Consider the following 144179-nt stretch of genomic DNA (forward strand, 5'->3'; position numbering starts at 1 on the left):
ACCTAGCATTTCCCAAAACTTCATCCTTCTGCACCATGTCTGAAACAAGTTTTAGTGAGACACATACATGTTTCCTTTAAAATTGTCTTAAATTTTTATTTCTACAGAAGCCAAATTACAGGCTGCATAACAACAAAAAAGTTTTACATTATCAGTATCCAAAATCATCAAAAGCCATGGTCTTCACTGTCTTCCACATTTGCATTTTACACCCTGCTGACGCAGGTCAGGTAAATGCCTGCTTATGAAAGAAAAAGGTGATTTTTTTAAACTCCATTGTCTTTACAAAAAGTTTGGAAATGCATGAAAAGGTGAATTAAGTTTGGTTCAGAGTTTATAGCAGCTTCTAATCTTTGCACTCATTATAAACATGTATTGATATGCATGTGAAAAACTGTAAGAGGTGAAGGACAGGAAAGGTGTCCCAAGGTAGGAAGAAGGTGAGTGGTAGGGATTCATAACAAAGGCGAGTCCAAAAAACCTATATTCATCTTGGTTATTTGACACTGGCCTTTCTTTGTCCTAGACAATAAACATGATGTCATTATGTTGTCATATGATGTCATCAAATTAAAATTCATCTACAGATATGCTTTTAAGAGTGTGTGTCAGTAGTTTTGGTGGAGAAAAGAAAAAATAGGAGTGAAAGCGGAAAGACATTTTGTTCAGCTTTGCTTGTAAAGAACCACAATGCCAAAACAGAGATGAGCTTTCTTTCTAGATGAAATAACAGTCTGTGATACTAAAATTTCCCTTTACCAGAATCTCTGTAGGTGCATCTACTCCTAGTTAAATTCCAAAGATTGAATGCTATTTTTTGAATAAAAAGCTATTTGTGGAAAGCATCAGCACTCCCGTGGAATTATGAAAACTGCACCTTGGTATTTCAACCCAACTCAATTTTCCTTGGACTGGGAGAGTGGAACACGAGTCAATGATTCTAATGAACTGCATATTGAAGTTGCAGGCTAAGAGAAAGGGAAACCAAAATAACATAGAAGTATAGACTGATCTAGGAAAATCTTACTGCTGAGATGGTGAGATCAAGAAATAAAACACTTCAATGAGCTTAGAGATTGCTCCATTGTATTAAGTTTACTACAATATTATTTTTTTGAAAGTAGAATAAGGGAAAAAAATTATGATACGTGGTTTCTAAATGTTTTAAAGTATATTAACAACTGCAAGTGATAGGGCATATCAATGTAGACCTCTCAAATAATGGCTGTTTCTCTACTCTGTTAAAGAAACCAATACTCAGACTTCAGGACATTTAAAGGTCTAGGCTTTCATGTGGCTGTTCTCACCAGGAAACCATTACATACTCTAAGACAAGTTTTCCTTGGTGAAAGAGGCTGTGAAATGATCACAGACTAGTTTCCAGCTAAAAGCATGGGTTACAATTTAAAAAAAAAAAAAAAAAAAAGTGAGAAATCCCTTCTCTAATTTCTGTGGGAACTGCACTGAGGAGATGGATGTAGCATTTCTTGCCACTGCTCAGATGCCATTATTGAAGTCCCTTTCTTGTCTTTCTTTGAAGGTCTAAATCTTTCTAGTTGAATGCTGAAAAATATCTACCATCAGTAGTGGTAATATAATAATTCAAAATGCATTTGTTACATAGGTGTCAAGCATCTCCCAAATAAGATTGTTATAACTTAATATGGGATTCTTTTGCAAACTAAAGAAATATCTATGCATTGATAGGGACAAGTCATCTGGAGTTGTTAATATACTTTAGAACAGCTAGAAACCATTTACTTAGACCACCCCTAAAGCCGAGAAGAGTAAAAATAGCTTTTGGTCTGTTACTTAGCCTGAGGTCTAAAAATACTTTGTGGCAAAGTTTTGACATATGTCCTACAAGTAGAAGCTCACTTCTCTACAGGGGAAGTACCTGGCTGCTATTAAAGTTGGATGGGTTGTTAACAACACAGGTGCCCCTGTAATTTCACAGCTGCAAGGAGGGTTCATCAGATATCTCTTCACTTGAACATCAGCAAGTGCCTGGAGGCTAAACCATATGGGATGAAAAGGACTCTCCCAGTAAAGTAATTTCTTACTTGTAAATCCTACTAATTTATGACCCTGTGTTAATGCCTCAAGCTCTTTGAAGATCTATTACATAAATCTTTTTTAACTGCATTATCATCTCTTGCATACAAACCATAATTTATTCTAAGGACTTCAAAGGTCATCACTTATCCTGGCTGCAGTTCCAGCCTGACATGGCAATCCATTAAAAACAGAGAGACTTTTCCCAAGAAAGTTTTTCACTTTAAATTGCCAGATGACTGAAACTGTTATGTGGTCACTCTCAGACAAATACTCATCATATTTTTATCATCTTTAAAAGCTTCTGTTCAACTCTGCAGTCTATTAAGACATCATCCACCTTCCCCATGGCTTGTATTTTTCAAGAATTATACAATATCCTCATTATGATAAGTTAATGTATATTTGACCTTGAGGAGTTCCATCCCCAGTATTATCTCAAACAAACCCTTAGAATTGAGCATACATTAGGGAAGAAGCTTCTGCTTTGTAAATATATTCAGAAGAAAGGCACTCTTTTCCAAGTATTTCAAGCAAGATTTCTTTGGTGTTCAAAAAAGATCTGCCTGCTTCATGTCTGTTTATACCCCTGGTTTGAATATCCTCTCTGTATCAAAAGGATAAAACTTCTGTAAAAATATTTTGAGTGTTTATCATTGCAAGTCCAAAAAACACCTCCAAAGGAACTGGAAAAATAAACAACTAAAAGAAAAAACAAATGAAAAAGGCCTGAAAGCAATTCAAACAAAGAGGGATTTACCAAATGAAAAAGGCAGCTGTAATGGCTGAACTCTCTTTATCAGTATTCTAACAAATAACACCTCCTGTGCTTTAAATATTTAATGTGAAATCCATGGATTTATATAACTTACAAAATGCCAGGGGCTTATTATCTTTACAGATTTCATGACAGGAATATTCATATCATTTGATTCCACTGTTTAAGACAACAGGAATTCCTCCAGGTGCTAATGGCAGATAACTTGTGTGCTGCTTCAATAATCTACTAATTATAGAATCCCTCAGGTAGAACAATGTCATTAATCTGATTAAATTATTTATATTTCTGCAAAGCAAAATCTTATTAGGTCCTTGGCATTTGACTGTTATATTATGCAGCTGTGTTTTTAGTTTATGGTGGGGAGGAAGAGGTCTATATTTTACATAGACATCACCATAGCTGGAAGAGGACCAAAGTATCTTATATCCTAGCTTACAGTGCCATTCATAAATTCCAGAACATGCTCTGCATTGCATAGGTTGCCCATTTAGAGCACTATAACACTGTTGAAAGTAGAGGTTTGTTATGAGGCATTTATCATGCATCTCATCTACTCAAGAGCAATATAGCAACAGAAGTGGACGGGTTCTTGTCCACCCACTACAGGGTAACTATGTTAACACTAGTGAAATTATCAGACACACTAAATGTAAGAGCAGAATCAAACCAACTGCCAGAATTAAAGTGAGGGTTGTTTTCTGTTAAATACAGCAGGAAACCCATAAATGTAACATATGTTTGCATTAAGCACAGTCAGATTCCACTTCAGTAGCTATGATTTTAAAACAGGAGTGAGCATAGGGGATCAAGAACTGGTATCTACCTTAACTTGTAATGTACCACATAATAGTGGTACTAAAACTAGATGCATTATAAGTTAGCAAAAACAGAAATTTTGCTAAGTACTTGTAGCACAGATGATATTTCCTGCAGCAAATATCTTTACATCACACATTGATTGTTTATAGATAAGCAACAAATTTCACTGTCACCTCTGTACGCCATTGTGCAGTATATCTAATTACTATTCTGCCACACACCTCCATTTGTAACCTATCTTCCGACATTTGCACAACAATTAGAACAACTGTAATCAACATAAAGATGTTCCTATATTAAAGAAATAACACGAGCAATAAATTTTTAGTCATTTAAATATTAAGGTATTTAGAGAACTCTTAAGGATGTGATTTGATGTTGCATCTGTTTCAACTGCCATATCAGACAATTTACACTTACAATAATTTACAGAATAATATTAAGCTGTCTCTGTAGGTCATGATTCTGCTAAAATTTATTTGCAGTCAACTTAAATTCATATCTATTTAGAGCTCAGAACAGGTTTAAATGTTAGTAGTATCCCTTGAAGCAAAAGATTGCTGTTCTTCTTTTATAAAACACATCAACTAATATAATCATTTAGCTTTTTGCCCTTCTAAACATCTAGAACATACAAGTACAAAACAAACAGTATTGAAAACATTAAGAACACCAGTGTCCCATTCAGTGTGTATTAAAATACATGATCTAACAGTCCCTTCTTTCTATAAAAAAGCATGAACTTTTACATTTTACGTTTTGGGATGAAATTCAGTTTTGAGACTAGAAGTAACTTATAAAATATATACAGTATGTTATCAGCCAGTCTAAATATTATAAAGCATTACAAGTCCTAACATTACTAGATAAGATACAGGTTTTTATTCCTTTATACAAATTAGCAAAGACTCCTTCCAGTGCATTACTGGCCATCTATCAAAAGCCAAGAATATCTGGAAAGGAATTGGAAGGAGCAGTTTCACATATTCAGCTGATTCTTCTAACAAAAAATAATTTCATTTTGTGAGTCATCTTACTTTCTGGCAACAACAACAAAAAAAGCAATAACACATTTCACCTCTGTCCTACGCAAATCTGGTCATATAAAATGTAAGATGTTCATCACAGCAAAAGTGAGAAAGAAGAGTCCTCTCCACCCTCCAGTAACAGCTCCTGCAATGAGTCATAGCAAAAAGTCACCTTGCGTAAAACACAGTATCTCTCAGGCCGAACTTTCTGCTAGTTGATCTGGCACAGTATAACTGAAATTAATTAACCAGCAACAATTTGTACCACAAGAAGTTCAGTGCTCTTTTTATTAACAGGTTTCTGACGTGCTTCTTGAGAACAGATTTTCCCAGCAAAGCCTGGCTTGCATGGTGCAGATCTGAATGACAGCACATACCCACTGATACCACCACGTCAGTAGACTTCCTTAAAGCCTCCTAAGTGAGAAAAATGTCCATTCTTTCAGACACATCCACTTGAGTCACTGCCAGAGGAAATTTACAGGCCATCCTGGAGATATGAAAGTGATGATTCTTCCATCTGCCTTAAATCAGAGGGGTACGAAGCATGCTCCCACAATCAGTTCACTGCTCAGTTGGACAACATGCTCAAGGTTTGAGACTTTCTTATGTTTAAGAAAGTCCTCTGTGCAAAATGAGATACACAGATACAAGCAGACTTTTCTTGTGAACATCCTTGCTGTTCCTCAGGCCAAGGAGGTCTAATGCATGTTTGCTATATATGGTAAGCATCTGCTAAATAGCCAAGTTTACAGAGAAGAGAAAAAACATGCAATAACTTACCTTCAAGCTTAAAGACCTCATTTTCTCCTACTCTACAGCTACTGTCATATCACAAGGCGTAATCCAGCATAAGTAATGTTCCAGCAAAGTCTACTATACTGGGTGATAAAAATCCAAGTGTGTGAAAATATAACAAGATTATTCAATGTTGAATGAGCAGTAACAACTTGTTACAAGCTCTATGCTAAAGGATTTTAGCATTTTCTCTAAAGGACACTCTGATCTGTTTTCCTATGTCCACTAACCATCAAATCCCAGAACGATGACTTTTTTTTTTCAACTGTAAAATGTTATATCACACATCAGAAGATATCTAGATTCAGAAGGCAGTAAAACCAGCACTGGTTCCTATACCTGTTAGTGAGAAGGAGAAAGTTAAAAGAAATGACAGGATCAGCTGTAGGCAATGCTGCCGTCTTATTAATAGTCCTCAAGGCACAAAGACTTTGTGCCCACATACATGCAGAGTACATTATGCTCTTCTCAAGGTTGCAAGGGATAAGAAGTGGCTTAAACTATCATGACTTCACATCTAATGCGCTACAGTTCTCTTCTTGTCTTTTGCAGGAGAGATAATTAACTTCACTAAGAAGGTTAGTACGAGGACCCTGTTCTCTCCAAAAAACTTCCACAGCTCTGCTTTCAAAATTAAATTTGCTTTTTCCCTACACAAAGGACAATTTCTACTTATCCTCAAAAAATAGAAAACTAGTTATGGAAATTGTGAAAGATTTATTTCCTATATAATATTCTATTTTTCACTGCAATTTAAATAGGTCCTAAATTCTTATGCATGTGTACTCCTTTCCTTCACAAAGTTAAACTGCAAAGGCAAACAAACAGTTCTTTGTAGAAATACTGGGAGAGTAGAGTGAACATAGGGCACAGAAAAAGTGATGGAATGCAAGACAGAACAGCAAAGGACAGGAGGAACAGATTATCTGTTGTTGTCAACTGCAGAAACTTCTCTGGCTCCAGAGGACTATGATAGTTTGCACAGATGAGGGATGCCCTAGGATGGGAGACAAGAAACAGAGACTGGACAGAACAACAGCATGTCACAAGGATTGGTCGAAACTGGATTTTAGGTTTTAACCTTTGTATTAAGAGAACTTTTGTCTTCAGGCTATCAGATGGGAGTGCAGCAGCGGTGACTAGAGAAGTGAGCAGGTAAAATATCTGCCAAGACAGAAATATCCTTTTGCAAATTTAACTGTCTAGTCATAGTGGGTATTACAGATACAATGTTTGGTGGGGGCTGGAGGTTGCTTTTTTTTTTTTTCTACATGACTTCACACTCGACTCTGGTTTTGTGTTTACTACTATTTTTTGTAAATAACTGTGTGTGTAAATAGAGGATACATAGAACTGTGCATTTAAAAAAAGAACTATTCTTACAACATCAGCAACAGGCATGTAATTCTTGTACCTCTTGCTCTATCAAAATTATAACCTCAGGTATAAAATAATGCACATTTTAGTGAAAAAAATAAATTAAAAATCTGATTCTAAAAACTGGAATACGCTTAGGCAGCTCTGCTTCCTTCAGTGAAATGACACCTAATGTTCTTTTAACAACAAATATCTGCAAGTATGAATGAACTCATTAGATGTCTGTGTTCTTTTCTCTTCTGTCATTCTTCAGACATCTTTTCCACCCAGAAAAACACTGATATCAGTATCACTCAGACTCACTCTTGATTTCTGTGTGGTTTTTTTAATCCATACAGTATATTGTACCACAGTGTACTTGATTGTTTCTTCAGATTAGGCTGGTATGAAATGCAGTAAACACACAAATACTGGTAGCGCTAACTAAAGAAAGCTGTTATCTCATATAACTATAGCCCATTACCTAAAAATCCAACAGATTATAAATCCAATGACCATTTACAATAAAACCATTCTATCACAGAATTACAGAATCATAGAGTGCAGAGACAATTCATTGCAATCTAAAATGTTATATGCACTTGTGTATGCTGGGTAAGGTAAGGAAAATTAGTTCCAGTACCCATATGTGCAAACTCAGCTCAAAAACATTACACTAAACAAGCTTATAAATTAGAACGGCTTTGTTGACAGTTAAGCTTGTATAGAAAATTTTGAAAACCAAATACATATCATGCTGAAAAAGATCTCATTTCATTATATCCTCCTCCAATACACAACCTTGTCCTATTTACCTTTGGACTCAAAGTACACCATTTAACCAAGAGTAGAAGAGTGAGCTTCATTTCACTGTTCTCTCTGAGCACCACCACAGTAACCTACATCTACACAATCAGGTAAACATACCATTCTAGAAACATGCAATACTATAATTACAGTGTGCATGAAAATACAGCATTTACCATTTTATTGCTTGGTTTAGTAGCCACATACTGGCTGAATGCAACAATTAGTAGGTTTTGGAAAAATAGAGGAGCTAGTCATCCACATCTGCCAAAGGAAGGAGGCAATTCTGAAGCAGCAAAGATGTGGACTATGTATATTCTTATTACCTTTTCTATCCCGACTCACATGGTGGCATGATCAACTATTTATAAATATTTTCTTCTCTCAGAATGCCCTCAGCAACACGTAAATAGAATTTCAATTGTATGACTTGTTCTTGGTGTTTCAGATGATTCAGCAATACCCCAAATCCCAGCGCTCCTTGTGTCACTCACAGACTTCCAACAGGGGATTGCAGTGCATACAAAGAATCATAGGATCACAGAATCATTTAGGATGAAAAAGATCTTTAAGATCATGAAGTCCAACTGTTAACCTAGCACTCCCAATTCCACCACTAAATCATGTCCTTCAGTACCACATCTAACATATCTTTTAAATACCTCCAATGATGGTGACTTAACCACTTCCCTGGGCATCCTGTTCCAGTGCTTGACAACTCTACTAAAGAAATTTTTCCTCATATCGAATCTAGACCTCCCCTGGAGCAACTTGAGGCCATCTCCTCTTATCCTATCCCTTGTTACATGGGAGAAGAGACCAACACCAACCCACTACAACAGTGATAAGGTCTCCCCTCAGCCTCCTTTTCTCCAGGCTAAACAACCCCAGTTCCCTGAGCCACTCCTCATAAAACCAGTTTACCAAACCCTTCACCAGCTTCATTGCCCTTCTCTGGACATGCTCCAGCACCCCAGTGTCTTTCTTGTAGTGAGGGCCCCAAAACTGAACACAATATTCGAGGTGTAGACTAACTAGTGCCATGTACAGGGGCACAATCACTTCCCTAGTCCTGCTGGCCACACTGTTTCTGATACAAGCCAAGGTGCTCTTGGACTTCTTGGCCACCTGGGCACACTGCTGGCTCATATTCAGCTGGCTGTCGACCAACACCCTCAAGTCCTTTTCCACTAGACAGCTTTCCAGACACTCTTCCCCAAGCCTGTGGCATTGTGTGGTGTTGTGTTACAAGTGCAGGACCCAGCACTGAGCTGAACCTCATAAAATTGGCCTCGTCTCATCAATCCAGCCTGTCCAGATCCCTCTGTAGACCCTTCCTACTCTCAAGAAGATCAACTCTCCCACCCAACTTGGTGTTGTCTGCAAATTTACTGAGGGTGCACTCGATCTCCTCATGCAGATCATTGATAAAGATATTAAACAGAACTGGCCCCAGTACTGAGCCCTGGGGAACACCACTTGTGACCAGTTGCCAACTGGATTTTACTCCAGTCACCACAACTCTCTGGGCTTGGCCATCCAGACAGTTTTTTACCCAGCGAAAAGTACACCCACACAAGCCAGTTTCTACAGGAGAATGCTGCGGGAAATGGTGTCAAAGGCTTTAGTAAACTCTAAGCAGATGACATCCTCAGCCTTTCCCTCATCCACTAAGTGAGTCACCTTGTCATAGAAGGAGATCAGGTTAGTCAAGCAGGACCTGCCTTTCATAAACCCATGCTGACTGGGCCTGAACACCTGATGTTCCTGTACATGCCATGTGATGGCACTCAGGATGATCTGCTCCATAACCTTCCCCAGCACTGAGATCAGACTGACAGGCCTGTAGTTCCCTGGATCCTCCTTCTGGTCCTTCCTGTAGATGGGCGTCACATTTGCTAACCTCCAGACAACTGGGACCTCCTCACTTAGCCAGGACTGCTGATAAATGACTGAAAGTGTCTTGGTGAGCACTTCTGCCAGCTCCCTCAGTACCCTTGGGTGGATCCCAGCCAGCTCCATAGACCTGTGTGTCTAAATTGTGTAGCAGATTGATAACCATTTCCCTCTGGATTATGGGGTCTTCATTGCCCATGTCTTCCAGCTCAAGGAGCTGGGTGACTGGAGAACAACTGGTCTTACTATTAAAGAATGAGAGAAAAATGGCATTAAGTACCTCAGCCTTTTTCTAATGCTTTGTCACTATGTTGGCATGGCATTTCTACGTGTCATACTGTAGAAAAGATGAGATCCCTGCACTACTACCAAACACAAGGACTATACCTCATGACCTGAATTGTTTTCTAGTACTTCAACTGAATTAAAGAAGCACAAATAAGGATGGCAAGCAAAGGAGAAATAAGCAATGAGGTCTAATTCTCTGACATCAATGCTCCCCTAGGGTACATTATCACCATTTAAAATAACTGTAATTAATTCTAATTCTAGTCCTGTCTCAATTTGCATATCAGGAACAGGACTAATATACTCTGGAAGAATGTAATGTGACATATATCTGTTGGTCACTTTACATCTAGCACTTGTCACATTCATGCACATTATTCTTCTTCAGGAGTATCTGCACTGTTTGGGATCATTTCTGAACAAGTCAAACTCCATAAGATACAGCTAGTTCAGAAATTTCCTAGTTATTTTTCTGTTCCATAAACCAATTCCATAAACCAGCAAAAGAACTAAAAGCTTTCCTGAGACTTTGTTAAAACTGATGGCCACCTCTGAATCCTTCTCAATATCCATCCAAAGCCTGCTCGTAAGCTTAGGCCTCAGGAATTCACTTGTCTAGCATAGTTCTGCCTTGAAGGAGGGTTGGAGCATGGAGCTCCTAGTCTTCAAGCCCCCCTGAATACTCACAGATACTGACCAAAACCACCAGTGAGATTGCATGGCAGATCTGCACAGACTGTACTGGCTGACAGCATCCCTTAGTGCTGGCCACAGAGAGGTCCATGTAACCTGTCCAGCCAGGACCATGAGCACTTTATGACTCTGCAGGAACTGAAGGCATGCAGAAGGTACAGATGCAACTGTGGCCAAGAGGAAAACTTAGAGGTTGGGTGCTCTCACTCCATCTCATCTTGAATTTTTCCAAGCAAAGTTATCAGTTGTTTTTTAAGATCTTTACTTTTCCTTTCCACATGAAATTTTGGCATTTTTACTTCTGGTTCCAGAAAGCCAGAACTTTTGACTTTTGGATCATTGTCATAAGAAAAGGATCACCATAGAAAAGGGAGAGCACCTTCTGTGCAAACCATCTACCTGTATTCTCACATGGGTCCATCTGATGTTCACAACTTCAGAATTTTAACATAGGGGTCAGACTACACCTTTCCGATCCTTAATTCCTTCTAAAGGCTACCTGGTTGGTAAAGGCAGCTAAGACCTGATTAGGCATCTGATACAAGGAGGAATTGGGACGTGTTCATCTGCCACTCTGTCTGAGTGTGAGGGAAGAGGCAGACTTTGCCAAGGAGACCTGGCCCAAGGCAGGCCAGCAGCAGCACCAGCTGCTGCTCAGGTGGCCAGCACTGGATGTGTCGCCAGCACCATCAAAACCAGGGGGAGCCCACAGATCACTCATGCAGATCAGCTCTCAGCAGAAGGCAACGTCTAGCTCATACGGTTGTGCTACCAGTTGCCCCCTGGCTCTCTTGGGGGAAAGGTGGCACCCCTCCTCGAGGCTTCCTGTAGTGGCTCACACCAACCTGATGCCACTGGTACTCTCACGTTGAGAAGCGGTGTTTTAGGCAGCAGTCACCTCATGGATGGGCTCACCTTACACAGAAGACACCCAGTTATGTACTCTGCTCCCGGTCTATTTTCTGCAAAAGGTCTTTACACTGTTCCACTGCTGCTGTCCATTGCGCATCCCAGAGGAGGTGAGAGAGCTGCTGGCTGGCACTAAGCTGACTCAAAGCCAGTTGTGGCCATCTGAGGAGATGAGAAGATCCAGGGCTAGCTAGATTTAGTCATAAGATAATTTTGGTGTTTATCACCATATGTCTGGGCATTACTCAGAGGTACAAGCAGTGCCAGAAGGAGAGAGATCAAGATTATTGCGAAGCCCAAAACAATAAAATAGATCCAAGTTTGGGGAGGGAGATGCATGCATTTCACCCTTGCCTAGACATGACTCATCAGTACTCTCCTCTACACGCAGCCAAGGATCTGCCCCAGCATTTCCCTTACTCCTGCTTCAGCCTCTTCCCTGTTCACTTACAAACCATGTCGAGCCACCACTTTACAGCTATATTACTTTCCCTGAACACAGCTGGGCATATAATGCAAAATAATTCAAAGACTACCATTACACTACTGTTAAATAACTTTTTGTCTGCTAATCAGGATGCAATTGGAATAGCTTTCACTGTCTGATCTCATGGCCACGCTACCCAGCCACTTAGGAATGCTGCTTTATTTTCATCACAATGTTGATGAAACGGGAATTATTGTAACCATTTTCTAGAGGCACAGAGTGATTAAGCTGTTTCCTCAGAGTCAGCAGCCAAAGTCATAAAACCTAAAATCCCACAACTTGAAAAATACATCATCCATTGTTTGTCTCCTTGATAACTCTGATGCTACATGGGAGAGTTTCCAGGAATGGTCATGTTCCACTGCTTCTCTCTGAACCTCAGTGACCATTTCCCAGATTTGTAAATAGTAGAACAAGAGAAAGGAAATATAGAACAACTTTAAGTTTACGAAAAAATTGCAGACTAATTACACAATAAAACCACATGGGATTATACAAACAAGTACTACACTGTATACGTTGAAGCAGAAAGGAATAGTTTGTGTGCAAAGGAAAAACACTTCAAAGGTACAGCTATGTGTAAAGAACTACAAATAATTTTATTTACAGGTATTTATTGGAAATCTTACTGAGAGATTTTGATCACTCTGGAGATACCCTCTTAGGGGAATTTCTATATTCCTCTAGACTTTAAAAACAGTCCTGAGAAGGAATTTGTGAAACCTCTGAGTGGGTTCCCATTGCTTCAGATTCCTCCACCTCTCACTCCTGCCCTTGACAGTACACATCTTTCTGTAAGACATCTCCCAGTTTTGAACAAGATGCCAACTCACTGTATGTCTTTCATCTCAAAAAAGCAAGTTTAAGCACCCAGAAAACATTTAGTTGCCAAACAGAATCTTAACCCTGAAGAAGCTATTTTCTACAGAGAAATGCATTAAAAGTGGGCCAGAAGGATCATTTTCCAGATATACAGGATCTAACTTGAAGACTCCCACTGTTGTACCACGTCCAAGGAAAAAAAGTCTCTTCCTCCTGTTCACTTTATGATTTGAAACCATATGAGATGAGGAGTTACACATGAACTACACAATTTCAAAGTAACTATAATGTAAGCAGAAGAGTTTCAATGCTCCTTTCCTGCCTTATGCTGTATCCAGATGCATTTCTGAGATTTTTTGATCCAAATAATTTTTCCTTGTATTTTTAAGGCTCTAACCATTTGTTTTGTTTCAATATACCTAGTACTTCAGAAATGTATTAAAACTTTGCACCCTTTTGAATTGTAAAATAGCTACATGAGAGTAAAATAACATCTTTTGACCATTTACAGATTATTTCTGCCATAAAAATAAGTATTTTGATAGATCTGTCATTTCAACGTACTTAGTATTGGACTTGTATGTATAAGGCTATATGTTCAGTAAAACACCTGTGTTACAGTGAATAGTGTCACTGTTGAGTAAACTTTAATGTTGACAGTTTAGCCTGGTTGAGCTCTAGTGATGCACAGAGATAAGCTCATTATAACTTCAATAAGGAAACTGTATATCCCATGAACAAACAAAAACCAAATGAAGATTTAGCTGGAGTGTCAGGGAAAAATGCTGTAAGAATACAGGATAACTCTTATATTCTTTAGAAGAACAAGAAAACAGTAAAGGAAAAATACTGTTCTCTACCAAATGAAACACTCTTTTTAGGGTATTTTCATGAGGTAAGAGCAAGAGGATAACAGGAAAAAGATTAGATAGATAAATATTGAATAAACTATATTTCAAAACTAATTAAAAATGTTGGCAAATAGGATAAAGATTCATTATCCCTCTCCCTGCTTCTCTGTAGTTTTTCTCTAGGTAGACAACTTTGAACTGTTTATGAACTGGAATCCAGAAACCTCTCTTTATGTCTAGATATCTACAAAGAGCAAAAATTTCTGGAAAACAACTTCACAATAGAGTAGCCTAGAAAGAACAGTGGAAAGGACACAATAATCACTGTCCTTTTAGTGAGGCTTTTTACATTATTCTTGTTTGGGGATGAAGAATATCAAGGTATAAGATTTATGATAGGAAAAGAATCCCACTTTCTGCACAGTTCCTCTGTTCAGAAAGGAGGTTCTGCAGTATCTGCAGAAATACATGTCACAGATGGTGTGACTTACACATCCCTAGTATAAGCTTCCTTCTTTTCCTGTGTGAAACAGTTTTCTCTGCACTCTTTTCCGGCAGTTATGCCCAAACCATATTGTAATCTGCAAACCTTTCATAGTATAGCTGAGATTCTGCCTCATGGTTTGCAGACCGTTCGCTCACCCCTTTTCTTTCACTTTTTCTCATTGTCCCATGCTATTCTGCAGCTGCAAAATATTACCACCACCCCAAACACCTTCTTCTGTCTGTCACAAAAGGGACTTTCACCTTCCTGGAGTCATCAGTGCTAGCAAGGTACTTGTTTGCTCAATGTTTCTTCAGTGCTTGGTTGACATCTTGCACTTTCTTGTAATTTGACATCAGGCATTTCAGTATTTTCCAACTTTCCACACAGAAAACCCATAGGTAAATGGGAAAACGCATAGGTAAAGTTCAATTGAAAATGATGCAGTTTCTCTCTCTCTTTCTTTTTTGTAAAATCAGAATTTACAAATCCTGACAAATACCACTGCTTACAGTGGACACTAATGGGGCCACATTTCAACACTGTTGTATACAGAACTTCCCACTTAAGCCAGAAAAGGGCATAACTTACATCATTTTGGAAACACATCAGCTGAAGAATAGTTTTCTCTTCCTCACTCCAGCTGGCCTCATTCTCACACGGGCACTTCTCTTGTCCACTCATCAGGGAAATCTCATGGCAAGGGACACTCACAAATGAAGCTGTGCTAATGCACAGGTCTTGGTGCTTGAGCATTAGCTTGTTTCTTTTCCCATAGATCAACATATTCTTACCCTACAGTTTCTTTCACTTTACTCCAGAGAATAAGTCTTGTAGGTCTCAAACACATGCATATGCATTTCTCTCCCAACTACTTTTCAAACAACCATTTGTCTTTTTAGTCTTGGATCTTTAATGTAACATTATAATTTTTCAGGTAGAAGCAGCCTGAGATGCTGTAACTATAGACCTCAGATGTCCTCAGAAAATTCAAAGTGCTTTAGTTAAGCTGTTCTCAGTTTCAATAATGTGGGTGTTTAGAATTAGCACTTGTCACATTTATCTTATGTTAGAGTGGTTACAAATGCATCACTGAAACCATGACACTTTAACAAGCTGCTAGCATAGATTAGTACTACCTAGCTTTTACATGGCATTTTAGCTGTGAATCTCAAAGCATGTTACAGAAGATGGTAAGCAACATGCCATTTAGCAGACAGAAAAGAGTGAGAGACAGTGTGGTGAAACAGCCTGCCAGAGGCTGCTCAGGAAAGCAGTTTCTGGCCACCAAAACTGGGGTTGGTAACATCCTGAACAAAGGTGCTCCCTGTTTGCCTGCTGGCAAACCTTCAGAAACACCTTGAAGCTATGTGTTTGAAAAGCAGGCTTTCCATGCCATGTTATGGATGTCAAGCTCTTGTTGATGCAAAAGAGAAAAGGCAAGGCACAATGGTCCCTACAGGGATCCATTTCCACTGATTGGCCTTCTCCTAAAATGGTTTTTCAGTTGATTTTTCACCAGGAGTGTTGTTCTGTTCTAGCACACTCCAGTGCCATATTTTGAGACTCTATTCAAATCCAATCCTACTGCTGAAACCAGTAGAAACCTTCCCAATTCATACCTGCAAACCAAAGTAAGACTCTAAGCAAAATTTGCTTCCATATGAAAATGCCTTAAACTGCAATATATTTCTTTAGCACATGATTATGACCAAACTGGCCTTTAGCCAGTCACTCTAGTCTGCTGTGCTGTACCATATCTTCCTTCACTAGAGCATATTGAAGCTTTTTTAGTAAGCATGCAGTCTCTAGCATTGATAAAAGACAGGTTAAGCAGCAGACAAAAAAGAAAAAAAAGTCATATTTAAACATCCTTTTGATAGAACACAATGGAAGTATTTTATGCTAGTTTAGAGGAAAGGTGACAAAAATAGCAGGATCCTAGTTTTCAAAAGCCAATAAATTTTTTAGATGTTTATTTCAAAACATTCTTGCTGTGGCTGGAACAAACAAGATTCCAACTGCTGCCTTCAAGAAAGAGAAATCTATGAATCAGAACTCGATATCCAGAGCTGAAATTCTTGGCCACTTATAGTAGGAAGCAAATGCATGGCATGCAAAGAGGACCATGATTAAGCAGCTTTGAATATCTATATCTCTGACATGTTTGAAGAATATTTGAAAGGCATCTCAGAGAGGACCACAGCACTATCTAAAATCTTGATGCATATGCATATCTCAGTACCACCTCTTCCAACCCAGCAACACCTAAACTTGCTAAGGTTGGAGATGGGACCAGTATGACAGAGCATAGGCTTTCTGTTGCCTGTGTACACATTGAAGAGCTGATTCGTGCTGTTTCAGCCATATAACTTGGTTTAAAAGTAGTTGGAATGAGAATTAAAATCCTAATTTCAATATCCAGGGTACAGAACTCAAAACAGAGAGTGAAAAACACTAAGATCTACTTTTGAATTTTTAAACTTTCACAGCAAAAGCAGAGTTCAAATCTGGAACTGTGTTTCCCCCTTGAAATTACTCGATATACTAGGAAGAAAAGAGCAAGGGGGGAGATAAATCTTTAAAGGACTAAAAAAGTTTAAAAATATGTATTTCATAATGTTATTACATGGGGCTTCTAGTTTGAATATTTTCTGTTCATATTCTGCTGTGTAGATCAGTCTTTCCAGTTAGCTCAAGTTCTCCTGTGATGCATCACTCATAGCTCACCGTGGTTGTGCTCCCCTCCCTGTAGTGAAGCCCCGTCAGGAATTGTAAGCACTACGAAGAAGAGGAACCTGAGGACCCAGAAGACAAACTTGAGGACCTAGAAGACTGTAGCATCTGAGAATAAAAAGAATTACATTTTCAACAACAAAAATAGATTTGATGAGGAGAAGATAAAGTTTCTTGCCAAAAATTCAGATTTTCAGTTAGCCTTAGTTACAACCAGCAAACCCCTTTTTATTGGTAGAGGTTCATCAGTTATTCTGACCAAATTTCTGCATTTAATCATTATAAAAACAAATAACAAAGTACCTAGTTAGATACTAATATGTAAGTATGTATGTGAGTACACTTCTAAAGAAATTACTTTGCAAATGAGCAGGTTAATATATTTCTTGTACTATAATTTTTAATTTGCCAGCCTGGCAGATAATGTACACTGAGAGAAAATTATGAATTTGTGTCTAAGTAATTCTGTCCACTCTTTGATATTTATTGTATATACACAGAAGTGCATGGAAGAAGTGGAATCATCTGGTAAATCACACTTAAACTTCACAGCCAGAGTATCCAGTATTTCATATTAAGCACTAGCTGTCAAATAAGTAACAGAAGATATCTATTGATATTTGTATCTGTGCATTGGCAAGTTTAGGCATTTGCTGCTGGGTGGAGGGTTTCTTGTTTTGATTTGCATCATGTAATTTATCTTTTTTCCAAACTTTGAGAAACTGGCAATAATGCTATAATTTTTGGCTCAGAAAGGAACTCTCCATATTATCTAGAGGAAGAGCTGAAAATAAACAAAAGATAAAAGTAAGAATGTGATATTCAAAGGCTTTAATGGCACATAAGATGGTAGTCAAACTATCCCTTTCTTAACTTTATTAGAAAAAAGAGAATAGGAAAAACAATAAAAGTATCCACACGGACAGTGTAGGATTATTTATTCCAGCAAACATGGGGATTCACAGCCACCTTATTCCCTGAGCTAATATTTGGAAAACACTCTGTTCTAGAAGCAATTCCTAGGGCCTCTGCATCTTCTTAAGACAGGAGGAGGAGAGAAGGGAAATTTCAGTCAGCGTCACAACCCATATAAAAGAAATACAATAAGTAATATTACTAAAATGATACTCCAGGGATTACTACACTGAATATATGTTGGATTTTTTCTTAGAGGATAAGGGTTAAGAAAAAGTGGTTCCAGGCTCACAGGATAACTTCCATGTTACTCTTCAAGTTGCAAGCTCCATTTTCTTTTCTATGCTCCAAATCCAGTTCTATAGCAATGCTTAACTTTTCATTTCTAGTTTCTTTGTATTCTCAAGGCTGCTTTTTCCTCCTTCTCATCTTTTTCTTTACTAGTTTCTCCAAATCCTATTAGAGATGCTTAGGAAGAAATTATTTTTCTCAGCTGAACTAAAAGTTGGAAGCATTTTTTCATGGAGAAATTGCAAGTTTACTCTCCACCACAAAAGGGGAAAAAAACAAACCAAAACAAAAACAAAAACGGGGAAATTCAAACATAATTATGTGCACTGTTGGCCAAAAATAGTTTCCTCTGCTTTCTTTTTTTTAAAAAAAGGTAGTTGGGTATATAGTTTCTACTGAAGCTTAAGCTTTCAAACAATAAAAAATTCAATCAGTTCTTACCAGTTTCAAAAAGTCTCAATGCATAAGAGACTAAGAAAAGCCTAACACAGATCCTACAAAAAAAAAAAAACATTAATCCAAAAACTTGCCTTCATGAGAATGTAACCATCTAAATCAGAAAAGTAGCCAACAGCAATCACTCTCCTGCAGTTTCTTCCTTCTGACTGCATAAAAAAAGACTTAGTCCTTTGCCAAGTGTCCTTTCTTCTTCTCCTCCAGCTCTCTCCTCATTGCCTTTCCTTTCCAGAGATGTCTAGTTGCAGCTCAAACTAATTTAAACAAAGCTTGGGGTAGGTTGCAGGGAGACCCCCCTGATGCTCAGTGCCTTCAGTTACATAGCTAGGACAAGGTAAGTCTCTTTCTTGTTTAGAATTCTTTTCAAAGACTTAACTTTTAGCTGGAAATGTGGATGGGTGACAACGATAAGGGTAACCCTTTATTCATCTTCTTCTTTTAAGCTCTCCCTTAACTCTGGTGAAGGGATGCCTATGTGGGAGGAAACTTTGTGCCACATGCCTGTGCTCCCTGGGTAAGGAGTGGCTCAAAGCCAACACAATCATCAAAGTGGCAGACACTCAATTTCAGCTTTCTGGCCTCCGGAAAGAGGTTTTTCAGCAGGACTCTGGTCACTTCCATGTCCCCTGCTCTTCACCTGCTTCCAGGCAAGTTCCTCCCATTTGCAGAAGAGCAGTTTACTGGCCCTGGAACATTCTCCTGTTCCTTCATCTCCCATGTAAAGCAGCAACAATACATAACAACTACGTTAAAAACCATTTCAGATTAGGAAGAGTTCATTGAAGCAGTTACACAGTCCACACTCTTGTCAATGCTGGGAGTGCCACCTTCCTAGCTTGCTTTCAGATATCATTAAATACAACCCATCAGGTCATTTTCCAATTGGTTGTAACAAATTTTAATATGCATTTCCATTATTAAAAATGTTGTATATACTTCTGGTGTTAATTAGCCTTGGTTTTGTCAAATGCAGTTAAAATAACATGCAGAATCACTATCATATCCTCCTTCTCAAATTATTACATATTTATTTGACAGTAACAGTTCTTGCCTTTTGCCTTATGTTATCTTCTATAAAAAGTACGGTTGAAATTAGTGAAACACTTGTTAAAGCAGAGCCATATCCATCCAACTTTTGAAAAACAAAGCTAAAGTAGTACTGATGCAATTCGGCTTCCCTTCTGGAGGCTGACAGCTGTGTAAAATGCCTTTCAACACAGTGAGAACAAGTATTTCCCCTCCTCACTCGTACTGAGTAACCTGGAGATGTAATTTATGATGGATTCACAAACAAAATGGTCAATGGTTCAGTACAAACCAAACATAAGCAGACACATTTCTAAACCCGTCCGTCATGCTGCTTACACAATCTGTTGATCCATTGAACAAATATATGTTGAAAGATTAGGCAGGAGTTGACTGCCATTCAGTAAGATAAATGTAGACCAGACTCATTTTCTGCCTGACTTAACACTTAAGGATTTGTATTAAAGGGGAGGGAGAGGGAATTCCAGCCACCTAGATCTTTGGAATGGGATTACCCTGACAAGGACCTCACACAGAGGTCCCTACCAGAGCTCTTTCACATACTGAACCATCTGTTTTCTGAATAAAATTGCTAAGCAAGTGAACTGGTACTCAAGGAGCACTAATTCTGGCTATTCAGTTTTTTTCTTGGCAGAAGAGAGAAAAGGCAGAAGGATGAAGTTGTATGGGGACTAGTTGTAAGTTAAAAGCGCTAGCTGTGCTGTCGTGGCCTTTGTTATACTGTTGTTTCAAAAAAGAGTTGCAGGTGATCGAGCCAGAGAGAAAACTGAAGACCATTAAGTGGGGAAAAGCATTCATGATGCCTAGGGCCATCCCCTGGCATACAGTAAACCTAGTCTTTACTCAGCTGCTTCTCAGTGACAGCACCTCAGAAAGCAGCAGCTTTCCTAGAGGAAGACTCCTTGTTTTTTCCCAGAAAAACTCTTCACCAAAAGAGATGGGGCTTTTTGGATGTTGGGTCCAACAAGATTTTGATTAAAGCATTATTTGTCAAGATTAGATGAAGCACCCACTGGGAAAAGAACTTGTTTTATGACTCATGTTTTCCATGATACCTGGGAAACACTGGTATCCCCAGCAAAAAGGGCTACTGAAAGTTTAGGTGGACAAACTGACAAGAGCTCTAACAGGTTTAAGCCATCTCAGATAATTTCTTATCATGAATCATTCCCTTTTCTGACAAACCAAAAGATTCCAACAAATGAAGAAAGTTTCTCGTGTCTTTTTATAAACTTCTGAGATGCAATCATGAATATTTCAGGCAGGTCTTCAACAGACCCCTGAAGAGACACTGAAGAGACAGTGGATACAGCTGTTTTGTCAGGCAGACCTGGCTTTTAGGAATATGGCATAGAAAATGTGGTAAAATTCCAGGTTCACTGGAATTGCAACATTTCTGCAAGTTTCAATGTATGCATGTTTTCACAAGCTTACAAAAAAAACAAAGTTTGAATCCCACATGCTTCTGGGAATGTGTCTTACTGTAATGATTCCATCAAACTATACCAGGTGTATATATCAGGCTCCTAGAGCTCCTGGCAGAGATAAGTTACTCAGAATCTCAGAGCCTTTCCTCCATCTGAAATGCACTTGTAAAGATTTTGGAACAAGTGACAATTTTCTTAGCATCTTGATTCTAACCTCTAACTCTTGCTCCATTTCTCACACAAGAAAATATTTGTCACAAGCAGGTGGAATAGGGATATAATTACACAACCCCTTGTACTGCAACACTCTCTTGGACCAAGGCTGGCATGCTCCCTCGGGTGTTTTTGCTACCTCGCAAGTAAGAACAAACTTCAAGCATGCATCAGTGCCTATTTCCCTTGTGTTATAGAGAAGCTACTCTTTTAAATGTTTTGTTTTTTTTTTTTTTTTTTTTTTTTCTTCAGAAAGGAGTACTTAAAGTGCTAAAATTTGCTTAACCTAAGCCACCCCTCCACCTTTCTCCCCTTCTGTTTAATTTATTCTTTCTAAAGCAGATCCTGTGGTCTTTAGCATATCTTTCTGTTTGTTTGTTTCAGCAAGTGGAAGCTAACAGAGTGCTGATCCCTACTGAACACTACTGTAATACTGAAAGCAACACCTTAGAAAAAATACTCAAGCCCATTGCACCAGAAACATCAAACACTGTCCAAACATTACTATGGTTGATTGTATCTCACTGTCCCATGTGCAAATACTAGTCTCCACATAATTGACTGTAGAAATTGAAGCATTTTAGAAAACAGAAATAGTTCTTCTCAATAATCATCTAATATGTATGATAACAAACCCAAGCATACTCAGTTTTTGAATACATATGATATTACCACAGTACTCCTACCCCACTCATAATCTGTTTCTCCTTTGATTTTTGACTCCATGTTGTGGTACCATGTACCTGGCAGATGGTTTATGTGGTCCTGGGTACTACTGGGCTTTATCTTCCAGCTGTGTTGCTACCATAACACAAAGCAATTCTGCAATAGAAATAGGTAGCTTTGGTCCATTATCGGGCTGTGAACAGTCTTGAGGTGATGCTCTGCTGCACGACTATTATGATGCATATGGGGCACCATAGCTTTGCACCTGGTAAATTCAAGGTCATTCAGTGTGAAAAATTAGCAGACGGTGGCCAATAGACAGAGTCTGAACTGGACTGACAGACACCTTCAAAAAAGGACATGTCATACAGCTGCTGAACTTGTTTTGAGAGGGGGAAAGCAACTCCATTTCCAGCACTAAACAGCTTTTGTTACAATTTCATCTACTTAAGTGAGCAAACAGAAACTTCATTCTATGACTTCCAATTGATACACTTTTATTTTATGTTTTTGTCAATTAATTAATTCAAATTTGATAGTTCAGAGGACATGATGAATTTAAATGTTACACCCCTCTCCAGAATTACTTCCTTATAAAAAGGTCATGAAGAAGGGAAATGTACAACCTACTCCCTTCAGTTCCTTGCTGTCCTTCATTAGACATCAGTTGACTTATTCATGTCAGTACTTCTCCCACATATTCAGGGAATAGTCCTACCATTCACTGCAAGCAACTTAGAAGATAAGTTCCTAAAAGAATTGAAGGAAAGTGTGTGATACTATTTACATAGTGAGAACTGCCCACTGTAGGAGCTCTTATCATTGTAAATGCACAGAGTTCAGCTCCTTCACCTTTTAGGAGGGATGAAGTAGAGGGAGAAGAACTAGTTCTATTTCAAAAGTGAAAATAATAAAAAAAAATATAAAACCTACAAAGTAGTGATATCCAGAACTATATTTTCTACCTTGTCCTTTCCTAACTTTAAAAACAGACACTGTCTCTACAGATGAGTCAGTGAGTATCCTATTACTGTCCTAGTCTATGCTTCTTCTGTTTCATTAGAAATTTGATTTCCTGGTTTTTCAGTAAAGTCACTATGAGGAAGATCAGTAAATAACATGTAGTGCTCTCCCATGAGTCATTTGGGTGCAAAACCCTGATGGTTTTTTGTTTTCTTGGTTTTTAACTCAGGTGGAATTTTTTTACATCACTAATAATAGGTATTAGAGTTTCTTTAAGGATCTAATTATACCAGAATCAATTTGTATAAAAAACATTTTATTTAGGTTCTCAGATTTGTTTCAGCTTTAGCCTACTTTGATTAAACAACTAAATAAGAACACCTGTTGCAAATTTTGGGTACTTTTGGCAAATCTGTAAAACAATTTAAAAAAGAAACTTCAAAACAACAAAAAAGTACAAGAAGAAACAGTCTGGAAACGAAACATGGGTGGACGAAGACATCTAGCATATTTAAGACCAATGTTTCTTATTCAATAAGTGGTAAGGGAGAGGAAGAAAGAATTATTGAACAGTTCAAATCCTTCAGAAAGAAAATAATCAGGCACTTGAGATTAGTTTGGCCGTTCCAGGCTTTTTAACCTAGCTGCTAAAATTATACTAGAAAAGAAAGCTACAATATGGTTCTAATGAATTCACTGGAGACAGTTTGCATTTTAAAGAAAACATAAACTTGACCATCTGGATTAAGTTATGGCAGATTGCTGAGTATTTTTCTTCCTTCAGTCCCACATATATGTCTAGCAACATCATATTTGGCACAGCAGTAACCTGCGATAGGCTTTATGGCTCTTTTGAAAGCCTGATGGTACCTGCTCCAAACTGGGGAAGTCAAATGGTAATCATCATGATAAACAACAGTCAAGGAAAATCTCATTTTGTATTTTCTTTTGCTTAAGATCGCCAGTACTATTGCTCTTTCTTTTCTTGATGCCATAACATATAGTCAGGAAGTATCTTCTACAGATAGCCAAGTCAGTATATCAGACCAGTTAGTGTCTAAATGAGTGCTTTACACCAAGAAATAAACAAGACAAAATGAGTACCTGCCCATAAAAACTCTATTATTCAGGAGCTGCTAGGAGTGCAAAATAGGCAGAGTTCAGAATAACTTATTTCTTTACATTTTCTCCACTCTCTTCAAGATAGATGCATGTTCCAGTTTTTATCCCTACTCACTGAAAGGAGGAACAGACAAGCTATATTTTTTAAAATTAGAATTAGAAAACAACACAGCAACCAACAAATAAAACTATCCAGACAGCACATAAGAAGTGCTGAGTGGAAAAAAAAAAGGTTCAGTAGCTACTGAAGTACCTCAGTTCTTCATTCAGCACAGGGTACTTGCTCTTCAACAAACTTAAAAAAAAAGTATGTACAACTTACAGCCAGATCAGGTTCTAAAAACCCTTTAACTTTTCCTTTGTGGAACTGGCATATTTGCCAGTTGCCAAAGCAGGAATTTTACACATAGTACCTTACACTGTACTACACAATGACTTTGAAGTTTCAAACACACTTAAATGCAACTTTTGAAGGATAACAAAAAAGAAATCCTGTTTGAAATACAAGATGTTGAGACTCAAAATTTTGCCCAGAGAAGGACTCCCACAGTGTTTTAAAACACCTGATTCAGCAGAAGGTAAGCAGCAGCACAAAGAATGTATTTATTATGTCTTCTTGAGAACACAGCACAGGTCACTCCTGCTTTCTGTTTAGATTGTAGTGACCCTTGAAGCTTCTGGAGGAATTTGTTCAGCTGTGTCTACAAACCACGTTATGCACCACATTTCATCTGGTAGGCCACATTTTATCTTAGCATCAATATCCACACATAGTTTTTGATCTATGGTCATTACACTGGAAAAACATTGTTTCTGCCTCACAGGAACTTTGCCTTACAGTTGAAAACTAGCAAATATAATCTCTGTATCTCAATACCATGGTAGAGTACACGGTGTCTAAATGAACAAGAACAGAGTAAGGCTGAACAATAGCAGAAGCTACAAGTAGTTGAATAAGGAGTAGGAGGAAAGTAGCTTTCTTAGGATCTTCTCTGGCCCATCACGCTCCATCTGGACACATCTGTGTATCAGAGAGCACCAACACTAGAGCTGAGTACTCCCAGGTCCCCCCAGTAAGTATGCCCAGAGGAAGATGGTAATGAAAAGATTCCTATCCTTTTGAATCTACGCTTTATATTTTTATCACTAGCCAAATTCATTCCAGTGCATACAATGTTCCTGTGACTGCTCAGATTATACAAAGAGCCTTTTGGACAACTCAGACACAATAAGAGCACATAACAGCTTTCTAGTGCATTTGCAGTTCACCCAAGAGTAAGTCCTTTTCCATAAAGTCAGTGCTGCAGCAAGTGCTGTGCTTGCATTTAAGGAGAAGTCATCTCAGCTACTGCATGGGATGGAGCGATTTATATACAGAAGAGCTTTAACAGCTCTCAAGGATTGAAACCACAACGGTATTTTTAAGGTATAAATTCCTTCTTCATATAACGAAAGGGGAAAAAAAAACATGACAGGATTTTACAGCCCACTCAAGGCTGAGTCATATCCATGGAGGAGTTAAAATTACCATTTATTTTTTCCCTACATAAGGTTGTCTTTTCCAGCTCCTCTCATCCCAGCTGGTTACTACCTTTACCACTGGTTCCCTATGCCCATCTAATCTCTCCTTCTACTTCATCCCATTTGTCTCCCACCACTCCTAATGCCAGGTAATACACCTTGCCATCATTAGTGAATGCAAGTTACCACTTGTGCCACTCCAGTAGATGAGAAAAGCATAATAAAAATTGAGCAAGGACTACAAGTGGAACATTGAAGAGGAGGAAGGCAGTCTCTATTCTCTCAAAGAGTCCTAGGGAGAGAGAACAGCCCACAAATCATTCTGCCTCATCAAGCTTTTTCTGCCTGTCGGGACAGTGTACAGCTTTCTGGACTGCACAGCCAAAGGATAAGAGACAGCAGTCCTTATTCTGACTGGATTTAAAAAAAAAAAAAAAAAAAAAAAAGTCATAATGAGAATGGTTAGACACTGAAATGTGTTGTTCAGAAAACCTGTGGTATCTCATTCTTGGAGTTATACAAAACTCAATTGGACAAGTCCTAAGCAACCCAGCTTAACTTTTAACCTGGCCCTGTCTGAGCAGACGTTGCACCAAACATAGATATCCTTTCTGACCTAAATTTTATTGAATGATCTTATGACAGACAGACTGCATGGGCCTTTTCAAGCTAAATCAGTAACTTTAGTAAGAACTAGCTTTGTGGGAAAAGGAGCTAGCAGAAGGTCAGAAGTCTTTATGATAAACATTAATCTTGAAGCAAGAACAAGACAATATGAAGCTAGCGACCTACACTAAATAAATGGGATAGCTTTATGGGACAAATACAAGAGAAGTAGCTGAAAAATAACTAGATATTATCAAAGGCTGGCACAGATGTATAACTGAAGACATCTCCGGTAGATGTACATGTGTCATGCTCCCCTTGGTAGAGCAAATAAGTCCGCTACCCTATGAAAAAGGCTTTTCTTCGAGTAGTTTGTTGGGTTTGTTTGTTTGGGTTTTTTGTTTTGTTTTGGTTTGTTTTTTTGTTTTTTTTTTTTTCCAATAGCTTTCCTACTGGATGCCTGACTTGGTAGTTATGAGACTACCTCCCTCCACCTGCAGCAGGAAATCAGGCACATATTGATTGTACAACATGACGGTCGTTGCAAAGCTAACAGAAATAACAAAACATCTCCTTCTTCCAGTACAACAAGATACTAAACACTGAAGCCTCCTAAACTGCCAAAGTCCAGCAGATTGGGATTTAATACTATTTCTAGTCAGTCGTGATTTATCAATTCTTGCAGAATAGTCCAGCAGCAGAACCCAGGACTGGAAGAGACAAATGGATACTTTGCTTGTGTGCAATCCCAAGACAAACAAAAATCAAGAGGGAAAAAAAAGAGCAGAAGAGCTGCAGATGTTAGGCAGACCTTTCAAATCCTCTCCATCTCCAATTAGAGACATTCGAAAAGGAAAGACTTTCTTTAAAAAGCTCAAAACTGCAACAGAAAATAAATCAGTGAAAGTAAGATCAAATTGAAGTTCCTCTAGAAGGGGAAACTTGATTGCTGTGGGATACTCAGACAATTGCTCAGAGCTGAAGCTGTTCTTATTGTTTAATTTCTATTTTCTTTCATTTTGCTTTTGTAACATGAATTTCTTCACATTGGCATAGCAGCAAGCTACCTCCCAAGGAGCTGGAGAGACAGTCAATAACTGGAAATGTTTTACTTTTGATTGAATGTCTTGCTTGAGGCATATTTTCAGGCTTTGGATGAAAGCATGAGAAATCGCTATGATAAGCCTCAGACTTTAAAGTAGTAGTGTAGTGAGGAAGACACTTTGCTATAGCACATATTGTGGAACATTTCAAAGCAACACAGCAGAACACTATCCTGTTTCTGACAGAAGAAGATTCTGTCACTGTATGTGAGATTAACAGAACCCACACAAATATAAAACCCACTTTTAAGGATTTCTGTAGTACCAGCCCTAGAAAAGTAACAGTGATTTTGAATGATACCTGCAATTTTCTGTATTATTTGTGAGTCTGAAAAGATTAGAGGGAAAAGAATTTTCAGTAGGATTGCCAAAGGATTTTTTTTTTTTGAGATAAATGCCATACAATGTCATACTTTGTCATACAATGCCACCAAATGTTGTACTTTGTGATACTGGACTGTATTAGTTCTGAAACAGGAGCTATTAATATCACATTATAGTTGCCCATTCTGCAAAAGGCAGAGGCTTTACCTAGGCAAATACCTCATCTATTTCCTGCCCTATATCCAGGTTCCAAAGTCTCCAGCATGACTGATCAAGAGTTAATCATCAACATATTTGCACTGGGAATTTTCAGTCTTTTCTAGATATTGTGTTCCTGAACAGGAAGGTGAAATTCCTTATAAGTAAGATGCTTTCCTCGGAACAGAGAGGCGTACCTCTGATGGTACCTATATACAGCCTATTTTCATTAGAACAATTCCAAGCAAGCTGGCTCAAACCAGAACATTGAGACCTCTGCCAAAAGCACATTACACTTTAACCACAGTGGTTAGCCATTGCCTGGTTGGATATGACAATTTCTCAGGAACTTATCAAACATGCAGATAAACATTTGCTTGAATATTTGCTCTTCCACTGCCTGCTTTCCCGGGGATACTAAGAAAAAATCAGAACAACTAATAGTGTGTCCTGGCTTTGCTGTATTTGGTTCAATAGCACAAATCTAATATTCCACCATGATCTCTTCAATCAAGTATAAAGTCTTGGCTTACCTTTCTGGTGTTACATCTTCATTGCTGCTCGAGTCTGCTATTTCTAACGTATCTCCATTTCCTCTGCAAATGGAAAAGTCTTCCCTGCTGTCAGAAAAATAATGTTCCTTTCCAATCCAATCCACAGTCACCTTCCTTGCCAGTAAACAAGCCCCAGATAAAGCAGTTCTTCGCCCTGGCTGGAGAGAGGCAGCAGAGCCAGGGTGTGCAATTCCTTTCCCTTAGGTGCTTCAAATCTGCTGCAGAGCAGCTTGCTGCAGGGAGGTGAGGGAGATGACAAGTTTGCTGTTAATTTAGTAGATACCCCACAAGTGGAAGCAGCCACAACAAGCTAAACACTTGATGCCACCCCACAAATCCCTTTCTTCCAGGTCAGGTCTTTTTCTCCACTTGCCTGGTCCCCAAACAATACTTAGTGATGGGGACGTAAATTGTTTACTCATAAATTTGTTAGCTCATCCTCATCCACAAGAGATTTATTTATACTGCATCTTTTGACCCCAGTTTCCCACTGCCCACACCCTCCTCCCATACATTTCCCCTGCCACCCTTCTCCCAGCAGGCTCAAAATGCCAGTCCCCCTCCCTCAGCTCCTTGACCAGCAACCCAGCCCCAGCCCCTTCCCCAGCAGCCTCAGGGCTGGCTGGGCAAGTCAGAGCCCACACTATACCCCACCACCTTGTGTGCACACCATTGCTCACCCCCTCCCACCAGCATTAATGGGGGTCAGCCAGAACACGACACCTGGGCCACCCCCCAGACCCTTGCTGGCCCTGTTCTTGAGGCCACAGGCTTCACCAGTCTCTCCCACTTCGCGGCCGAGCGCTAATGAGAAAAACCTGGTCAAATGGGAGGCTTGGCTCTTCATCTTTCCCTCCCCCTCCCTATTTCAATGTGGCCACCACACCATCCCAGCACTGAAAGCCTTAAGATGGGCTATGGTCTTGCTATATGCCTGCTTAGTGCCTTTTTATAAGCAGAAAGCTGAATCTTTAATAGAGTATAAAAAAAAGCTTTGTGATATTTCATAGAAAAAAACCCCCTTTGGCTAAGGGCACCAAGCACCATAGGATTTTGTCTCATAATGTTGGGTTCTTAAGAGCAAATAGTGGGGGACTAGGTTGGTTTACTCTCAACTGGAGTATCAGAAAAGTATGGTGTAAGAAGAAGGAGATGTGGTAGATCCCAGGAATGCTCAGATCAATTATTCCATAAAAATTAAACACCGAGTGGAAGACATTGATGGAGAACTTGACAAAAATAATGAATTGTTTCAACGAATGACCATGAGTATGATTCTGGGTACAATGAACTATTCATAATTTAAAAATTTTTGCTGGGGCTAGGAAAAATGACACCAGCAAAACATTTGATAGTCAACAGGATACTGCAGTAAATTAGAACCATTTTATGACATTTCAAATATTGGAAATTTGAACAAAGATGGGAAAAAAAAGCTGCATTTTCCTAGTGTGGCAAGTTGAAAAGTGTTACACAGGAAGACATCATTTGGGAAAAAAAAAAAAAAATCAAGTCGGGCTGATTAAAGAACTCAGATTTTGTTTTGCTAATGTGTTATTTGCTATATTTATGCAGTATGAAAAACATGGCCTGACCAAACTCAAACTGCCCAGAGCTTAGATGGACAACAAACTCTCTTTTAACTAATTACAGAAAAAGAAAGCAAGCGCAGTTTAGCATCCTGTCTTTTGCTGGAGCTCATAAGCTGTTACAGGATGAAGGGTGCCACTTATGGCTTGCACATCTTTTCCAGTCATTAACTGCTGGCTGACTTGTTTGTCCGAGTTGTTTTTTCCCCACCAACCCTCTCTTAAACCATCCAACTATCCAGAGGAGCATTTGGTACACTCCCAAATCCCTCACAGCTCAGTCTGAATTTTTCTTCTTTCCATAACAAAGCAAGAGCTTGCAACTTTGAATTTATGACAAGAAGCCTCTACTTTTTGTACAAGAACGATCTGAATGGTTTGTTACCTCCTTGCTCTGTTTAGAATAATGGGCTTGGCCTCATTAAAGCCAGAGTTGGCATGCAGGTAACAGTGTCCATAATCCCATCAACCAGGAGAAATTACTTTCTGGATACTATCACTCAGTTTTGTTTGTTTGTTTGTTTGTTACAAAAGAAGGCAAATTCAGTGATCAGCAAGGGCGTATTTTCTGTGTCCTCTAAATGGGGCAGCTTTGTGTGTCCTTTAAATATTATTTGCTCATTCCAGTATAGGTATTGTACTATACAAAAAAACCCAGGTTTGTTACTAAATTGCAAGGTTTATTTTGAGAATGCAATTAGTATGTAATATCTTGGAAGATGAACAGCTATTGTAAATACAAAATAAAGGCTCAAGCACCATAGCTCTTCTGTTCCTGTATTTGTTTTACAAGAAAAGACACACCACACTAAACTGCATAACTTCCATAAAAGATGCTATAACTAATTTAGAAAGACAATGCCTCAACAAATTAGCATTTCAGATCGACAGACGTGTGCATGCATGATCATAAGAATTCAAAACAGGGGCCCAGAGAGCCCTGTAACATGAAGTGCTCTTGATCCCCTTTTGGCTGCACTTTGAACCACAAGCACACCTGTTTTGTCATGCTGCCCTGTGTTCAGCTCCTCTGCCTCAGCTCTGCACTAATTTTTTCTATCAGTTGTGTGAGTGTTAGTAAGCCTTGTCAGCTCATTTACATCAGCAGACACTAATACAATAGGAAATGAACATATTGATTTCACTCAGATCCCTGGGCAGCTGCCAGTTACCAACAAATCTCTGTTGAGTTTGGAAACAGCAATGCTCTTGACTGCAAAATTACTTTTTTCCTGCTGCTGCCCTCCCCATGCTCACATCTGATCAATACATCATTCTGGTTCACATACACATCTTCCTCCGGAGGCTCTGAATCAACTAAGCACAATTGCAAGCTCAAAGAAAATGGTGGCATTTATTTTTTATGTTGCAAACTAATTCTACACGTCCCCTCTCTCAGGATTCATGGAAAAGTTGGCTCTTACTCAAAGGTCCTATAAAACTGAGGTAAAGTACAAAATTGGAAAGGTAGCACTAGTAGAAATGACAGAAGATGAACATCATTGCATATCACACCCTAAAGAACACATGGGAATATGCTGAAACAAGACAAAGGTGAGTTTCCTAGTGGCAAGGAATTTAATGCTAATATCTATCAGAACTAATGTGTGTCCCATGGCTTTTACACTCAGCAGTTACAGTACGAATCGGCTCCATTTCACTGTAACTGCTCCAAAATCAAATATTTATTATGGATATACACATAGAATGAAATAGCTAAAAAGTTGTTTCTACCCTGACCGAGGCTAGACCAAGCAGAGGCAATTATCAATTTTTTTGAGATAAGCTCCATAAATTATCTTTTGGTTTGTCACTAAACCTTTGAATTTCATTTTTACTAACATCATTTAGATACACGGTGGCTTTTGCCCATCTATACAATGAAATTTCTGGATAAGGCTCTACCATCTCATCTCCCATCTTCCAATAGGAAGGAGCGGGGGAGAGTAAAACCTATCACTAATGCTTAAGCTTCCTGGAGCAGGCTGGCTACAAGCATAGCTAGGATAACAATTTGTACCCTCCTTCAACCACGCATAATACAGTCTTTATTCAGGAAATAGCAAAGTCGTTTCACACCATGCCAAAGGTCAGCTTCTGCTGTATTAATAGCTGCTCTGGGAGGATCAGTGGTGTGCTATCCTACATTTTTTCCAGGGCCTGGGTATGCAATTTCCTACAATCTGCAGGCAATTTCCCACCAATTTTCTTGGGGAGCTAATAGGCTGTGACAGGAGATGGAGCTAGCAAGCAGCAGGCGGCTTCAGAAAAGACAAATTGCATCTCTGCCACCTAACTGGGCAATCTAGAAAGACAGAGTTTATAGCTTTGTAGTGTTATTGGGCCCCATGCTAACAGCAAATCATTCAAGCTGCTGTCTGAATTTCATATTCTTTTCCTTCTGAATTTGTTATCACCATATATCACTTTGTAGCATTTTTTCTACAAACGACAGTTAAACACAGATCACGTATGATTACTAGTTTAACTGCCTTTTAACTAGACCAGCCTTGCTAAATGATATTCACACTCAGAAACAGAGAAACACACAGTCTCACTGTCAAACACAGTGACATTTTTGATTATTTTCATACTTGTCAAGGTACAAAGCAGACGCCTACAGAAAGGGATTGATTTGTAAGCTAAATTCATATGGATCACACAGTGCAAATTATGGGAACATTTAGAAAAGCCACTATAGTGTACATACCTATTGTGATAAGAAAGTCTCACTGATCATATATAGTACAAAATGAAAGCATAAAAAAGCGCCATATATGACTGTTAAGTTCTCCCTCTACACTAGTAGTGCTTGAAACCTAAAAAGTTAAACTGAACAGTCTACGGTCTGTTCAAAACCATCCATACAACCATTTACCATACAGATTTTAAATCATTTAAAGTTAGTAAAACTAGTAAAGCTCTAAGAATGTATCACCATCCCCACTTTAATAGAAATTAACTGATTTAAAGCTGCTAACCCTCACCTAGATATAAAAAAATTAATGAATTAAAGAAAATTATTCAAAGGCACATAACACTAGCAACTATTGCAAGTTATATCTGTCACTGTACTTCCCCTTAATATTACAGCAAACCCAGGGGATAAATACTGTAAACACATTCTATTACAGAACCCTGTATATCTGTATGTTTTTCTTCAAAATATAGAAGAACAAATTTCTGAAGGCATGGAGATTATTAAAAACAACCAACAATATTAATGAAATTATTATAGTTAGCAAAATTTGCAAGGTTAGTATTTTCCCCTTCCCCCCAATAAGAATAAATTAGGTAGAATAAAAACAATCCCATCTAAATTATTGCTGTCCACTGGGAGACAAAATTAGTACTGAGATGTATAAAATTTTACTATAATTCAACCCTAAGGATTTTTTTAATTACTCAGTAATGGAAAAATGTAAAATTACAGTGAACAAAGTGTTGAAATATTCTAACATGCATTTTGAAACTCTCACATTTAAACCACTTGTCATTAATATCCCCATTTCATATTTGTGGTTTTTAATAAGTTACAGCTAGATAAAATACTCAAGAACCAGGCAGAATTATAAATAGAGTACCAGGTCAATAACTTGCACTCAACAAAGAAGAGTGTCTACATAAACAAATAAAAAGGCTATGAAAACCATTCAAAACCAGAAGTACTTCCTTAAACAGATTCACTGATAAAAACACAAAAGAGTATCAGGACTTAAGAATCTTGAATTTAACAAATGAAAATTAATGATTTCTCTATACAAGTCTATCAACTTCTTGAAGTACACATTCAAAAACTCAATTGTATCATAGATTAGCAAATATTCACTCAACTGCTGTCAGAAATACACATCTCACATAATTAACAATCAGAAAGACAGAGAAAGGTAGAAGCACTATGTATGTGTAACGCATTAAAACATCTCTAGAGGACTAATACATATTCAGGAGGAAACACAGGGAAGCACAGTAGTAAAGTGGTCCCTGTATGAAAAGGAAACTTATTTCAAGAAGTAAATTTAATGTAGCCACAAAAGTTGAATGACTCCAAAGTTTGTTGCATGCATGGCATGCTAAGCAAATACCAAACTGACATTAAGGTCATTTACATACTTAACAGCAGTGTTTGGCTGATTAATCAACAATCAAAAATATTCTGAATTTGCAAAGCCATCAGATTGCATATTTACTTGAAACACAATTAAGAAAATACTCAGGTCCAACTGCAAAAAATAATAATAGCTGATTACTTTTTAAGAGTAAAGGGAAGTTTCATTGCTCTCCAAAATATCTTGCTACAGCAAACCACAAAACAAGAGTTATTAGCTTATCATAATTGCAGTTTTTAAAGTAATGGGGTAATCCACTGTGGATTGCTGTAAGGAAGTGGGACAAATACTGTGAAATGAACAGATGGATTTTATTTTAAACAAATTAGGCTCACTACCAGAAAAGTAACAAGTGATTTCTAAGTTTCCCAATGCTATGGGTTAACTTCTATTTATGATCCTTTAATTCTGCTTTTTTAAGCTACCATTAAAATTGGTCCTTGAAGGAAAACTAGCATTTATTATTTGCAGTTACAGGCTAACATCTCAATTTTTTATGCTAATGACAGAATATACAAAAGGGATAATGATAACAGTATGTTTGATTAATTAATCTCTAAACTACATGTTATCTTTACCTCTAAGTCGTTCTTGGCAGAAAACAGATAGAGACGAGGTTCAAGAGATACTACACCTTTGTACTGTGAACACAGCAAAGGCAATCCTTGCCAAACTCTACGCAACAGCAACTGTCTAGTGCTCCTTGCAGCATCTCTTCTATGAATCAACATAACCTTACTGTAGACAAAATTATATGTGAAATTTCAGGAGAGGAAAGATCTCAAAATTTAAGTTTTACCTCAGAAGCCACAACAGAGTTCTTCTATGGCAAGTGAACTACACTGACTAGCAATTCCACAAACAATAGAAGTATGAGTATGGAACAATGACGCTATCTTATCTCTGGGTGCTTGCTTCAGAGTAAGGGAAATGATTACAACATACACTGGCTGATATTATGATATTATCTATGCAGCTATCCACTAAAAGATTCAGTCATATTTTCCTGTAGTCTACATATCACCAACAGACTTGTTAGCAACAAAATTCGTACTAATACATAAACCAGAAAGGGCACAGCCTGTTGTTCAGCTTCTGGGAGTGAACTGTGGGTCCTGGCAAAAAGTAATATGGGGGGGGGGGGGGGGGGGGGGGGGGGAAGAAAAAACAACAAAACTGCTCAAAAATTGTAACTAAAACTGGCACCATACCACCAATTTTTTGGCATTTAGTTTTCTGAGAATAGAACTTTAGCTCCAGGGAAACACAAATCCAACTCTCTCAAGAATTAATATATTGTAGAAGAAATAGGTTCTTTTGTTTTGAGATATAGCATCTTTTAGAACATTCTGCCCTCTAAAAACAATTATTCATTCATTCTTATTTCCCTTTGTGTTTTCTTGTATTTTATTTGTAGTTTTTTTAAAGATATGCAAGAAAAAATGAAATAATTCAGCACAAAAAAGCAAAAAACCCTCTACACCCATGTGCTTAAAGTGTGTTCAAAGCAGTTTTGGTGGTTTAGAAAAATGTTTAAATCAGTGTCTGAGCTCTCCTATATAGTTGAACAGAAATTCTGAGTAAACTTCTCAGAAATGTCAGTAAACTAGACCCACAGGGCAGATTTTTAAAGCACCCAGTTCCTATATGTCTAGTTTCCCTAGCAAAATCTACCATGCTGCACTAAGCACTTAAGCTGCAATGGGACATCTGGGAGCATGTAGCTGAAAATGGGATTATCAATTGCTGGAAAGCTGATCTTGAGCTACAAAAATATTAGGTAATGGGAAATGTTGAGAACTGGCTGTGATTTAACTCTCTTTCCTCTTAGGATTAGAGGACTGCTTATGGATGTCAAAGAAATGCCCACTTCCAGTTCCAGTACACAGCGCTGGTGTCCTTGAATTACTACACAGAAACATCTGAACAACTTCAGAGAAATAGAAGTCAGTGAAATTGCATACTGAAATCTCATTGCAGGTGAATTGTGTAGATTACATGTTAGATTACCACTAATATGTGTGTAATGTTTCCATTCTCCCTCATCCCTCCGTGTATTCCCTGCCATGAACCCTTTCTTTCATTCTGGTGTTCATCAGGTCCTACTGTGAGCTGCTTCATCTTTCCCACTCCATGATGAAAGACCTCTCTCTGGCAGGATGTCATGACTCAAGTCCTGTACAGACCTACATTCTCACATTCTTTCTATGCACTTATGGCAGGAAAAAAAAAAAAAAAATCCTTCAAAGATACAACACAGTTGGAGCCAGTCCAGCTTCTCCAGTGAAGTGGCGTAAGGGGTAAATATTTTATCAGTAGTGCGAAATCTGAATTCGGTACTCTTCTTTATCCTGAAAACATTAAAATCCACCTTTCTTAATCAACAGAATGGTGGAACTTCCCCACTGACTCAAAATTGCACGAATATAATAGAAAATATGAAGAGCTACTCTAACTAGATTACATGATCCCACAGGCTCGTAAGTGGGGTAGTCTTTCTACAAAAAAACAAAACAATCACCAAAAAAAAATCAGTTTGTCATTTTGTGTTTAAATTATTAAGTTACTTAGGCATTTCCAAAATTCTACCTGCATCATCAGTACAAAGATGTGACAGAAAAATAATGGTCAATTGTTTATACACAGAAGTATGTGTGGGACTAGATGACAGATTCTACTTTGGTGTTTATATTAAAAAATAACACTATTATTTTAACATTCTATGAACTTCATATTCATTTGGTGCTCCCTCTTCCCTTTAAAAGAACAAAAGCTTTTGAAATGCCAAACGAGTTTAAAGGAATTAATGGGGATGAAAATTCTCTCTCAAGGACCAGCGGCTTGTGGGTTGATGTGAGGAACTACCTTTGCTTGGAACTATAATCAAAAGAGGTATGCTGACACACTGAAAAATGCATTGTATGGAATAATATAATGATTTTCTGCACAACTGATTTATAAAAGGTTATGCCTAGTGCACATATTCAAAACACACATATTAGAGCTGGCAAAGGATTTTGTTCAGTTGAGTTGATATTACCACAAATCTCCTCTTCATCAGTTATTGTTTGCACTGACATCCAATATGTTATTTGTAAGAACTCCCTGCTTCTATCTGGCACTAGTGTTTGCCAGAGTGGCATTCAGACATCTCTGAATACTGAGGGCCACCCAGCAAGCAAAGACTGTCCCAGAAAGGGGCTAATCAAAGGAATCTTTTAGGATTGTAATTAAATTGACAAAAACATATTAATTACCTACACTATAGTTACTGCTGTACCTCTTTTTTCCATGTGTTTTTCCCTGTGCCCTTCTGTTACTGCTGGTCTGGGTTGATCTGTTTCTTCATTCAATATCCATTTCTACCCACTACTTTATACAGGGCTGTAAGAACTTACAGAACTTTTAAGCTCTACAAGTTTTAAATCTTGTAAGCAGTAATGTAGGCAGACACGCCAAGATTTCACCAAATGTATCTTTTCATTAAAAGCTACATCTGCTGGTGGAATAGGCTCTACTGTTTGACAGATGAAAAAAAAATGTTTCATGAAGTGTAAGTAAAACCTGAAACAGAAAATTGAGAGGACTATTGTATGATGTGTCCCCACGTTTTCCAACCCAAAGCTTAAAGTAGGTCTGATTGGGGAAAAAAAAGAAGTAATTTCTTAATTACAACCAAAAAACATATGGTACAAATACGATTAAATTCTTTCACATGCATAAATAACATCCAATTCTGTAATTGCTCTGACTCATTGTGCATTCTAGAAGCTAACAAGAACAGACAACATATTTCATTATTTTCTTGACACTATGGTTTTGAACCTTCTGACTGCCAAGAATGTGGTCTTACTAACAACCACTATGTCACAACTTAGAGCAGATCCACTATATACATGTGTATATTTTTTTTAAAGTTACATGTATTTGTTAGAGTACTTGCATTCCTTGTTTCCTCTGATATCAACTTTTAAGAAAGGCAAAAGAACACCTATAAAATATATGCAAGGTGATAGTGGTTTGGAAGAAATCCAAATAATGCTAACTATATCAGATCTGCCAGTGCTGCTGAACAAACTCAGTGATCATTGTCAGAGTCAGATGTTTGGAAAAATTTCAGTATGAAAACAGGGTCAGCATAAAAATAAGTAACCCATTACATATTATTTTTTTAAACTTACCGTTGAAAATGGCATAGCACATCACAGTATTTCAATGTGGCAAATATAATTATTTCTTTGTAAAGTCTGATGATTCTGCTTTTTGCTTCACTATGTGTGAACATGACCACCACATAAGCGGATCTGTCATTTTCATACAGATGATTATTCACAACACAGCAATAGACAGATATAGATATATATGGATAGAACACTAATTTTAAATGTCTAGGAGACCAGATAATCCTGACTGGTTAACATTTTACATTCCAAATGCAAAATTACTGCATTAAGGCTATTACAGTTCTAGATGCTATAAAATGGTTTCAGTAGAACGGTCATGTAAATTGAAAAGAAAACTGATGTCTCTTCAGACTGGAAATTGAGAGAAAATTTGCCCCCAGGTGAGAAATTCCCTATCCAGTCAATGCATCTGTCAGTCAAACTTGTTTCTTCCTAGCTACTTGTCTTTGAAAGAGCAGGGGTATAGGTCACTGTCAAATGCTAGCAAAATGAGAAAGTATCTCTTCACAGATGAGTCTTAACCTGTCTGTCAGTTTCTGAACAAATAATCTGTATTATTTGTTTAAAGATATTCTCCTGTCCATCTGTCCTCTCCACTAGCAACAGAAATTCTAATTAAATTACAGAATGTAGGAAATGTATGTCCCTCACTGGTACAATAACTAGGTTTGTCTGGCACACAGTGGTACAACTAGTTAATCTGAAAAAACAGAATAAAATGTACACATTCTCTCCTCATCCATTTCTCTTGAGTACACCAAGACAACTTGATTTGAAGATGCATAGCTTTGGTAACTGGCTGCTTAGCATGACTCTCCACAGATATCACACACTGAAGCAACAGTGGAAGGGACTCAAAGATTGCTCAGTATGAATATATAGAGCCTACAGGCCTGTGTGACATGGGACACTCAGGAAAATTAATTCTAATTAATTTGTCCAGTGGATTAGTTAAAAATCAAAATATTCCTTTGTCAATATTCTCACAAGAAATTAAGAAGTGAGTTTAACTTAGTTTAGGTTAATTCACTTCACTTGCAGCTCTGCAAGTATTTAACATTGTTTAAGTGATCCCCCTGTAAAGCTCACACTTTTGGTAATTTAAGTAAATTTACCTGAGTATCTAAGTATAGACAAGACATTAAAAGGAAATGGTCATTAACTACCACTTCTCTGTAAAACAGAAGGATGCAACTTATATAGCTTTGTTTAATCACAGACATCCTCACTTAATGAACAAAGGCTCTGATATACTTAGTTGAAATGCAGTCTTGTATGAATTCTGTTCAGCTAGGGGAGAAAGGAGAGGGAAGTCACCTCTTCTTCTAGAGAAATGACCAAATGAGTTATGATCAGGCATGTATTACTGTATCTGCCAAAGAACATATACATGGGACATCAGAATAAACTTAAAATAAACTGCACAACTTTATGAAATGTTCAATTTTTATATTTACACTATAATTAGTACAAAATTGCCTTTTAAGTTTTCTGTAGCACAAGACAGTATCTACTGGACTTGATACCCTAATATGTCAAAACAACTACTTTGAAGTATGATAAAGGAATCTAGGAAGAGTTATAAAGAATAAGACACCATTTTCAAACTATACATAGTGTTTGTTTTGCTTCTAAAAAGGTACTTATATCCCCAAAGGTTTTTAATTTTAAATAAGCAAGGTGGGCAGGGAGTGGGCAGGGGGGAAGACTGGTTGTTGGTACTAAAGCCTTTACTGTAATAAACTAAATATATTTACAATTTATACAAATGTTTGACCTTCAACAAAAAATACAAAAACATATCACAAGATGCAAAACCAGGAAACAAGTTCATCTGAGACACCACTGCTCTACACAGGACAGAATGCAACTTGAACTGCAAGGAACAGAAAGGTATTTATCCCCCATATTCAGGCAATGAGAACAATTTGCATGAGGTCACAAAGAAAGAAAAAAATAAAAGGCTCCAACATTCTTCAGTAGACTCAGCTTTTAAAAACTATGTCAAAAACCTAGGCCACATCTGTCCATCTTTCCACTGTGTTCCGTTTGGTCCATGTAGCCAATATTTAGTTGCTGGATGTTGCCTTCTATTTTGAAAAATCGGAGTAGTTTCATGGCAAGGTCTGGAACCTCAATACTTTTGTTCCTTTTTAAAAGGCAAAACTTTTCTACTTCTACCATTAAGAACAATTTTGGCCCAGTTCAACTTCTAAAAGTTATATCCCCATCATATTTTTCAGTAGATAACTTCATAGACTGTAGCCTTTTTGTCTCCAGAGCCAGTGACTATGTACTTATCATCCACAGAGATGTCACAGCTAAGCACTGATGAAGATTCTTTGGACTAGAAGAAAAATAGAAATATATTACATCATTAAAAAAAAAAAGTAAGTCTGTTACCCTCATCTCAGAATCACACTTTGCGTAGATCACATAGATGAAGATATCTGAGTCCACTCAGAGGACTCTGGGTGTTCTAGTTTTTTCTTTTAAAGCATCATCATCCTCACCTGGAAGATACTGGCTCCGTAGGGAGTTCTCCATGCATTAAGTAGGTTATCTTTTCCAGTACTCACAAACCATTTACCTAGGATATAAAACAGAACAACTATAGAAACATATGAAACAAACATCTGACAGATTTGAGTTTTCAACGCACACCTATGAAATCTGTTAACTAATTACCATTATACAAGCTCTCGCCACTAATCAACATTGTACTTTTACTTACAATCAATATGGACACTCACACTTTTGCAGTGTGTTATACACTAGGAAATCCCTAGACTGTAAGTAAAAATACCTTTTTATACCCAAATCAACCCTCACAGCAGCCTTTAGACAAATGGGTGGTTGTAGATAAGCACATTTGAATTCACAAAGCAGAGATATTTATTCATAACTTAAGAAACTGAGATACTAAGTAAGTTTTTATTATCAAATGAGCTGTGACTATGTAATAACTAATCAGCAACCTCCTGTTCTGTGTTCAGGGTAACTTACCACAGTAAGCAAACTTGAGTGACAATACACAACTCTCATGAAGGTGCAGCTGATATTTGTCTGGTTTATTTACATGTAGCACTTCTACATTGCTGCTCTCCATTCCCACAGCTAGCCATTCACCAGTAGGACAATAACCAAGGGAAAATATCTGAAAAATAAACCACATTTAAGCTTGTTATTTTTGCATACAGATATCCTTTTTTTTTTTTTTTCTCCCTACAGTTGTTAAGTTAGTTGGGAGAGAGAGAAGGGGGGGGCCGGGGGAAGAGGAGGCAGGAGGGGGAGAGAGAGTGGGGGAGGACGAAAGGAAGAAGGGGTCGGGGGAGGGAGGGAGAGGGAACAGAACAGAGGGAAAGAGGAAGTCGGGGGGAAATAAAATTCACATAGTTCGATAGCAGGACTGATGTTAAAGATTCAGGTGACTAAATAACCCCTGTTCTTACTTATTAACTTAAAAAAATAGGAAAAGAAAGTAGTGTCTGTCAGGCTATCATTTTGCTCTGGAAGCTAAGCATACGAAAGCTCCAAAATACTGCAAGAGAGGGAACAATCTGCCAGTTGCACTGGGCTCAATCTCAGCTTTCATCCCAAATGTTTGCCTCCCACCACACAACCCTCTCACCCCCCTCCAAGCTGTAGGAAAATCCAGTTACCTGTGATGTGAAGTCGTGCTGTTGTAGCTGTCTCCCCTCTCTCAAGTCCCAGGACCTGACAGTGTTATCCAAACCTCCTGTCCAGAGCTTGGTACCATCATTAGAAATGTCAATACAGCTGGCTCCGTCTGTGTGGCCCTGGAATTGCCTGATAAAACAAACCAGATTGAATAATGATTTCCTGCCAGAGCTCAAGGTAAACACTGTTGTGGTGTTAGTTTTGGACTCTGTATGTGTGTGTCATCTCTTCTGTGTCTGCTGATGGGCAAAAATCAGCCCCTCCCTCTTACTAAGCATGAAATACAGTATTACAAAAACATCTTCCAGGTGCTAGAGAAATGCATTGCATCATCGCTAACTGAATAAATTCAAATATTTCCTATCAGGTTTTGAAAAGGGAAAAAAAAAAAAAAAAAAAAAAAACAAAACAAAACAAACAAAAAAAAACAAAACAAAAACAAAAAAACCCTCATGAGAACATTAAAGTACAGTAACTATAGTTGAAAGCAATAAACACAATTCAGATTAAAACAAGTGCTGAGGGAACAAAACTTCTCCAGTTTCAGAAAACAGCTTCTGTATTTTTCTTTGGCTGCAAGTCAAGATGATAAATAATAAGACATATTAATAGGAAGGAATACAGAGAGAGATCCAGATAGTTAAATACAAGCATTGCCGAGTCAGCAAAGTTGCATTCTCTGTGGCAGGAGATCACAAAAATCTAAATGGTGTCATTTGTTTTAAAATCTTCTCATTAGTAATTCTCAGCTTTCAGCAACCAGAAGGTCATCTCAAGTTTTCCTTAATCCTTTGGCAAAAGCCTTCTGAGGCTCCTGCATTTTTCATCAGCAATTAGCTTTAAGAAAAGTCCTATGCCTCAATGTGAAAGGTGGAGGGCTGGGGGGGGAGGGGGGGGGTGGTGCGGGAAGACAACTATCTTGGGAACGAAGGGTATGAATCACTAAAAGCTGCCACAGAAAGGTCACACGGCACATTTTGTTTTGTAGCTCTGGTCTCAGAATTCCATGTGTTATCAATTAACAAGATCAGCCAACAAGTGGTGGGAACACCTACAGCAAACATTCAAAAGACAAGACAGTCATAGATGGAGAGAGTACAGCTTTACAGAGACTAAGCATGCGTAGGACAAACTGAAGATTTTATATAACTAAAATGTTTGTTGACCTAAAGTTCAACAGAAAGTAGAATTTGCATGCACATTAATATGACTCACATAAGTTTAGGCTAATTATTGATATATAGGAAATTTAATTGAAACACAGCAGACTAAGCAGATTCTTCAGTGTTTGTATTTGGAACTTCTGAAATATCATGGCCTTTCCCAATTTAGACTCTCTCTTCTCATAATATTGTAAGCCACCACTACTTTGGTAAGTATAAACCAAAATTTATCCTCTAGTAAACCACACAGCTAGTTGCTAAGAGCCATTTCACACATGGCCTTATCTTTCTTTCTCTGTCATAGCACTAGAGCTGAATGTTGACCGGCCAGACACTTTAATCTTCTATTAATATACTCATTAATCAAAGGTCTAACAAAAGATTTCACAAGTAATTTACATGGAAATCCATTTATTATACTCTTTGCAACCCATTCTAAAAGGTTTAGAGATCAAGTTCCCCCCAAAACCTCATACACCCTTCTCTCATGAATGACCAAACATCAGTTCTTTATGCTTTCCTAAAGAACTAAGAGGATCCACACTTTCAACCACTTTTATAAGATTAATTTTATTACAAATCATCACTAAATAAGAACTGAAAATTCTATTACCTAACAAAGCTTAAGACAAAGGAAAAGAACAAACCTCAGAGTTCCCTGAAAGGCATGTTCAGTCTACATCAATCACAGACCAGCAGAAATGCTGCTTGTAGAAGCCTGCAGACAAAACCCAACTAACTGAAACCAACAGCAACTTTTACACTGATTGCTGTAGGTTACGGACCAACCCTTTAGGCCCTGAAAGTGCATCTTTCAAGACTAGGTTGAAGCTACCAAAACTAGTTTCTGCCCAACTCTGGTGCAAACAGCTTTCTTTGTTTAAGAAATATTATTTACTTTGCTGTCATGAACCACTATTCAGGGAGATAAATATTTATGTAGCTGTCCAAAGAGTAAGTTCTATTAAAGTTTTCTGTAAACAAGCAGTGACTCACCTGACCAATGTCTGATTGTGCAGATCCCACACCGCGATGTTCCCATCACTGCAGCAGGAAAAGCATACCTTGGAATCAGGGCTGATTGCCAGAGCGTAGCAGGCAGGGGCTGAGGATGTCAGCTCTGCTTTTATACGAGGAGTTGGTGCTGCCAAGTCCCATATGGATAATGTGCTGGCTTCCCCGCCAACTATTAGGGTGCATCCATCAGGCAGCAATTTACAAGAGCGGATGTAGTTATCTCTGTTCTGAACAACACAAGTCATCTCAGTTATGTTAATACATGCCTGCCAATAATGAACATTAATATGATTCTGACTGCATCCAAGTTTTAAACAGTACACTATTTTTTCCATTACCAAAGTACTGAAGAGGAGCCAGCAGATCCTGAAAGGATTCAAACACCTACATCTCATCACTAACCAGAGACTGCAGCTGCAGAAATTAAACTGTGGACTCCTGTTGCCACAGTCTACTCTGTTTTAAACCTGATGAATGAATGGCAAATCCTCCATCTCATTACATAAAAACAGAGACAAATTTCTTCTGCAAGTGTACTCCATCAGCTAAGGTCATCAACAATAGAAATATTAAAGCAGATGACCACCTTTTCACCTGGCATTTAGGCAGCCCTACATGAAAATTCAGTTCAGATCTCATGCTTTTCAGGTTCTGCAGTTTTCTTTCAAATACTGTTTTGCATTCATCATTTTAAAGTTAAAATATTAAGTATTCCCATATTGGTCCTGGATTTACGTTGGTCCTTTGTTGTTCACCCTGATTCTTATCGTACTTATATTATTAGTTTCATGTTTGTGATACTATTGCTGATTGAGAGGTACTACTGAGGATTTAGAGGTGGAAACATTTCAACTTTCGTTTAGTACAAGCTTGACTCCGTAAATCTATTGGATGTCCATTTCTCCATAACAGCTGCCAAATTAACACGGTAACCGTTCTTTAGGAAGTGGAGGGTTAAGATCTGTAATGCATAACATGCAAAAAAACCACTGCAAGAAGTAGGCAACAGCATTCCTACCACTAATCTTTTTTTTTTTTTTTTATTCACAGCAAAGGAGCTGTAAGTAGTGCAGTGGCAATGCTGCATTAGTCAGCCAGCCACTACTGCTCCATAACTAAGAGGAAGGCAGCTAGGACTGTGCATCCAGACACATACCTGCCACAGAAAAGAATAGATGTACAGTGTTTACTACTAGACAAGTAACATAAAGGTAGCAGTAAACAAAGGGTAAAGGCTAAAATATATAAACCAAAACAAAAAACCCACCCTATTTAATTGGATCAACATTGAAGCTAGAATTATTTTCATTCAGAATATGTATTACTGTGCTTTGTGACATTAAGTCTTCTCAGTTAACGTCTCATAAATATCTATGCTGTTTCTAACATGAGAAGCATCTTTTATTGAGCCATTAACTTTTTTGAGTTAGCTTTTCAGCTACCCATACCACCACATTCAGTCCCTTTTGTATACTGCAGATGTGAATACAAACAACTAAAATGTACAACCTGTGCATCACCAACAAAAGCATAGCAAGACTTACAGTGACCTTGGTACCTTGTCCCATTATTTCATTATGTGGTTGCTACCCTCTTACAAAAAAAAAAGAGGTTGTCATTTCTGGTGTGATTGAAACACCTAGGAAGGGTCTGTGCAGCCCTGAAAAAGCCAGGATACATTCCTCAAACCCATGCACAAAAATCCTGAGCATAACTAGAAGGGGGGAGGAGGGGAGGAGAGGCGGGCAGGCAGAGAAAAAAAAAAATAAAAAGAAAAAAGGGGAAAAAAAATCAAGTACGTTCTCTACTCAGAAATCTTATCTAATCTGTTATTTGACTCTTAGTGATCTTAGTGATGATATTTATCCCTAAATAAACCAGCAATCTTCTCTGTAGTTCCACCTGTTATGTGTTAAAAAAAGACAGCTAAATACATAAGCAGGAAACAGAACTGCCTGCTATTTCCTTGCAATATGAACAAAATCCAGACAAAGACAGCTATTTCCTTACTGAGCCTGCAAGGAGAAGCTACCCTTGTGCACAAGTTCCTGTTCACCTACCAGGCAGTCCAGCTGAGAGACAGGACTCTTGTTGCCAGGCTGGCTGATGTCCCAGACTTTGACGCACCCCTTCCCACCCGTGTACACGTGTCTCGTGGGGTTGCTGATGGTAACTGCACAGACAACCTCCCCGTGGTTCAGAGTGTTGATCTGACGGGCGTGGCGAGGGATTCCTGGACCGATGAGGGCATCGGGAGGGAAAGGAACCGGCTGCATCTGACCATCTGCAGTAACGTGAAAGGAGTAGGCTCTTTTGGGGATGGGAAAGAAGAGAGAAGACAAAAAACAAACAAACAAAAAAAATCAGCCAGTTACAGTGCCATAATGCAAGCAAAACACAGTATTTTTTAATCCAATTTCATGAAACCTCAGAGAGAGACAAGGATTCACAATAGGTATTTTCAGCTTGCCTCACCCTAAGTATTCATGCAGTGCGGAAGCATGTCAAACTCTACCCTCAACTCTACAGACCAAGGTCATGGCTGCTATCTGTCATCCACCTGGGTAATCAAAAGATCTTTTAGCCCCTCACTCCTAGCCAGCAGTTCCAGATCTCAGCACCACAAGTCCTGCAGCAGCAATCCCTCACCAGGCACTACTCTTTCAGCCTTCTTCTATGAGGTTTGCACCTGTTGCCTTGCGGTAGCACTAGGCAAAGTTAAACTTTCACTCAATTTCTGTACCTCATCTTTAACATCAGCACCAACTCTGCTCACATGCCTCTCTTTTCAGATTGTAATTAGTGCTTTAAACAGAAAACAGAAACATGCACAGTGGCTGCAACACACCTTTCATCAGAAAGCTGATACCATCTTCTCATAATTATGCTTTCTTGAATAAGTATTTTGGAAAAGCTGAAAGGCTTAGTTTCCCAGGTAGTTTTGGCACTTCTGTAACACGTTTTATTTGTATTCAGTGCATGATTTCAAGTATACGGAAATTCCCTTACGTGTAGACGAGATGCAGAGTGTATCAAATTTATTTCTTTCCATGGGACCCCTTTTTCTTTTTTGGTATGAAGAATTAAAGTAATGATAAAGGCTTAACTAGAAATCTGTATCATTTCTGTGAAGAGGAATAAAGACAGGACTGTCCCAAAGTAGTTATTCACTAAACAGATGAAACACAAGATGAGAGAGGAAGCAGAAGAGGAGTGGCAACAAGACTGCTCAAGGCTGAACAACTGCTGAGGTTCAGGTATAGAATCCAACTAAGGAGTCATAGCACTTGAGGCTGAAAAGCTGGGCCCCATCCCGGATTCCAGATCAAAGTCAGCTGCAGAATATTTGTTAGCAGTACAAGTACACAGAACTGCACGACTTTGAAGTCTCAGCCTGCCCTTGCTTTTATCATGGACAGAAGAAAAATAATTAAGCAAGTATTAAGCAATTTTTTCCAGCATGTTTAAGACGAATAATCCACTTGTATGTGATTTCTTTTTTTTTTTTAATGGAAGGTTACAGTATAAACATTCTGTTCTGTTCAAAATACCTAAATAATTGGTGTTATGAAATGCTTCTGTGCATACACACAGCTTCTCAGTTCTTGCTGAGATGGGGTGGGAGGAAGACAATAGGAACATTTTTCAAGTGCTTCATGCATACTGGAGAATTATGATGACTTTCCTGTTCTGAAATGCCAGAAACTTACCCAGTGTACTTTTAGTCATGTAAAATGTTACCAGTATGCCCATGTTTAAAGTGCAGTTATATAGATCATAAGAGTAGTCTCTCTTTTTTATCATCATGAGCAGGCATTTGCTTCCAAGACTGATCGGTCAGGACTCAGGATAACTTGAGTTTGAGGGCCTAACAAACAGAGCAGTGATAGTTTCTTAGAATCCAAGGCAGCTTTTTCTGCAGTGCAGGTTATCAGCAACCCACTGTATAAAGAAATGGCTACACATTGCCAAATCCCTCTGCCCCTGCCAAGACAAGCACACAAAAAAGTAAATGTGTCTGCTGGAACGTGTGGCATGTCATGCTAACATGACCACTGTCAGCATACTCATCTGGTCTAGTAACTTGTATCCACTAGGTATTACAGATTAACTTTTCATTACACGTACTTTCTGCTTTGAAAAAACTTGCGTCATGTGCAAGACTGACACTCCCTATACAAGGAAAGCTTCTGTCTCCAGAAGAACATGGTATTGCAGACAGCAGGGCAAACAACTACTTGCAGCTCAATTGCAGTTGTCCTTGGATACCTGTCCATTAGGCCACCGTGTCAGAAGACCTACTCTGCCACTTCTGGGGAGGACTGCACTTCCTCTGCCACACTCACAAAGCTGCAGGTGTACTTCCATGAGATTAAGAAATTACTCAATTTTTAGTGCACTATATATATTCACAGGTCTGAATTCCCAAAACTGACACAAATTTTGGTTGTCCAGCCTTAAGAGCCAATATTTAGTAAAATTCGGTAAATTCTTGAGTTCTCTAAAACTCAAAGTATTTATTGACAGGCACCCCTTGCCCACCTATCTTTCTCCTCAAGAAATTGCTACTGACATCTGAATTCCGTAACACTGCAAAAATGTAATGTCCATTTTTGTCCTTTTGTGATGATCTTTTATAACTGACAGTGTGGGCCAGAAACTCCTCATCACCTTCATGACGATCATGGATGTCCATCTCACAGCATTCTGTCTCTATGTTATGACTGGGTTCCATGATTATCCATCTTTGGTCAAAACGACTGTGAACCTTAAGATAGCCCTCCCTCATGCTGGGCTAACAACCACAGTGAACAAAGAGAAAGTGTTTACACAGTACAATTACAATTAAACATAAACCAGACTAAGTACATATCAATTAATATGCAAACATACACTTGTAATTAATTGTATATTATGAAAAAAACAGTTACAAGACACTTGCATGCCTTCTGTTTAGGAGAGAGTTCTGAGAAATAGAATACTGTCACTTATGATTATATTCTTTCTGAATAACAGAAATGTTATTCTGATCTATTTCACCCAAAGATTTATCCTCATCTGTGTCAAAGCAGCACTGAGAACCTGCAGAGTTCCTACACATTACAATACGGTAGGTGATACTAATACTACCCAGTTTATCAACTTAAATCTGGTAATTATGGCCCTCCTATTTCCAAGTAAGTATCAAATAAGTATGTAATAAATATCATCTGACCTGCTGACGAGAGTTCAGAATAATTAATCCACTGCTCAGGAACATGGCAAATCAACTAAACTACCTAGCTGACAGCTAATCTAAGTACTCAAATTGATATAATGCATGCAATTCCTGCCTACTTAAAAGTTCCATGCCTTAAAAAAAAAAAAAATTAAAAAAAATAAAACAAAACCCACAAAGCTTCCCCTTCATCCCTTCAGCTCAAACAGAATTCCTTAACTAGTACAAAAATACCACAACTTCAAAATACAAAAGCAGACAGTTTCTTCTACTCATGAGTGCATTTTACTTTCAGCTCTTCCTTGTACTCCATCTTAGTTTTACTTGTAGTTATCACAACAAACTGAATATCTGAATATAGTGTTTCATTATATTGGACAAAATGCCAAGAAACAAGAACAAAGGTATTTATATAGAAATAACAAAATCTTTAACTTCATACATGTCAACAAATAATTATCCAGAGATACAAAAGGCGGGGGGGTGTGGGGGGGAAATGACCTGTTATTCTAGAATATAATAAAATTAGCCTCCTTTTCAAATATTCCTCACTGTACACTCACTGTACAAGTGTGAAGATCAGGTGAACTGAAATACTTTTAATTTTTGCCTTGAGCAATTCCAGAACAGTACACTATCCCTTTCCAAAAACACAAAGAAAAGTTGGCTTATAGCTAGAAGTTGAAAGAGTTAGAGTTAACATTTATCACATGAAATTTCCCTTTCCTACTAAAATAACAAATGTACATTTTCAGTTCTTTGTTTTGTCTGTGTGTATCACCTTGTGCTTCAATTAAAACCACGTTTGAAAAAAATACTGAGAAATACATTTGTCTGTAATGCTACCATTAATTCACAATTTTAGACACCTGGGAAGCAACACTGTGGACATAAATCTTACCACTGAGCTTGAAAATCTGTTCAGTGCATAATCCAACTACTAGAAAGTGTGGTTCACCATCAAGGAGAAATCCACAAGAATGTTAATTTAGCAGCTACAGAAAACTAAAAGCTAGATAAATACCCTTCTAGAGAGTCTATGCAAAGCAAAAGACATGACTACAGCAACACATCAAGAACCTACAGTCCAGGGCATAGTTAAATGTATAAAAACAACAGAGTGCAAGACTCAGACACCACATGTCTGATTGATGAAGACTGGCACTGATTTCCCATCCCCCAACCTAGGACAAATATAATTATTGATTAGGCGATGGGTCCAGGAAATCTGGAAAGAAGAAACACCCCACTCCACACCGCCCCCCCCCCCCCCCCCCAAAAAAACCAAAACAAAAAAAAAAAAAAAAACAAACAAAAACACAAAACCAAACCCACAAACCCAAAACCAGAAGAACTGCTAAGAGAAGAATCATCTACTGATAAAAATCAATTTTGAAATCAGACTATGAAAACTTATTTTATGTACATTCAAACACGCATATAGCTACCAAGTTCTTGTCCATAAAACTAATTACTTAGCTACAAACACCTTGAGAACAACTAATATGAGATCACATGTGTGTACACCAAAATATCAAAGTAATGTGAAAAACCTGAAAAGCCTCATAGGAAATAATTTAAAAAAAACCCCAAACAAACGAGCAAACAAAAAAACCCAAACAAAAAAAAAAAAAACCAACAAAATCTGCGACCAAATGCAAAGACTAGTTCATTTGTATAATTAAGAATTTGCTGAAGACACTTTGGCTTTCTACATTGCTACCTAATTTCCTAAGTACATCTGTACCACTGCTAACAAGGTTAGATTCTGCAATGAGCAAAACTGAAGGATTCGCTTTCAGGAACGTAAGAAGTTGGTAGTAAAGATCTACATTTAAGCAAATTACAAAAAAAGGCAAGCAAAAGACAAGTTTTCCAGGCAGCAGTCCCTTGATAAAAGCAGACAGGCAAGCAGGAGTGGGTTCTTAAGAGGCTATTAATTCTTCTACCAAGCTAGTCATTAACAGAAATCAGAATACACAGAGGTTAAAGAAAAATGGGTGCTATCAGAAATGTCTTTCCTTTGGAAAGAAAAGAATTTAATTTTCTCTTGGAAGCAGAGCTGGGTGAAAAAAACAGTCCCAGCATAACCACTGATAAAAATGTGCAGCCATGAGCATACACATATGGCTGGGGATTCAATAGTTCAAATTGAAAATTCTCTATACCATTTGCAACAAGACTCAGACTAAAACTCCACATCTCATAAAAACAATTCAATGCAGCACCTTAATTGCATTCTAGGAAAAGGCAGATTTTGAAAATAAATCAGGAGTATTCCATTAGTTTGTGTAATTATATAAGCCATGTACTTTGTACAGAAAATATAGGAGAGTTGCCTAAGGCAGGTAAGAGATACGCAATGATGCTGTAGGTAGGAGAAGGCATCTATCTACCTGTAGCCAATCGACTAAAACACAAGATCGTTCTAAAAGTGTCAATGAAAAGATAACAGGTCAGTCTGTGGAATTTTTGGTTTGCCTCATTTACAATAAAGATAAGCAAAGAAGTCACTTGGAAATGTCTGACTCAGTCCAAGTAAAATGACCACAAAAAAATGTTACAGAACACATCAAATCAAATGGAGAGTAAGGAGTATGTATCAAAGCAGGCGAACTATGAAACAATGTAAATAAGGTGCTGAAAGCACTAAATAAAAAGATTATTTAAAAACCCCAGTCTGTAATTTAGCCATGAAATACCAGGATAGAAAAGATAGCAGCATACATGCACTGGTTTTGTGCCTTGAATAGTGAAACAACTAGAACTTGGGCACAGAAAATATCTGACTGAACTAAAACAGGTTTTCATAGCTTGTAATATAAAATATTGCCTGGCATTATTAATGGAATAAGTCATCGAAAGCTTATGAATATACTTGTTTAAAAGTAAAATCTTACTGCCATTGGATTATGCGACCTCCAAAAATATTTCCTATGAGTATGCCAAATTCTACTAAAGTCAGTAAGAATGAGTCTGACCCTTAACAAAAGAATGTTTTGAAAACAAAGCCTGTTCCTTACTGTACTAAATTTAAATACACTACCACCTGATACATAACACCAACTCACTGAGCCCTCAACAAACTGAGCCCTCACTTCAGTAATCTTGTCAAGGTACCACCAACTTTTCTTTAAGAAAATCCAAGATTTAACAGGCTTCTCACACTGCCAACAGATAGCTAAGGCTGTTCTCTGAAGCATGGTGGATAACAACAAAAATACATCCAGAATGTCTTTCCTACTGTTACAGAAAAAGAGTAGAAGAAAACACACTTTTTTTGTCTGTAATCTGGTGTACTTTTAATGATGTTTGCATGACTGATGTTACAATGTATCACTGGCAATTAACAGGAGTTCAAAATGAAGGCAAAGGGAAGTATGTGTGTACATAACTTCCACCACAGTGTGTCTTACAAACCTCAGATAGCATCCTAAAAGTGACGGTTTCTGAATTTTTCCTGAAGCTGCAGAAGGAAAAATTAGACCCTGATAGATTGGTAAAGAACACCCAGCATAGGAAGTGCAAAGCATTGAGTGAGTTTCGAAATTATGTGAGAACCTAGAGATAGAGAGAAACTACCCTAACTGCAACCTTCTGTTGAAAGAGAAGACAGAACTGAATGCCAAACATCAAGGGACAAAGAACAGGCTCCACCAGAGTGTTGAAAAACCTGTTAGAATTCTCTCTGCCCCGCTCTCTCTAAAAAAACAGACTAGTCAAATTTGCAGTCTATGCTCTGTTTGCACCTGCATAGACTAGTTGTTGAGAAATACTTTTAAAATAAAAACGTTTTGAGAGGTCATACATGCTCGTGACCCCACTGCACATGGATAAACTCATTCTCAACAGCCTTCCAAAGCCAAATTACTGAAAAATTTGATGTATGCTGTTTTGCTGAATGTATTTTATTGTAACATCAATAAGCCACAGCATCACAGGAGTATTTTATTTAACCACCTCTTCATCAATAATTAAAACTTTCAAATAAAAAGAACCTGTTGTGAAAGTTATCCTATATCTATGCACCACCTGCTGCACAACTGCTTCATCATCCTTCTGCTCTCCAGCTGCACACTTATGCATACATTTCAAGGAGCTTGCTCCATTATGCAAGATGTGCATCAGTTGCTAAAGTAACTGCTTCAGGAGCCCACTGTGCTCAGCAGTTGAAGACTCTCATGCCTGATAAAAGAGGTGCCAGAGAAGGAGTCTTCAAGTTTGCATTACACGTGTATGCTCAGTACAGTACAAAGTTTAGTTTCCATACGTTTTTATCTTACACATTTTACCACTGCCTACCAGTCTGTAGTCCCCTTAACTTCCCCCAGAAAGGAGGAAATAAAAAAAAACATAAAGTATACCTTCAGCAGCTTTTCCTTGGAAATAGGTATATGCACAGTTGCTTATGGGTAAGACAACTACTGTGTAAGAATTTCTATGTTGCACCTCTTACCAGCAGAAGTCTCAATCTCTTAACAACCAGACACCACCCCCCTTTGGAATCCTTGTTCACTGGCACAAACTAACTTTATTCTCTCTAGATACTGCAGGTGTTACCAAAATGTTGAAAGTTACTTACGGTTTTCCCCCAGGAATCCCTGCTAGATTTGGAGGGATTCCAGGTACTCTCATGTGAGGAGGAGGATCAAACCCAACCTGACAATGAAAAATTAATTAATGATACACTTGCGATTTCTCATTCATCAAGCCCCTTTTCTTCACCCCCAAGATGTTACGCGTTCAACCAAAATGTGGCTTTTACTCACAGCACTGGATAAGTGCGTGTCCCTTCACTAGGGCTGGGGGGAGAAACAAGATGTTTTCCCTAGGTATGCTTCTGCTAGAAGTATTCATATGCTAATAGAAACCAATCGTGTATATTATGCAGTCACACCACCGAGCATAACACAAATACCCCTGTGTCAGCACAGAGCTAGCCCTGGAATTAGCCAGCGGTGCGTCAGCACGCAGCCGTGCCAGCACGCTTTGCCTCTGCGACAGCTAGCGCGTACCCGTGCTGGAAGGCAGCTTCAGGCCCCGGCTAGAATCTCTGCACGGCTCCACACCGCACTGTGTGGGCACATCAGCTGAGAGATCTCTCATGGAGCCACACCGCAGCGTACCGATAAATTTGTCTACAGCTTAAATATACTGTGCGCTCTTCACATGCTGCAATTCCACTCACCTTTATGTCCCGAATAAATATGTACATCAAATCATCCAAATGAAAATTCCAGACCAAACAGACTTAGTTTTTCTTCCAAACACCATATTCATGTTAAAATTCTTACTGCTTTAAGGAGTGAATATGCTATTTAGATTTTCCACATTTTCACATAAAAGCCCTGTTTACCAGTTTGAAAAAAGTAGCCATATCTACAATAATGAGAAGATGACAAGCTTAAGTCCAGTCTTGCAAATTTACAAGTAGGTAAGTCTGTCTATGCATAAAGCTGCCATCAAGCTCATGTTTGCAGAATCAGGCCCCTAGGTTATTCTGCTTGACAGTGTCTGTAAGTACAATGCTCCATTTACTTACTACACCCACAACAGCAGCTATTCTTAACACACATTATTGCAGAGCTCCAAGATATGTACAGACCTATTTCTCATGCTCATATCCAAAAATAAAGCAAAATACAAGGACAGACATGTAAATAATAAGACTTCTACATGCTTTGAGAATAATTTGGCATGTCTGTACAGAACACAAACCTGGTTCAGCAAGAGGAAAACAAATGTCCACAGCACCAATGAAATACTTTGTAGCTGCCAAAACCACCTTTTCATTTAAAGTGTAAAATAATTTTTTGGCATTTATTAATCAGTCAAAGCAGTGATGAAGGTGGAGAAAAAAGCAATCATACATAAATACACCAAGATTCTTTGTTTTCAAGGTGCAAATTTGTTTCTCCAGCCACGCAGCAAAGTGCAACACACAGTGAAGCTGTCAAGCCTCTGGTGCTGCTTTAACTTGGGAATTCGACAGAGCTAAATGAAGCATGTAGCTCTTCTCAGTGAACCACAACTCACAGAACTGAGATTGCATGCAACGCATGGCCTACCATAGGAGATCTTCCATAGGCAACCACAGCAGCTGCAGCAGCAGCAGCACTCATCTGGGGTGACATATTGTGCAGACTGGCATAGGCTGCCCCTGGACTGGTTAACTCTCCATTCATGCCAGCATGAGGTACCATTCCAAACGGAGCAGGGTATGGTCCTGGTACTGCCAATGGTGTCCGCAAACCTGCAGCTACAGAATAATGAAATAAGGTAGTTCTATTTATATATTCCTGACTACCAGGAAGAAAACAGCCCTTTTTTTCCCCTACAGTACCTAGCCTTCCCCTCTCACAAACACACTGCCAAGAAACATTGCTGTAATTTATCAGTACCACCACCTCTTTTCACTCAGTGTAAATAAGATCTACTGAAGTCTGAACTTGCTGATTACTTCTAACGATCTCTTCTAGCATTACCTGTTTCCATTTCTGTAATATTTCCCTGTTTACATTAATCTCTCCTTTGCCAAATTAAGCAGTAAATCTGATAGACATGGTTTACACAGCTCATGTCTGAAGCAACTGTGCTGTACCAGCCTGAATAGCAAAAGTAAACTTCCACCTGCATTTGACAAGATTTACACTGTAGCCAATATTCATAGACTAAGACAAAGAGCTGGAGAAGAGACTGCATTCAGAATAAGTACCATAAACTTCTGAGAAGTCTTTTTATATTGCATTCAGTCTCTGGACTATTTGCAAAAAAGATAAAGACAAAAGTAAACAAAGAAGGATGAGACAAAGATATTCAAACTCTCAATAATCCAAACATCTGCTTCTCATCAAGAACAAAGTAATACGTTTAGTTAACATTCACACAGAACTACAAATGTAAAAAAAGATTAATTTTTGAACTATAAAAACACATGAGGTAATGCATTACCAGCTTGGTTAACCAGAGTGTCCATTGTTGGAGGCTTGCCAAGGCCTGGACGAAGTCCTGGAGTTGCACTAGTGCCTGGGGTTGGCACATCACTTCGAGGAGTTGGTGTGCTGGATTTCAGAACAGGCGTGCTGGCTTTTTCATGCTGGTATCATTAAACAAATTAAATGAGTATTATTTTTAATCCAGGCCATATTATACAATTTATCACAACAGCAGCTGGGATGCTGGGCACCTACTACCTAGTCCCTCAGCCAATTTTCATAAATCCACACAATGCTGACAACATTAACTTGTGAGAGAGAAATGATGACCTTTTCAATTGCTGCCAAAATTAAATAAGAAAAGAAATGTAGAAAGTTATTTTTCCTTCTTCCATTGGCATGAAAAAAAAAATGCCTGAGCTTATTTTTTTTTTATTTTCAGGACAATACAATATGCAACACCAAATTATTTTAGCTTGAAATCATTGTCTCAATTATTATTGGACACAGCAAATCTAAGTACAACAACAAAATAACACAACAGTAGATAGTATCAAAAAACTGTGACACAAAAGCTATGTAGAATCTGACCAAATTATTAGTGATACTGCAGGAAAAGTTTTCAGACAGTAACCGCTTATTTAGAAGAGTTTAACAGAAGTCTGGAGAACTTTTTAGTGACTATATACAGACTATGTTAAAACAAGCTACTGCTGAAGAAAAAAATAAATAATGCTTAAGCAACTCATACTTTGTAATAAATTTGCAAGTCATTTGACAAAAATGTGGGAAATACATGAAATCAAAGTGAAGCAGAAAATATTGCTGAGGAAGAAAGCTAAATAATACTATAAAGGTCTGGAATAACAGTAGTCTATTTAAGCTTCAAATTTTTAAAGCCATGTACTTTCTGCCACAAGTAGTTGCAGGAGATGGAGAGTTAGACTTTACAAGAAAGAACATTATTTATCTGGACAACAGACTGCTACCCACCAGACTCATTTCTTTGGATTTGAGGGAAGTGGAACTTCCTGAAGAGGCTGTAGATGCTGGACTGCTAGAGGCGTCTTTCTTCAGCAGGCGGGAGGTTTTATCTATACCATTTTCACGTGGTGAATGAGTGGGACTTGCCCTTGGGGAAGAAGGATCCTAAAAGAATGGGAAGGGAAGAACAGCACAGAACAGTGTCATGGATTGGTACATAAACACCATTAAGGAGCATATGGGGAAAAAAAAAAAAAAAAAAAAGAAGAATTTAAGCAGTAAATTCAAATGACAAGACATTTTGTTATCCCTATAGAAAAAAAAAAAGCTTAAGTCCCTTCATCAATTTAGAAACATTAATGAAGTTAATATAGTAATCAATCTGGTTTTATTTTATACTACATGTAATCAAAAACTGATTCCAAGCATAGAGCTTGTAATCTAAGTATACTTAAGTACAAACTACGGCTAGTGTGCAAGACGTGGAAAGAGCAAGAAAGACCAACAGTAACTGTAGTAAGTTTACACTGTTTTTTCCATGTACGTTCTCCACGTGCTGCTACTTACAACCAACATTTAAATTTCTCTTTTAGGCCATACAAACCTTGCTCATCATTATCTTCAGAAGAAGCGATAAAGGTGCATGCTTTATATGCCATAATATCTGTCACTTCTTTCTAAATACCATCTGTAATTGCCTCACTACTTAAATCTATACGAAAAACTGAAATCACCTCTCAGGTGATTATCTTTCTCTCTTCCAGAGGCACTCTCTGCATTTACTTTAGCCTGAAATAGCCAGCCCAGCAAGCTACAATGCCAACAGAGCTCTGTAGATTCTCCATGCTCCATTGACTCATAAGAATAGGAGCAGGGAGGAAGCAGTCCTCACAAGAGGGCACTAAGTCTACCGAATGATTATTGAGCAGTTTCATTGTAAGTAGGGCTGTTGAAAGGTTTACGAAAATCCCTCGTTGGACAACCATTTTTCTACTTGGCTGACATCATCTGTGTACTTGGAACTGCTGAAGACACTTCTCCATCAGCTTCTCTCCTTGTGCTTTTCACAGAGTAGAATCACCTTGCTACCATATTCAGCCTTCCTAAATCTCTTCATTCTATGAAATAAAAGATGAAGAAAGGGGAAGGCCCATGCCTTCACCTTGATGCCACTGCCAGATCTCTGCCCTGGAGAAAAAAGGTGGCTACAACCTCTGGAAAATGTTGTGAACTGACTGACTTCATTCTGACTTCAGCTGACTTCATTCTAAAAAACAAACATTTCTGGAAAATGCTGTCCTTAGTGTAGGATGTTAAAATATTAGTAATTTTTAAGGTACCAAAAATGTTCTTAATAATAATCCTACTATTAAATACAAGGATAGGTAATGTCTTCCTTTTTCATGTGAAGACAGTGGTTTGGCAATCTCAGCCCTCCACCTGCATCTCACCACAACTCTCTCCACTACAGAGCAGCTGTGAAGCATCAGAACATAACCACAGAGGGAACAGACCTGGACAAAGCAGCAGAAGGAAAAGCCAAGAGGGCAACCAGAGGAAGGCATAGTAACTGCAGTACTAACAAAAAGGAGAAGTTGTGAATATTTTAACATATCCACACAGAGGATTCTTTTTCTTCTAACATCTAAATGCACTTTTCCTTTAACCTTTGGGCAAATGTCAAGACTACAAAAATGAAAAAAGTTACCTCATTGGATACATCTACAACCAAGTTATCGTCACTCTTGTCCCCATCACTGTCCTATTAAAAATAAATAAATATAGTGTTCATTTCAATTAGTACATTAAGAGCCCAGAGAGAAAGACTACGCATCTACTCAGACAATTTTTTGTTTTTCCTAAACAAAAAGCAAACAGCCTTTCATTATTAGCAATAGGGAAAACAATGAAAACAGGAACACAACACCTTATTTCTGCTTCTATAATAAAACCCAATAAGGTAGAACTAGATGAAAGATGATGGTCTCACCATCAGTGCAAGATGGTCCAAAACCCTTATTACCATCATAAACAGTGTTATCACTACTCCTAAAATAGAAACTCATTCTGTTCATATGCTAATCTTACATGTTAATCATACAGAAATTACTCCTTGTGCATACCTAAAAAACCAACACATCTCAGAAATCTGGAGCTTTTTGGCATTTGTTTGATGAATCAACTTCCTCAAAGTGATAGGACAATTTTCCACATTTTCCAGAAAGAAAAGTTTTGAGATGGAAAGTTCTGGGGAAGAAAAAGCTTCAGAAATGCCAAGGCATTTCAACACTTCTGCCTAACAAAACCAAAATACTTTGAAATTCCCAAATGGAAATGTTTTATGGTGGCTTGTTAAGCTGCATTTTGACTGTTTCACATAAATCTACGTTCACCTGAGCTGCTCTAGTGCCTCACAATAGTTGTTACTCAAGTGCCTCCTGGCCCCTATCTCCAAAATGGTCTAGGATGCCCCAGTAGGCACATTCTATGATGCACAGGCATCTGTCAGTTTCTGCAGTGCACCATCATGCTTCAATGAGAAGGTGAGTCTGGACACAAAACCAAAACCAACCAAACAAAAAAAATCCAGTAAACAATAAAACTTAAAACTTTCATGTGGGCAAGTTTGACGTTTCCAGTAACAGTACTTGCAGTTTAAAAATTTCTAGGCAAACAAATCCGACATACAAGATTGTTCAAACTGTCCCTCATCTCTTGCTTTCAAAGTGTCTGAGCTATCACACTTAACACTGGCAGACAGAAAGTAAAACACCAGTTCCTTACTCTCACTTCAGGCCATAAGTGTTTAACAGAAAAAACAAAAACAAAACAAAACAAAACAAAACAAAAAAAAAAACCACACACACACAAAAAAAAAAAAAAACCAAACTCAAAAAACCCCAACAGGTAGTTTCAACCCTTCCCTTTTGCTGTAGCAGCTGGATATTGCTCCAAGAAATACCACAAACATATTAGGGACCCAAGAGTGCCACTGAAGACAGAATAGCGGCTCTGTTTGCCACCTGGGAAGCTGTCCAACCAAAGGGTGCAAAAGGAGAAGAAACAGGAAAGCTTCAGCCCCAGTTATCTGCCACCTCCTGAAAAGTATGAAGCACCCAGAAGGCAAGAATAGGTTAGAACATATTTGAGCATGTGGGAGCACAGTATGTGGGATGCTTGTTCACCAGAAATACCACCCCTGAGGAGGGCAAAAATAGCTGCCAAGCAACGATTAAGTGCACTCCACTGACTTTGTCATCTTGAGAAATAGAAACTTACTGGGACTATCAAAGCCATCTCCTATAGGTACTATTAATATCAGAAGATTCTCCTCACTAACAAACCCCCAGGTTGAAACTATACAGGTCCTATCATGAAAATTAGTCAGAAGTCAAAAAAAAAGCAAACAACCAATCAAAAAAAAAAAACCAAACCCCAAACAACAACAAAAAAACCCAACAAAACAAAACAAAAAAACAAACAAACAAAACAAAACCAAAAACTTTTGCATCTGATTTCCAAAAGCAACAAAATTCCTACAACTCATTTATCTCCTTTCTGACAAAAGCAGTATCTCCTTGTCCCTACAAGGGCCTCATCTGAAATGAGCTTGAAATCAGCAGCTCTGTTTGCAGAATCAGGGAACCCTTAAAAAGAAAGATCTTCTTCCAGATTAGAATATATATGAAACTTTCAAATATCCTTATTTTGCTCAATTCTTTATTTTGATGCTGTCTTTTTCCTGATGCTGTCTTTATCTGTAAAGCCCATTTCAAGCAAAGAGCAAACAGAACCACACATTTAAATGTGGATTAAAACAAACTTCTACAGTGCAATAATATCCTTTGCCTTTCTTTCCAGTAGAAATGCAACAAAAACAAGCAAGTTAAGCTTTTTCTTCCTTTTTATTTTTATTATATCAAATATAGGCTAAGAATGCTTAATCTTCAAATAATTAAAATAAGTAACACCCATAAAATATCAAACCCTCAAATTTAAGGGAATAACATGGCGAAGTTTGCCAAACCCTTTTGTAATCAAACCAAGTTTATTAGAAAGTGGTGGAAATACAACTTGTGAAAGTGTAACTACTACTACACCACAATGTGCAGAAAGAAGCTACTGACAGTAGCTCCAAGGATATCCAATAGCTGCTCAGAGATATACTGGGTCCAAGTGGAGAGAAAGTACCCTACCAAATACTGAGGAAATAAAGTGGCACCTGATTTTCTCCTGGCTTTTAGTAACCAGGAAGTAACCTGTGATTTGATTCATGTAAACCAGACAATTTGCCACATTATTGCTATGTCAAAGAATAGTATCTTCTGTTAGATTTACATTCTGGTTTTCAGCACTCTTTCACACCAGTCCTAGTCTCTAAGCCTGTTCAAGTATCATCCTGTGATTTAGCTGAGCATTTAGACTTGAAGTTGAAAGCCTGTGTGAACCTTCTGAGGTTCACATATGCCACACTGTTGTACTGAAGTGTCTCTTCAAGCAACAAGCAAGCTAGTCAAAAATGCAGAACACAAAGTGTGAACCTTTTATATTTCCATTTGCTTCCTGCTGAAACTGTCACATCGACCAAAAGCAAACTTTAGTAAGTTGGTACAGCCTCACGACATATACAATTTGCAATGGTAATTATTACTCAATCAGAAAAATGTACACAAAATACCCCCAAATCAACAAAATATTCCATTTCAAACAAACCTGCAGATTTCAGAGCAATCCAGAAAATATCTCTTGCTCAAACTCTGGGAAATGTCCCAGAAGACTTGTGAATCCCAAACGGCTACTCCTGGCTCATTATTCCCTGTTGAGGAGTATTACTTGACAATAGCCCAAACTTTTGAGTCACTGCTCTTCCTACAACATGAGTAATCGTCTCCCTGGCATATATATTCATGTACTATATCAGCCATAGGAAACACATTGCCTTGTTCTTCGCAGCTCTTTTACTCCTCATACAAGCACAGTATGTGCAAATAAATTCATCATTTCTGTGACACAGATTTGCTTACATAATGGCTGGAATCCTTATCATCCACCTTTCTCTTTTTGATGTCATTGGTATATTCAGGGCCATTCCTGCGTTTATCTGTGCTTCGCAGACTGTCCGAGACCAAGAGAGAATTACTCTGTAAAGACAAAAAACAAGGTCAATCAAAAATTCCTTTCAAGGTCCCATCATATATGCTTAAAAATTCAAATTGGATGTGATACTTTGGAAATGTGATACCTACATAGTCTTTCATTCCATTTAATTCAACTCAAAGTCCTCCAGGCAAACATGTACAGCTTCATGCATTCTAAGAAGCTTGGCTTTTCATTGTTCAACTTATCAAAAGTTTAGTTCACTTGTCAGTCACCACCTATTTAACTAATTAATTCAACTGAAGTTATTGTTTAAGAGAAGCAGGCTTGCTGTTTATTCATGAGCAGGTAACAATGATTTTTTAGTTTATTTCTTTTAATATAGGGATACCATTTAATAGAAGAGACTTACTAAATATAATCTGATTGTTTGCTCACTTTTAGACCATCACAAACAGCTGAAGCTTTAGTATGTCTACACCTGCAGGCATGGATAGATACACGGCAACTTGCCTTTAACTCTTAAAATAACAAATATTTACTAAATAAGGTTATGCATTAACCATGTTAGCTGCAGCAAACTCCAGTTGGATGCCTTTAACAAATGTATTGCAAACAAAGATCAAATATTTTTACTTCCAGCATAACATTCACTACTAGTGTGAAATTAAGGCTAAAGTGTTGTTTAATCAGACTTGATCTGAAAAACTGAGGCCAACACACACACACACAAAAGACAAAAGCGAAGACTAATCTTTTCTTCAAACTACATGGACTGCTTTCATTCATGCTAAGTTATGCTAAGTACAAACTGTTGACCCAAAGAGAAAGGCATTTTAGACATTTTTCAGTCACATGACAATTTGACATGCCTGCGATGATTCCCATCTCCATCTCTGTTCCAGCTAAAGCATTAAAACATGTTACAATGAGTTCTTTTAAGTGCAGGATTAGCATATGCAAGAGGCCAATTTGTTCAGTGATGTGTTAATGCTGTGAACAATACTGAATGAGTTGAGAAAAAAATCTCCTTTCACAAAGACCTGGTAAGCCTCATTCCTAAAAGCCAAGTACATGCTTACATAAATAAATATACGCTCACATAAATATATAAGTAAATACGTATTTACACGAATACATGTATCTCTCAGAAGAGAAAAGCCTAATACCTACATATATACTAAGATATAAGTGTAAAATCTCCAAGGAAATACTGAGATCTACCCAAGAGCCAGATATTTACTCTCAATATACTATAAACATAGACTAATAGCCAGTGAACTGTGCACTGAATCGATTCCCCTTTAAAAGCTGAGGACACCACAGCAGTTTTACTCAGACATTCATGTTTAGTCCCAAGGAGAAGGAAAACAAAACAGAGTACATAAGGCAATCTGAATCCTCTTTTTCTTACTTCAGAAGCTGCACTTTAAAGACAAGTCTAAGCTCTTTTATTCATGACTATTCAAGCTAAACAAATGCCAAGAGGCTTACATAAAGCATATAGGAGGGTCTAATGAAATTCAGTATAAAGAAGCTCAAAATAATGTCTTTACTGAAATGTTTTGCAGCTAAAAGGTGGGCTTGTTGGATCACTGAACTAATTGCCTTGACAAATAAAGTCTGAATTTAACCCCTCATCTCCTCCCCAATGCACACAAACTCAGGGATTCACTAGTTTGAAAAACATTAAAACCCATCTTCAACATTTTAATATTGAATTCATCATGTCTGCAGCAGTGGACACATCTTATGAAGCAAGCTGTCAATTCAAACGTGACCACAGATTTGACTGCTGCAAATGTCTTAAGGAAGAAAATCCTTTAGTTACTTTCCTTAACAAAAATTATTTTAAAATACCTATTTTACTACTGAAGAGCTTAGAAAAAAGCAGTGAAGGTAAATGTAGTAAAGTGAATAAATTTGTTTTCTCATTTTAAATTGCCAAAATTAAGCATGAATAACATAAAGGTGGCCAAGGGGCAGCAGCTGGGATAAATTTAGCAACCTTGCTATTTGAAGTAACTACAGAGAAGTGTAGGGAACAGATTGCAAATTTTGGCATCAAATATGTGCAACTATAACAGCTGATGGTTTTTTTTTCTGGTTTAATGCAACATCTACCTAGACAATACTGACAATATTCTGTACAGTTTGCCTTCCAGAATTTCAATACTGTGAAACATATGTAGGAACTCTTAGGTATACATAGCTCCCACTGTGTCCTAAATGGCAAACATTTCATTATGGCAAAGATTTCATTATTCCTCAAAATTGATTATCTGATTATTGGATTTTGATTACTCCTCAAAAGACCAATGACTTACTTATCACATAAACATATAACTACAACGAACCTACACTTTTCACAAACCTATTCTGCAAAATGTCTCCCTTATGGTCATATTTTCATGGCCTTTCTCTAGCTTACCACATTCATTTAAAGCACTGTTCTCTGGAATCAAAGCATCCACACTAGAAGCTGTTGTAGAGCAGCTTATTTCACAGTAGCTATACTGACAGCTGCAAATAAGATTGTGCGGTTACTCTGGCAAAATTTACCAGTAAACTCAATAATTTAAAAGTTACTGTTTTGTTTCCCTTAGGAGTGCAGTGAAGTTCTAACAATTGTGACTAAAATCAGGTAAATTTTAACTTTTGATGAAAAAATAGCTTGCTGCTGTAACCTACTACCACAATTCAAACCACCAATTGTGTAAGATTGCATCCAACAATAATGAAAATATGCATATTTTTAAGTAGTGCGCATGGTAGATCCAGAACACTAAAGTAGCAAAGGAAATAACTGAAAATGCAAACAAGAACTGGGAAAGAGATGGCCATATAAGCCTTGAGCTATTGTCATCTCTTACCAGCAGAATGTTAAGGTTCATGGAACAGTGAGGAAAGTCTACTAAATGCCACCTTTCCTCATTTCCGCTCTGGTAGAGTTTAAATTTGCTCTAATTCACTATCAAGCATAAGGCCAGCTAGGAAACAGCAGCAATAGTTTCACAATGATAGAGTTCTCCTTCTCTTAAAAAAAAAAAAAAATCTGTTTAGTTCTTCTATCAGGCCTACTAGAATCTGACTTCTTTTCAAAAGTAGGACAGGCAATTTTATTTTAGCTGTAAAATTTATGTATTTTTTTACTAATGGTACAGAAATGGATCTTCAGTAATAAACCATTTGTACAAAAAGGGCAAAAACATATATACATGTATAGTTCATTTCCTAAAGATAAACTGCATGATAGCAATTTTCATTTTGACTTAATTTCAACAGACTAGACACATAACTGAGGATAATCCTTGCTTTCATACTAGGAGCTCAAGTTATTAGGGATTACCAATGCAACATATGTAAATCATGAATCTCTGATCAGAACAAATGGTCAAAATCAATTTTATGTAAATGTTTTCTTTTTCTTCTGATAATTCAGAATGTATTCATATGAATCCTTTTTCTTCAAATAAGTTCTGAAAGAATTTAAAAAGCCTAATGTAGCACCACTTCCTGTCAGAACTACCAGACTGCATAAGGACTGTATAACAGTCAGCTTGGGATCCTAAAGCAACTTTGCTGCCAGCAAAAGTTAAATACTGAAACCACCAGCAGCAAATATTAAACGAAAACCGAGTCATGATACACAGAGAGATGGCAGGTTCCCTATTAGGAATATAACACACATTGTTTGAATGCACTTCTTCAAGTGTCATGCCGTTCCCCATAGGCACTACTTCCAAACCACAAGTATGTGTGCCGGAGGTACAAGCTGAGAGCCCACAGTATCTCATTTAGCCCCAGTCACAATACAGCACAGACAACTCACTAGAACATACAGAACTGACAATTAACTTTATGCTGATCATTACAGCAATTAACATCTGTGCTCATGGTTCAACTACACCTGGTCCCAATTAAGATCTTCTCTAGGGCTGGGCTCCCCATCCCTCCCACCCCCTTTTCCCCCAAAGACACTCACACGTGCACACTTGCTCTGAGTTTGGCCACTCACTGACTCGCGGCACATCCAAACCAACTGCACCCATCTGCCATTACAGCCACTTATTACAGCTGGCAACTTGCCCTCGCCCATATCACCGAGCAGGGCCACCATGTTTATTTAACCACTTCACCCAACTTGTGCTGCTCCACCACAGACAAGTGCTATCTACCGATATTCAAACAAATGCAAACCCTTGTTGAGTAGGCAAAACAGGATCAAGTCTAACTTCTCCAACCAAAACAACAGTTGCTCAGCAGTCCCACTGCTCATTGTCAGGACTCACTGACAGGAATATAGTGGACATTGGAAGAGGGACTAGCACTTAACCATCCCCCAGCAAGGCACAAGGCTGTACTCAAAAGCCATTCAAATCAACTTCCATTTGTTGAATATGCTTCTTGAAAACACACACAGCCACAACCCAAAAGTTGACTTATAAAGTCAGTACATTTTGTTCCAAATTACTGGTGATGGAAAGCTACTGCCTTCAACCTCTTTTCACCCACCATTTAAAGTTATATTTAGGCTGGTATATACATATTAGTAACAAGGAAATCTAGAAGCCTAAATGGATTTGAATCATTCTCCTCATTGATTCAACAATCAGTGGACATTAACAAAGACTAAGGCTTCTGTTGATTTCAGTACCTTCTAGCTAATGTTTTTCAGAATCTGGGTATCCATAAAAATTTATACCAGACCACCCCAATCCTCTTGTCCTTCACCATCAGCATCATGCTGCTTTGTATTAGCTACAAACTAAACTACAATGCCACTCTTCTTTGTGAGAAACTCCCGCTGAAGATAATTTGTGGTTTGCATTCATAAAGACTGTAAGATTCAACTTATTTTTAAGTTGACAGAGCCAATAAAAATAAAAGATAACTGATTAAAGAAATTCAAGCTTTTCAGTTACAAGCCATATAATGGAAAATAACTTTCTTCACAAAGGCCAAGGAGCATACATATGTTACACTGAAGAGTGCACTGTATTTTCATATAACTCCTTTTATGATTTTTTCCCCCCATTTAAAAGAATTAAAACATAAAAAAAAAAAAAAAAAACCAAAACAAAACAAAAAACAGTTTGCCTAGAATATCAACCAAAGAGTAGCGTTCAGTTGTGCATGCCCCTTTCTTCCAAGACTGGGAAGGGAAGAATAGGACAGAGAGCTAAGGACACAGAATATTTTTCTGTTGTGACCAAAGAGCATTTGCTTTACAAAACAATACCATTTCTGCTTAACCATGAAGACAAAAATATTTCTTGCAAATTTCTGAGTAATCCCTAAGGTTTAGAAAACAAACTCAATGTTTTTTATGAGGACAAAAGATGAACACCAACTTTAATGTAAATCCCAAACACATAATGAAGTCAAATTTCACTGCCTACAAATTATTACTGATAGAATAGACCGCTTCAGAACATTTGCATTTCTGTGCTGACCAAACAGGATACTACAACAGTGGGAAGACAAGTTATAAATTAACACCTAAAATAAGTTTGGAAAATGTCACCAGATGTTCCCTAGAGAAAACAATGTGGACATCAAAGTTATTTTGTACTGACATCTCCCAAAACTTTGTTAAGCTTCAGCTGCAAAACTTGCTTACTTTGCCTGGCTTCATTACCTGCAGCCAGACTGTCACAATAGTAGGGATACCTGCATTCCCACAATAACATGCCCCAATTTTGGATGGTTATAGAGCTGTATCAGCCAAACCCCAGCTGCCATTATCATTGTAGTGCTATAATTTAAATTTGACCAAATAACTTTAGCAGTCATGTATGAAATACACTATTATTACTAACTTAAATGTTGTATATTTCACAAACATGCATTTACAAAGAAATTCATTTCATCTTACTTCCTGAAACTTTAAGTAATACAAAAAAGAAAAATGCAGCCCTTGCCATTTAGATAGAACAAAAGTAGGTAAAATCAACACTGATCACAATCAAGAATAATGAGATCACTACATCCTTAATTTTTTTTTATAAATACATGCATCTCACTGCATTATGAAGCATTTCTGAACATACAGTACATAAAAACTAGAGACTGTTTATTTGCCTTAGAAGACTAAAAAAATATAACCAGATCTCATTTTAAAACGAATATGCTCAAATAATATGCCACAATATGCTTTAAATCAAAGTTATGTCAAAAAACCTCAATTTAAAACCAAATAGGCAAGCGCTAAATTGTAGTATTTCAAACTCGCAGACTTAAAGCTGTCAGCTTCTCCTGACAATACTGGAAGGTCACACTCGACATATTTGATGGAAATGAAACTGTAGAACTGCACAATAATACCAAACATCATGGCTAATTTAGGTCACTAAAAGACACCGTGAGTTTTGGTGTTTTGGATGATGAAAGCAAGCTTTTGTCAGGATTTCTGGCAGCACCATTACACCTAATGTTACTTTGAAAATCAAATTGATCTTATCTTGGTGACTCAGATATTATAAAGTAATTTGCAAAATAAAAGCCCACTGCTCAGTTGGAATCACATGTAATAATTAACAGACCCGCTGGTATGCCGTGTGTAGTTGTCACTAATTTTATATTATTCTTAAAAATACATTTTGAATTTTAAAAAATCCACTGAAAACACAAGAGAGTTAAAGGAGTTCAAAGAGAAAATCATTCCCAGCTGATCATTTTAGCCAGAGATTTGAACTTAGTTATCACTTGAATTACGATTCTTTCACTAGAGATACTATTTACTGTTAATCCAAGGTTCTAACGCAACTTTGTATTTAAACAATTTTAAATTCAAGTTTTAAGTTCACCTGCATTTGGCAAACAAAGTTTAATTTAATTATGAAGTACTATTCTCCACTGGGTCCAAAAAGAAACTATGGCCACCATAGTATAGTAACCTGAACTCAATATATCCATACAGCACAGTTCTTTTATTTAATAAAGCCTCAGACTGTTTAAAGGTTACTTAGTGGTAAATTCAGCATTAAAAAAGCCTACTACAGATAATAACCAAACAATCATAAGTTACACATATGGAGACAAAAGTAACTGCAGTGACAATTTTATGTACTTTAATTAAATAAAACTGACATATATAGTAAACTAAGCAAGTGATATGGCAAATTTCCTGCAACCCAAAAGACACATTTTATTTTTGACAGTTTTCCTTCCACAGGCAAGAACTATTCTCAGCTAAGTGACGAATTCAGAGTCTGAATTTCACAACAGTGTGAAGTATCTGACTTTAAACTCAAAAACCCTTTAGCAAAGTACATGATGGACAGGGCAGTGGAGGAGGGGAAAAGAGCAAGGACAGGAAACATAACCAAAGCAAAACACAAAACCATCACTCCAACATGTGCACATGTGTGCACATGGAAACAGACGCATACTGCAAAACTCCTTCCTTAGGTCTTAAGAAAAGTTGTTAGAATCCTTCACTTGATTAACATCACTCAAAGAAATATGTCCTTAATAAGTATGAGGCTACAGGAAAACCCAGCTTAAATTTATTTCCACAGTTACCCTGCCATTAATAATGTTAAGCAAGCTGAAATGAATGCTTCTTGCTTGGTAAACTAGAAACAAAAAAGACTGACACAAAAGATATGCAGATAGTTTCCAGTAAATAATTGTGAAGCCCTAGTATATATAAAAAAGAAAAGCAATAAAAATTAGAAGTTTAGTACCAGAAGAATATCTGTCAAATACCTTTTCCTAATTTTTGTCTAATTGAGAAAAAGAAACAAAATAGAGCCCAAATTTATCTATGACACCAACAAGCAGAATTCACTTTGTTACTTGAAATTACATGAAAGTAGTACATGCCCATCTCCAACAGATTAGTATAGCAATATCACTCAAAACACAACAGAATAAAAAGCTGTAGCAAAGTAGTTCTTTGGCTGGTTTTCAGATAAGATCGTTTTAGACCAATTCTATTGCAGTTTATGTCTAAAGGGAAAAAAAGTTTTGCTATGGAAGTTATACCTGAAGCACAAATTAAGCAGTGCAGACATTAGTACAGCTTAAACAGATTCAGTTAAAGAAAATCCTAGGGCCAAATACCGTCATGACACATAAATTTTAAATTTCTCCCCTGTTCTGCAACTCTAATTCCTGAAAATCCTACAGGATAAAATCTTAACTCTGACCAATAATGTTATACTTCAAGTTGCAGTCAATGTACTGTTTGATTTGCTGCTTCCCCCGCTATCCTCAATAAGCAAACTAAAGTTCAAGCTTTCCCAAAATCATTCTGCTCAGAAACAAACCTGATTCATACAGTCCTTGAAACAAATAACTTGGTGTTCTGCATAAACCAAGAGATATCTTAACAGGAAACATATATGCCTAGTATCATGAAACTGACTAAAAGGAAGACAAAACAGACAAACAGTGCAACGTCTGATTACTACATTATGTAGAAGTGGAAACATTAGCAGGAATGATGGTACTTACTGTGCCCGGCTCTCTGTCTGCTCCCGCAGTAACCAAGAAATGCACAGACATGCCCGTTCAGACACATAGGCAAGAACAGAAATAAAAAAGGGGGGAAAAAAATTAGAACACAAGCCGCAAACAGTTTTAAAATGGCTTTTATTTATATAAGTCATTGCACATTCCTAATACAGTGATTTCCTGAAAATTACAGTATTTTGTAAACATGATTTACAGTTTAACCATACACAAAGCCTATTTCATGACAGAATAATTTTTTTTTTCAAAAATTAGTCAAGTGCAATTTTGCCCAATATTTAATTGTGTACTATACTTTAAGCCTATGAAACTAAAGTAACAGATGCAATTATCTAAACCTTTTGCTTGAACACATTCACTTCAAAATTTAACTTCTTGTTCCCCCCTACCTTCCCACCCACCCATTTAACAACATTACTTTCTTTGAAAAAAATTACCCATTATGCAGTTTAACAGTTTTCCACAATATGGTGCAGGCCACTGGTGTTACAACTAAGCTTTTACTAGGATGTCAAAATGCCCTGCAAACTATAGAGCAGATGACACCTAAATATCCCCTTTTAAAATACTGAAAACTTCCAAGCTGAATTTTGCTTCAGTGGTATGTATGCAGACATTTTTAAGTTTGCCAACAGTTTTTTCTCTTTCTATATAACTTGAATTCTTTAGAGATGCGCATAATTTGCAGCAATGCGCAAATCTGACAATGTCCTAATCAGGCCTGCCATGCCTCTCACCTCTGTGGTGTTCTGCATCGTGATGCTTCTTGTCATCTTTTATTGCCAAGTGAGACTGCCCACCCAAAGCACTAGAAAGGGCAAGAAGGCCAGCACTGCTTCCGAGTGGAGGGATTCCTGGAGGCTGAAGTCCTGATGGATGTGGTGTTAGAGGCACTGGAGGTCCATGGCCATGGGAGAGATGTTGAGCCTGCAACTGCTGCTGCTGTTCCCAGCGGTATCATCATCCCCAGAAGATCAATGCATAGCACATAGTTTGGGAAGGAGAAGGGAGAAGCTTGGTTAGTTATTGAGAACAGCGGATTTTTTCATTTGCTTGTTTTAAACCTAGCCTCTCTTCACTGTCCCACCATACTACATATACTGCATTATATCATGCTGGCTGTGGACAGTTCTGCTAATGTTCCATAAACCAAAAAAAGCCAGCTGGATATTTGTTCTGCAGCCAGAGGAATAGGTTCAACTACTGTAGGCTGTTTTGGGAAGCTACTGCCTACCACAGCGTCACCGGTGACAAACAAACAAACAAACAGCAGCAGGTCTGAATACCTTTCCCTTTCTATAGAAAGGAGTGTCACTGCTCTGGGAAAAAAATTTCACTGGCAAGACTGATTTAAACTCACACACCTCTCTTCCCCCAATTTGGAAGCAGTAAGTAGGTTTCTATTTTGAATATTAAAAAAACTAAAAGATGCTGCTTGATTTACTATTCAGTGTAGTGTTCTTAAATTTGTATTTTATTCTAGCTAAATTTTTTGGGGAAAAAAAAAGTTATTCAGGAACTAACACCTTGTTTAGGATCCAACTTTGAGATTAAAATCCAGGCATTCCAGATAGCATCAATAAATCCACAGAATTCCCAACAAAAGCCATGGTATTAGTGAATTAAAATACCTCCATCTGTTTCAAAAGCAACTTGCAAGATCACTATCATAACGACTGGACATACAACCCTGTAACCAGTCTGGCAAAACATTGTGTAAGCAATTTGAGAAACATAGTCCTTATAACAGAATGACTTCCCCATAGATTAAATATTAAGATATTTTCCAGTTAAAGCGGTTATAGTTTTATTAATATTTTCCAAGTTCAGCTAACCATTTAATTTGTCCAAAATGCTCAGCACAGGTTTATTTAGAAAATTTAGCTTCAAAACCATCTTTAGCTTAGTCATAGCTCCCCTTTAGTCTGTTACAAGTAAACAGATTTTCTGCCTCTTTCCTGCTTCCTTGTGACTGCACACATGAAAAGAAGACAGAAGAAACCTCTCCATCTTGGTCATGCTCCACTATTCCTCTGCTGAAGGTAGATACTGCAAAAAAAGGTAAAGTACCACCCAGGTCATGAGGTCAAAGAGAAGATGGATAAGCAAATGTCTCAACAGGATGAGCTCAGATAGACATGAGAGTTTGACCTGGTGAATGCTAGTGGTCCTGTAAGAACAGGCAAAATTGTTGAAGTACTCCTGAGAGCTACTGAATTCATACCTAGACTAAAGCTCACAATACTGCACAAGTCACTCCAAAATAACTTAACTCAAAATAATCCAAAAATTTTTTATCTGCTTCCATAGGTCCCCAGACTCTTCACAACAAACTGTCAACAGTACTTGCCGGCATATGAATGACTTAATTTATTACTATTTAGGTAACTAACACAACCATACACTTCTATTTCCCATAACCCCATCCCAAGACATGCCTTGAGCCATTTATAAATTTATGTAGACACAAGTGACTGACACTGAAGAACTCTGGACTGAACCTGCTAATTTCATTTTTCTGCTGTCCCAACTGTAACGCAGTCATCATTTTCTTAGTTTTCCACATACAAGAAGAATCTTAAAATTTACCACAATCCCTTTAATCTATTCTATAAAGTCAAAAGTTTACCAAATGTTTCTCACACCATGTATCAGGAATTTCTTTTCACATACTGCACAGAAAGCCTCACCCTTCTTCACTGCAGTTTGTACATTTGATCACTGTCCTTGACAGTTTTTCAGTGTTTAAAAAGCGAAGTAAGAGTTCTTATTCTTCTATTTTAATGTGATTACAACAACTCAAAAAGTAACATTTTGAAGAAGTATTATTTTTGTTTGAAGTTGTTAAAGACATAGACCACCTTCTACAAAAATCAAGCAGCTATTGCTAGTGAAACTTCATTTAACTGAAGAAGTATCAAACAAAAAACACTGTAAAGTCTGACAGAACTGCAGCGTTTTGGTTTTGTTTGTTTTTTGATCCAGCCTCTAAAGGACAAGAGGACATCTCTCTTAACAATGCTTTAGCAGTTTCTACCACGTTTCCTCAAATCAGAAGATAACTTAATGTTTTGCCAGGCTCTCTCTGAGAGATGGTACCTTCATCATTCCTGTCCTCATTGACCACTTACGCCAGGTCAGTCATCTGCACTCTAGCCATGAGACAACATTCAGCAGCAGCACTGTACTGCATTCATGGCATTGCTCTTACTTGTCCCCAGCGGCATTATCACACTGGATTACCTAGTTGTGGTGTGTAATTGGCTAAGAAGAAAAAGTGATTTATCCCTTCCAAATTGGTTTTGTGGAGAAAAAACTCCCTTCTCCAACAGTGAGCATAAATTATCTTCTTTTGCAGCGTGGACATGGGAATGTCAAAACAGGGAAAGTGCTTCCATTCTTGTCCCTATCCCTTCAGTACGCCTAGGAGGACTCCCTTTATTCATGCCCCTATTGCTTGGATTAATTAGCAAACAAGTTAACCCACATGATTCAGGAAGCATAGCTTAATGTCTTTAAAGTTCAAATGGTTAGGGACACATTACCAACAATTTCCCTTCCCTGGGTCTACTTTGTAGCCTACAAACAGGGTGTTTTGAAAGTCCCAGAAATTAGGAACAGATTAATCCCCTCTAACAGGTTCTGAAGCTGGAAGCATGTACAAGAAGGGCTACGTCCTGTTTCTCTAATGGGATTGCATATGAGCAGTGGGGAGCAATGACCAGTGTAAGTTGTAGAACAGAATACGACAGCTGTAAGTGGAAATGCATCACTCCGCATAACACCTTAGCAGCACTGCAAAATAGTTACTGGGGGTATCAGAGAAAAATGGTACCCAAAGATGCTTAAATATCCAACCACATTAAACAGACATAAGATTGAAAACCTGATCATGGTTTGTTAAGTCAACAAAGATACATTGTGGTTTAATGTTTATTATTTAAAGCTCACTGCTGTTTAGACAGAGGTGTATGGATTTCTTGTTTATATATTAGCTAATCATAATAGGTTTTTACAGTTCTCCCTAACACACAGATAAAGATGATCCTTTCCAAATATTCATACTCCTTTTACTTAAAAAGCTTCAATTGTTAGAAGTATATTGTATTCTATTTCTAGACAGGAAAAAGGGAATGTGTGCTGCACACAAAGGAAGAAACTAAAGACTAGGGAGATGGATAACAGCAGTGCTCACCAGACATATTTAGTAACCAGACATTTGCCATAGTAGATCCTAGAAACAATTATGTTATGCATATAATCACTTTCCTGTCACTTCAAAGACACTAATGCCTGCTCTGTCACCTTTTAAGAGCTTAGCAGCGGTGCGATATAAAATAGAGTAAGTTGGCAGCAGTATCATGGTCTATTAGGCATGTTCATTAGCAGTTAATTAAAAACTAGACATCTGACATAAGAAATGTGCTCAAAAAAGGATGAGTAACAGGTCTGTCTTACTACCAATTATTATTATTATTACTTGCAGAACAAGGGCTGTGTCCACTTTCAGAGGGAAGTGAGAAGGTAGAGAACAGTGCAATGATGCATACATAAGTGACTGCACTGAGATAATTAGCCATAGCTATGATTTTTAAAGCATCAGTAGTTCACTCAGCATTTTGTTGCAAAAACGGAAGTTCTTCGTATTTGCAGAGAGAAAAGGAATGGCAAACTCAGCTTATTGTAATGTCTAGATGTAGGTTTTATTGTCTCAAATTTTTTTCCCAGTATTCCCCCTAACAAGACTGCAAAGACCTCAGAATCAACATGAAAAACACAGCACTTGCTTCTCGGAGCAAGCACCTCCTAACAATTTTAAAGACAGTACAGCTTTTCACCTCTAACATCCTAGGCAAGTTCCAGCTATAAAGCGTTCTTTAACTAGGACTTAAAATTTGGAATCTATTTTCAATGTCTCCCACAGATTTCCAGAGAGAGGGTTAGTAAGTCTATGTGAAGCAGATTTCCCATACATAAACAGTGGCATGTCTCCTTTAGGCTCCTCACTTATCAAGATAGACCATGAGCTCCTACAACACTTCTCACCTTAAAGTACCTCTGCTGAGGTCACAAACACCTACAGCTTACTTTAAAATTTAGTTTTTAATTCCCAGCATTAAACAGTTATTCTTTTGCTCTTAAACAGATACGTGATGTACAGTTCAGTATCTGTTGAAAATCAATGGATTAAAAATTCAGATGTGATTGTACATGAACACTGGAAAAATGGTTATACCTGGTCCCAAACTACAATAGCTGTTTTCTCTTGTGCCCTTCTAAATAAACACCTGAAAGCAGAAGAAGTTTTCAGAAACCTTATCAGCACTAAGCACCAGTAATACTGTCAACAGATTCCCCCAAGCTCTAAAGAGGTGCTCTGAAAAAATAACTGTCATGCATAAAAACCATTTAGAGATCCAAAACTTAAAGGGCACTATTTAAGGCCAACTTCTGTAAAACTACAGAAATGTGATTTTGTTAAACTCAAGCAGGCAGAAAGACATGAGAGAAAAACATGTATTACTGTGTTCAATTTCACTGCCATATTTTATCACTTCCCAAAGGGAAATCTTCACATTTTGTATTTGCTTGCTTAAGTAGCAGAAGGAAGTGAGAGCCTGTATCAAATGTCAGTGGCCAATGAACATGAGGGCCTCTGTCTGAGCTCATACAACTAGCTGACCAAGCAATAACCTTCTCCCTCACTGTTTAAAAATATTCTTAAAACCAACATCGCAAATGTAACCTTCCAAAAAGGGAAAGAACTCAAGATTATGCTCCTGTCAGATCCAGCCTTCTCCCCCAGTCTAAAAAAACCCAAAACCCTGCACACACCACCCACGCTACCAACAGTCAAATCTAGCAGGAGTAAACTCATAAGACAGTCTAAGCCATTAGTTAATACTTGCATTTAAGTTTCTGTAAGTACTTTCAAAAGAGTATTTCAGCTGCAGGAAAGAATCTACTGCTGGATGACAACCAACCTCCCTTAAGAAAATATCCACATTCTTCTGCAATGTGGTGACTGCATCAGCAGACAAGGTCAGAGCTACAGATATCATATACGCAGACTTCTGGAAGGCCTTTGATATGGTCCCTCACAACATTCCTGCCACTCAGCTGGAAAGATACATGTTTGATGGATGGATTGTTAGTTGGATGAGGAACTGGATAGATGACTGCATTGAAAGAATGAATGAGATTCAGTCGACAGTCAATGGCTCAACATCCCTGTGTAAACCAGTAATTAGTGGTGTCCCTCAGAGGTCCATAATGGGACCAGCACTGTTCAGTATCTAGCTATTGGAACTGAGTACACCCTCATCAAGTTTGCAAGTGACACCAAACTGAGCAGTGCAGTTGATTCACTTGAGGGAACTGATGCCATCCAGATGGACTTTGACAGATCTGAGGAGTGGACCCATGTGAACTATATGAGGTTCAACAAGGCCAAGTGCAAGGTCTGACACCTGTGCTGGGGCAACCTCCAGTATCAGCACAGACTAAAGGATGAACCAATTGAGAGCAGTCCTGCAGAGGAGGACTTGGGGATTCCCGTGGATAAACGATTGGACACGCACCAGCAATGTGTACTTGAAACCCAAAAAGTCAACTGTATCCTGGGCTGCATTAAAAGAAGCACTGTCAGCAGGGTGAGGGAGGTGATTCTCCCCCTCTACTCCGCTGTCATAAGACCCCCACTAGTCTCATGCAATGCATCCAGTTCAGCAGTCCATAGTTCAAGAAAGACAGGGACCAGTTATTGCAGGTCCAGAGGAAGGCCACAAAAAATATTACAGAGAGCTGGAGCACCTCTCCTACAAAGAGGAGAGGTCTGGGGCTTTTCAGCCTGGAGAAAAGAAAGCTCCAGGGACACCTTACTGCAGTCTTTCAATACATAAAGCAGGCCTATAAGAGAGATGGAGAGAGACTTTTCAGCAGGACTTGCAGTGACAGGACAAGAGGTAACAGTTTTAAACTGAAATAAGGTACATTTAGTTTGGACATTGGGAATTTTTTACAATTCAGGGGGTGAGATGCTGGAACAGTTTTCCCAGAATGGTTGTGGCCACCCCCTCCCTGGAAGTGTTTAAGGCCAAGCTGGATGGGGCTTTGCGCAACCTGATCTAGTGAAGGATGTCCCTGCCCATAGTAGTGGGGTTGGACTCGATCTTTGAAAGTCTTTTCCAATCCAAATTATTCTATGATCCTATGCTAGATGAACAGACTGATATCTGAGCTACCCACTATGGATTGCTTACTACTCCTTTTTCTAATTTTGCTTCAGCTGGAAAAGCTGTGTTTCCTCTTCCTTGCTTTTGGATGTTTCTTTTTTCTTGATATCACCATTATACCAACTAATCACAAAGTGTCCTTGTTAGCAGTCCTTGCAAGACACATCCTCTGACCTCTTTGAACCCTAATCTTCAGTATCATAACAGAAGTCTGCAAAACTAAGCCGAGTTTGTTTTCTTTTGCTGGTGAGACAAAAACTGGGAGGAATGGCCGATACACCAAATGGCTGTGTTACCATTCAGAGGGACTTCAGCAGGCTAGAAAAATGAGCTGACAGGAATCTCATTAAGTTCAACAAGGGGAAGCGCAAAGTCCTGCACCAGGAGGAAGCCCATGCACCAATATATGCTGTAGGCCACCCAGCTGGAAAGCAGCTTTGCAGAAAAGGACCCGAGTGTCCTGGCATACACCAAGTTGAACATAAGCCAGCAATGTGCCCTTGTGGCAATGTAGGTGAATGGCACCCCGGGCTGCTTTAGACAAAGTATTGCTAGCAGGTCAAGGGAAGTGATCCTTCCCCTCTACTCATCACTGTTGAGGCCACACCTGAAATATGTCATCTAGTTCTGGGCTTCCCAGTACAAGAGACACATGGACATACTGGAGATTATCCAACTATAGGCCTAGAGAAGGCTAAAGAGACCCAGCTCTCTCAGCCTGTCCTCATGAGAGATACTCCAAGCCCTTAACCATCTCTGTAGCCCATCATCAGACAGCCCAATGACAGGGTGAGAGGCCGTGGGCACAGACTGAAACATGGGAGATGATTCCTCCTGAACATTAGAAACTGCATTTTTTTTTTTTTTACTGTGGTGTGACTGAGCACTGACAGAAGCTGCCCGAAGGGGTTGTGGAGTCTCTATCCTTGGAGATACTCAAAAGCCAGACGGACATGGTCCTGTACAACTGGCTCTAGGTGGTCCTGCTTCAGCGGGGTAGGTGGTGGACCAGATGACCTCCACAGGTCCCTTCTAACCTCAGGCATTCTGTTATTTTGAAGTTCTTATTGTTCATGGTTTTCTCCCTCTTTAAACATGTTTAGAAAAATTAGAGTCAGCTACTACTATCATTGCTTAATTTTCTACCTAATTCCCTTGAAACATCTGTGTTTATTTTGGTTCATTGTTTCCCTACTTTTTGTTCTTCTAAATGTTTAGATTTTACTCTGACAGATCAGAAGCTACTCTATACCACAGTAAACAAACATGAAAATGCCCACCACCACTGCATCTCTAGTTAGTGAGCTGAGAATGGAGCCTTTGTAGTTTTGTAAATGTTATTTAAAAACTACCCAACATGTGAACAAGCCACAATGCCTTGGGTGCAGGAAAAGAATGTCCCTTCAGAACAAAGAAACAGTGTCTTCAGCAAGCTTCTTCCATCTATAAACTACATGAAATGTCATTGTATAACAGAGATTTAAGTCCACAGAAGGACAGTATTGGCAAAAGCTATCCAAAGCCATTATTTCATACATATAAAATTTGTGTTGCAGTGGCATGATTAAAGACTGAACTGTCTCATGGGAAAAATCCTTCCTTTTTCATACTTTATTACAGAAGATGCATAAGATAACATCTTTGGGTCATACCATTTATTTTCCACTCCCACAAAAGAAAAAAAAAATCAAACTTTTTACTGTGTAGAGAATTAATGCCAAAGTAAATAACAAAGTCAGAAAGAAGATTAAAAACTTAACCTAAGTTTGTTCTTTGTTATTATTTTCCACTATGGGTAACTGCTTCAAACTAATGTTAAAGTTCTGAACAGAAGGCTCTTCTAAGCTTTTCACATTTCCTGTTTCCACTTGTTCAAACAACACAAACCACACTGATAAGTCTCAACTGCACATCAACTTTGTTTGTAGCGGTAAGGGGTTGCATAAACTGCCTCACATAAACCAGAGAACTGATGCTATACTGGGATAAAGGCAGCTTCCCCTTCCATATACACTCCCCAAGCAGTCTTTTTCTCAAAGTGACTTCATCTCTAAAGGTAACTGAAATAAGGCTGAGAAGTTGTATTTCACTGCTCTGATGATACAGTGATAAGAACATTAACAAACTAAGCACTTCTGCCACTTTATCTGTCAAAAAAAAAAAAGATACAAGACCTTCAGCATGTCCAAAGTACTCCATGAAGCTGCTGCAAAACAGCATGAAGTTTATGGTCCTCAGTGTCTTTTATCTGTTTTCCTTAACACCTTTTGTACTTGGTCTCTTGATTCCTTCCTCCCTGTGTTACTTCACCTCCTTTTCAGAATTTGATTTCAGTCCTCTCCTCCTCCTTTAGGAATCATATCTTGTCCCCTCTTTGTTCTTCAGAAAACTCAAAATAGGAAAAGCAATGCTGATTTCAACTGGCTCATAAAGATTAGAGACCACTTAATGCTCTGGTGCTCTCACTACACTTTTACATTGACGCATACTTGTTTCACTGTAAAATGTATTTCTTCTACACATTTATGCTACACAGTTTTGTTGTAGAATACTAAACCTGGCCAACTCTAGAGTCTGGGTGGTATTCTTCCTCCTTTCATAAGAGATTCAACTACATTCTTTAACGTTGCTATAGTTAGCATAAACACAAGCATAATTCCCCATATACTTGCTCTATGAGGCTAGAAGTTCTTCTCTATCTAAAGAAAGAAAATAAAAACTAGTTGAAGTTATGAAGATGCCATACTAACTTCTCTGAAGTAAAAGCATGTATTTATTGATTAGCAGTGTAGTTCAAGAGAAAAATTATTCCAGAGAAATTACATCCCAGGAAGAGAACACAGACTCTAATGTGTGGTCAGCAAATCACTGGTGTGCACAGGTTGTATCCAAAGAGCCCACAGAGGCAACTGAGACAGCCAACAAGGGTCAAAGCACTTATACCAAAGCCCGCTACCTATCCAAACTCTAAATTCATTTTTTCATTACTACCATAGGAATATTTTTTTTTGAGAGCTCCTTAAAATCCTTATATAAGACATATAAATACGAAATATATTCTTTACCTTGTATTTTAGAGTATGTTCTGTATTTCATAAGTTTGTTTTTTCTAAAACAAGAAAAATGAAGTCTCTCAACACAAGAAAGTCTTGTATTGCTATCAGTTTGAATTACAGCCAGTATCAGTCTACCTACAGGTACACACACAGTACTTCTGTTGAATCACAAGACTCCATTTTTAAATTTGAATACTGTATTTAGTTTTATACCTACAGAACTGAGAAACTGGTCTTCAGTGCTTCCCAATATAATGCAAATAGCAAATATAAACATAATTTTCAAGGGCACTTGACTGGCACTTTCACAAGAGCAGATCTGCACGAGCAGCCTAGCTACGCTGTGCAGCCTCTGCGGATCATCCCACGCCAGCAGAGCCCCGCAGCGAGGACACAGGTTATTGCCAGCAGATGGAATTCTTCCAGTTCAGCGACATCATCTCCCTAAGGTGCATTAGCACTCCACTGGTGTAGCTACATCCACAGAACAGCTTTTGCCAACAGAAAAGATGGGGTTTCTTCCCTCCTCCATGCTTTAGGGCACCATAAATCAACATAAAACTTAGTAGCTTGTACGAAGTACAGACCCATCGAAGCATGGCTAGTGCTTGTATCAGCAGTTATGCTGGCAACACAACAAGCAGCTCAGAAAATAAAGAAGGATTTTTGCTATGCTATCATAACCTTACATGTCTATACACATACATGTAACATTTTATACAGCATATATACACACATACATTTTATATCTTATCATTACTGTATTTATATACTACATATCAAATATGTTATATATTATACATACTATTTTGTATATATTTCATATATATATATTGATTATACTTTTTAAAAAAAAAAGTTCTGTGTGTTCATATATATAGCTTTTTTACTGATAGATATTCTTCTAAAAATACGTTCTAAAGGGCTGGCTTAAGAACAGTTCCCATCCCAAACAGTTTACAGAAATAAAAGAAATAGAAGCAAGTCAGAAGAGCGTGTTCTAAGAGTCCGTGTACTGATAACGATATATTTTTTCCCCGTAGGTTAAATAATGTTGCGAGTTTTTTTCCTTAGGCTAAATTCTGAAGAAACAGGGACAAAGAGCAAGGCTGAAGCCACACTGGAGGAAAAAGACCGCAACAATGGAGGAATCCGAGGAGCCTTCATAAAGGACAGATGCCACAGGGGAGGAGGGAGTGGAGGGGTAGAGTCAGAGTAAAAATGGAAAAAATGGTCCTTGCGCAGGAAGACACGTCTTCACCAAAGGACTTCCCAAACTCTAAAGAAAAGTAACAAATTCAAAACCACATTCTAAAAACCACAGAAGACAACTTTAGATTCTCTTGGTCCAGACAAGACAAAGGCTAGTTTTCTGAAACCAGTTACATTCTTCTGATCACTGTCAGTGTAAGTCAGTTTGAGAACAAAGCTTTTCTTCAATTTTAGACAAGTACATATTGCTTTCTCTGAAGACTCAGATGCAAGCCTTAAGTCTAGAACAAAGCTGTCAGCATACATTGCTTCTGGTTTGCAGAAACTGCCAGCACATTTTTTTCCTGGGGCAACCATAAATTCTTGCTATTACTCACCTTCTAACCTCAAATCTAGGTATTTGCCTTTTTAGCTACTGTTAACATGCTGCTACCATTCAACCACACTTCAAAAGCATGTTCCTGCTGCCACAGCAGCCAGAAACTAGTTCAAGCACTGCACCAATTTGGAAATGACTTAAAGATAGGAGTGGTGGGGGGCAGATGTTACTGATGTATGATTATCTTTAAAAGTTTTTCTTTTCCTTCCAGGTTCTTTTTTTCCAGAAATTTAAATTTTGTTGAACAAGAAAATAGTAATGATGGAATAGAAAGGCTTTTTGGTAAATTAAAATCCAGAAGTTAAATATAGTATTTTAAATTATGCTTATCACCCTTTTGACCCAGATGCTACCAACTACAAAATTTCAGAGATAAAGAATGAAAAATATGACAGCCATGAGAAAAGCATTACACTGAGTTGTATTTACTGTTCCAAGACACAGACTAGATTCTTGGAAATTTCCTACATATTCTGTAACAACTTCCACCTTCCAAATTACAATCACTTCTCAACATGCACTTGAGTAATCCACTTCTGCTAATCCTTGCTTTTACTACCTCAGTAATACTGCTTTTAAGTATTTAATTTAGAGCTACGGTTAGCCATCACCTTTAAAAACAGTACTGGACATTCTTAGGAAATAAGAGCAGTGTTATACAAGACAGCAAAACCTCGGTAGTTCAGCAAGTACTCTGAAAAAATAAAAAATAATTCAATTACAGATACCAGGAATTGCAGTTAATACCAACTCTTCAGCATACTGAAGGTATAGCAAACAGCTGTTACAAATTATGTCTTTGCCCTGCCTTTAGTATTTCCTAAAGTCATCCTAAACGCCTATGCTAGTCTCACTCTGGGCAAGAAGAAGGAAAGCAAGCTTCCCTCCCTTCTCTTTCAGTGCTCCCACAAAGTCCCCTATCTCAATAGTTTGCTTTGCTCTTCCCCCATGAAAAACATAGTGGGTTGCTGTTTTCTTCCACTTTTCCAATGTTTAATATTTACAGTACTTGTGTTTCCCCATATCTTCCTCCAGCCCCTCTGTACCTATAGCTCTGCACTCTCCTACTCCCCCTGAGTCCATCTTTGTCACAGTCAGCCAGTTACAGGTATATGTTGCCTGTGCAGTCCACATCAGTCCCATCAGCACACTGATAGTTCACCTCAGTGAATCAATGTTTGCTTCTCAAAACTAGACTTTACCTCCTTTCAGATCTGTATGATTCATTCTTTGTCTCTCTCTCCTACCACAAAGTAGTCCCACATAGTCCTACATTCAACGTATAAACTCCCAACACCTCTCCCTATTCCTACTCATGGTGCAGGACAACTCCATGATTATGCTTTGTTTCATCCTTACTCAACTAACTACCTTGTGTTTGATTTCAGCTCATGTGCAGTCTCAGCTGTCTCTCTCTTTTATCTGTGCCAAATGACTCATTCTTCCCATCCAACTCCTTCCTCCTCCAAATTGACTATATCTCAAGTCTTCTTTCAAGTGAAGCACTGAAGGTCACATCACATTTTTATCTCAGCCTACTGGACTCTTCACCTACCCTAATTCCCTCACTTGTCTCACTTCAAGTATGAATGAAAAGCAGACATTTGCAAAAAACAAGAAAACTATGGTCATCTCTTCAGTTTGTCTACTTTTACTTCTCTGATAATTTAGGAAAAAAGCGGATAATATTCACAAAATCTATCTTCAAACTTGGGAAGTTATTCTGCCTGCACAGTCAAGATGAAGTTTTAGTCAAGAGAAGTGCTTTGAATGACTCTCAAGAGGAAGTAATCCTTTCCTCTGTGATTAAATAACCTATTCTTCTGTACCAATGACAGATAGATGGACAGACAGGTAAGATGGATCCTCCTCTGCCTCAATCACCTACAAAAGCAAACCCATCCCTAGCCCTCATTTTGTCTTTCTGGTAGCCCTTCCACATTTTCTTCCTTAAAGCTCACTCTACATACTTTCTGTAAATCCTTGCCTTGAACTGTACTATTCCACCATTTTGACCCTTTCCATTCAACTGAAACTATTCCTTCCAAACCATCCTGTTTACCAGAACCATTTGGAGTCACATCCACAAAAATGAGGAATCATCTCTTTCAGTGTATCAATCTCTTCTGCTTCTACCTAACTCCTCCTGAAGCCACAACTGCCACTGACTTTTCTGGTGTTCTGTTTACTACTGCCACATACACAGGTTTTTCTAACCTTACCAATCCCCCCTGTAACTGCTCTCCCACTGCAAAACAGACCAACTTATAGCTCATTGCCATTTAACATGTATATCCCCCACACCCAACATATGCTCAGTAGATAATGATCTAGCAAGTCATGCTCATCTCATCAGAACCTACCTTCTCTGCACTTGCAGTTGCAGCTGCGTGTCTTCAGGTTTGAGCTCTAGCTAACCATTTCTAATGTCTAGCTAACGTTTTCTTGTAACCATCTCATTTTCACTCCTTTCTTGAAAGCTCTTTAGCTTCACAGATTTGTAACCATATACTTGGTCTCACCTTTGACACGTAGCTTAGATATTAGATCTAGTCAAGAAATCCACCTAAAGATCTTTTGTTTTTCCTTTTGGACAAGATCCAAGAAGCAGCTTTTTCTATCAACCTTGCAAGATAAGGGAGGTCTGGCCTGCAACTCAATTACATTTGACATTTGGATGCAATTTTCCCCCCTTCTGAATGACTGAGAATATCTTCTTCCACAATAAATTATTGTCTCTTTTAGACACTACCCTCCTCTATACTGCTGCTCCAAGGTTCTCTGTTTCCCCATCAGTCCAGAGTGCACAGGGTGTGCCTGCTTGGTGGCACAGGGGTCAAGTGGAAACCAAGTTTAGTTAACAGTATCTATTCATTCATATTTTACACACCTTCTCCCAGGTTTTCTGTTTTGAGTAGGACAAACTACCATTACATATTAATAACACCTCCTTACTTTTCCTCAAAGCTTTGTGGTACTAACAATAAAAATCTGACCATTGTTTGGGGACTGGTATTTTGAGAATACCAATTGTCATTCTGACAAACACTTTTTTCTTTTGCTACCTATTTTAAACTTACTTTACAAGTTTGGAGCCTTTGTATTCTAAAAGCACCTGCCATGACAGAGCCCTAAAATGTTGTTAAGGTTTCTACGTATTTTTAAAAAGCTAAATATGAAGAACAACCCAGGATGCTGCCACACAATAGAGTTTCCTATTGCCAGAGTTCAGTAATTTAGACTTGGGGTTAGCTAGTTTATGTTAGAAGTGAGGACATAGCGTTTTGTGCTCACTAGATCTCATTTTATTTAATTTAAAAGAAATAGGCAATTTCTCCTCCCTCAGCACATAATGCAGATCATGGCTGAGGAGGATCTAAAATAATGCTACAGCTGCTTAGCTCTTCCCCTGCACTAAATTCTGCATTCATTTCTGCTCTCGTCTGTATTTCTATTTTATAATGAAACATACTGCCTAGTTATTTATAGGCTTTCTAAGGATTAACTACACACTCATAAGAATAAACCCTCAAGAGGTTAACCCCATCCTCTTAAACTTCACACACTACAATCCCAGAGATAGCTGGCAACCACAGCCAAGAGAGAAAAAATAATCCCACATCTTGCTAATCCTTTAGCCAATCACCTCATGCAACAGTGAAGAGGCCTCTCGGAGGCCTACAACTCAATCTGTCTCAAGAGTACTGTCAATCTAAAAGATATATTTCACAGAGCCATTAGCAACTCACCTCTGAGGGTAAAATAAGACATACCTGGCTACTCAACGGTACACTAAAATCACAGATCTAAAATGCAATGCTAAAAAGATTCCAGATCGCTGCTTACATTTCCCATTCATATATTTGCATATTCTACTCATAAAACTACCTAATTTATTAATTTGAAAGTAAATCTAACAAATTTTTCATTCTTTACATCTAGATAGACCAATGTAACTGCCCCCATATTACCTAGCACAAACTTTGAAGTACTTTTGATTTTTCAGCTAGATCATGTGTCTCAAACCCCTCAACTCCCCCCCCCCAAAAAAACCCAAACTACCAACAAAAAAAAAAAAAAAAAAAACAAAACAAAACACCACACCCTTCAAGATAAACCACAATAATCTACTTAATTATTTCATACCATGATCCGGATTCTTCCTAACCACAAATGTGGACGCTGCCTCTAGTGCAGCAGTGCCAAGGAGGTAAGACATTTGCTTTTAAATACAAGGTTTCTGTTTTGCTTATTATTCATCTAGAAAAATTGCTATTTCATTCAACTTTAATATAACAAATACTAAATGGTGCCATTTAAAAAAAATGGCAAGGAGGCTCTTTAGCCACACTGCTACCCCCTGACTGCAAGTTAAAACCTTCAAAAACATGCAGGAAAAGTATAAAGCCAGAAGTATGACTGTCAATAACTAAACATCACTCACAGTTCTCTCCTGAACTAAGAATTTTTAATCAACACAGAGGATTAATACTGCTTACAGGCTCACAGAGTCCAACTATATTACTTTTTTAATTATTATTATTAATCTGTCAATTCATTCATTCTCTTATGTATGCGCTTAATATACACAAATTCCGAAGCCTGGCTTTTGACTTTGTAGGTAAAATCTCTGAAAAAAATCTCAGTCCCGTGAGACTACAAGTTCCTGTCCTCACAGTCTGTCCTCCAACAGGTTTCTACTTTTCAACCAGAAGAAAAAAAAAGTATAAAATAAAGATACTTCAAAATAATTTTGTATTTCAAAAAGTTGTTCCCACTAATTAATGCCTTTTTTTCCCTTCCAGGATTCACATATGGCCCAGTAGCAACAGGAATTGCTTTAACTCAGGCAAGGCAATGGGGAAACTCTTGAATCATTTAGTGTCAGGAAACAATGGCCCATAAAGAGAGAAAGGAAGGAAGGGAAAGAAGTCAAAGCCCAACAAAAATGTAGATTTATCTAATCAAGAGCAACTGCACAAGTGAACATCAGCTAGGAAAATTAAACTTTCCTCCTATCCTCATAATTTATTCTACTTAAGTATCCTTGCTAAGTATGACGCCAGAAGCTACTCAATTGCATCTTCTACTGTTACAGATTGCTCCAGCCTATTTGCATTCTGAAAAGAAGTTTCATGATCTTTCATGCTCATAATAGAGGTCTAAACCGTTAAATCACTATTTCTTTTCTTATCTTGAAAGACACTGCACTTTAACAGCATGGCCCTTGCATTGTTCTTTACACTAAGTCAGGTCCCTGAACAATACTGACAGCTGCTATCAAACTGGGCCGTGCTCACTCTCGGTGCAGCTGCTGCTTGTAGGAACAGACAGGCTTCTGATGTGTCCTCCCCTCTGGGGAGAGGGCCTGACACACTGCGTGCTCAGTGAGAGGGAGCAAAGGTCCGCTGAATTGTCAACCCAATTTTATGCTATTCAGATTTTCCAGGATGCACACTGTCCCTTTCAAACAAAATCAAGCATATGTCAAAGCATGAAACTTACTGTGTGGCACAAAGTAATTATTGATCACACAAGACTGTAAAAGATCACTCTGACATACATCCAATTTTAGCATAATATATATGCATGCATCTACATCATCAAAGAAATTTTGTGCCCAACGTGTCCATTTACTCATTCACAGTTTTGGATTTGTACGACATCATTCAGAAGCCTTTCGGAAGACAGAGGGAAGTATCTCTTCTGGTGAGTCTTAGATAATTTAAAAAATTAAAAAGGTAGAGTCTTCTATTCATGCTTCCCTTCCCCCCAAAAAAAGTTCTTAATTGCATGTGGTACTTGTAGATCCTATAGCTTTTAAAAGACTATAATGTGCAGACTTTAAAGAGAGGTACAAGACATGCTTGATAGCAAAATTTGGTTTGGCTAAGTAGCACTATCCCAAGTCCTCCAAGAATATTTTTAAACATATTTAAAATATATTTCCATTTACTGCATAAAATATTCTTTAAAACTAGTTCATTAAAAAGGGGTCTCCATTCCATTTTCATCCTAATGTAGTAATTCATTTTTAAGAAATGTAAGAAAGTACAGTTCTCTAATCTTTGCTAATCAAATACCACAAATGTACATGTGCCGTATTTCAAAGATCAAATCAGGTATTCATAAAGTAATTCATTACACAAGCAAAGCATAGAGGAGATTGTGACAAATACAGATGTAATTATGTGGGTTTCTAAGATGTGATTAGCAAATCAAATAAGTAACAGTCAAAATTTGATACGAAGGGGAAAAACAGTGCAGATTTGAAGGGGGGGGGGTATGTTTATGCAAAGCTAATCTGTCAAGTGTAATAAAGCAGCTTGAATAAAATTTAAGCTGAAAATCCACTGAAGGGGAGGAAAAGCTATTAAAAGGAAATGAAGGTCACCCTCCCAGTTTATTTCACCTAATTGACTGCCAATAGCTTACCACAGGCAAACCGACTGCAGATCTGCAATTGAGAAACTGATGAAAGGAGAGTTTTCAAGCTGAGGCTCATTCTTTTAATCCTCCCTCACTCCTATTTTTTTTTTCCCATCTCCAGTTGGGATGTAATTTTAAGCACAGATGGATTAACTGGTTCCATTGTCTGTAGACGTCATTGGACTATGGCACTGTTAATCCGTACAGCAGCATGTCTAATTATCATTACAAAGTGTCTGAGGGAACTATAAAGACCAGCAGGGCATCTTCTCACAAGCAATTAACATAAATTGATAAATGAGTAATTTGAATCCGCTCAAGGCGCTCACATATGAATAAAATCAGAAAGGACGGGTTCTTGTTTCGGCTACTTCTTTCACTTAGTCTGGAAGGGCAGAAAACATGAGAAATATTCTAGACTTAGTGGCGGGGGAAATGAACTCATGCAGTGGAAGGAATGTATGGTTCAGAAAGTTCATTATTACAAAGCAAATGACTTGTGATTGACAAGCAGTCACAAGCAAGTAGTATTAACTTATTTCAGCATATTCAGAAGCACATACTTGGTGAAAGGCTATTAGAACACTGTGTCAGACAATTAATACTACTTCAAAAGCAAGTGAAGTTTCTTTTCAGTAGCTTGCTAATTTAAAATTCATGAAGGATTCATAAGAAAGGGAAAGAAAGAAGAATGAATAGCTGTACAGGCTCCAAGAACTCAAGTGTCACAAAAAGCATGAGGCAAAGGTAACTAGATCAACTGACATACATTACCTACAAATAAATAAGCAAGTCTCCTAATCACTATGTTTCTTGCAGGAAATGTTTTGTTACACACAGCATTGATGAACAAAATGATGTTCTGACAAATTAAACTATTAACTTTATCCCTGCTAAAAATCTGTGGGAAGCAAGGCAAACACTTCATCAATATTGGGCATCAAAACAGCGTTAGATATCAAAACATTAAGCTTATTTTTAAAATAGCAAAGCAGTAAGATATGAAAGCAAGTTATACACACTGTAGGAGGTAGACCTGGAAGGCCACGTACCCCGATGATGGCATTCAGTTCAGCCATGGTCACTTGTTTGGCACGTTCTACAGCTTGGGCCACTTGCTGCTGATGCTATTAAAAGAAGAAGGGTATGGGGAAAAATTCATGTTAAGGTATTGAGCACACCAAATCAAACCAGGATCACAAACACCTGAAAGCAGTTTGCCTGAAGAAGCCCCGGCTGCCTATTACAAGACATCTTACACAGGTAAAAGGTAACAGTGCCCTATTCCTCACCTGTTCCTTCAGGCCAATTCAATGTTAATTTTCTGGAAAATGAATCATCACTTTCTAATTCAGTTGACAGGACGATAATGTCAGCTTCACACTAGTGTAAATTTTAACATTTATATACTCCATGCCCACACAGCAAAGCCTACTGAAATATCAAACATGGAAAAGCAGTGCTTCACTGAACTCAACAAGAATTACAAATAATCTCTGTAAACTGTAGAGTTAGAAAAGGCATATCCAAAATAACAGTCTTCAAAATGTAACAACAGCTGCCCACAATATGCTACAATTGCAGTCATTCACACCAGATGCAGGTTTGTAACCCTAAACAGTGTTTTGCATCTGAGCTAACTACTTACCTTTTACACTAAAATTTGATACAAATTACATAGACAAGAAAAGCATGCTTATTTCACTAGATTCACATTTGACAACTGAATATCAAATCAGCAATCACCATGATTAGAAATGAAAGCATTTTGTTGCATGGGTAATATTTTACAGACTTCCACTCTCCTCAGGCAATGAATGAGGCTGAGCCATTGTCACTAGTTTGAACTCAGATTTGTTAGAACGAATTAGCAGGGGGTTTGCACACTTCAGCTATAACAGATGTTCCTTACACTTGTGTATTGTGATAAAATTAACATCTTAAAACTAGCTAATTTGCAAACAGAAAAGCAACATAATTGCACTTTAACAGCTGAACAGTTTTACTTACTTCCTGAGACAAAAATGGGATGACTTGTGCACAAATTGTATTCAATCTCTTGGCGATTTCTGTCTATAGAGGAAAAATATTTTGATTAAAACTCTGTTTTAGGCTTGTTACCATATATTAACTACTGTACAGGATTAAGTTCACATGGTGAAGAAAATAAAAAAAAAATCCACATCTTCATACTACTGCAAATATAACTAGTTAATATATAAACACAGATGAAGACAGAGATTTAGTTAGTTACTCTAGGACATCTGCCATGTCTAAAGCACCTAATCTGTATACACATTTAGGCACAAATCTGGTCCTTGTACATAGCTCATTAACAAGGAAAGCATTTTTGAAATCCATTAAGTCCAAGATAAAGCCTTTTAAAAGGTAGATTTATTATTACTCAAATTATCAAGAAGCAGAACATGAAGGTGACAGGCATGGAAGAAAAATGTTTCTTTCATGATCAATTTTATCTGCCTATTAGAAGGTAAAATTAGTTTTGCTGACAGAAACACACTATCAGGAGTACAAAAGAAATACCAAAACAGATGCAAGGCAGAATGGAGACAAAAGGTACGGACTTCTAAAACATCCATATTGAGAGAGAATTAAAATAATGCAGACAAGAATCAGCTTAGAAAAAAATATGATAGTCAATAACAGCAAATTAGCAAAACCATGAGTAACAGGAGAACAGTAAGTCTAGGAACCAAGAGAGAAGAGAATAATCCTTCACTGAAAGCAGCAGCAAAGACAGCAGGACAGAGCATCCGAGTCCTACTTTTCTACAGCTTTATGTATCTCCCACTTTTGCATGTCAGATTGAGCACTGGTGGGGTATAAAGATCTTTCATTACTCAGTCTTACCTGTACTTACAGCTTTTCAGACCTCTATGTCTACCCACCATTCAGAACCACTACTATAACTAACTCTCAACATACTTGCACAACTACTACTGTTTCCCTTAAAAACATCTCCTCTGGTCACTGTAGCACAGTTGCACAAAACCAAAACTAGCCTCCAGATGTGAACACAGCCTACATACAAGATGCTCTAAACAGCTCTTTTCAGACTTTCATATCATTAGTCCATATACATATTTCTTAGGGTTTTTGTTTTAAGACAAGAGACCCCTGCTGATAATTGTTAGGCCCTCCAAGAAATGACATGCATAACTCTTTTAAAGTCAGATGAAAACATTGCTAATTCAACTGCTGAGTCCCTCTCTGAGCCCTCCCATCTTCCCGAGTTTTTTTTAGGAAGACACTATGACATGCTGATTCTTATACACCAATCAAACAGTAATTAGGATACAAAAGCCACCCTCCATTCCTATGTGTCAGCAGACTGGTGATTTGGGATCTAAATACAACTGGCAAGCTTTAACACCTCTTTTCCTCACCCCTGGCAGACACAGGGAAAATACTTGATAGCATTGAGTCTTGTAAAACACCATGTCTTTCTGGTGGAAACTGAAGTACTCTACCTGACCAAAGTCTAATATTTGACACATCCAGGTTTGCAGAGACAAGTCTCCTAAGCAGTTCTGGGATGGTTTCTTCTTGGGACAGAAAGGTTCCCCTTAAATAAGTGCAATGAAGTGACAGTTGCTTTAAAGCAAACCTTTCTCCCCCTTCGATAAGGGGGACAGATCCCTATTCTCAATAGAAACAGGTACGATTTCACACAGTACAACAGCCATCTGTCTGTTCTGTTTTGTTTGGGCCATGATAATCAAATATCCATCATTCTGTATGTGTGTGGCCTTTAGTACTGGTACTACATCCAAATCAGCAAAGGCAGTACATGGAAGTTACCATCTTAACTATTATCAGTTATCAGACTTAACTATTACCAAATCTGCTGGTATTTTCAATGTCTGTTAACGGGCAGGGGGGAAGAACTAACAACAAAAAAGCTAACTCCACATGATTGTGAGAATCTATGTAATAATCTATTATGTCTCTCCAGAAAGCAAGGTATGTCAGCCGTGGAAAGAAAGTCTGTTATATAGCAATCTATAGCTAAGATGTTTAAGGTCCAAGAGGTTAATTGCCCTAGACCAATGGGGCTACTTTTCTGGTCAGGACAGAAGCCAGGATGAATCATAGCACATGATAAGTGGGAAGGAAAAAAAAAAAGGCAGCTCATTTGGTTTCTACTGGAAAGTCCTTTGGCCTGTATGGCCTACATAAAAGTCTCCCTATTCAGTAATACTGAGATAAGTATCCTTACTGTATCTGTAAGAAATAAAGAAAAAGATCTATTTTCAGAGTCTATAAAACATATAAGCTGTCCACGTTATTGAGTTTTCCTGCACAGGTCCCAAATATCTGAGCTTTACTGTAGTAACATAGCATACAGGACAGCACACAGTAAGACAAGAGGATGAAACATCATACCATCAGTACTAGTCCCAGTGCAGGTTGACTAAATATTTTAAAACTTTTATTTCTTTTACGAAAAGGGGAGCATAATCAACTTTCCCCCTTTCCCATTCAATCTTACTTTAAAATTATTTTCTCAAGTACTATCATACCTTAGTATCAGAAGTAGAAAAAAAAAAAAATATTTGTCATTCTGAGTTTGTCTTTAGCAAAGCAAGGCATCACTGATGTTCATACATGAACAGCATCTTTAGTATTCATCCAGTGCTAGGTAAGCTTCCAGCGTACATGCCATAAATAAGCTTATTTTGAGATTTCTTGCAGCTCTTACAAGTGCCAGTTAAGAGACATTTACACCAAAATGAAGCTACAAAGACTGTTCTATACTTCATAACAAAAATCTGCTTTCATTTACAAGGCAGTTTGCCTACTAGCAATTTCCCACACATGATTAATGTACTTAAAAATATTCGTCCACTATGAGATTTTATACATCTCCTGTTTGCTGCCCTCAAATGTTTAGTAAAAACTATTCTTCTTCAAAGACATGTTAAAAAATATTTTTGTTCTCCAGTGAGTTGTGAAAGTTAGGTTTTAATGCACAATTAACCTGTAACCTTGCCCATCAGAAGCTGCATGTGGTTGTTTTCAGAATTGAGAAAAAAATAACTTTCATTACTTTAAATAGAAATTTAGCTGTTCAAAAGGCAATGTACATTCATCTTTCAAGCTGAAATACTTTTTGAGTCTCTATGTGTGTGTGTGTGTATATATATATATATTCATTCCTGAAAGCAAAAACATTTTTTGAAGGAGTCCAGGAGAGCTTCAATACTCAAGATTAGACATCAGTAATTGGTGGCATTACAGTAAGCTATATATTCCAGATGTAGCACTCAGGCATTTGGAAGTCTCAAAAGAAAGGTACTTATCAGTTACTCCTAGAGGCTTCCCAATATAACATAGCTATTATCTAACTGCTAATCTTGAGACATGTCGGGCAGTTAGAAGAACGAGTAGACAAAGAAAATTTTGCAGAAAGGTGCTTGAACATAGACAAACATGACTAATCGCCCATGTTCTTTGGCTCCTTGGTAAAGCACACTGAAGAAGCCTGAATCTCTCATGAAAGCCCTCCTAGCTCTGTGGCAGCTCTTAGCAAAGCATCTGAAGTGGCCTTAATTGTTTATGTTCTTAATGCAGAGCCTCTTGAATACATTAATTTTTAATAGAGGACTTGAGTGTGGGGCCCATCAAAGAATGACAAAACTACATCAATTCACTGGTTCTTGCTGTTGTAATGATTGTCTTCTGATTTATTTGCAAATGACAAGCTTGTCAGACACCTGACTGAAGTGCTACCCTCCTTTCTGAAGCATCATTAAAAATTAACATAAAGGAATTCAGCTGCATTTTGTAAAATTAAGTCGAGCCAATGGATTTTTTTCTTCACTCATGTAATTTTTTTGCCTCTGTTCCATCTAATTAAGGACTTAAATGTTTTGATCTAACCACTACCACACTCAAGTGTTTGTACTTAAGTTTGTCTCTTGCTAAAGTGAATTCTTAATATAATGACAAGGAACAAAGCAGCCATGCTAGTTACTAAATATAATATTCATTTAAATAAGTCATTTTACTAAGCAGTTAAGAAAGAGCTTGTATGTACAATTGTAATTTTTCTCCTTCTGCATTGTTAAAAGAATTTTTGAAGTGTTTTCCTCTACAGTACTCTATTCCAAATCATTCTGCATTTTGACAGCCTGTACTTTCCAAAGCACCATGTAAGATATCATACTTAAAGCAATATGATTTCTTAAACAACTACAGATTTTTGCACTGGAATGAAAAGAACAAAGTATAATGCAAGTAGCCAAACTCTAGCTGTATTTCTCACCACACCCAACATGTATGTGTATTTTATCACTAATGCTGGAAACCCTAGTGTACAGGAGCCACCACTCTCAATTCTGAGTGAAGAATGCAACTTTCCTCTGAGGAGAATTAGTTAATCACCTTTCAGTTTCAGAGGTTCAAAAATAGAAATTTTGGTTTTGCTCCAATCAGTGTCTACCACACATGTCCCAGTAGTGACTTTAGCTATAGTGTCCATGGTAATCTAAACCAAAAATAAAATCTTACAACATAATATTTTTAACAATCAGTTGTATTGTGACAACTGCTCTATTATTAGTGCTAGGACTTCTCAAAGCTGTCCAGACCTACCTTTACAAAACAAAGCTCCACTAAAAATGTCCATCGTATGTCAGAAGCTTGCTATTTTTTCATGCAAACTACACTTCCTACATCACAAAGTTAAATCAGTATTTGAAAGCACTCTATCAGTTCTTAAGGACAGGCTCATGCATTCTCATTTGTTACATTTTTGTTTACTTTAGTCATTTCAACACATTTTTGAGAATCACACTTTTCATTAGATTAGGAATAATACAGTTTAAGAACAATGTGATTAAAAGTAAAGCAAGAAAACCCAAAGTTCTGATGATAAAAAAAAAAAAAAAAAAAAATGTTCTAACCCATTCATTTAAAGCAAAAGAATCAGAGAATGAGACTTGAATGCACAGAAAATAATGTACTGTCAAATCACATTCACAAAAGCTTTAGAAGGTAATTCTTAAGTATTCTGCCTCCACTTACACTTTTAACACGTACAAAGCCAAGTACAACACTGAACTCCTGGGAGAACAAAATGGACTTCCTGTCATTTATAGCATGTAACACAGTAACCCATTAGGGAGTAAAGGTCAATGTAACACTTTTGGTCGTTACCAAATCATTCAAGATTATCTGTGGTGGGGACGAGAAGAAAATCGAAGGCTATGAGAATGCTGCAAATGGCTTGACCTCAGACCAATTTACATCTCTATCTGTCTAACAGACTTGTGGATAAAAGTCCTCTTTATGGGACATGCTTCACCATTTTTTTAAATCCTTGTTGCAAGCCAGAAATCAGTTAAATACTACATTTTACAATTCCTTGGGTAAGAACCTGCACATGTATATTTTAGTCTTGAGCTAAAGTTTAGCACCCATTTTGTATTTCCATTTTTCCAGCAGAATCATTGAAGCAAGGAGTACACTTAAACAATGTAGCTCATTGTTTTTGTGACTGAGACCTTCAAAGACAACAGAACGTACACATATTCACATAGCAATGACAAAAAGTAAAACATTTTACCATGCTTAGCTCTCTGCATGCTTTGTTACACCTTTGCTACAGAAAGATTCAAGCACTTCCAAAAATTTGTTGTTAAGAATTTGGGGTGTGAGGGGATGTTGGAGATATAATTAAATCTCAAAACTTAAATATTCAAAAGTCTTAGCTGATTAAGGCTAGCATTCTGTGAACTTTGCTGTTCATGAGCTATTGAATCCTTGTTGAGCAGCAATATATGCATATATTATTAATACCCTTTTATTTAAAACTAATACACTACAATCTGTTTTGGCAATGGCTGCAGAAGGAAAAAAAATAAATAAAGGCAACATGCCATTTAAAAGTTTAGGCCCCCATAGTATATCAATGTCAAACAACCGTGTGTCAAGCTAAGATTCAATTCAGGTAAGTGCCACTGCCAAATTTTCTTGTTCCCAGACGTGCTTTAAGATTATTTTATTGCTTAAAATTTAATTTGTTCCAACTCGCGTCTCCATGGCAACATTGGCTAACCCTGCAAATCATTTGGGTAATTGGATATCTTATCTTTCTATTGCTCTCAAATCGAATGATTCTGCTAGAACTGCAGCAGCCAATCAAATTTACAGGCCTCTTGAGTAATAGACTTGCACAAGTAGCCACATTCATCTCCCCGTTACCGCCGTATTAACCACCCTGCGACAAACGGTGGAAGTTGGCCTTCAAACTCTATTTTAAATTATAAACACTGTCATTACTAATATTCTCACCAATAGAAAGGGGTAGGAAGGTTTATTCTCAACAGATACTTGAAATTCAATCTGACAAGCAGCAATGGGTAGTGTTCATTTCAGTGACAGGAACAATCTCTGTATTTTGGGCGTAAAATGTCAGTTTAACATGACGTATCATTAATAAATACAGCTCTCCTTCTGCCCCACATCTGTACTACTCATTTTAATTGCGAGGTCAGCCACCCACAGGATTATGATATTAAAACCCCAGAAGACTGGCATGAAAAATCTTTAGCTATGAAAAAACACCAAACACCACCATATTGCAAGTGGGAGTGAGGAGAGGAAGAAGTAAAAGAAATATTAACAGAATAAAAACTTAAAATTATAAAGCCACAGAATGCTAGATAGTTTCCAAAGTGAAATTAGTACTTTTTTTCAGTTTAGCACCTAAGCCACCTTTATCTGAATCCTCTTAGATGTCAGTTTAAGTTACAGAAAGGTCATGTTAATTTAAGCATAAACTACATATGATGCACAAGTCAACAGCTACACTTGCCAAACATCTACTACAGGTTTGGACTTTGTTCAACTGTAAAGTGAAGTGACTGGATACATTTCAGATGCCTAATTTCAATGTTTCCTATAATAATAGAGAGAAGCTCCTGTGTAGCTCTCAGTGAGCCACTGTACACAACTGTCCATCCCATTTGCAGCTGTAAATCCTGTTGAACCCAAGCCAACTGGCAATAAAGAAGCTGTTGTCAGGATGTTAAAGTGCTCCTTTCACACATCTTCACTATGTCAAGACTCTTTCTAAACTTGGCTAAACAGGACAGTTATCACATTTCTTCTTTGATCCAACTATAGTACTCGAGCACTCACAACTACAGAGAGCGTTTATCCAAATTGTAGTTTAGTTTCCATACCTAAACCAACCTTCAGTACACCCAGGAGTACTCAAATCTCTGAACTGAGCACACAGCTTTATTTTACTTTCAAGTTGTTTTCCAGCACACACCACTTTTACTTAGATTCCACCAGCTGCTGAGCAAGTCAGAGGCTGACTTCAACCCAGAAGAGGTCTTGCCACCTTTTCTTCCAGAGTCACGCTTCTCTGAATCTTGCTGAAGGCATTTGGACTTACTCAACACCTCAACTAGTCAAGCAGAAAACATGGCTATAGGAGGAGGGAAGGAACCTGCTTAGTAGGGCACCACATCAGTGAGTGAAATAAGTTCACAGGAGGCATCCATCAGGTAGCAGAGCAGCCCAGAGTACCAGGAGAACCAAGGTGGGGGCCCAGGTTTTGTGGGGAAACAATAAGCTATTAGACGAGCTCCTTTCTTCCCACAGCACTGCACTCGTGCTCTTCAGGTGCTCTAGAAGCAAGGCCTTAAAAATTATCCAGCATGCTTTACACTGTTACCCTTAAGGACATCAAGAACTTAATTTGCTCCGGACAACTGAGGAACACTATTCAAGTACAAGGAGAAGACAATGAGAAGAGAAAAAGAATGGGGCCATAAAAAAAAGTAGTCTATCTGTAACTGCTACAGCCCTATCAGAAAAGAGCCCTGTTGGCTTTTCATTTAGTTTAGGACATTATTTTAAACTTACTTCCTATTTTGCTCTCACTCCCACAAGCCACATCCAAATTTCTGCATACATCCTTGCAGTACTTGCCACACTAAGCCACTTTATTTAGATGGCAGTAGAAAGTCAGAGCTCTTGCATAGCTGGAGATGTGCCTAGAATCACACAGCTTCTAAAAATTAGAGCATACAGTTCCTCAAACCAAGCATCTATGTTTACAGTATGCAAGTCAATAACAAAATTCCCACTCAGGATTCAGTCCTTATCAACATTCAAGTAAGACTATAACAGCAGTAGAATCTGGACTTTGCTGGAAAATAAACATGTCATCTAACAAAGAAGACACATTAAGACAAAGGCCTGAAATACGGGGAAAAACATTCAATATGCCACACTGACCAGGACTTTAGAAATAGGTACCAAATTAAAGTTACCAAGTCATATGCACTTCTGGATCTTACATGTAATTTCACCATTTTACAAAACTTAGTATATTCACAGTTTAGTTTCAAAAATCTGACAAGTCAGAGAAACAATCTAAGGCCTTAAAAAGATGTTCATATCAATGCTTCAGGTGTCATCAGGTGACTAATGAATAACAAGTTAAGAGGATTGACAACTCTTGTTAGCAACCAGCAGAATTATCCACCACAAAGGATTTAGAAGCAAGCTAATGGAGAATGTCACTACATGAGAGAAGGGTTTGGAAAACTTTCAGCAAAACTTTGGGAACATGTCAGTAAGTTCCTTCTCCAATTATTATTTTTTTAATATATATTCTGTTGCTCACGTAATAGATAAAAATAGTAAAGATAACATCTAGGCTACATTCTAATGGAGAACAGATTGAAACTGTCCACATAGAAACTGATTTGACTAACAATCACTGACTTCAGGAAAGTGAATGCCAACTGGTAAAATCAGCTTTATAGGATCTATTACCGAGCAGGGAGATAGAATGGTATTAAGGAGAGATGACATTTTCTTCATGGAAGAATATTAAGGACATGGATGACAGTTAATACATCTGAGAATGTATTAACTGGAGGAAAAACAGGGGGGATGGAATTGTGCCAAGATACTAAATCCCAAATTCTTAACTGACTTCATACAAACAGGAAAGTGTACAGAAAGTAGAAACTAGATCAGGTGAGGCAGTATGAACATATGCAGTACAAGCACATATTTTTGTAACTATGTGCCACTAGTAAGCGACAGCTAGAGTAAAGCTACTGCTCTACAGGTTGGAATAGTCGGAGGAGAATCAAAAAAAAAAAAAAAAAACAAAAAAAAAAAAACAAACCAACCAGAAACACCACAGTTCAATCCCCCCAGTTAGAAAAGGAAATGTACGGTCAAGGGACACCAAGAAGGACAGAAGGTATGTATTTTTTTTGCATCCATCTTAGCTATACAAGAATCATTACCAACCACAAAATTAATGTAAATTCCTAGTTACATAAGGTCAACACTGGAGCTTAAACAGGAAAGGAACAGATCAGAGCATTCCAAGTGAAACATCTTCAAATTGACTAGGCCTGATAAAATAAAAGAAGAACATCAGACAAGACTGAGCAACTAGTGGACACCTTGGAGAACCTACACATGTCAAGTGGATAGGAAACTATGAAAGGACAGTGCCTACCAAACTGAGAGTAGCAAATAAAGGAGCAAAGACACTCCAGCTTGATTACTATTCCATATGTTTGGGACACTAAAAAGCCTCCTACCCATAAACACGTAAGGTGAAACAGGGATATAAGTCACAATTCAGAAGTAGTTTTCAGCAGAAAACATCAGGACTAAGCAATGTCCAAAAAGGTAATTATGGCTAAGAGAGGCATCTTCACTAAGAATTGTACGCTTGCAGCACTATTAGGAGCAAGACAAACAGCACAGCGCAGCTAAAAATTCACAGAAATAAGTACAAAACTGCTTGATGATTAAACCATATATGAATACATGCTTCTCCTCTTCAAATTAAGAAGTTGTGCATGCATGATAGGTCCAGTATTTTTCAGTATTTCCTGCTAACAAGCACAAAGACCTCTTCATTTGCCCTAATCCTTAATTTGCAGAGAGCTTCAAGCTGAGAAAGACAGAATATGCTGGAGAATAGCTTCAGAACTCACTTTGCAGTGAATAGTAAAATGGACTACAAAGGATAAAGAAGGATAGGGATAAATAGGGATAAAGGACCATAGCATGCCTAGACAGGAACATAAAGGAAAAGGAAATAATGGGCCAGGAAGGAATCTCTCGATCACAGAAGATCAGAAGTTGAATATAAGTCAATAGCAGGCTGTTGCAAAAAAGGCTGCCACTGCAGTAAGCCATAGGCTAAGTAAATCTTCTATGCAACTCAGCATGGCATTTCTTCCCTTGGAGTACTGCACTTATTTCGGGCACTGTACTTCAGCTGGGCAACAACATCCAGACAATGAACGTTAGACTGTGGAGGTATACAAAATGGTTCTGGAAAGCAGGGGAATGATCTGCTCTCCTTATCCAGGGTGAAGAAAATGCATAGTAAAGAGCTGAAGCTGCATCAGAAAAAATGAGGTTGTAATTGAAGCACTTCAACAGCAAGGACATAAAAGCACTCTGCTACCTAGAGAGCTTGTGAGTGGCCACTACTGTTAAGTCTGTGATAACAGATAGGACAAGCATCCTATCAGCAATGACACTGGTACAACTGATCCTGCTAGGACACAGGGAGGCACTAGGTCCTTTCTAGTGCTGCGATTTTACAGTCCGTATTTCATTTTAAAGAAACAACCTAAGAGCTTCCCACAGGTCTTGTTAATTTAAGACTTTGTGTTTGCTTAACTAGCAATTTATGTCCATCATTTGAGGCCACAGACAGATAGCTGTCTGCAAAGTAACAGATGGAAAGCTTATAACCAGTTACAAAAACAGAAATTCAGAGTGACCGCACACCTGAACTCATACATAAAGAGCAATAAACATTTCAGCTTAAAAAAAAAAAAAACAAAAAAAAAAAAATGAAACCAGCATCTTTGTTGTAAATGGAAACTGTTGTGGCAACACCACAAGAGAATGATCTGTTACTTTTCCCAAGAAACTGTGTGGTTTTCATCCCCTCCCCCCAGGGATTTGATTCAAACTTCTATGTTTTAAAAAAAGTTGGGATTATCATAGCATGAAGCAGAGACTACAGCAATTCAGGGGTTTTAGAACACTTAAGAACAATTTCATAAATAGGCAGATCTCAAAAGATCATAAAAAACACTCAGTTTCAGGAATCCTTTCCTTTTCTTGACCTAACAAAAGCAGGTTTCCTCAAGACTTAATACCTAATTAAGACACAGCTGAAAAAGCATATCCATTCTTGCTCCTCTTCTCCAAAACTAAATGCTACCTTTTTGTTTCTGCTTGCTAATCCACAGAAGCCTTTAAAATGGCACAAATAGAGGCGGCAACATCTTGTTCTCTAAATCAATTTTATCCTCAGCCATCAACTAGATGTTCCAGCACAGAGAAAGAACAGTCCTTCCCTTCTAATTCAAAAATCCATACTACCATTGCCCTTGCAAACTGCTAAACAAGCAGTATCGGCAATTCACTTGTGTTCTGTAATATATTTACTGCAAATCCCAACGGCTTGCCTCCTAATGCAGTTTTCTATTGTGTCTGTTCTTGTCAATACACTGACTGGTCACCTTACAAGTAAGTTGCTTTGACCGACTATTTACACAAACATCAAGAAGCTTCAAGAGGAATAAAAGAAGACTGAACAGAAAAAAGGACATCCATGCTGCTGGGGGGGACGGGGGGGGAGCGTGGAACAAAAAAAAGAAAAAAAAGCACACATCCTACACCAAAACACAAATTAACCTCAGTTTTCTGTTTCATTATCACATAGTCAGAAAGGCTAGTTAGCTCTTCGGATCACCTAAGTATAAAATATTTCCAGATAAGCAGCCCTGACACAAACACTCCTCAGAGAACTTTAATCAGTAATTTAATCACCTGTGCTAATTTGTTCACACATCTGAAGAACATAAAGAAGAGATGAGAGCAACTCAGCCAATCCCCAATTAGAGATCAGACTCTTCTTAAACACTATGTAATTTGTCATTAGCCACAGAATACTATTATCAGTATAAAAAGTTTTGTAAAACCTACCAAACTGATTAATTTCCTGAATTGTTTTCACCATACTAGAAAGTATATTTTGTAACAACTAGATTTGCCAACAACTGAAATTATACTCAACACTTACAAATTTAAAATACTACTATCCTATGAAATAATACAATATTGCTATAAACCTTTTTCTATTCCAATTTCACTTAAACATATCTTGAGTATTGTCACAAGAGAAAGAATTCGACATCATTTCCATTTGTTTATATGAAGCTTGACACAGCAACAGGGCAGGTTGGTTTTTTAAGTATCAAAAAAAGTGTATCACTAGGCTGCCTTTTCCAAGGGACAGCCTCAGGAAATAACTGACTTCTAAATCTAGTCAGATTTAAACTAGAGTTAAGAATAAACGGCATTTCAGCAAGCTCCAATCTACTCTTCAATCATCTCCACCACTAAGCCATAAACAGGTCACCAGCGGAGTTTCATAGGGGCCTTTACTGCAAACTGTTTCATTAATATGTTCAGCAGTGCAGCCTGGAAAAGACAGCAAGCAGTGAGTAGAAAAGCTTGCTCCATATGAGAATTAATTCAAAGTAAAAACAGTGGCTGGAGAACTGCAAAGAGACCTTACAAGTCTAAGTGGGCAATGAAAAGAATTGTATATAAACAAAATTTACACACACTGGGAGTAGCCATCCCTAGCCCTAATGAAAACGATGGCTCCTGTGCTTACTACCACCATTCAGGAGAAAGAACTCAAATGCGAAAGGTGACTCCAGCAGTTCAGTATTTCATGGCAGTCAAAAGAGAAATCAGATATTGGGAACTTCAGTAAAGAAGGAAAAAAAAAAATCCAGAAAACAGATTTATGTGATAATATAAATCTTGGGTTCACCCATACCCTGAGAACTGCATGTGGTTCTAGTCCCCTCATTTTAACAGTCTAAGTTAAAATTTTTTTATCTGAGGGAAAAGCAAGGAAGATGATCAAAGAAAGCTACACAGCTGTGTAGGCTAGGACTGCCCAACTTGAAAAGGAGTCAACGCAGATGGGTTATGACAGAAACATAAAATTCTAAGTGCATTGAAAAAGCAGCTAGGCATCAGTGACTTGTCTATTCTCAGACCAAGGGACCATCAGATAAAGACAGTGGAAACCAGGTTCAAGGCAAAAAAAGTTTGGCTTTATCCTACACCTGGCACAACCACCTCCCCAACAACAGCACACCCAGGGTGGAAACACACTAGAAAACAGATTTGCAGAAGAGGGCATGGGTGTCCTGGAGGGCAAGTTGAATATTGAATATGCATCAGCCCCACACCCTTGTGTTGATGAAAGCTATGCCTCATACTCAGGTGCAATAGTATGACTGTAACCAGCTAGCTGATTAAAATAAATTGCTCCCATTTCTGCTCCCTTTGTTTGGCAAGAAGGAAGATGTTGCCATACTGGCTCAAGTCACTAAGTTACACCAGTAGGATGATCAGGTAATCCGAGCACATAACATACCAGGAAGAAGTTAGATTTGTTTAGTTTCAAGAAGAGGAGGAATAACAGAAGAGGAGGTATGATTGCTAACAAAGAGGTGATTATGGAGAAGACTAAGACAGACTCTTCTTAGAGGTGCACAGCAAAAGAACAAAGGCCAAGCAATCTGATGATTGCAGTACAGAAAGGCAAAATCCCAGCTAGTGAAGGAAAAAAAAAATTCTTCACAATGAGGGTGGGTCAAACACAGGAAAGTGTTGCCCAGAGATGTCAAACAAGATCACTTTCACAAAATACTTAGGATGGAAATTTGATACTTGCAAAGCACAGGTTGCAAGTTCAGGTTGAACATGGGACCAACTTGCAAGCACTTTAAAAGCCATGGCCTATGAGTAATCCTAAGGACTGATTTGTTAAACTGACTTTTTTGACAAATACATGGTGAAAAATTAGGAATTCCCTCTGTCAGCTGTTGTTCTTCCCCTTCCTGAAAGGAACTATGTGAGCAACTGCTACTGCTCAAATAGCTATATTCAGAGCCCAACCAAGTGTGATGCAAAAGACAAAAATAGTAGTGCTTGACATAATTGCCATTAGATATCCTTAAATCCCTACCTCAAGTGGAAAGATAACCTCATTAGTTCTACTCAAAGCTGCTATCATTTTTTTAAATAACAGTACAGTGCAGTCTTCTGATAAGCGCCAGTTAACCTAAAATTGTTTTTAAAGGCTTTTACTGTATGCCAATGGTGACCTACTATCAAACCGAGAAGATCCTATCTTCCATCTGTACAGGAGACACAATGCAATTTCACCGCTTTGCTACAAACACTTAAGTGCTGGAGTAGGGTGTGAGGAAAGGCAATTCAAATGCTCACTTGATTTGGTGTAACAGCCTGCAGAAGGAGAAAAAGTGTTAAGCTTTTTCCCCTGAATCTGTTGACAGAAGGGTACTGCACATTCACAAAGCATCTTCCCTCTTATTCTTCTTCCTGCCCCAAAAAATACCAGGATGATTTTTTTGTCCACTTAAACTGATCTATAAAGTACATCAACAGATATTTGGCAACATAATTTCCAGTATTGCAAGGGAAGTTTAACACCATAGCTGGTGGGAATGCATTTTTTTCTCTCCCTCCACAGTTCCGTAAGGAATCTGAAATCTGGTAGTCCCAAATCCAAAATGTGATGAGACGATCAGGCAGTACTTAACATGTACAATGCTTACACTGTGGCATATTTTTGGATTAAATTATATATGGAATGACGTCATTGCTGGTATCTGAAAATGTGGTTATCTAAAAGCCACAAGGAGACATATTTCACACAGTGTCCTGAATCCATCAGATAACTCCTTCACAAACAATGCTAGCCTCAAGCTTGAATGTGGTTCAAAAGTCGAGAAAATTTAGGTCATTACTCTAGCCTTTATTCCCCCTTCAAACTGGCAACTCTAGTTGTGGCTGAAATGGCTGCACTGGTGATACAACTGTACTCATTTAGAAACCCAGTATTTGTAGAATAAGTAAAAAATTTTTAGTGAAAAATATTATGGTCCAATCAACCTTACCATTATCTCTTAAATAAAACCAGGTTTCGCACTTCTTATGTGTCATATCAATGGTAAAATGCTCTTGAAAACACTGACTGCACATCTCCAAAGCCTTAAGGATTCATGAAGTTTTTCATTCTAATAATTAAAATGCAAGTAGGAAAAAAAAAAAAGAATTAATTTATCTTTAAATCCCTTTCAACAGCACAACCATGCTACTCAGAAGCTGCAGAGAGCTAACTAAGCTCCTTAATTCCCTTCTATTTAACCCACTCCTGAAGACTGATGTTCTTATGTGAGATCAGTAGAAGATTCTGTCCTTTGCTGTACAGCATTAAATGATTCCACAAAACAGTCCAGGCTAAAATAGACATTTAACACCTGTACAACCAGGCAACATAATGAAGTTTAGGAATTTGTATACTTTTCTATAAGAGGCAAGGTACCCAACGACAGGTCATGGAGTTCACAATAAGATCTAAAGAAAAGGAAACCTAGCTGTCACCGTCGGGATAGCAAAAATCCACATACCGTAGTAGTTTATATAGCCTGTCAGTTGATTCAGCAGTGATGAATTTTTCTTTCTTTGGCTGCCTGCCACTGAACAAAAACTAATCTTGCACCTGAACGATCTAGTCATTAAACTCAAAGGAAGCCTTATCTTCTGACTTATGACATATGACAGACAGAGCTGGCAAAAATAAAGAGGGGCTGCCCTAATAGCCAAAGGCAGCAACCCTTTAGGTGCAACAGGATTTTTAACACCTAACCAACTCTACATCTTGGCACTAATAGTTGATGCATCTGCTTTGCCAGCCACGGATGTCACAATGGGGAGAATCTGACTTGCACAGTGTAACACAGAAGAGAAACTCAAGAACACACAAAATGTCCTTATTCATTCTGTTTTCTTGACAAATACAGAAATATCTGAATCAAGAGCATCTATCCTAAATGAATCCTCAGGTGCTTGTTTCCGTTGCAGGTATGCAAAATTTAGTAACTATTCACCTTATAATAATTTATCTGAAAACAGTATAATCATTTAAAACCGGTATTATTTAAAACAAAATAAAAATTAATTATATAAAACCAAAATTATTTAAAAACAAAACAAAACCAAAAGTAGAAATAATTTTAAAAAGCACAGAAAAACAACACCAAAAAAAAACAACCACACAAACCAGCCACAAATATACCAGAAAGATTATTTCACAACCACTGTTCAGCCAGCAGGTTGAAACACCGCAGCACCTCGATTTAAGCACAGTCACACAATTAAACACTGCAAAGTACCAGAACTAAAGCTGTGAAGGAAGCTTTACCATGGACATTTCTGGACTCAAACACAACATATTCAAGTGGAAAGCTCTCCAGTACAGCTGTTTGTCTATGGAAAGTTCACATCAATTAAGTCTGTTTATAGCTAGCAACATTCAAGTCCTTACGAACTTTGTATTAGTCAACTTATAATAGATTACCAAATTAAATATAGAGGGAACTGCTGGTGCAACTGTATCAGTAGAAAAATTCAATCCATTACATGCAGGCAGACTGAGACTACTTCATTCTACTGAAGTGACTCCACCTTTACAGTGATGTACAGACCACACTGCAGAAAACACTGCTGCACCGTAATTTTTTTGTTTTTCAATCAGCAGTCCAAGCACTCTGAAGGGCTTCACACAGAGTGAATGCAGCATCCACACAGGAGGCAGGCCTTAAAAAACGTTAAAGCTTGTTCAGTGGAAAGTTTCCCCATCACTGCATTTTTCAGTAACAAAGATGTTGTCAGAAATGACAATTTTTCGTGTCCCCTGATGATGCCTTGCTAGCATTTGGTTATAAGCCATAAAGCAGGAATAATTTCAGCCTGTCAGGAGTCTAGCTAATGCCCAGTTTCCCCCTAGAGAGAATTCCTGTCAAACGTAATGAGAGCTCCAAAGGCCCTCTCTACAACATAATGAGCACTTAGGCCATGCTGGTGATCAGCCAGCAAAAAGCATCAATTTGAGCCTGGCTACACCCTTGGGGATAGACGTCACCAGTTTTAATAAGAATTATGATTACTATCTGCCAAAAGCCTCCTCAGAACTTATCCTGAGCGGTGGAAATTCAGAAGAGTGTCATTGGTAGGTTTTTTGTTTCCTGTAATCTAAGACCACCTACACACTGAACAGTAACACTGTTTGGTATCCTCATTGCAGGCATCTAAATCATGTTAAAGGTGACTTTAACATGAAGGTGTTACTTTTATCAGAAATTAGAATTAGTTAATATGTAAAAGTATAGTATCTGAGACTCATATCCAGTGAAATGTATTTATGCCTACAAAAGCTCATTTGTTTCTTAACAGCATACACAGACCAAATGTGCTCTACTCCCCCCAGCTAGGATCAACATAGGAATTATGCTCTACTATAAATCTTAAAAGCTTCCAAAGTATCATTGCCTACTGGGTATGTAATTATTGTTGCCATACATACAGAACATTAAACCCTTGCAATACACAGATATTAAGGTCAAAGTGGAAACCTCAGCTCTGACACTCTTTAATCTTGTGGGCTTAATTGATTTTACCTAAAGTTAATTCCTAGTACATTTACTGAAGTCACTCATTCTCTTCAAAGATCTTCTGAAAACAACATCCGTTTTGCACCGAACGAGGCTCCTGTATAGGTATTGGCTTCATCACAGGTTACAGTGTGCCAAAAACTTTAGGAGAAGAAAAAAAAAAAAAATCCAAGAAAGAGACCTCCAAATCACAACTCTTGGAAAAAGTCACCTCACAGGAAAACTGACATTCTTCTAAAACACAAGGCACAAGAAGACTGATGCAGCTACAGTACAGAACCACGTCAAACACTGTTTCAGTTATTCTGTCTACCTACTTGGTGCATAGCTTTAAAAAAAAAAAAAACAAGGTTGTCTTAGTGTTTCTGCTTTTACCAGTATTTTGGATTCAAACCAGTGTATATCTAAAAGCCAAGAGAATACCTACCCAGCTTTGCAGACAATGTTATTATGGAATTACAATACCACATTATCAAATATAATATTTTTAGGGAAAACTAAAGAAAAAAAAAAGAAAAAAAAATCAAACAGTTCAGAGTTACAAAAGCAAAATTCAACTCTGCAATTCACTTGCTTAATGAAAGTCTTTGAATATACTGAAGATCCAAAGCCTGAACTAATCAATTTCTTCGCTGTGCCCTAGCTGGTCATCCATGCTCTTTAATTTAATGAAACAAGAGTTTTAGATGAAATAGCACATACACATCAAGAAAGAATTGTATTGTTGCACTTTGAAATGTGTCCAACTGTGCAACTTCATCTAATGATAATTTTTTTTAAGAGGCCATCGATTTCTGAAAGACTTATTGTCATCAGCATCTTGATGAAAAAGTGAATGTCAGCATATCTACAGAATACTTACACCCTGCCATTAATGCTTTATTTGGCAGACAATGACTACTCAATTGAGGGTCCTCTGGGCTGAGCAATCATTTAGCTTTTCTTCTCTTACGAGGTCCTTAGTGTCTTGTTCCAGTTCAATACTCTTTTTATTCACCATTATAGCAGCCATAAGTGTGAATTTTATGGGAACCTGCAAACTCATAGTCATAACTAGAGCTTTCGAAGTCACTAATCTTTTAATACCTTTAAATAGCAAGGATTTGAACAACTATCACTACATATGCTACACACGCATAAGACCAGTTCCATATATCAATTTCTTCATTACTAACAAAATAAAACCACATAAAGCACTGGATTATAATTCTGAAACCACAGACACGAGACCTTTCCCGTTTCTGCCAACATCTTTCAGGACCAATACCAAGAAAGCCTTGTCACTCAACCTAATCTATACCTTATCTGACAGCAGGTAGGCAAAGGTTTACTAATCACAGCTACAAATCAGTCGATCGATTCAGGCACATGATACAGCCATCCAAACATAAACAGAACGGCTACATTTAAATGCACTAGACATACTGCAGATTTTGTGGTTTAAAAAACAAAATGCCTTACCTGTTTGTGCATTTCAATGTTTAATCCATATGACATTTCATAATACTGCAAATAAAGGAGCATACATTATTTTCTTATGCTGGCTTACATTTTATTAGGAAATATTTACTGAAATAAAGAAAAAACAAATATACTTACCATCACATAGTGCCTCTGCATTTCTGTCTTTTCACTTGCCAGTTTCTCACATTCCAATTTAAGGCTACAAAATAGATCACACTTTAATGTAACTGTTATGTCATTTGTTTTGACATCTACCCACTTTATTTTTATTTTGACAGAGCAGCTAATTAAAAAACCTCATAAACTAACACACAAATAGAAAGAGAAAGACTTAATTCATATGTTAAATACAAAGGCTGAACGGGAAATTTAGAAGGTATTTCATGTGTGCTGTGTGAGACCCAAACTGTCTCCAGAACCCAAACATATCCAATCTTCATGTCTTGACAAAGAGCTGCTATGAAGTGCTACAACTTTCAGGCTTTTAACAGGATCTGAATTTCTCCAAAGAATTTCTTAGTAGTAAAATAGAGGTATTTCTTTGTATACGACATTTAGTAAAGTACTGCCAAGTAACACACCACTCACATTTACAATTACAACTTGAGTGTGTCTGTAATTCTTAACCTTAAGTACACTCTAGCTAATGTTGTCTTGCTTGAAAAACATTAACTTTCACTATCATTTACTAGTAAGTTTCTTTTCTATTTTTGTTTTCATAAACGAAAAGAAGTTGCATTTGGGACTCGTGTATCTCATCACTAACAATTCCTCCTACTTTCACTGAGGGCAAATGCCTCCACATTCCCTTTGTTCTCTGGCAATCTTTTTTTTTTTTTTTTTTTAATGACACTGGTAAGCATCCAAGGGACCAGTCAGTGGGTAAGCTATCATTTTTCACTTACAGCTTCGATACCGAATGTTTATAGTTTACACTGCATTTCTAAAGTAATAAATGGCTTTAAACAAGACAATTATTTTAGCTGAGACTAAGACTACAGGTATCACAGGTATGAAAGCAGAAGCCTAAACAAAACCAAGCCATTTCTCACTGGGAAAGCTGCAAAGCTTTTATTCCTATCCAGATTTTAGAGGTGCACGTAAGTACAAAATTAAGGAAGATTAATGCCCCTTAATGCCAATTGCCCTGGGTAGGCAAGAACCCACACCCTACATCTCTGCAGGAACGCCAGCAGCAAATCACAAACGCAACAGGAACGACTGGAGAATGACAGCACAGCAACCAGAAACACATGCCACGGCTTCGGCTGACTCAAGCCAACTTTGTGTGAGTACTCCAGTACCTGTGCGCTTTTAACAATCCCTCCTGACTCTTTAAGCACCGCATACTGGCATTTTATTAATCTTTGCATTAACACCACGCACCAAAGAGCACACGCGAGAATTAGCCTCCTTAAAGCTCTGTGCCACCGAATCAGCACAGGTCTTCTCTGAATACACTTTAAAAAAAAAAAAAAAAATCCTCCACATAATATTTTGTTTTCGGGTTTGGTTTTGTTTTGTTTTGTTTTGCTTTCTTAACGCATACAAGCGCCGAACCGCTACAGCTTCGACATGACCACCCTCCCGCAGGGCAGCACGCCGGCAGGACCCGCGCAGGGCCGGGCCGCCTCCTCCCGAGCGCCCCGTCCTCCGGGCGTCCCCCCCGCCACCGCCGGGGACCGGGGCTGCCCGCGGCCCCCCCCGCCCCGCCACCGCCGGGGACCGGTGCTACCCGCGGCCCCCCCCGGGGCCGCCCGGCGGGACTCCGCCGCGACGCCGCACGCCACCGCCTGGACGCGGCCGTTCAGTGCAGTCCACCCGCGCCCGGCCGAGGACCGGGCACCGACACCCACCCACCCCCACTCCACTCCACTCCCCCCCCGGGCCCCGAGGCGGCCCGCCGGCGCTCACCTGTGGTACTGTGCCTGGAGGAACTGGAACTCCTCCTTGATGCGGTCCAGCGACTCCGGGATGGTGAATTTGAAAGGCTGGCCCGCAGCCTGGTGCGGGGTCTGGCGCGGCGGCGGCCGGCGCGGGGGGAGAGAGGCACGGTCAGAGGCAGCGCGGCCGCCCCGCGGGGAGGGGGCCGGCTGCCCGCCGCGCCCGGGACGCCGACGGGACGGGGTGGGGGGATGGAGGGAGGCACGGAGAGACAGCCCGGCCCGGCCCGCCCGCCCCCGCTCCCCCGAGGCGCTGCGCACTTGTTACCCACCTTCCCGTCCCTCATCTGCCAGGGGGCAGGGGGGCGGGGGGTTGGGGGAAAGGAGGGGGGGCTGGGGAGCGAGGCTAACCGCGCTCCGGCAGCCGCTCCGGCCCCGACCCACCGGCTCCTGCCGCCGCCACGAAAGCGGGGCGTGCCGGCTCCTCCCCGCCGACCCCCGCCGCGGGGGCACAGCCGGCCCCGGCCCGGCCGCCGCGCTTGGCGGGGAGGGGGACGCTGCCCAGCCCGGCGGCGACTCCCCCCCTCCCCCTCGCCGTCATTCCCCAGGCAAGTAAGTTGCCCACGAAACAAAAGGGGTCGGGGCAGGGGGGCACATCCCCCTCCCCGGCGGCACCGGCAGGCAGGATGTGCCGGCTCCTCCCAAGAGGGGACAAACTTGTGAGGGCGCCCGGCCGCTCCCCCCCACCCCCTCCTCCTCAGCCGGGAGACGGGGGTGGGGGGGAGCCAGGGGTGCGCCCCGACGGGGCAGCACCGGCATCGGGGCGCCGCCCTGACCGCCCAGCCCCCGCCCCGCTCCCCGGTCAGCCCCGCGCCCCCACCCCCGCGGAGCGGAGCGGCGGCCCCGGCCCTACTTACGGGGTGCCGGCTCTGCGGGAACATGGCTCCGGCCGCGGCAGGGCTCCCTCGCAGCGCGGTTTGTCGCGGCGAGCCCCCCCGCCCCCCGCCCTGCCCCGGCTTCACGCCTGGGGCGCCGAGGGGCCAGGAGCGGCGGCACCGGCCGGCCGCCTTCCCTCCCTCCGCCGCCGCGGGCAGGAGCACAGCGAGGCGCCGCTCAGAGCCCCCGCCGCGGGGACATCCTGCGGCCGCGGCGTCCTTTGTTGCTGCTGCTCCGGGGGGGGCCGGGGGTGCCCGGGGGAGGCGGGCCGGCCGCGCTCGGGACGGTCACCGCCGCTCCGCGCTCCTCCGGCGGCGCTTCGGCCGGCGGGCGGCGCCCACGGCGCCCGGGCGCGGCGGGACGGGACCGGGCCCGACGGGGCGAGCGAGGGGACGGACGGGACGACGACGACGATAGCGGCCGCCCCGCCGCGGGGGCGAGTAATGCCCCCCTCCCGGGCTCGCAAGCTGCCGATGCAATTGTAAGGCCGGAAACCCCGGGCGGAGGCGACTCCTCTTCCCCACTTCTGCCTCTTGCCAAGAGGGGAAAATCCAGCCGGAGGAAGCGGGGCGCGGTGTCAGCGGCGGGACCGTCGCAAGCCGGGGAGGCGAGAGAAAGTCTCCACGGAGGCCCGCGCTGCTCCCGGGCGTCGGCGGAGGGGCCAGGTCATCGGCAAGACACGGAGCGATGAACAAGGGCGGCAGGCAGGAGGAGGAGGAAGGGGGCGGGGGGGGCTCTGCACAGCCGGCCCCGATCGGAGCAGCTCCAGTAGCACATGCACGGAACACAGGAGGGCAGAGGAGGGGGAGCCACACACGCAGCAGACTCTTCCGTTAGTTGCAGAGAGGTCCCCAGGACAAAAGGAAAACAAACCCCCTCAGAACGCCCGCTGGTCCGACCGGCCAAGCCGCCCGCCCCGTCGGGGAGGGGAAAAAAAAAAAAAAAAAAAAAAAAAAAAAAAAAAAAATAAAAGGTAAAAGCGTCCGTGTCGGGGCTAAATCAGACGGGAAGCTCCTTCGTGCAACGGCACCACTGCAGCCTCCTCCGGTCGGCCGCGCATCGGGGAGCTGCACGCCTCACCAGAGCCCCCCAAGCGCGGTACATCGCGGCGGCGGCGTCAGCATCCTCCTCTCCTCCTCCTGCGCCGCGCTGCCCCGCCGCTCCTCACCGACCCGGGGTAAAGTTCACCCCGTCTGAAAGCCGCGGAACCCAAGCGGGCGGAAACGCCGCCGGCCTCCTTTCGCCCTCCCGGCGGCGGCGGCGGCCCCGGGCGAGGGGGGAGCAGGAGCGGAGCGGGGCGGCCCGGCGCGCGGCGGGACGGGAGCGGGGACGCGCCGCGCTCGTCCGCGCCGCTTACATTAGCACGCGGTTTCACACTCCGCCAGCTAACCAGCAGCACGGCCACGCCCACGCCGCCGCGCGGGGGGGGATGTGGAGAGGAGGTGGGGGCCGGGGCCGGGGCCACCGCCGCCCAATCGCCGGCCCCGGAGCCAACGTGGGGCCGTGATGGTCCCCGGCCCCGCGAACCAATGGAGAGAGCCCGAGTCCCGCCGCCTCTCAGCCTTTCGCTGGAAACCGTTTGTGGCGGAGCGGCGGGGGCGCTCCGAGCTGGCCAATAGGCGGGCGCGGGGCGCGCACCGCCGCGGGGGAGGAGGGGAAGGTCGGTGGGAAGGAGAGTGGAGAAGCTGAGCTGTCGATCAAAGTAACGTGGGGCTCGCTGGGCAGGGGGGGCGGGGAAGGGCGGGGCGGGGGCCGCGCGCGCGCGGCGCCTGCGCCTTTCGCCTGGGCTGCCGGCTCCGCGGCGCGGGGCGGGGCGGCCGGTACCGCGCGGCGCGTTGGTGGGAGATCCCACACGGCCGGGCCGGGCCCGGCCCGGCCCTGCCTGCGCCCTCAGCCCGCCGGAGGTTGTTTAGGGTTTGGTGGGATTTTTTTTTTTTTTGTTGTTTTTTTTTTGTTGGGTTTTTTTTTTTTGGTTGTTTTGTTTTTGCTTTGCCTTGCGTTTTTGTCCAAGGGGCTCCGCGGCGAAGAGCGGCTTACCCTCCGGCTGGGGCTTCTCTGTACCTTGCGTGCCCACGCGGGCGGGTATTGGGCCTGCGCGGGTGTGCCCCCCCCTCGCCCGTAGCCGCGGGACGGAGCCGGCCCCGCACCCCGGGCGGCCCCCACGCGGGAGCGGGCCCCGAGCGCTCGGGGAGGAGGCCGAGCTTCCCTGTAAGGCGGGCGGGGGGCGTCTCTCCCACTCGTGCTGAACGTAAATGCCCCACGGCGCGTGGCTGCGGCACCTGCTGACGCTGCTCGCGGCCGTGCAGAAAGTGCCATAAAGAAGGATAAAACCTTGGCGGCGGTTGGCATCGCTCCGCCATACCAACTGGAATGTGGGTTGGAGTGACCCTCTGATCAGGCGGAAGTTGTGCTTAGGGGAAAATTGGCTTTTTTTTATAAGAGGGGTCTGCTAGAGGCAAGCTGTCAAGAAATTTGCTGTTGTAAATGGTTTATAGGCCCGCCTGAGGTAGATGAGGGTCAGACAAATTCCACAGGCTCTGTGTGTGACTACTGAGATGACAAACGGTGACACAGCTTGCGGTGGGAAGTAAACTTCAAAACACCCTCTATTAACAGCCACCTTATTCATAGTGGAATTACACGATGAAGTGTGACATACTGGTGTCTTTGGTCTTAATGCCTGTAGACATTGATGCTGTCATTATACCCGTATACGACCTAAAATGAGGCCTGAAGTTGTAGTATTGCGTCCTTTACGCGGATTAAGGGTAATCTTATAATTTTGCATTCTCTTACCATTCCACATTAATATTTGCTAGATATACTTAGAATTGCGTTATGCTTCATGTTGTATCCTAAAGAAAGAGCAGTCTATGTTTAAAATTAGGTATGAAATTTGATACGTGGCAATATCGGGATAGAGCTTTACTCATTCAGAGTGCTAATTTCCATACTGCATTATTCCTGGTTTTACGTAGAAGCGACCAAAGGAAAAGAAAATGAAACTCCTTCAGTCTTACGCAGTGAAGTCTGGACTTCATTCCAGGACTACAGGGCTTTGGCACTGAAAACAGATGCATGTACGTCTCTGTGCCTGTGTGCGTGTCTACGTATGTGTACACATAATGCTGTCTCTACCTATACACACCTATGTATGTGTGTGTTCATATTTATATCTGCATGCGTCTTTCTGAATACATAAATACATCTGAGGGCTTTTTTTTTTTTTTTAAATAGATGAGGCAAAACACCCTTGATAGTGACCTTTGGTAGACTGTGGTTCCCAGGACGGGAATGTAAACTTGTCTGGTGTTCCGCATGCATAAGTAAAGTTAAAAATCTTTAATAACGTTCCCAGCTCTTCCCTTGTATTCTTGGACAAGCCAACTCACTGCTCTGCTCATGGCATTGGAAAGCTTAATTAATTAATGCTTGTAAAGTACTTAGATCTTCAGATGAAAGATGCCATAAAAATGCAAGGTATTATTATATACTTTGTGTGTTTACCTAGTAGCTATGGAGTCTGTAATAACTTAACACTTACCTAACTTTGGTTGTACTTTGCTTAACCTGCTGGCACAAGTTGTTAATGAGATATTAACAGATACGGCATTAAAACAACACTGTGTTTTGGAACATAAACAAAAGCTATTTTTTTTTAATTGCTTGCCTACATGAAAGTTGAAATGTCTCGTAACCTTTATTTGTCGTCATTAAAAAGTCCAAGGCATGTTTTAACAGAAACAGAAAAGCTCTGTTTTCCTGATTTTTTTTTTTTTTAGCAAGTGCTTTTAACCTGCTTAGATTCTGGAATCAGACACTTAAGGGCATTTTGAATCATCTCCATTAGAATCAAGGTAAAATAGCTGTAAGAGCAGTAGTAGAATCAAATGTGATGATTTTTTTTTTTTTTCTAATGAGAGCCACTGACATTACATGGTCTGAACAATAACCAACATGATCTGATATTTAACTGATTTATAATGCATCATCATTGACTGATTAGAGCATTAAGATTTCCTGTTTGATAGATGGGTATAAATCTGGATTAATCGCAGAAAACTGAACATCCTCATTCCATGGCAATACTCGCTATTTACACCACTGAAAGATGGGCCAAAATATGGCTAAGCATGTTGTAAAGAGCTGTATTCAACTCAAGATATTATTTTATGCCAGGTCATTATGCCACAATACTGTACATACTCTACTCAATTTTCAAAATGGATTAAAAATATTTGTGTTTAAATCTCTCTCTCATGTTTTAAAAATACAATAAAAAGATTGCATTCAGTATTAACCCACGCCAAAACCATTCTGTTTAATCGTTCATTCGACTCTGCTGTTTGAAATTAGTTGTATTTCACTCTAAGCATTTTAATGTAGTCTTCCTACCTCATATTGCAAAGGGTCTAATCCTGCATTGACTATGTACTGAAAACTCACACTGGAAGCAGTTGGAGCTTTGAGTCAAAAAAGCAGTATTGGGTCCAAAATGTAGTTGGAATGTACTGAAAAGGTCTCAGATGTAGCATCTGTTCTTTAGGGAAATGACGTATTGTATGATGGTCTGTTTACCACACTTTATATTTTTTTTTCTTTACTCTTAACAGTAATATTTACAAACAATATTTTTTAACTTCCCGCAAACTGGCACACACAATAATGTTGATGATGTTAATCACTAGGAGTTTGATGCAAGTAGGTGGAAAACAATTTAGCAAATTTGTGATTTATTCCACAGTTCTTCTACCTATGTAGTGAGAGCAAATCACTGGAGGAAGCAATCATAGAATTCAATAGATGTTAGTGCTTTCAGAATTTTAGATTGAGAGATCGTTGGATTTTCAGCTGAAAAAGAAACAAAGAGTACGTATAAAAATTATGTATATGTACAGGGGGGAGGGGTTTGGGTGGTTTTTTTTTTAGTGGCATGGTGGCACAGGTGGAATAGATTAAAAAATGGTATTTGAGTCATACAGTGCATGTGGTATAGTAGTGACTACCTAAACAGCTGCAAGAATAATAATTATTTTGAGGGCATTCAAAACAATATCACTTTTAAAACATTTCTTTATTTATGAAGTGCAAATGATGTGAGCAGGGTAAAGCAATTACATTTCTAATTATATGCTATCTTTTGGCTAATAGCCATTGCATACCCTCTTTGTAATTTGATTTCTTTTTAATTAGTAGCTTTCCTTGTAGGCAAGAATGTTCAAAAAGTTGCACTAGGTCGTTTTACCATCAAGACTATATTCCCTTCCCCCATTCTTCCACCCTTAAAAATTCCCTGAGTTGAATTAAAAAAAAAAAAAAAAAAAAGGCAGTAGCAGATCGTGCAGCAGTAAAACCTCAAATAAAATCAGATCCAAAGAATCCCTTGTGGTTTCACACAATATGGTAAAATTAGAGATTGCAGGAAACCAACAAAATTAAACTGGGAACATTTGAAGAGAAATGACCAGGCTTTATGAAAATGACATATTGACTGGCCAGTGTGTTTTTTTATCAACAATTTCTTTGTTGAGGCATAGATCAAAGAAACCTGCATATGTTTTCGTTTTGTCCTAAGTCTAACTAGAAAATTACATCCAGATGTTTAATAGGCATTCTGTTGGTTTTTCTGCATTGATTAGATATGTTGGTACTGTTTGCTTACAAGTGTAGCCGGATCATTAGCTAATGCAAAGAAATGTTTGTAGCGAGTTGCTAATTAGGTCTTTTGGAAACTCTCCATACTCAGGAACAATTTGTACAGTGGCCAGAAAAACTTGTGGTACTTGAGAAGTGGCTTTCCCTTCTGTGTCTGGGAAAAAACAGTCAGTCGCTTTCCCTAATCTTCTTTTGCCTACAGGGATTGAAGCTTGATCCCAATGGGTTGAAGTGCAAATAAATTAGGAAGAGACCACACACACACACACACACACACACACACCCAATCTGTTCTTTCAGTCAAAATGCAGTTGTACAGTCTTAGAAAAAGCTAACCAAAATGGAGTGTTTGAAACTAAAATGTGTTAAATTCTCAACCTTCATGTTATCAAATACACAGCATTTTTGAGCATACTTTAGAGACAGATGGGGAAGCCCTTTATGATAAATGAGTGTACTTGAATTCATTACTGTGGTACTTATAATTAAAGTAGCTCTTTCACAACTTCACTACTTCTGCAGGGTACTTCAAGACAAAGCTTAAGGGAAGTGTATACATGGATCATGGGGCGGTGAAAGAGGCACAGACAAACTTTGATCTCCTGTGTTTTGTTACATCTAAGAAGGGGTCAGAGATACTACCTGTTTACAATATTGTCAGAGAAATTGTTGTAGACTGCGTGGCTCTGGCCTGATAACCGTCTAGGTGCAATGTCACCTTTCAAAAGACGCTTGACAATGTCAGTGACCTTTCTAATAAAGACCACCTGCCAGTATATCACACTTCAGTATGTTGCAGGATGAGGTCTCCACCACAGGAGATGACAGCAAAAAGAGCAATGTGTGTCTATTTTGTGCAGTAAACAGGGACACATGCTCATACCAGATCCCTGATCCTGTCGTCACACACATGACTAAGTTTACTCCTGGAAATAGTCCCTCTGAAGCCAACGACAATACTTGCACAAGAAAGGATATGTCTGTGTCAGACTTCACCAGATCAGGGCCATGCATACAGAATGTGTAGGTTGTGTGTGACATACATATGCAAAACACGTGTTTTTACCAGTGAGGCTACCAAAGTGTAGAAGACTGGGGTTTATCCCCTTTGTTGGGAGTTGCCTAAAAGGGAAGAATGTCACAGAAGTACAGTTAACCGTTGCATTTCAACAGACTAGTTGTGGCACACTATTTTTCCTTAACTTGCAAAATCCTAAAACTTTTCCAGTCTGTTTTCGTTCCCTACTTACTATCTTTTGATATGAATGGTAGAATTTTTTTTTTTTTTTTTTTCTTAAGCTGTCAGTAACACCTTAGAAAGAACCTACAGATCACCAAAGATCCTTAGACTTAAAACCACAGGGGAAATAGCATTGAGACAAATAGTCCTGTGGAAATGTTGCTTCCACAACATTTGTTGAAATGAAGGAAGGAAATTTTATCTGAGAAAGAAAGGGATTATCTGAGAGGGAGAGATGGCTCCGAGCACACTGGCATTTCAGGATCAGGAGCAACAACTGCTTGCTGCTGCAACAGTACATGAAGCCCTGTCATTTACCCTATATCTGTTCTCTGTGTATGAAAACAGCAGCCTTGAGGAATCTTCTAAGTACAGATGTGATACAGAAATATTGTGTGCAAAATCATTCCTCTTTGTCAGCCAGTAGGAATTAGGTTAGCTGAAATTTGACTGGAGTTTGGCAGCTCCTTCTCTAATACTTCTGCCTCTCAATTCTTCAGGATTTGAGTTCTTGCCTACACTGAGGTTATAAACCCCATATGAGCTGCTCTCATACCAACCTTCTACTCCAGACCTCAGCTTTCAGTCTGGTGGAGTCTAGATGAGAGCAGATTGTGCTGTCCTGCTGTCTCTTCATAATGCGGATGCTGTAATGCGCTGGCATGCTACGGCTGTAACATCTGCAGAGATGCTCTTCCAGCACTGGTGGCACAGAGGCACTAGCTCTGTTTCCAACTTTCCCCATGCCGTAAAAGCTCTGGGCTCCCATGTTCTTGAGGGAATGGATTTACCAATGTGTCTTAGGTACCCACGTGAAGTGGAGAGATTATGAGAAAGACGTTTCTGGACAGGGATAGTGATAGGGAGCAGAACTGGAGAGAGGGAAAGGAATTATACAGGGAGGGAACATATCAGCACCAACATGATGCAATTCTTAACAAATGTGGAAATTTCCTTAGAAGAGCACCACTGAACTTCGGACAAGATTGTAAACAGTTACAGTTGCTCACAGTATAAAAAAGAAAATAATTATATGTCTCAGACATCCATCACTGTCTGCTTCTCTGTTTTTCTTATCACTCTGAACTTACTGCCCTTCCACTACTTCCAATGCAGGTGTCTCAGTTGAAGGGCTAATCTGTAATGGCAACTGTGATTATTAATAGAGCATATCTATCCTCCAAAATATGAAATCAAAAATTCCATAGTTTACTTACACATAGAACTGACACACACATACGGATTATCTACTCAGCCCTCAGGTGAATATTCAAATGAAGCATCCATCAGAAAGACAGGTCTTGCAACTGTTGATCTTTTCTGATACACCGGTATGCTTGTAATCAGTGGCATCACCCGGTATGAAACTGGTATAAAGAAGAGGAAAAATAGATCCACCCTGTGCAATTCCAGTTATATATTACTGCCTCTAAAATACCAATAAACCTTCTACTGCGGAAAACCGCCTGACATGATTACACAGACAGTAGGGTAACCATGCAACAGTAATCCAAATATCTGAATATTTAGCAGTTACAAAGCACGATGAAGCATTAAGGTTAATACTAGTTATTGAGGAGAGAGTAGTCAATGTCACTGAAAGGACATTTTTTGTGCAAACAGAGGTCTAATGAACACAATGTGGGTGGGATGTTGTATGCTGAATTGCTTGGGTAGAGAGGGGATGGTTGCATGTGAGTTTTTTAGTTTGGTTTTAATTTTTGGTATTGTGTTTTGGGTTTTTTTTGTTGTTGTTGTGGTTTGTACCAGAATGATTTGCCATCTATCCATCTGAGCTCAAAAGCAATGAAAAGTATGCACATATCCATAATTTACTGTTATAAATTCAGCAGTTGGTAGTACAATATTTTCTATCCAGCCTCTCGCATTTTCTGCTGTAACTTTACTGTCTGTTAATGTGTTCATGCACACTCAGGTGCTCAGCTGAGTTAAGTAGCATCCAGGTAGGTGAAAATCTTGATGTTATGTGACCACAGAACATAGATCAAAAGAGTGCCTATGCCCTAAAACTGGCAGTAGGTTGTACTTTGTGAACAGACTGGATCACATAAATGAAATCATTATACCGTAATTAATTTTGCAATAAAATAGTTTTCAAATCTCAGCAGTGCAAACCATGCAAAGAAGGGAGTAAGCAGCACAAGGCATACAGATGTGCATATGCAACATTTAGTGTAATTATACATTGGATTAAATGTTCTCATATTGCCCATATGGACAGATACCAGTTAAGTGTTGGTATTTTGCCTTGAATTGAGGTCTTTCACTTAAATGAAAGATACATGATTAGCCTTCTGAAGATGGTTCAATACATGAGCACCTTTACCAGTGCTCTTCACATCTGCAAGTGAGATGTCCTTGAAAGACAATAATGGCATTTGGGGATATGTAGAGAGCCACCGGTTGTGTAGATCACTATTACTGAGGTCTTATGAGGTCAGGCACCTTTTCTGAAAACATTCTATTGCATCATAACACAGCAACAATACTTTACTTTTTTTTCTTTTCCTTTTTTTTTTTCCCCCCCCCCTCAGATTTTACTTTTAGCTCAACTAAACTGGGGAATATTTGTCTAACAAAAAGAAGAGTGGGGCAAGCATTTGGGCATATTTTCTACATGCATTTTGCATGGCAAATTCTACAGTCCTGCAGAACAATATGGCATTTAATTTTTAAGAGAAATATACTACCTGAAGTGAAGGGCTGTTACTTCAGTGCAAACTCCTCAAAAGAGCAGAGGTATTTAATCCAATTAATTAATGTGGTAAAGCTTCAACCATTTGGGTTTTATTTACATCCTTTTATTAGGATCTTGATTTTGCCTGTGTTTCTTACAAATGCTTGAACATAGGTAGACACCCGAACATCTATCACAGTTTTCCATTTAAGTAAATAGATATTTTTATTTTGAAATCACATACTCTAGTTTGAATTAGACAGCTGTCCAGTTTCTTTTCTTATACTATCAATTCCACTGGGAAAAAAAAAAAAAAAAAAGGCAGTTTAATTTGGTTAGGAAAAAAAATCATAGGTCATCATTCAACTTTAGGTCTGTCCTAGGTTGAAGTACTATGTCAAGAGAAAAGACTGTGTTCTAAAACAGTTTTCTTTAAGTGGTTCACATAGGGCTCCTGCTGAACTGGCCAGATGGTGCAGACAAGGTCACACATGTTTTTAAATAATTTTTGAATATTGGTTAGTTCTCTCTGAACTAGTCAGCCAAACCACAAGACAACTTCTGAATCCTCAATTGAGCAAAACTCCCACAAGCAAATTGCTCAACAAAGCCTGGCATACATTACCCCTGTGTTTGAAAACAATAGGAACGAGAAGCATACTTCCCGACTTATTTCTGTCCCAGGCTGTGAGACACCTCACAGAAGACCCTAGGAGGGGAACAGGTCATGTACAGAAGAAGGGGTACAGCACTGGGATGGTTGTCTTCTAATGGTTTTCCTTGAATGTGGGCTGCCAGTTGCAGCACAGCCGTAAGCCTGGTCTCCTTTTCTCTGCCCCACGCATCACCCTACCTCATTTAATATCATGGATCAAGCTGATGTGCTTCCCAGTCCTCTGGGTCATAAAGCATGAGAGAGTCTCAGTGCATGAGGTACAGGGCTAACTACAGGACTACCAACTGTATAGGTGTCTTGCTCTATCCATTCAACAGGTCCCATTCACTTCAACTGGTGTTTTCATTTAATTTCATCCCAGGTACCAGACGTGTCTAGTAAAATAGACTGAATGTTCTAAGATATGCTAAGAGTTTTCCTGCTTGGCATATGTAAGGAGACATAAAAGCAACCATCCAGACCAGTGTCACCTATCTTAACATTCTAGTCAGGCATAGTTTTCTTCTCAATAAACCTGTGCAACTATGGAAGTGTTGCTTGGTGTAGTTTGCAGAATTTTACTGTAGGGAATATTTGTACCTCTTCGTCCACTCATTTTTATTTTAAGGTCTTTCTCATAATTCTGCTGTCCCACGTGAATGCCGTCTTCTTTTGCCTGCAAAGGACATCTGGGACTTGTTAACTTACTTGCAAAGAGAAATGCTAGAATATAGTTTATCTGTAATACAGTACTAGAAAATATTTTATTGGCAGGTGTTGAGTTCAGAAAAAAATATGTCTAGACAGCCTTCTGTCACTTGTGATTTTTTCTGTGGTTTTTTTTTTTTTTTTTTTTTTTTTTTTAATTCCACGTAATTTTTAACTTCTAATGGGAATGTAGTGGAACTTAAAAAATAGAAATCTTCAAATCAATCAGATTATTATGTTGGCAGTCCCCCGGAACATTGTTCTATCATTGCAAGAAGTTGAAACTCTACAACAAGTCTCCAGTAAAAGCAAAGAACACATTTATCTGAATAGTAAGTGTTTGAACAGCATGAGAGAGTGGAAAATAAAGTTTAATTCATTTTTAAGTGCTACTTTAGATATTTGTTTTTCTAGATTTTTTTTTTTTTTTTCATTGAAAACATATGAGAAACCACTATATGAAGTTTTTGGCCTAGTTAGGTATTTTCTGAATGAGTTGAAGACTATTACAAAAAAGCAAGACTACTAGCATCTGACCAAAGCCAGAAGGATTATTCTTTTATAGAAGATAGGCTGAATTGCCTTAAGCCTCTGATTGAGCTCTATTTTGTATCTAATATGTGACTATTAGTTGCCCACTTATGAGTAAGATGTATTACTTTTGAAGTGTTACTTCAATGAAAAAGTGAGTGTTATGCTTTCCCACATTTTCTGGAAAGGCACAATTTTATAAGCATCCTGTAAGATACAATAACAGCAAAAATGTATTTTATTCCCATCTTTCTCCTCCATCAGCTAAGAAGAAAGGGAGACTCACAGGCATTGTTTAGGGACCGGTGTGGTATATACTAAATGATGGATATGATATAGAATTTTCAATGTTATGAAATATAATTTTATGTTTCTTGATTGTTTTGAAAAGAGAGAGATACATTCTTCAGTAAATCGACAAGTTATTTATTCATACATACATATATATTGGTAATATACATACATGTACACATACACGTATACATATACAACAGCATGAGGTAGCAACGGATCCATTCAATTCCCAGTCAGTGCATTCGCTGAATGCAAAGGTCTGCGAAGAGACAACCTGATCCAGAGGTGTAAAACTTTCAGTTTATGCTGTGATTAATTGAGAGTCTAACCAAAGTTAGTTCATGTTTTTGTGGTTATGTTTTGTTTGTTTTGTTTTTTCCTATCCCTGTTTCAAATGATTATTCAGAATGAATACAGAATGCTTAAAAATGTCCCTGTTAGCGCGTCAGATGTCAGGGAATGCTGCTGTCTTCTGCTTTCACCATTTTATACCTTCTGTTCCTCAGTATAAATGGCAAACTGAAACTGGCACCTGAGGAAGTGTTAAAACACACTGGAAGTATTGGAGTCATGTTGATAAATGCAAACAGCCTGCTTGAAGGAGTACCACCTTCATGTAGATCATCTGCTTTCAAATGTGTATATTTGTGAAAACAGACATATTAATGTAACTTTTACCACCAAATCAATACTTGGAAAATAATTTAAATGAAATCACAAGTACCTATTGATAGCTTAAGACAGAAAAAAAGCTTCTTAAGATAATTCTGTAATTAAGAGACCAAAAGACCTTAACTTTTTATCATATGATAAAAAATGGTGAAACATTCTTCTTGCAGTGTAAGAGTTCCTGTTTCTTTTCTTTTTTTTTTCCAAAAGTTTTATACAAAAATAAGACAAAGTATATGCCTTCATTTTCAGTAAAGAATCTTATTTTATTAAATGCAAACTCAGCTGTAGGAGTGCCACCATATTAACTGATTCAAATTTGTGCTTTAGCTTATTTTATTATATCACTTTCTTTTAAAGCCAGTCGGTCATTTTCTGAGGCAATATGATTCATTCAGATGGGTTTTAACATTTACATTTTTAAATACGAGAATGTGGTGTCCAGCTTTTTCTCTCCCTCCATATGCACAACTGTGCACACTCACATCCATTCACATATTCACATGAGCAAATACAGTGCTAATCAAAAGATGTTTCATGATTGTGGAGACGGAAAGCCACTGGGATTTGTGATCAATGTATGCAGAATACAAGAAATTATAAAAATTATTTGGTCACATACTGGTGGAAAAGATATTCTAGCAGATACATATGCTTGGTCCTTTAGCATATTTGGTGGATGCTGATATGACTTTTCTTACATTTATATGTAGGGAGCCAACAAGCTGTGAACTTGTCTTCATCCTTGAATCTAGTTAAAGGAGAGTGTGAGGATAGATGAACCTTTCATCTGCATACAAAGGGTAAACTGTGAGACCATGTGGCTTGCTTATGTATGGTTCACACTGGGTCTGGTAGGCAAGAGTGAAGTGACTGGCTGCTGTACTTGGTACCAGACTGAGATTTTAGTATTGTAAAGAATGACATATTAGAGCTCATATGGGATGGCGATATGTGTATATTTCCTCTGTTAATTTAAAATTCTCAGATGCTGTTTTTAGAATACATGATGCTTTTTCTGAGATGACACTTTTTCTGTTCCATACATCATTCCCTCCTTTCCCTTTTGCCTTGCTCCTGCTGCCTGCTGGTGAGAGAGGGGGATAAGTGGTGTGTTGCAAGGCTGCAGAGCATTACAACAGGATGCACTCAAAAGTTTAAGTCTTGCTCTCCAGCAGCTGTGCAACAAAATGGAGGCAGTGTTTCGGTAGGGGAATCCAGCAGCTTCCACTGTGGTGTACTCCTCTGGTTTTATGAAAGAACACTAGAGTCAGTCAATTCAGAGGCTCCTGCGCTACTTCATGTCATGTTACATATCGTCATGTTAGTTTGGTCCAACAAAAGCACCACTGGGTGGCTTTTCTTTTTTTTTTTTTTTTTTTTTCCTCCAACATGCCAAGTAACACCCCCAGGTTCCAGGGTAAAAACAGCCACAATTATGAAACCCTGTTTCATCCAGTCTTGTAATTCCAGATTGGAAAAAATGCTTGGCTTGATGTCTAACCCATTTACTTTAAAGGGAAATGAGAATGTTTCTGTAAAGCAAGAAAAAAATCAGTCAAATAAATTTTTGCATTGTATTAAAAATATTCTAATTCAAAATTTTGTTTTTGTCAGTCTAGATCAAAGAGTCTGTTGTTGTATTACTACATAAAACTTATCTTCTACTGAAATCTGCTGAATATTCATGTGCCAGCAGTATTTAAGAAAGGATTTAGTCAAGTGGAGTTATTAATCATTTTGTTGCAAGTAAGTTGGGCCCTGTTATTTCCTTGCTGGTTGTAAACTCAGACTTTTATCCATGGGTATCTGAAGGACTGAGGGGTTTCTGTTGCTGCAGAGAGGGCTGGTTATGTGTCCAGTGGTTGTTTTCAATTCAGTAAGGACTTACAGGTCCAGCTACAGCTCACAACTAAAAGACCTCTCCTTTTAGTTCAAAAGGAAGAAATCTGTATTTTGCAAATGAAGTACCAGGGTTCCAGTTACAACATCTGTAGGTGTTGAAGGTTATTAAAGGGAAGCAATCACATAAGCAAGATTTCGTTTCATCCCTTTTTGATTTTTCTTTTTACCCAAAAGAAATCACATAGAATTTAAATTTAGGGCTGTATCTCTGGCAACTAGAATACATTAAAAATTACATTAAAGTAATTTTTTAAAACTGCTTTGGAGTGTTTTGCAAAATGCCTAGGTTTTAGCTTCACCTGATTATTGTGCCATCTTTGTAGGAACTGAGGATAGGGTTAACACTAAAACATAAGTAATGTATATTTATTTTTCTCTTTTGTGTCATCAGAGGTGATCTTTTAGGGGGCAGAAACAAAGATCCGTGTGACCAAACTGTTCTTCACGAACCCAGTTTAAGATCCTGCTTCAAAGAATATGGGTCTATGCTCATAGGAGCCGTGGAGAATAAGATTTCAAAAGGAATAGTAACCATGCTAAAATACAGTAAAAAGGTGCAGTTCAGAACCCGCTTTGCAGTTAGTGGACACAGCTAAATTAATTCCAGTGTCCACGCTACCTCATTTAGAGTTTATTATCAACTATGTACAGGGTAGTTTGGTGGAAACTGGTCCTTGAAGCTTTTCTGCAAGGAAGAAAGCTTTTGCAATGGGATGCAGTTTTGCAGTACACCGACTTATTTTATGGAGTAAGGGTGAGGCAGTTCAACAAATTGAGATGGGGAACTAGCTGGAATAGCCACAAAACAACCTTGAAGAACTGAAGAAATGTGACCGGATGCTAATGTTATATTTTAAAATCATTTCCAATGAGCACGCTTAGGCTTCCACTGGGAAAAAACAAACAAACAAACAAACAAACAAACAAACAAAAAAAAACAACAAAACAAACAAACAAAAAAAACCCCTGCAGTTAAAGCATTGAATATTTTTGTTTAGCATTTACAGTTGCTGACATGCAGCAACAGCAACCCTCTTTAATGATCGATGCAAACTACCGCAATGACACCAGCACAACACGATAATTTGCCAACATGAAAGAAGAGCAACAGCAGCCATCGTGGACCTTGTCTTACCTTTCCACAGAATATCGGGACAGCCAGTAGGTACAACAGCGAGAGGAGAAGCTTGCTTTTTCAAAACAGAGTAGTGTCTGCATTCCTTTTCAAGGAACGCTGCCTGTGGTTCCTTTGTCTCAGGGAGGGTGCCGTTATCAGATACTTGGACTTGACAGCTGCATAACAGTGCTTTCTGATGTGCAAAGTTCCTGTGTAGGTCCTTCAGTACTGCCACAACTTCCTTCTACCTCTTGAAAAATTGTGGGTGTGTAGTCAGATATGATCACGAATATACCTCACTTCTTTTCCTTTTGGTTTTTATTTGTTTCTTGTTTTTTGTTGTTTGTTTTTTTTTTTTTTTTTTAATCAAATATTTGCTTTGAGATTTTAGACAGAAATTCAAGATGGAAAAAGGAAGCAATTGAAGAAATAATAAACGACAGCTGATGTACCCAGAGATGCAGCAACAGAGTCAATATGAGAAGAAAAAACTCCAAGCATCAGGGGTGACAGCTTTGTGCATTTATATGTCTGTCTAGATCTAATAGAGCTACAGTAACTGCAAAGGGAAGGAGCCACATCAACAGACACGCAGATTTCATGCTAGCAACCCCATGCTACATTGATAATGTGTGGTCTTAAGCCATGTTTTCTTTCTGGAGGAGTTTGTCCCAATCTTTAGCCAAAAAAAAAAAAAAAAATTAATACAATCTTTTGTGGAAAGTCATAGCAATTTGGGGAATATAAGCAGACATTTCTATACAGAGTGCATGGTTTGGTTTATGTATACCAGAAATCTCTCTTTTAAGTATACTTAAATGATAAAAATTACAGAAAGTGTGAAAGAATCAATCAATCTCTGTTTTAAAACAAACAGATGTTGAACTTTCCATAAATCACAAATCATAGGCATTCTTATGTGTTTATATGTATGTTTGAAATAATAAAGTTCATTTAATGTGAGGATGATTCTCTTTATGCTGTTGTTTAGGTCCTGCATTATTTAACAAAAGGAAGTTCTGGAATATTATTTTTCATGTTGTTTATTTTACAAGCATTGACTCAGGTTTCTCAAACCTGTGAATGAAGCTTAGTGGGAATAGATAAGCCTTGCTTAAATAAGAAGGAGGCCTAATGGCTGTGAGTTGCTGTTACGTGGTAGAAGTCAGCCTCAATTGTCTTTGAATTCTACAGTTTTCTATCAACCAAGACACTCTTTCGAACCTCTACCAGATGTCCTTCATTTGGGTTCTCACATCTGAAATACAGAATCTCTGATAAAGCAAAGAGCTAGTCTGTCCCCATGGAAGTATGACTCTTTTTAATGGGGAAAAAATAACTCTTGGATAATCATGGATGATATTTCCTCAGGACTGAGACCTACATTTTCATAGTACTCTCAACTAGAATTAGTAGATGGATCAACAAATGGTCACAGCTTTCAGGATTCAATGACCTTGACTGCACTGCCTGGCATGTTACTGCTATTACCTTAAATTTACTACCTTGCCTTTCAGAAATCAACTATTTTTGTTCTTTTTAGAAAAAACACAATAGCTTGCTATAGAAATGCAGGTGCATCCAAATTGCTTGAAAGAAGAGACATTAAATTTCTATATCTTGTAATGTAATGTCATTGCTTCTTTCTAACATATTCCCAATACACCTATCAGCAGATTTGCACATTATGGGGTTGAAAGCACTTACAATTTAAAATTTACATTTAAAAATCACTTTTCTTAAAGGAAAATAATTTTTTATTAAAACTATCTGGTGAACTTTTCAGATATTTTGACATTCCCTTGAGTCATCTGCTGTTTGTTGCACACAGGCATCATTGCTACACATCAATATGCAGAAATACCCAGGAAGGTCTTACAAGCACTACAAAGTCACAATTTTTAAAGTGCAGTAGCCCAAGAAGGGCATTAACTGTTGAAAGATCTATAGCCTTTCATGGACTGTCTTCTGGAAATAAATACTTTGGAAACATAGGTTACTTCTATATCTTCCATAACTCCTTGAAGGATTTTTTGCTGCTGTTCAAGATTTTCAGGTGAAAAGAAGATCCACTTGTTTTAAACTTTGAAATAAATCTTTTTTGGGGTTTGGTGTTTTGTTTTGGTTTGTTTTTTTTTCTTTCTTTTTTTATTATTATGAGAGGAGTGAAGCATTGAGAAGCAACAAAATATAAGAGTAAAGTAAGGTATTTATGAGATAGCACACAGTGTTTGTTTTGTGGCATGCTGTATTCAATCTGACCCAAAGAAGGACAGATGCCCTTGGGACTCTATAAATTTAAAGGGGATTTTTATAACTTTGGCAAGTAGAAAATACTAATTTGTTCCAATATGATACCAGATGTATCTTCTGTTGTTCTGCTAGACTCTATAGTCATGGGAGAAGGGACTTCACCATAATGTTATGTCTCTCTCTAACAGTTGATTTTGCCTGTAAAGAACTAATATGTATAGGATTTGAGAAGATCATAAAAAATGCTATAAAACTCTTCACCCTCTAAGAACCTAGAACAACATTTGGGATCTCTTATGAAGGATCCTACTTCTGCACATCCCAGTCTTCAGGACTTTTAAGTAAGCATGTTTTCCTGTGTCAGTGCCTTAGGAGGCAGACCCCTGTAAGAATTTCAAAGCAGTGGCTGTCAGGAAAGGGGCCAATGAAAAATAAAATGCATTCTAAAAATCAATAGATATTTGGTTGCTGACTGGACAAGATGAGACAACTGACTTCCATTTCTGTAGGCCTTGCCTGTTAGGTGGAAGGACCCACTTAGGAAGATGTAGAAGGGGTTGTATGGAGAGGCCAGGCAAGTCCCAAACACAGACTCTGTGGGCAGGCCTCAAAAAGTAGAAATTCAACAGGAAAATTTCTGGTGCAATATCAAAATAAAAAGTAATGGAGAAACTGCTCATTCTTCTGGAGAATATTTAGAAGCAGCTTAAAGCCACAGAGCCTGTGCTCAGGCACATTGCAGGCAGACAGCCCTGATTTCTTATGGTAGATCTGTGAGATTAAGTCCACTGGACAAGGGGATCGATTGCACCCTCAGTAAGTTTGCAGGCAGCACCAAGTTGGGTGGGAGTGTTGATCTGCTTGAGGGTAGGAAGGGTCCTGCTCTTGAGTCACAACAACCACACGAAATGAAACAATAGGACAAGAGGAAATGGCCTCCACTTGCACCAGGGGAGGTTTAGATGGAATATTAGGGAAAATTTCTACACTGATAGGGTTGTCAAGCACTGAAACAGACTGCCCAGGGAAGTGGTTAAGTCACCATCCCTGGAGGTGTTTAAAAGACATGTAGATATGGTGCTTAGGGACATGGTTTAGTGGTGGACTTGATAGTGTTAGGTTAACAGTTGGACTTGATGATCTTAAAGGTCTTTTCCAACATAAATAATTCTATGATTCTGTTCTATAATTCTACTGCCTTTAGACCTCACTAGAAAACTTCCAGTGGAACAGTATTTCATCTTAAAATGCTGATTCTGCAAAATAAAGAATTCTGTGAGAACATGTTGCCTCTCTTGTAAGGCTGAGTGGATACCAGGCAGACAGGTAGTCCAGGATTACTACTGGGTGGAGCAAAATGCTACACGGAAGTTCAAGCTAGGTAAAAAGCAGAATTTCCATTTTGTGGTTAAGATTCCTTGATCTATGCAGCTTAAGGTACATCTTTCCCTTGAAACAGAAGAGTGTTGCAGGCACTGTGCCAAAATATTCCACAAAATACTTTATAAAACACACGAAGATGAGAACAAAATTTATGTTCTGTTCAGTACTGACTGCTCTCAGTCAATGAATAACAAAATCTCTGCAAAAGGCTTCCAGTAGAACTTGTTCTCTCAGAGTCGCCCTTTGTAGCCATCTCAGTGGAAAGAAAACCCATCTCTTTTTCTGTATGGATTAATCCCATGCCTGCCACAGTTAATGGCAAAATATTGTATTAGATAACTGGTGAGCAATCAGACCGTCAATAAGTCAAAGCAGATACAGTACATGTAGAGGTAGTTTTCAAACATTGACAGATAAGCCATTTAGATGAAAAAAAAAAAAAAACCAACTTTAATTATACATATTATGGACTAATATTAACACATTCCATATTGTATATCAGTGCTAATTTGATTGAAAAGAAAGCAAGCACAAATTTCTGATAGCCTGGTTCAACTGATTCCAACAATTAATAAATCATATAGTGGTGAGTTTACATTACAAAAGTTTCTTCAGAGGTTTAGTGCCTGAAAATTCCATCCCAAATCCTTGGTTAGTGCAAGGGAAGTGATTATATTTCACTTAAAAGAGAAATGTCCACCAGTAGGCAAACAGGCAGATGAATGCCACTGAAAAACTGGGAAAACGGACTCCATTCATTTCTAACCAGTAACTTAGCTGTAAGAACCTGTTTTATTAGCTAGACTATCACCTTTTATCCTTTGTTTGTGGAATGTGTAATGTGCTGTTTAAATAGATTTTTTTTTTTTTTCAGATTTTCATGTAGTGATAACTAGGGTATAATTTATCTTATTAATCCTCTCAGTTTCCCTTGTTTACGTGACTAATGTTCCTGCTCTGTGCATGTCTAATGCCAACACATTGCTCCGTTGTCTCTTTGTGTTCTCCACTAAGCTTAAAATCAACAACCAACTTTTCTATCTTTCTAATCTTGAATTTCACCTTATATGTTGTTCATCTTTTAAAGGGCATGTGAAACTTCTTTGGAAACAAAGTTTACCACTGAAAGAAACAATTACTTGTCTCTCATTTCCAGTAAACCACTTCTATGAGTAAACACAGTTTTTAAAAAACCCCACCTTCATAGAAAGTGAATTAACTTCCTTACTGCTCAAAGCCTTTTATTAGTGATAACACCTCTCTGTTTATATTATTCATGTTGCCTCTTCTGAAAAATATATATATTCTAGAGTGTGTAGAAACAGGTGGCTAAAGACTTTTCCCTGAAGTCTGACTGTCTGATAGGCTAATAACCAGACTGCCAGAACAAAAGGATATGGACATATTTATTTGAGGAGGCCTCCTCCTTCAAGGAAAGAGAGGGAGAGGGAGAGGGAGAGGGAGAGGGAGAGGGAGAGGGAGAGGGAGAGGGAGAGGGAGAGGGAGAGGGAGAGGGAGAGGGAGAGGGAGAGGGAGAGGGAGAGGGAGAGGGAGAGGGAGAGGGAGAGGGAGAGGGAGAGGGAGAGGGAGAGGGAGAGAAAGGAAGCTTCTGCTGATGCTAAGGGAAATGAAAAAGACTGGTAGGTAAATATGGCAGAAAGACACTGCCTGGATCACTGAATCTAGTCCCCTGCTTCCATATGTGCCACATCATAAAAATATCCTTGCATGAATCATAACATTAAACTGTCTTCCTTGAGAATTCTTTATTTAATAATTAAACAAACAAAAATGCCCACATGTGTCTTTCAGTTCTGAGTATCTCTTCCACAGTATGGGACTTCATTATGCTATATTACAATTGAGTTTTGATTGATCCTTAAAGTAAGTTCAATTTACTTAAAGAAAAAGAAAGTATTTGAGACTGGAATATGATTCAATTTAGAATATAAATTCAATAACTAAAAAATTCCTCATATTTATCTTAAATATTTTTTCATAATTTTATTCTTCTAAAAACTTTTATTTAAAATATTGCAACTCAATTTTAGCTTCTGTTTGGAGATAATTACTAGAGAATCACATTTGCCATTTCCATTACATGGAACCCATTTTTCATGGGTTTGCAATTGCCTGTATTAATCTACACTGGAATTATTAATATTTTAATTCACAAAGATTATGAACAATTTTTAAGCATTACTATGTCCCTGGACTATTGGTTTCTCTTGTTGTTTTCTAAAAATAGACATTGTCTAATGCTGTAAAAAACTGCATTCTTATACACATGATAGACATTTTATGCTGCAAAATCTATGACCATGTGATTGTGCTTCTATGTGCCTTTCACAGAAAATCATCAATGTCTCCTTAATGTATTGACCTTAGGCAAGGCTTGGGATCCCTTTGTGATACATACAACACAAAGAAAAAACAAGACACTTCCTGCCTCGGAGACTCATAGTCTGAAATTAGACTTTACATTCATCCCTCCTGGAAGATGTTTTCTATTCTAACAGATAAACAAAATCTGGTCCACCTTCTTTGCAGACTGAGTCATCATGAAAGCTGCAATGCAGAAAGAGAAACGGGAAAGGTGGGCTCTCCTTGAGTGTCTTTCCATGAACAGCACAAAACAAATCCCTGCCAAAGTTCTTCATCCTGCTGTAATGGACAATTCAGAAATTCACGTAATGAATAAATGCTGGGTAAAGTCTTTAAATGAATTGACAACACAATTAATGTCCAGATGAACCCATGTTATGAAATCCAGTGGCAAAACTTGCAAGTGTATAATCATCACCTAATGAGTAGCTTATCTTTAAAAAACTTTATGGTGGAATGGAATTATTGCTAGATTAAAAAAAAAAATAGGAAAAGAACTTCTGCATTATTCTTATGTCTGTTCTGACTGACTTCTGCTGATTTTACAAAGTTGTTCGGCTACTGCATGGAGACTAAATCTCTGTCCATCTCATGGTCATTGCTTTTTAACACCTGCTTTTGCTATAACAGATGCTGTGTCAGAAGTTCAAGGCCTATACAGTCCAACATCTGATGAATGGTATACTATCTGTTGAATAATATCCTAAATTATTCTTTCTATCACTCCTTTTTATCTGCACTTGTGTGCTTTTGCATTATTTTGCCTACAAGAACTAGTTTAAGACTTAAGGAAATTTTTCTTTTGATTAGTTTTGATTTGAGTCAGTGTATAGAAGGAAAGTAGTTTCCTAATTTTAATCCTGCCTCTTCAGAGTTTAAAACAACTTTTGAAAGTCACTTTACGTTAGAGAAAATGTGATGTAGACTTATGCAAGACATACAGAGCAAACACCCACTTTCAATAGTAAACACTCATTCTGAATAGTATCATTATAAGGGCATTCAGGCAATGAGCGGGAGACTGAACATCATAATTTTCATTTCTGTTTGTATGTCAGCCTATCAGGGTCATGTCAGCAGCAGTGCTTGCCTTGCTGCATGACATGTTCAGAAGAGGAGTGGCAAATGAAAATACTGCTTTGAGGCAGAAAGCTGACACCTGGGATTGTATTTCTGGCAGATTCTTGATATTTTTATAATTTTCTGCGGGCAAGGAGACTTTTGAACAGAGGGACAAAATTTAAATTTAATTGCACACACCCCTCCAATTTTGTCACCACCCACTTCCTTATAGGAAAATGTCATTGATCCTCCTAGGAAAAGTGACAACAATTAAAGTTCTTTTTAAACACAGTAACAGTAATGCCTGTGAGACTAATTGTTCATAATTAAAATGCGCTGTTTCTTTTCAAAGTAGCATACTGTTACACTGTACCAGGACTGCCAGATGGTTATTTTTCACTATGACAAGACTAATCTTAGTTCTGTGCAATGTCATGCTTGGTGTTAAGATGAAGGCCACAGTTATAGGAATTTTGAAGAATGTAGGAAGGAGAATGATTTAAAGTGCCTTCTGGGTTAAAAATTCATTCCAATATTTTTTAGTTACACTTTTCCCCATTTTAAGTAAAACTGAAACCTTACTCATAGCTCAGCCTGATCCTTTGTTGACTTGCGTAGGGATATGGTCTTGCCATGAGCTGAGGCCCTGGTCCATACAGAGAAATAGGACTTTTGACGACCCTTGTTTTTAGGTACTTGTCCCTCATATTCCAAGGTGAATGAGCAGTTTCATGTTACACATTCAGGCTACTGATTCAACACATGTGTAGGGTGAGGTCCATTGAGAGCCCTGGATAGAAGACAGCTGCCTGAACAAGGATGTAGGGAAATTTCAGGACAGTTCATGTCTTAATTTCTATCTCAGTCCATATCTTAGGCTTAGGACTGTGGGGGTATATTTCTCACAAGGAGCACCTACAGCCACCACGGCCCCAAGCCATTAGCCTTTTGTTTTGACAGTTGGGCAAAAATGCACTGAAGAAATAGTGGGGAGAGAGAAAGAGTGGAATTTCACTTCCTTTTTTCCAGCATAGCACCCTGTTTCAGCTGAGGGACAGTTGCGGGAGTACTCTCCTGGGAAAGGGTTCAGCCTGAAGAATTCAAAGCTATTCTCATGCGAGGATACTTCCATTTTTTCCATATTTGCTCCAGCATAGCTAAAAGGCCTGTGTGACACATTGTTCGGCAATTTAGAGGGTAGGAAGGGACACATTTTTTTTCTTGTCAACCATTAAGTTATGAGACATCACTCAGTGTGTATATTAGGCAATTATAAATAATGAAAATAGGCATGAACTTCAGAAAGTGACAAGGGACACCATCATGCTTAAAATCAGAAACTTGACTTGGGGCTTCTTGACTTTTTGGACAAAGAGAATTTCCACTTTAATGTTGCTGTAATGTTGTTCGAGTATAATTTTTATACATATTTTATTTTACCTTGCATTCTTGCAGTAGATTTAAAAAAATTAATCCTAGCTGGGGTTCAACCTCCAAAAGTATTACTTCAACTTCTGATGAAATACTAATTCATAACCACAATAGCATTCTCAGATGTCTCTTACCCTCCCACAAATAAGAATGCATTTCAAAGGATTTCTCTAGTTCGAATAGCATCTGACCAAAATAACGAACTGTTATAACAAAACCGCTGAACTGTTCCTGTCTACCACATTATTAGTAAACTGTTATTTTCAAAATGCATTTTGTTGTAAGCCTCCAGATAAAACTTTGATGAGGAAACATGTCTAATGTCCACATTTTCTGTGTATAAAATGCTGCCTCAAGTATTTCAGTATTTCAGCAATAATGATAACTGTAGAAGTCCAATTACAAAAATAATGACAAAAAAACTTTCCTTCAAAAAATATCCTTTAACTTTCTTAACGTACTTCTTTATTTATTTTTATTTTTATGACTGTAGTATCAATCAAGCAGCAGATCTGCTTATTAAAACAAGAAAGTATATACTGAAATCAAACATGGTGTAAGAGGTATAATGTCACTGACTTCTATGGGGTTGTATTAGGGCTGCATTTGCCCCGAGTATGTAAACACATGAATGGTTAGCTCCCAACGCACTGAAGGACTGTGATAGTTCTAGAATCAACTCTGTCCTACATACTTCATATGAGTAATAGCATTTCAATTAGTGGAAAATAGTTCCTTCCTTTTCCTCATGAAAACATATTGTCAGCATTATAAAATTTAGTTTTGTGAGCTTTTACCCATTCTGAGTATTTTATAGTCTTTTCTCAGAACAAGAAACTGAAATGCCATCTGTTTTTAGCCAGTCTTGGCTAAATTTCAATGATTTAGAGGTTTTGCGACATCTCTTTTTAAATGATAGACAGATAAAATTCTTTCACAGAAGTAATCACATAGGACTTCTAATCCCATGACTGTCTTTGTCCACACTTGAACCAGCGATCTTTAAGATGGTGGTGAATGTCCTGTTGCCACAGCCCTGAACCATGCAGTCCCTTAATATTGTTATATCTTATTTGTGACTTGTAAATACATTTCAGTATCTGACAATGCTTAGCTCTTGGCAATGGCATAACAATATGGTAGGCTATAATTAAATATACTGAGTCACTTTTGTTACCCTTTGTTGTGTAGAATTAAGTATTATTTTTAAATAGCTGCTCTAGTTTTAGTGCGATTATCTGTAAAGCAGGGAAACAATGCTGAGAGGACCGAAAAAAAATAATTATTATTCACTTTGAAGTAGACTCTAGTACTAGGTTCATCTGCTCTAGGATTTTTATGTATTATGTTCTGTAAAATTAATCGAAAGAGCTTATAGTTTAAGAATATAGCACTTTTTCCCCCACACAAAATTTGTATTTATTAATTGCCTCCTAGGGATTGCTGCTGGTTATCTGAAGTACTTCATCATATGTGTTATTATTTTATACTCTGGGACCTTTGTTAAACTCCACAGATAAAAGCTGCTCTTTGTGTATGAGTGCTGCTCAGTGTGGCTAAGTAGAAAATGTATGTGAACACCCATACTGATCTGAGAAGAAAAAATTATAGGCAACTCTATGAGTACAGCTGGGAAGTGAATCTGACTGCTAACCTGTCAAAACAACAATAATCCTCCTCCTTCCTCTTACAACCAAAAACTAGCTTCATAATTTTTTACTTTCTTAAATTCTGACAAGTGTTTATCCTACTTCCATATTTTTATGTGTAAAATCGCATTGACTCAATGAAGGGCAAAGATTTTTCTGTTAAAAAAAATCTTTATGACTCTTTCTTTATTTCTAGGGAAGATGAACTGCAAAATTCTTTATTTGTGAAGCAAAGTCAAAGAGGAACTCTGACAGAAATGTTCAAGGAGACAAACAAGAAAAAAATTAATCAATAGTAAAATATAATCTGAAGATACAGTTTCCTTTAACACTATCCCATTAAATCATGTTCAAATTAGAGGTAAGAGTAGCCTTGGTGATAAAGTTTCAAGCACAATCAGCATGAAATAAGCTACAAGCATATTTAATTGTAAAAAGTTTTAACTACAGTTTTGCAGACCTGGATGTGCACATGAGGATGTGGTCAGGTTCCCTCTAAACCCCTTAATGGTAAGCTCAGAAGTATGATACCTTCCGCTGAGGTGCAGAACTGCCAACATGGCCTGAGGGAAACAGGGTATATGGAAATTTTAATGTTGAAGAGGAAAAGATGCTGGCCCCTTATGTAAACTATGGCCAATCTGAAGCTTGCAGAAGTTTATGAAAAGAAGGGCAAGTAAATTTAGCTGTTTTTTTGCATGGGTCAGCAAAGGTCCAGACGCTATGGACTGCATGAAAAAATCTGCCTGTGCCTGAGAGCCACAGAGATAGACCACATACTTTTTCAACCCAGGGAGAGAAAAGATGCTGGAACTGCCTGTGGACAAGAGATGTATCTCTCTTTCTATGAGGGAAGGGGAAGGACATGCTGTAGAGTCCTCTCAGTAATATCAGGGATGTGGCTTACAGTAAGGAGACTAAGCCAGAATGAAGAATTGCTCTTGGAAGTTTCCACTTATAGGTGACCTCCTCAGAAGCCTGTAAATTCAGTTTGCATGCCACTTTATGCCACAGGCGTACCAGAACTGGTGTGACACTTTTTCCATTGCCAGATTGCAAGTACAGGCCTGAGAGCAAAAATGTAAAGGTGCAATAAATAAAAAGATCTTTGATGAAGTCTAACACCCCCACTGTTTCCAGCAAAATTCAAGATAGCTCCATGAAATAATAAAGATTTTTATTCTGTGGCAGTTAAACTGCCAATGAGCTCCTAGATAAAATCCGGACAGAAGTGCAGTCAGCATGGACTCTGGATCAGAAGATTAACTTTAATGGCAAACTATTATTCTGAATTTAGTGCTTTTATTGACCAATTCCATTAAAAGGCATTATATTACAAAATTTGTATTTGCTTAGACCAGCACCTGTTATTATGTGGGATGTTCCTTTTTTTTTTTCCCTTAGACAAATTTTAGAGACAAATCTTTTTAACTAGAGTTAGTATCTGTTGTTCTATAGAGTCCATGAGCAGTATTCATTTCTAATTGTGACATACTTTACAAGTTACCTAAAGTTAATTCTAAATTTCAGGGTCATGTGAAGTGGAGATACTACTTCTTTGGCTATCACTGTAAAGTCTAGGGCCTACATAAGCATGTTAGGATATGGAGAATGAATTTTAGTAATTTTTTCAAATAATACTATTTGTTATGTTTTTCACACCTATAGTTATGTTTTTTGCACCTCTCTTCTTTTATATGCAAGTTTTTGCTTAATTCTTTCAGTACTACAACAGTTTCTTCCCACCTCCCATCCCCTTAGGTCATAAGGGGCTGAAAGCAGCACAAGGTCCATTTTCAAATAAATGGGATAAGAAGCATCTCCCGGACTATGCAGACATCTGAAAAACATTTTTAGTATGCCACAAGTCTGAACTGAACAAGTGCTTTTAAATACTTCATTACAGTTATTCTGGCAATCATTCACCAGAATGCCATATGTTGCCAATAAATAAGCCTTCACTAGATAGCCATTGTTCCCTACAACAGACATAAACACTTGTTAATTAAACATAATTAAGCCAATAGCATACATATTGGAAACACATGCTGACCAATTTGCTAACCAAAGTTGCCCTGGCCCAGTCTTCAGCTTTTGACAGATTGCTGACATCTCAAAGCCATGTGCATTAAGAAAAAAGTCAGGCTATTTGGGAAGACAGACATAAAAAGGTTTTGTGTACACAGACACAACCCTCATGTCTGTACAAATGTAAGGCTAATTTTCTCTGTGGCCTGAGAGCCAGTAATGTTTCCAATTCAGAGAATTCGGTCATGGACAGTGTCTCAGAGAAATCGCATACAAATTCTTCACTACTTTGTCGAGGGCTATGGACAGGAAACACTGGCAGATGTATGGCCAGAAGTATTGTGCCATTGCAAACTCACAGACAATCATGTTGCACCTCACAGTGGAGACACCAAAGGCTGGTTCCCCAAAGGCACCTACCCACCAAATGCTGTGGCCTATTCACAGGACACAGTTTTTATAAACGCAAGAGCTCTTGGTTCACAGGTGTCTGTGTGCTTTCAAGATCAGTAACAGGTCATTTTCAGTTCTTTTCATAATTACATGAATACTGCACAAACTCCATCACCCTTTTATACACTAACAGGCTACTGTGGTGTGAGAAACAGTAGGGGAACAATACATAAAGCTACATCACAGCTGTCATTCTGCTTTAGAGTTATCATCCTATTGACACAAATATTACTACACTTTATACTTTTTTTTTCTTTTCTTTTTTTTTTTTTTTTTTTTTTAACCCCACCAAATTCACCATTTCAGCAGTCTGGCTAATGTCTTAGGAGTCCAGATATTTCAGCTAGTATCTTTGGAGAGTCTGCCTGAGCCATATCACCTGGGGCTGTCAGTGCAGGTAAGGACACGAGCAGTTACCCAGGACACAGCCTGCAGGCAATGGGGAAAAGGCTGCCTGAAGTGTTAGTGTGAGTTTAGTGTTGAGAGTGTTAGTGGCTTCTTTAGCTTAGTGATAAAGGTGCCTGATGGTTGCTGTGCAACAGCGTTTATTGAAAAGCATACAGTACAAAAGAGTGCAGTGGGCTTACATTTCCATGAGGTTATGTTCTTATTTTAAAATAATTCTTATTTTGACCAACAAATTTACTAGTCCCATGTCACACCTGCTGCCTTTTAGAAGCTGTAAGCAGCAATATGCCACAAGCAAGCTGAGGACGTAACTTTCAAAGCAACAGATAGACACTGAAATAGAGATATTTTTAGGAACATTGGAAGGAAAAACATGACTGTGTTTTGCCTCTAACTACCAACCATTGCAGTTTCTTATCCAAAGATATATTTTTTTATAGTATATATTGTTAATACGGCTGAAGAAGAGCAATATGATTATGCATATTCTGATATTCATAGTTGCCTTAATCTTTCTGTGCAAATTCATTCACTTTTCCAATGTCTAGTACAACACTTTAAGCCTAGTACGATAAAATGAAAGCACCTTTATTTTTTATTTAATTCAAATCAAAATTTAATTCAGATGTCTCATATGCAACCAAATATTTGTATGAAATATCATTGGTTTATGAATATTATATTAGGAACATTTATTAGTTGGCAATTTCAATTAGCCTATATTTACATATGCAATATTAAGCCACAAAATTGCGTAAGTTTCCAATTACTATAAAAGAACTGAAATTATTTACAATGTTTAAAGTAACAGCAGGGAAGTTATTGCATTGGAATAATGGGACAAGAACTGGATTTTGAAACACTGCAATATCTGTGGATTCCTTAGAGGGCTGATTTACACATAATTGCCTTCGCTCAGGAATCCAAAGAAATATCACAGTCATTTAAAGTTTAGAATATGGTGCCAAGAGATGGTGAAGTTATGACCAGATGATGAATTAGATCACAATACCACCTCATACAGAGTGATGGGAGTTTGCAGGAAAATGTGCAAGCAATTCTTCCTACTGGAAGTCATTTGAATTATTTCCCCTTCACAGGCAAAAGGGAGATAACAACAAGTCCGAGTGTTTCTGCTAGTTTTCTAGTTGTCTAGGACTACATGAAAGCCACTAAATACATGTGTATACTTCAGGAAAAAATAATTTATTACCAATATTGATTTACTTCTGATTTTTAGAAACAGCAAATGATATAACTTTTCCAGACTATTTTTTTCCTTTGGTAGAATGTGAGTAGAGGGCAAGGACAGGCTTTAGATGCTACAATATACATCTGGAGTCATAGAGAAAACATTAATTCTTGTTACTTTCTGATTTTTTTTCTCAAAATGGTAACTGCAAAATAAATCCTTAATCTCAGCTATGATATTTTCTATGGATTAAAGCAAACTGATATTTGACATAGACAATCTAAAATAGATTACTGCTTATTTTAATATTCTTGTTTATAGAATTACTGACTAGTCACAGAAGTCCATAGTTTGTAATGTTCTGGAAACAGAGGCATTCAAGCCAGTTATATCCATCAGATTTTCTAATGAATTTTCCTTGAAGAACTATCTGACTGTGCATCATATGCTTACAGAGATAATTTTCAAATTACATTTCTTTATTTTAAAGTGTTTTTAAAATGTACTGCATTAGTTTACATGAAGGTTCCGCGTCTTGTGCAAACTATGTGTATGACTAAGTACATGAATCCCAGAAACGGGGCTTACAAGAGAACAGTTTTGTTTCTGGGGTTTGCAGATATAAGAAGGTATACTTACAACTATATATATTTTACTAAACTCTGAAGAACTCTTATAATTTATGCTCACAGAAAATATTTTTTTGCAAGGAGATGCAGGTGAAATGCAGCAGCCTTCATCATGCCATTGATGAAATGTCCATTGCAAATCTTTGATGAACAAAATTGGAATTGCATTGAAATAGAGGATTTTTGTCTCCTCACTATATCATTTTCATTTTGAAACTGAATATTTTTCTTATAAATTTGTCCACAGCTTTCCTCAGAGAGTTTTCTGATTTTCAGGTCATAACAACCATTTAATGAGAAACCATCATAAACACAACACACATAAACACATGGATGAATAACCAGAGAAATAGAGTCTGATTTGAAATTTTTAATAGATCAGATTTTAGTGTTTTTTCTTCAGATTTTTGGTTCATAAACATTTACATAATTTCTTTTTTTTTTTTTCATTCCAAGATGAAGACAAAAATGTCAAAACTTTAAAATTCTTCTAGGAATTTCATTCCTAGCACCATGCAGAAATTATGCTATTCTCCACAAGCCTTTTCATCACTCTTCTTGAGAAAGACATGAGAGCTGTTCCTCAGATTAACTATTACATTTCTTCAGGTTTTCATATGCAAGAATGCTATACCAGCCTTTTTTTCATAATGTGAATTTCAGTATGGCTGAGGATGGTAAAAGGTTCACTGCCATACCATTAAATTTAGCTTGAGCAAACCAGCTTGATCTCCCTTCTTGTTATCATTTTTATCCATAAAATAGGGTAGTAGTCTATTTCATAGAAGCTTGTAAAAACTAGTGCGTTTTGACCACTCTCTCTTTGAAAATTTTTAAGTATCGCTAATGGATCTTTGTACTATGCATGTAAACAATATTCACCTAGTAAAGCCTGGTCTTCCAAATTCTTGGCTGTGAAAGCTTATTGGGTCTTGTAAGAATACACCTATGAGAAGAAA

General features: G+C 38.5%; 1 protein-coding gene across 3 annotated transcripts; it reads right to left on the reverse strand.

Annotated features, from left to right (window-relative positions):
* Positions 1-30464: 30464 nt before the first annotated feature.
* Positions 30465-112955, reverse strand: LOC104361302 (transducin-like enhancer protein 1). Of its 3 annotated transcripts, none has more exons than XM_032981817.2 (20): positions 112857-112955; positions 111971-112071; positions 110192-110255; positions 110054-110098; positions 90996-91058; positions 90038-90112; positions 71412-71616; positions 70657-70673; positions 62121-62237; positions 58805-58858; positions 57106-57261; positions 56129-56273; positions 55246-55436; positions 53760-53836; positions 46020-46269; positions 43939-44186; positions 41761-41908; positions 41105-41255; positions 40612-40688; positions 30465-40445 (listed from the first exon to the last, which is right to left on the reverse strand). In XM_032981817.2, the coding sequence occupies exons 1-20, from the start codon at positions 112878-112880 to the stop codon at positions 40338-40340; spliced, it is 2316 nt and encodes a 771-aa protein (XP_032837708.2). In that variant the 5' UTR covers positions 112881-112955; the 3' UTR covers positions 30465-40337. The 3 variants fall into 3 exon arrangements, with proteins under 3 accessions (XP_032837708.2, XP_032837706.2, XP_032837709.2); XM_032981815.2 differs by having other exon boundaries at positions 90008-90112; XM_032981818.2 differs by lacking the exon at positions 58805-58858 and having other exon boundaries at positions 90008-90112.
* Between the last annotated feature and the right edge of the window lie 31224 nt (positions 112956-144179).

The sequence above is a fragment of the Tyto alba genome, unplaced genomic scaffold (genome assembly GCF_018691265.1).
Source record: "Tyto alba isolate M040663 unplaced genomic scaffold, T.alba_DEE_v4.0 Super-Scaffold_13, whole genome shotgun sequence".
Taxonomy (NCBI): domain Eukaryota; kingdom Metazoa; phylum Chordata; class Aves; order Strigiformes; family Tytonidae; genus Tyto; species Tyto alba.

Coding starts and splice junctions, on each gene's coding strand:
- LOC104361302 (XM_032981815.2), bottom strand. CDS start 112,880: ATGTTCCCGCAGAGCCGGCACCCC. Junction 55,437..56,128: donor CACTCTGGTTAACCAAGCTG/GTAATGCATTAC, acceptor ATTATTCTGTAG/CTGCAGGTTTGCGGACACCA. Junction 53,837..55,245: donor CCTATGGAAGATCTCCTATG/GTAGGCCATGCG, acceptor TTTCATTGTCAG/GTTGGGTTTGATCCTCCTCC.